Raw genomic sequence first — 144,179 nt, 5'->3', positions numbered from 1 at the left:
AAGAAGGTACGACAATGCCTCTTCCCCCTCAGGAGGCTGGTAATATTTAGCATGGGCCCTCAGATCCTCAAAAAGTTCTACAGCTGCACCATAAAAGGCATCTTGACTCGCTGCATCACTGCTTGGTATGGCAACTGCTTGGCATCTGACTGCAAGGCGCTACAGAGGGTAGTACGTATGCCCCTGCCGTCCAAGACCTCTATACCAGGCGGTGTCAGAGGAAAGAATTTGTCAAATACTCCATCCACCCAAGTCACAGACTGTTCTCTCTGCTACGACACGGCAAGCGGTACCGATACACCATGTCTGGAACCAACAGGACCCTGAACAGCTTCTACCGCCAAGCCATAAGACTGCTAAATAGTTAATCAAATAGATACCCGGACTATCTGCATTGACCCTTTTTGCACTAACTATTTTGACTCATCACATACGCTGCTGCTACTGTTTATTATCTATCCTGTTGCCTAGTCACTTTACCCCTTACCTATATGTACATATCAACCTCAATCACCTCGTATCCCTACACATCTACTCAGTACTGGTACCCTGTGTATATAACCAAGTTATCATTACTCATTGTGGATTTATTCCTTGTGTTATTCTCTTTTTCTATGTTTTTCTCTCTGCATTGTTAGGAAGGGCCCATATTTAAGCATTTCACTGTAAGTCTACACCAGTTGTTTACAAAGCGTGTGACGAATGGCATTTGACCAGGCGACCGTCATCACCGTTCGCATTCTGTAACACAGCACTTTGTGGCCCGCGGACCGACCCCTGCTGTAGAACGACAGGTACAGCCACTGGCACTGACAGAGGCATAAGGCTGCGTTCACCCGCTCAACAGTGCCACCCTGTTACACATGTGCCATCCATGTGATGTGGAGGAAACCTGGGAATCTGGCCCTCAGTCACCTTACCACCCAGAGAGGAATGGCTTACTGCAGTATGCTTCTGTGTTTGTAGTTAGTCCTTACAGTAGAATCCATAGGGGCGACAGCGTAGCCTAGTGGTTAGAGCATTGGACTAGTAACCGAAAGGTTGCAAGATCAAATCCCCGAGCTGACGAGGTACAAATCTATTGTTCTTCCCCTGAACAAGGCAGTTAACCCACTGTTCCTAGGCTGTCATTGAAAAAGACAATTTATTCTTAACTGACTTGCCTAGTTAAATAAATAGGCCACCTCTGAGTTCAACAGATACACAGTAAGTACAGTGCTGCCATCTGCTGGGCATTGTGAGTAACCAAGGGAGGCTTCTCTATGAGGCTCCAACAGTTTTCCCTCCCAGAAATAGAAGTGTTTCTCAATCTCAACCCAGTCTTCAGTGAACACAAATCAGTAGTTTTACACATGTGGTCCATTCCAACACGAACACACCTGAATGAACTAGTCCAACTAATAACCAAGCTCTTGTGATTAGTTGAGACAGGTGTGTTAGTGTTAGAATGGATCAAATATTGAGAACAGTGATGTATAGTGGCCCTCATGTAGTCCAGCATTAGATGGGGTTAGCTAGTTAGCTAAGTGGCTAGCTGGGACAGTCTGACATAGGGATCCTCCTTGCACTGCTCCTCCTGCCTCATCTCCCTCCTACAGGCCTGCTGCTCTTGACTGCCCCCTTTAGGTGGTCCAGAAGACTGCACATGGTCCCAGCCCCCAAGTGCCTGTAGGGCCGGGAGGAAGCAGTACCCAGAGGTGTGTAGGGTAGGGCCCACTGGGGGCAAGGTGAGGGGGGTGGTGGTGGTGGTGGTGGGAGGGGTGTACGCTGGAGGAGGGTCTTCATTCTCACTGGGTGGTGAGCAGGTGGACATAGAGCTAGGTCCGGGTGGGAGGAGCTCTGACTTGGGCCATGCCATGATGTCGTTGTTGCCGTTGTTGTTACCAGTGTTCTCACTGTCGTCCGCTACTACAGCGCTCGTAACAACATCCGACACTCCCTCTGTTGATCTGGACAGGCCACCACAGGCCTGAGGCATCGCCACGTAGTCCTCACTCGACTCCAAGAGGGATGGGGCAGACCTCTCCGAGGAGGACGGAGAGGTGGGTTCAGAGTTAGAGAGAGTGTTGTCGGACTCCTCACAGGGAGGCTCCAGACTCAGAAACTCACTCGGCGCCGGTGAACTGTCGCCACAGAAGATGTAAGGGCCACTGAAGCTGAAGCCGGATGAGTCTAGAGCAGGAGGGCCAGATCTGTCCACAGACAGCAAGTGGCGGGAGGAAGAGTTTGGGTCACACTTCTTCCACCCCTCCTTGGCCTTTACATCTGGTTTCAACCACAATGGACTATCTGAAGAGCTGCAACACAACACAGTGAGGTAAGGGTTAGGGTTGAGCCAGGTCACCATGTGTACGAGTTATCTTTTTAAGTGTTGGATAGTGTAGGTTAAATAAGTATAAAGATATGAGCTAGTTTTACCAGCTGGAGCAGAGGCTGTTATCCTTCCTGCTCTCCTGTGTCTGTACCCTGCAGATGTAGGTCTTCTCACTTCTCTCACTCTCATGGAATAACAACCTATCAGAAGACTTCTGGGAAAGAGAGGACATACCATTATCTGTGAGTGATGAACGATGAAAGATGGATACATGCAGGCACGTGCACAGATAGGGGTCTACCTTTACTCTCCCACCTGCCCCTTTGCCCTCCCACTCGTCCTTTTGGGTGACGGTATATTTTTTGTATACAGTTTTTGTCGTTGTTGTTCTGAACCCATTGCCCCCAAGTTGTCGTGACATTGTCAAGTTCACAAACTAGCAGATTTACATCAATCAACGTGAATGATTAGCTGACAGCCGACCCTCTTATCCCGATGTCAATCATGTCTTTTGGAGGCACTGTAACTAGCTGGTTTACAATCTTGAAAGTGAGTGTGTTGTTGCAGAAATAAATAGGCCAATGCTAAAGCGTGTTTAAATGTTCGCTACAGAGGCAGTTAGTATGTTATGAATTTCGAGATATGAATTGCCATTTTTTTTCTTCATTTTGAGCACCTGCCCACTAAAAGGTCTGTGCACAGCCCTGGATACACACAATGGAATTTATAGTGGTTATGAAAAATGATCTTTGTGCACAGTCTAGATGATTTGTATTATTATTGAGTGCAGTTGTCATATATTCAATAGCTGAGTAGTCCACAGCGAGATGCTTTGTGAATAATGTTGGATGAATACTCAGCCATTCAGATGTATTCAGACTTACCTTAATGACCTCTCCCAGTACCTTGCTCTTGAGGGGAGACGGGACAGACACCTCCCACAGGACTACCCTCCTACAGACAGAAAACGAACTAATGAATCAATGGATGGACGAATGAATAGAATGACAGCTAACCGCCAAAATAAAGGAAACACCAACACAACTTTGGCATAGATTCTACAAGTTTCTGGAATTCTATTGGAGGGATGCGATGCCATTCTTACATGAGAAATTACATCATTTGATGTTTTGTTGATGGTGGTGGAAACCGCTGTCTCAGGCGCCGCCCCAGAATCCCCCATAAGTGTTCAATTGGGTTGGGATCTGGTGACTGAGAAGGCCATGGCATGTGGTTTATATGGTTTTCATTCTCATCAACCCATTCAGTGACCACTCGTTCCCTGTGGATAGGGCCATTGTCATCCTATTGTGTTCCCATAGCTATGGTAGCCAAAATAATTGCCTGCCCAGCATTTCTATACATGACCCTAAGCATGATGGGATGTCAATTGCTTAATTAACTCAGGAACCACACCTGTGTGGAAGCACCGGCTTTAACACTAGTAATAACACAAGGGCATCTACTTGGTAAATATTTTATTTTTCTTGAACAGCACTGTTGGTTAAGGGCTTGTAAGTAAGCATTTCACGGTAAAGTTGGCACTTGTTGTAATTCGGCCCATGTGACAAATAAAGTTTGATTTGAAGGGTGAATTAAAATGGTAGAAAAACAATAGAAACAGTTGGAGAAGTCTGAGTAATCACCTGTGACAGGCTGGTATGGTAACATAGAGAGCGATGAAGACAATGGCCACCAGTATACTGATGAAGACGTAGAGGAAGGTGGTGATGGACCAGGAAGCTACCAGGAGACATGGGACAAAAGATGCATATGTGAGAGTGGGAAATGTAGTTGATGATCATCGATGAGTAATTGATTAGTAGTGTCTGGATATTCCTGTCTGTCATGTGATCTGATTGAGATGGTGGTTTCTTCAAGAGAACAAAGTCACATTTGATCAGCTCCTGTATGCTGCCTTCATCAAGTCTAGTCTTAATTTATTTTTATTTCACTCTCCGAACCCTCCAAACGGTGTGTTCAACACATTTCAATATTATTTTCTCATTTTTTTATTTTCTCATTTTTCACACGAAAGCAAATATCGTGGCTTCACATAAGACTGACACATGGAAGCAAAAAAACCCGCTCTTTAATACTTAATGAAAGTCTTTACATTTGTTTTTGAAAACATTCTTCAAGGGATATGAACTTTGGTGCTTTTTCATTCAGCATCTCATGAATAGATAATCATATTATAGTTTTTAGAGCTCTGCTATTTTGACTCGCATGGCTGGCACGACTAGATGAATTGTAAATAATAAAATATGGTTCACATCCCCCCATTTGTACTTATTTCAGTGCAGACTGGTTATCTGTGATGATAAAATATGTTTTCAGAGTTATTTGAAAAAAATAATAGAATTAGCTTGGTCCAAGTTTGTGCTCTTGCCAACTCCATTGCTGTCATTGTGAAGCCATATACAGCAATTGACATGACAATGAGTGACAAGGAGTTGGCATAATAGCAAAAACAGACTCTCTCAGGCTAGAATAGAATACAACAATAGATTAGAATACTATTAAAAACATGCTTCAATCAGGAGATACCATCTAGGTCCATTACCTGGTTGTGTGGTCCACTCCACTGGGTCGGTCCATTCTGAGGGGCGTCCGTCAAAAGTATCACCCTTTCCCGGGACCACCAGGGCTCTCACCTTAACCAGGTAGCAGTCAGAGGGGCGCAGGGACACCCCCAGGATGGAGAGCGAGCGGGACCCCTGGGAGACATTGAGGAATGTAGTATCCTCCTGAAAAAGAGAAGGTTGGACAGAACCAAGTGAGACACAGTCGAATTATCAGTCATTGTCAAATGATCTATTCATTGAGATGCTTAAAAAAGCAACAGCCTCTCTCGCTTGATGAGCGTTCTGTAGCTGATGAACTAGAGATGATCAAATGTAATAGTGAAAATGAAAAAAGACATTGCTTTTGGATCATCCCACTTCCTGTGAAAGTATAGCACAAAAATGAGATAAAATACTTCTCCTACCTGAGTCTCATTACTCCAGTAGTGCACCTGATAAGTCAGATCAACTTTAGATTTTGGCGGATTCCATTTTAGAATCCAGTTCCCATCTCTCTCTTCTATCTGCACTTTGAGTGGACGGTTTGGACGAACTGTGTAGAGAGAGACATCAAGAGAATCAGACATTAAGAATCTTTAAAGAGATTGAACGGGATCTTAAGTACTTACGAATGTATTTATTTTTTGCAGGACGTAACATATTGTACTAAATGGATGACGTCGTACACAGTTGTGCACAATTTCCCGGGACCCGTTTTGGCTCATGAGCACTAATTTCTAAACCACTGGCTGAAATTATACAAAACCTTCTAGAAAATTGTGCCTGTAATACCACAATATAAACTTCAGGTGGCAGCACTGATACACAATCACTGAGGCAGTATATTTTATGGGTTGCATCAAAACAAATATCATCATAAATTGAGTCTCAGCTATGAGATTTTATACTCCCCCAAATATCACCCCTGTCTCGGTGTGAAAATGACTCACTGTTTTTGTGCGTTTTAAACGTTTTGCTGTTGCGTGTGGGTACGAGCTCCACCTCTAGCTGCTCTAAGTCTTGGACATGGAAGGAGCAGCTGTATTTGAGCATTGGACCCCTGGATGGAACGCTGACCATGGTGTTATCACAGCATTTTTGGGCTCTGTAGAGATGGTCGAAAGGAAGAGAGAAATGGATGGATGGGTGGAGAAGAGGGAGGACAATGCTGTGAAAGAGAGTAGTCATCTATGACACTGAAGTGTAGTCAACTGTTCTGTCTCATCCATGGGCACGCGCACATGAGCGCACACACACACAAAGGCATACACACAGATCTTAACTCACGGTGCAGCGTGGTTGTGTTTGCAGAACAGATGGAAGGTAAGGAACTGAGCCAGGTCTCTCTTCACCTCCCAGCTGCATGTCACTGCAGTCTCATTATCCAACACACACTGCGAATTGGAGGGGCCTGGCACAGAGTCTGAGTGAGGGAGTGAAGGGAGGTGAGGGAGGGAGGGAGCAGGAGGACAGGAGGAAGAGAGAAACAGAAAGAGAGGGAGAGAGAGAGAGGGGGAATTAGGGAGGACGGGAGTGAACAAAAGGAAAGTAAAAATTGATGCACGACTGAGCAATGCTAACATGACGCGATCACAACTCTCTGACACCTCTAAGTAAATCACATGCCATCGCAAGTCGGTCCTTACAATTTCATTACAAACTCATTACAATGCTATCAAACTAATTACATTTCATTGTATGACATTACATTATGGAGGACAGAGGATGGAGTATGTTTATGTATATGTAGGGTTTCCACTCACCCTCCTCAGTCCACCAGGTCACTAGGGGGCTCCACTCACTCCACACTCCCGTCTTCCCCCTTGCCCTCACCTTGGCTTCATACTGGAAGCCGGGCACCTGAGCCTCAGCCTTCACACTCAGCTGGGTGTCCTGAACCTCCACTGCCTGCACAGAGAGAAACAGACAAAGAATATTGAGTCCCAAATGGCATAGTGCCCCACAAGGCTGTGGTCTAAAGTTGTGTCCTATAAAGGCAATAGGATGCCATTTGGCACGCACATTATGTGTGCATCTCAATTGACTAAAGTGGCTCTCCATCGGGCACAGACATCAATTCAACATCTATTCCACGTTGGCTCAACATAATTGAACATAAACATCATTGAAACAACATGGAAACAGCGTTGATTCAACCAGTGTGTCCCCAGTGGGTTCCTTTCTTTGTTTCCTTCCCTTCATCTGCACTAGTGTGAAGCACCTGGTCTGGACAGGTGAAAGTAGACTTCCTGAAAGACTCTTTCAAACTGCTTCCACCTATCCTGTGGCTTGAATCAGTGCATATGAAAGGGTGGAAACCACTTCAGACTATTGAGACAGAGCCCTGATCTTTATATGACTCCTACCGGTGGTTTTATTTCCTATACTATTGCCGTGCGATATCCTCTCAGTCTTAGATAGTGGCGTGGTAATCCTTGGTAAGGATCGTGACGAGCTAGAACATGGACAGCCCCGAATCTTTTGCGCTGTTGCAATGGTGTGAAAAAAATGGTAGTCAACTGAATGCGCCACTTATACTGAACAAAAATATAAACGCAACATGCAACAGTTTCAAAAATTTGACTGAGTTACAGTTATAAGGAAATCAGTCAATTATAATAAATTCATTAGGCCCTAATCTATGGATTTCACATGACTGGCCAGGGGCGCAGACATGGGTGGGCATAGGCATACCCCCTTTGGAGCCAGGCCCACCCACTGGGGAGCCAGGCCCAGCCAACCAGAATGTCTTTTTCCCCACAAAAGGGCTTTATTATAGACATAAATACTTCATCAGCTGTCTGGGTGGCTGGTCTCAGACAATCCCGCAGGTGAAGAAGCAGGATGTGGAGGTCCTGGGCTGGCGTTGTTACACGTTGTCTTCGGTTGTGAAGCTGGTTGGACGTACTGCCAAATTCTCTAAAACGACGTTGGAGGTGGCTTATGGTAGAGATATTAACATGACATTTTCTGACAAGTGCTGGTGGACATTTCTGCAGTGGTGGACATTCCTGCAGCCATTTCTCAGAATGGTGCAATGTCTCGCAAGATCACTTAATGATTCATTCGTATTCTACATAACAAACCAACTACACTGCTCAAAAAAATAAAGGGAACACTTAAACAACACAATGTAACTCCAAGTCAATCACACTTCTGTGAAATCAAACTGTCCACTTAGGAAGCAACACTGATTGACAATAAATTTCACATGCTGTTGTGCAAATGGAATAGACAAAAGGTGGAAATTATAGGCAATTAGCAAGACACCCCCAATAAAGGAGTGGTTCTGCAGGTGGTGACCACAGACCACTTCTCAGTTCCTATGCTTCCTGGCTGATGTTTTGGTCACTTTTGAATGCTGGCGGTGCTTTCACTCTAGTGGTAGCATGAGACGGAGTCTACAACCCACACAAGTGGCTCAGGTAGTGCAGCTCATCCAGGATGGCACATCAATGCGAGCTGTGGCAAGAAGGTTTGCTGTGTCTGCCAGCGTAGTGTCCAGAGCATGGAGGCGCTACCAGGAGACAGGCCAGTACATTCGGAGACGTGGAGGAGGCCGTAGGAGGGCAACAACCCAGCAGCAGGACCGCTACCTCCGCCTTTGTGCAAGGAGGAGCACTGCCAGAGCCCTGCCAGAGCCCTGCAAAATGACCTCCAGCAGGCCACAAATTGTTTAAAAAAGTCATAAGGCCTACATCGTTTTAATAACAATATAGCTGAAACCACTAATGGCTTCATTGATTTACTGAATTTATTCTCTTGTAATTTTAGGCTAGGCTGTTTGCTGCTTGATTATTTAAAATATTATTGTAACAGTAGGCCTACCTATACAATAACCTCATATGGGGTTACTGACCACAATCCATTTAATTAATAATAAGAAGTGTTGATTATTTGGCCTTGGGGGGAGCATTGTCACGTTCCTGACCTGTTTTCCATTGTTTTTGTATGTGTTTAGTTGGTCAGGGCGTGAGTTGGGGTGGGCATTCTATGTTATGTGTTTCTATGTTTGGTTAAATGTGTTGCCTGATATGGTTCTCAATTAGAGGCAGGTGTTTGACGTTTCCTCTGATTGAGAACCATATTAAGGTAGGCTGTTCTCACTGTTTGTTTGTGGGTGATTGTCTTCCGTGTCTGTGTATGTCGCACCACACGGGACTGTTTCGTTTTTGTTCGTGTATGTAGTCTTTTCCTGTTCGTGCGTTCTTCGTGTTTATGTAAGTTCACATGTTCAGGTCTGTCTACGTCGTTTTGTTATTTTGTAATTATTTCAAGTGTTCTTCGTGTTTCGTCTTGTTTAAATAAATCATTATGGATTCAACCTACGCTGCATTTTGGTCCGACCCTTACTCCTCCTCCTCGTTCGAGGAGGAGGCATTAGACGAACGTTACAAGCATAGCACATGGAAGAAACCATAGCGCTGCAGGAAGGGGTGCTGGAAGAGCTGCAGATAATTTGAATTAATTTTGACAAATTATATAATTACTCCTGTCTCTATAAAAATACATGAAATATTTATATAATTATTTAAAATATTTGCTGTAGATTGTGTTTTGTCACATTGTGAGCGATTACGGCAAATATAAAACAGCTGATTGTTGAGTTGTGGCTGTCAATGAACAGCAGGCATTTAAGACATGGGTTGTTTGTTTTAGCAGCTTGACATTTAGATAATTTGTGTGGTATAAAAAAATATTACTGTAATGTCTCCAGTCATGTAAAATGATTTACAGGAAATTACAGGAATTGATTTTTAGAAAAGGCCCTTTTTTCTCTCACCCACAAACCCCTCAGCCCCTGGTCTTCAGGACTGAGCCCCCAAATGTTATGAAACTCTCGTGATACCACTGGGCAGGAAGCAAAGGGGTAGTGATGAATCATTTTAAAGAAGTGATTCATAATTTTGTCACCGAGCAAAACTACCCTAAGCTTGTGCGGGTTTTGCAGGGGATATCTCATGCCATGATGAAAAACCTAGTCAGAAAACATAAGCAATATGTTTACTAACACTCTTAGAAAAAAAGGTGGTATCTAGAACCTGAACAGGTTATTTGGCTGTTCCCAAGGAGAACCCTTTGAAGAACACTTTTTGGTTCCAGGTAGAACCCTTTCCCCTGGAGGGTTCTACATGGAACCCAAAAGAGTTCTAACTGGAACCAAAAAGGGTTCTCCTATGGGTACAATCGAAGAACCCTTTTGGAACCCATTTTTCTAAGAGTGTATACTGCATTTATGAAGATTCAGAAGCACAAGTCTTAGATGAATAGGTCTTTAAGAGCACATTGTATGTAACCTGGTCCCAGATTTGTTTGAGCTTTTTGGCTGCTGTCCTTGACAATGAGTAACAGGGAGTTGGCAATATATAGCACAAACAAGATATGGCACTCAAGCTAATTGTTTGTTACTCCAGTACATACTGTCCAGTCATCCTGGTTAGACCTCCTGTAGTTGACCTGGTAGTTGAGAGTAGCGGTCAAGAGGGATGATGGGGGGTAGGGGCTTTCCCAGCTGAGCAAACGGCCCCCTCTCTCTACAAGCTGCTGTGATAGGTGGACTGGTGCACGCACCCTCACTGTAATACACACATGCACACACTGTCAAAAACAAATCAACACATACATGAATAGTCAAATACAGATATAGGACCCTATATAGTTTGACTGAATTTGGTGATATGCTAGCTAACTTGTAACTCAAATGAAACATGTAAACGTAAAGTAATTGAGAACCAATGACTTATGACAGGGGTCCTGCAATGTTTAAACTCACCATTCTTAGACAAAAGCAGGGCAGGGGGACAGGAGGTATTGAAGAAGAAGACATGGTTGGTATTGATGCCAAAGTCATGAGTGTTGTACTGACACTGGGGAGGGAGCTTGATGTTGTTGGGATCCGGTGCTGGCTGACCACACAAGGACTCACTAGAGGGTCGGAGAAAGAGGGAGACATGAGTTCATTGAGTACATTATTTTTCGGTGTCCACCTCTCTCTCTCTCTCTCTCTCTCTCTCTCTCTCTCTCTCTCTCTCTCTCTCTCTCTCTCTCTCTCTCTCTCTCTCTCTCTCTCTCTCTCTCTCTCTCTCTCTCTCTCTCTCTCTCTCTCTCTCTCTCTCTCTCTCTCTCTCTCTCTCTCTCTCTCTCTCTCTCTCTCTCTCTCTCTCTCTCTCTCTCTCTCTCTCTCTCTCTCTCTCTCTCTCTCTCTCTCTCTCTCTCTCTCTCTCTCTCTCTCTCTCTCTCTCTCTCTCTCTCTCCCATCACCCCATCACCCCATCACCCCATCAGCTCTATCCTTACCGGTTCTCAAGGCTGTCCCAGTAGTATAGGGCTAACGGTTGTGAGGACGGGTGTGGACTCTCCTCCCAGCTACAGCGGACGTAGGAGGTGTAGTCATTGTAGCACCGCAGGGACTCAAGCACAGGGGACACTATGGAGAGAGGGAGTGGGAAGAAGGATATAGACAATATAATTAGAACACATTGTGCTGTATGATGTAGTGTACAGTTCTCTCTATAGAGTAGAAAATATGATCTACAGTCACTTCTGGAAAAAAATAATTTCCAAGTGGGTGGCAGTGTTGTGCTAGTGTCTGTATCTTAATAAGACTTTCTATAATGTCCACAACTAAACATTTAATGTCTAAATTATACATTTTGTTGTCATCGATATCTGCTAAAAAGATTCTTAGACTTAGACCCCTACCGTGATATTGTTTGTTGTCCTGGATTGTGCAGCGTTCTTGTCCATTATAGCAAAGGACCAGGAGAGGGAGAAGTGATCCACAAGACATCCAGAAGAGGAGCATGTTTCCCGGGGAGCGCAGGAGGACAGGTCCCCTGGAGCAGAAGAACATGGGTAAGGGTCAGCAGGTGGGTCTCAGTAATTAACCTTCTTGGTCTAGACCATCTTGGGCCCGCATTATGTGGACTGACTGCTATATCTGTCAGAGTTCAGAGAAAAATGGCTCAGATACAAAAAGTCTCACTCACTCACACTCTCTCTCTCTCTCTCTCTCTCTCTCTCTCATGAACGTGCACACACGCAAATATCATAATTCTCGGAAAAAATGACATCATTACCACTCACTTCCCTTACAGTATATTCTTCACTAAGTGACTCTGATGTTCCTCCCACCATCCGCTGTAACCACACATCCGTTCCTCTCACCCTTGTTTGCTTTCTCTGGCTTAATATGTTCCAAATGGCACCCTATTCCCTATATATAGTGCACACTACCCTATGGGACCCAGTCAATAGTATTGAACTTTGTATTATGGTGGCATTTTGGACGTAGCCTCTGTTCTTTATGATTGTGGTACGGTCTTCACTGTAATGTCCTTTTATCAGCCACAGACATTTTGGAAGAGAAGCGTGAAAAAGAAGTGGCAGAGAGTTGTGACTGTAGTGGTGTTAAGAAATCCCCATCAGATACTGTGTGTGTGTGTGTGTGTGTCTGTGTCTCTGTGTGTGTTTGTCTGTGTCTATGCGTGCGTTTCTAAATAAGCATTCTAAGAATACATTGTGGGATAGAGGTTAAAATACAAAGAGATGGTAAGAATCCCCAAAAATTAACACTTGTATGTAAGCTTATTTATACAACTTAAGTTGTTCTCGCCTAGTCTCCTATTCAGTGTTCAGTGAATTCTGTAGTTCTATTTCCAAGAAGTTATGGTGTACGTCAAGACTCATGCCAAATGTGTCCGGTCTGTTGCCTCAACTGTATCTGCTTCCTCTTTTCATGTGGCTGTTTACCATGTGGTCAAAAAATGACACTTAATCAACAGTGTGATCAGTACGCTCCCAGTGAGCACAAAACATTGAAAAAAAACTTTTCAACCAAAAGGGTATCTTTTCAACATTTTCAACAAAAAAAAGTGTCTTCTCAACATTTTCAACATCATTTCACGTATTGTGCTCATAGGGCTATAGTATGGAATGAAATGCTGCACTGAGGGTAGTATACGTAGCTTAGTGTGTATAGTATGCATAAATTATGAATATCACTTTCACACAATTTATCTAAAATAACTTATTCCTTTTCTGTCATTGTATAATTGTCTTGCTGTTATACAAGAGTGAGCTTCTAGCCCAGGCCTTTTATGGGTGATGGGGATTTCCAGTGACGTGCTACTGAACAGTGTGAAGATTGATCAGTGAAGTCTCTTAGTTGGTTCAGGCAGTGTCATGTCAGTACAGTAATTAGCTTCGTCCCAAATGGCACCCTATTCTCTATATAGTACACTACTTTTGACCAGAACCCTATGGTCCCTGGTCAAAAGTAGTGCATTAAATAGGGAATAGGGTGCCATTTGGGACGCAAACCATTGATGTCCTTTATGTCCCTTTGGCGTGCCAGGACTGCACTTCAGTAGCAGAGCAAATCCATTGTATAATACACCAGTCCTTAGCTAGCACACAGACAGACAGGGAAACGCCTGAGTCTGGATCCTGTGTCCCAAATGGCACGGAGTCTGGAGCTGTGCTGGGCTGCTAGAGCAGCTTATCCAGGCTCACTGTGGCGTGAAGGACGAGGCTCGATATCTGTAGAAGAACTCCTGTCTAGTCCCTAGCAGGGAGACGACTTGACTCTGTTAAGTGTATGTTACTCACATAGACCACTGATGAGGTTTTTAAGCTGACTCAAAGGCCAAAATCTACAATCGAATATCATTACTGCGACACATCACAGAAAGAGCAGTGACAATTGAGGATAATGATAAAGCAACACAAGCTCCAAAGAAAACCCCACCATAAATGCCGCAACAGAGATATGCCATTTTAATGATGGTGTGTGGGACAGGCTGTGGTGCTGTCTATAGACTATGGACTGTGTGGCTGTTTTATTTACGGCATATTTTGGCATAGGGGAGACCGGGGATGGTTGTAACACAGGATAGTTGTAACACTCAATATCTCTAATCAGGAACAAGCTAGAATCATGTGACTCACTGTGCACATGGTCAGTTAAGTCCTCAATCCTCATGTGAAGAAACAAGACCCTGTGATAAACTTTGCAGATTTTATTGACCGAAATATGATTTTGAGGTAAAAAAATCAAATGCCATTACCAAATGTATGTGGGTGATGGCATCACCTGCTTTGTTGTTTGAATCACAAAACTTATATCAGGTTTATAACCCGTGTGTGTAGATACATTTGATGTAAGTTAGCCATGCTAAAGTTTGAACTTTTGAAGATAACTAATGGCTGCAAGGGTCAGGGTTAGTTGGAACAAGCCTAAGGGAATGCAAATTATGGGCCCTCCAAGCCTGTACCCCAGGACTACCATACCAAGGTTACAACTGTGACTCTGATTCAGTGAGCATGTCCAGCATTCACTCACACACACACTCACACTCACACTCACACTCACACTCACACTCACACACACACACCAATCACACACAAACATGGAAAGAAACATGTGGTTTTGGAAAACTTCCCATGTGACATTTCACATGTCAATTGATGTGTTTTTAGAACACTTCACATTTCCAAAACGAATGCAATCATTATTCACCCAGGGCAAACTCCTCCCACCGGCGCAAACTCCTCCCACCGGGGCAACCTGTGTCCGATACTCAAATCCCCTCAGTATCTCATGTGAAGTGTTCCAAAACCACATTTGCACATGATTTCACATGTGACATTTCACAAATAGTGTAGTTCCCTGGTATCACATGGTATCACATGTTGAAATGTTGCATCCCCACATTTATTTAACATGAGATCATGTTCTCACATGTCACATGTGTAGTTTCATGCTGCAACATGTTGCTTCGCATGTTGTCACGTTATCACATTAACTTTACATAAAATGACATGTGATACATGATGAATTCAAATGTTTAGTCCAGATGTGGTTGATTAGTTGTCAGATGTTGTTTAGTTGAGAAGGGACAGCTAATGGAACGTAAAAATAAACCGTTTATGATTTGTATTATTATTTTATTATTTCTGCCGCACAAAATTTGAAACATGGCAATGTTATGATTTTATAATTTTTTTCAAACTGTTACGTTTCACTACAAGCCCTGTTACTGACCGAGGAGGTGGGGTAAATTGTAACATTTCACTCCTTGTATTTGAGACAAAGTCACACCTTGTCTGTTTGATTTAGAGAGTTAATACCAAATGTAGCAGACAGATGGAAGCTGTTCCTATCACATTTTGAATGTACTGTAGTAGCTCCAACAATCTCTGAGAACTTTTTCAAATGCTCAAAGTGCTACAACCTTCCCCGGTCTCCCCTACGTTAGCTGACAGTCAAACAGCGCAAAAGTGAAACCAAAACTTACATTGACGGTTAATTTTATTAATTCATTTTGAGACTTTGGTTTAAGTCCATCCTCAACCCCATCCGCAACTTCGTAGCTCATCGCAAGCCTACTAGATGGTAATAGGGGTTCGCATTGCCCCTAGTGGACGGTAGGACATTGACATTGAAATAAAATGACACCCAGTGCCATAATTTCACCATTTCAATTACGGCATTGGGTGTCATATTCCACTAGAGTCTGGCCTGTGATAAAGTCAGGGTCTGCATCACAAATGGGACCTAATTCCCTACATTATGCACTACTTTTACCCAGAAAATGATTTGGGACGCAACAAGTCCTTATTATGTTTTTTTTTACTTCACTTCCATAACTAGCACAAATAAGCCATAGTCCTGCGCCATCTGTCCCCGGCTGTAACCTCTTTGTACAACTATTGTTCTACCTTTGTATTCAAATGAACTTGTTCTATTCAATTCTATTTGATTCCATTCTATTTCTGTAAGGCCCCTCACCCCTATCCCTCACGAGCAGCAGTCATACAGTGCCCTTCTAATGACAAACCTGGCATGTCTGTTCAGTCACACAGACAATTAACCCCTGAGTCACTGAGCTCAGATCAGATACTCTCAGCAACACTGTTCACTTCACTCCCACCAGACTCCACCTGGTCGCGTACTCAGAAACACCCCTCTAGTCAGTCAGACACGGTTGTTGTTTTGCATTTCAGAAAACACCATTTGACTTTTCACAAAAGCGTCACTTTCTGTGGATTATCAATTATACTATGTTGGACTATGACCTTGTTGTTTAGGTTAAAACAATCTGGCATACTCTTAATCTCTACTCAGTCCACTCAGAAGAGGATGGACCACACGTCTGACCCGGGTCTCCTTTCTATGTTTCTTCCCTCTACTGAGTTTTTTTCCCTGGCCACTGTGTTCTCACTTCTGCTTTTATTGGTCTTTGGTGTCTAGGCCGGGTTAATATAAAGCACTTTGTGACAACTGCTGATGTTAAAAGGGCTTTGTCAAATAAATGTGATTGATTGGTTGATTAAAGTCAAAGAGTGTGAATGGGATGTAACAGTACATTGCAGTTTGTCAGCGTTCAACTCCCTTTTCCATTCACCATCTGTCTGCCAATTAAATGCTTTAACATTGTGTAACGTACACGCCGGGAGGACCAAACAAAGGAACAAACATGCGCCGCATACTGAACGTGAGAGAAAATAATAACACCTAAGGACTGATAACAACTGAGGGCTAAATAAAGGGGGAGTAATCAGGGTAGTGATGAAGTCCAGGTGTGCGTAATGATGGGGCACAGGTGTGCGTAATGATGGTTGCCAGGTGTACGTAATGATGGGTTGCCATAACGGAGCGGTGGGGCGGGAGTAAACGTGACACATTGTAACTATCTGTCATCTAGAGACCGGCAGAACTAGGATCAAAGAGTTAGCCAGATAACTTGCCTAAATATTTTTCTTTTTGTATTTATTTTTTAAAGATGAGCTTGACATGGGTATGGTCTTATTGGCTCAACAACCAAAAACACATGTCTAAGTTTAGCTTTCTTAATTAACCAGAAAATCAATAGTTATTTATCAAAGTTAGCTGGCTAGATTCTGCTTTGTAGTATACCCCTCTGAAGTGTCTTAATGTGTTGTTGTGTCTCACTTGCTTTAACTTCCTGGAAGAAAGTGCCAAACTAAGCAGCAAGTAGTTCCTCTTAGGCACTCTTCTCAGAAATAGATTTTCAGAAGATACTTATACACGTCTCATAAAAAATGGCTTTTCTCCAGGGCTTCTTCTTTTTGTTACTGACAGACATTTCATCATGCATAATTTCCACGCTACTATGTCACAACAATGACTTGTACTAACGTGTGATTACCTCAACGTGCCATCATTATGAAGTATTAGAGCCAATAACATCCCAGGAAGAGGAGGCTGGTGGGAGGAGCTATAGGAGGAAGGGCTCCTTGTAATGGCTGGTATGGAATTTATGGAACGGAGTCAAGCATGTGGTTTCCATATGTTTGATGTGTTTGATAACGTTCTATTTATTCCATTCCAGCCATTACACTGGGATTCTCTGTCCAGGGGTATTGTTGGACGGGACCACAGTGTCTCCCGACCCCTCCTGTCTCAGCCTCCAGTATTTATGCAGCTATAGTTTATGTGTCGGGGGGCTAGGGTCAGTCTGTTATTCCTGTGTGAATTTAAGTATGCTCTCTCTAATTCTTTCTTTTCTTTCTCTCTCTCTTTCTTTCTTTCTCTCTTTCTTCCTTTCTTTCTTTCTTTCTTTCTTTCTTTCTTTGTCTCTCTCTCTTGGAGGACCTGAGCCCTAGGACCATGCCTCAGGACTACCTGGCCTGATGACTCCTTGCTGTCCCCAGTCCACCTGGTCGTGCTGCTGCGCCAGTTTCAACTGTTCTGCCTGCGGTTATGGAACCCTGACCTGTTCACCGGACGTGCTACCTGTCCCAGACCTGCTGTTTTCAACTCTCTAGAGCAGGGGTGTCAAACTCATTCCACGGAGGGCCTAGTGTCTGCAGGTTTTTGGTTTTTCCTTTCAATAAAGCCCTAGACAACCAGGTGTGGGGAGTTCCTAACTAATTAGTGATGTTAATTCATCAATCAAGTACAAGGGAGGAGCGAAAACCCGCAGACACTCGGCCCCCCGTGGAATGAGTTTGACACCTGTGCTCTAGAGACAGCAGGAGCGGTAGAGATACTCTTAATGATCGGCTATGAAAAGCCAACTGACATTTACTCCTGAGGTGCTGACCTGTTGCACCCTCGACAACCTCTGTGATTATTATTATTTGACCCTGCTAGTCATCTATGAACATTTGAACCTCTTGGCCATGTTCTGTTATAATCTCCACCCGGCACAGCCAGAAGAGAACTGGCCACCCCTCATAGCCTGGTTCCTCTCTAGGTTTCTTCCTAGATTTTGGCCTTTCTAGGGAGTTTTTCCTAGCCACCGTGCTTTTACACCTGCATTGCTTGCTGATTGGGGTTTTAGGCTGGGTTTCTGTAAAGCACTTTGTGACATCAGCTGATGTAAGAAGGTGTCACGGATGACTCGGAGTGGAAGGTAGGAATCAGGCGTAGAGAGCAGAGAGTTCAAGGAAAAATTGCAATTTATTCCGGCACAAAATGGTCCTGCCCAAACACAGGGTGGAAAACACTGACCAACCCAAAACACAGGGTAACACGGTCCGGAGCACAACAACACCTCCAACTCACAACGTGAGCACAAAATAATCCCGCACAAACAAGAGCGGGCTTCACAAGCTTAAATAGGCGAGCAAATCAAGAAAACACAAATAGAAACAGGTGCAACTAATAAGACTAAACTAACAGAAAATGAAAAAGGGATCGGTGGCGGCTAGTAGGCCGGTGACGACGACCGCCGAGCACCGCCCGAACAGGCAGGGGAGCCAACTTCAGTGGGAGTCGTGACAGAAGGGCTTTATAAATAAATGTGATTGATTGATTAATTGATTACAATGAGCCCATCCTCCTATAGCTCCCCCCCACCAGCCTCCTCTGATCCCACAGCATGACACACAACATATCATCTGAACGATTCACCCTATTCTATTCCTGTTTTATAGCAGGTTATTATTCAGTCTTCCTATACGGATAATGAGATCATAATTTAAAAAAAAAAACATTTATTTCACCTTTATTTAACCAGGTAGGCCAGTTGACAACAAGTTCTCATTTACAACTGCGACCTGGCCAAGATAGAGCAAAGCAGAGGGACACAAATAACACAGCGTTACACATGGGATAAACAAACGTACAGTCAATAACACAAAAGACAAGTCTATATACACTGTGTGCAAATGTAGTAAGATTAGGGACGTAAGGCAATAAATAGGCCATAGTGGCAAAATAATTACAATTTAGCAATTAAACACTGGAGTGATAGATGTGCAGCAGATGAATGTGCAAGTAGGGATATAGGCGTGCAAAGGAGAAGAAAAAAAATATATGGGGATGAGGTAGTTGGGTTGGCTATTTACAGATGGGCTATGTACAGGTGCAATGATCGGTAAGCTGCTTTGACAGCTGATGTTTAAAGTTAGTGAGGGAGATATAAGTCTCCAGCTTCAGGGATTTTTGCAATTATTTCCAGTCATTGGCAGCAGAGAACTGGAAGGAAAGGTTGCCAAAGGAGGAGTTGGCTTTGGGGGTGACCAGTGAAATATACCTGCTGGAGCGCGTGCTACGGGTGGGTGCTGCTATGGTGACCAGTGAGCTGAGATAAGGAGGGGCTTTACCTAGCAAAGACTTATACAGTGGGGCAAAAAAGTATTTAGTCAGCCACCAATTGTGCAAGTTCTCCCACTTAAAAAGATGAGAGAGGCCTGTAATTTTCATCATAGGTACACTTCAACTATGACAGATAAAATGAGAAAGAAAATCCAGAAAATCACATTGTAGGATTTTTAATGAATTTATTTGCAAATTATGGTGGAAAATAAGTATTTGGTCACCTACAAACAAGCAAGATTTCTGGCTCTCACAGACCTGTAACTTCTTCTTTAAGAGGCTCCTCTGTCCTCCACTCGTTACCTGTATTAATGGCACCTGTTTGAACTTGTTATCAGTATAAAAGACACCTGTCCACAACCTCAAACAGTCACACTCCAAACTCCACTATGGCCAAGACCAAAGAGCTGTCAAAGGACACCAGAAACAAAATTGTAGACCTGCACCAGGCTGGGAAGACTGAATCTGCAATAGGTAAGCAGTTTGGTTTGAAGAAATCAACTGTGGGAGCAATTATTAGAAAATGGAAGACATACAAGACCACTAATAATCTCCCTCGATCTGGGGCTCCACGCAAGATCTCACCCCGTGGGGTCAAAATGATCACAAGAACGGTGAGCAAAAATCCCAGAACCACACGGGGGGACCTAGTGAATGACCTGCAGAGAGCTGGGACCAAAGTAACAAAGCCTACCATCAGCAAGGGCATTGAAGATGAAACGTGGCTGGGTCTTTCAGCATGACAATGATCCCAAACACACCGCCCGGGCAACGAAGGAGTGGCTTCGTAAGAAGCATTTCAAGGTCCTGGAGTGGCCTAGCCAGTCTCCAGATCTCAACCCCATAGAAAATCTTTGGAGGGAGTTGAAAGTCCGTGTTTCCCAGCAACAGCCCCAAAACATCACTGCTCTAGAGGAGATCTGCATGGAGGAATGGGCCAAAATACCAGCAACAGTGTGTGAAAACCTTGTGAAGACTTACAGAAAATGTTTGACAACTGTCATTGCCAACAAAAGGTATATAACAAAGTATTGAGATAAACGTTTGTTATTGACCAAATACTTATTTTCCACCATAATTTGCAAATAAATTCATTAAGAATCCTACAATGTGATTTTCTGGATTTTTTTTTCTCATTTTGTCTGTCATAGTTGAAGTGTACCTATGATGAAAATTACAGGCCTCTCTCATCTTTTTAAGTGGGAGAACTTGCACAATTGGTGGCTGACTAATTACTTTTTTGCCCCACTGTAGGTGACCTGGTGCCAGTGGGTTTGGTGACGAATATGAAGCGAGGGCCAGCCAACGAGAGCATACAGGTCGCAGTGGTGGGTAGTATATGGGGCTTTGGTGACTGCGGCGGTACTGCGGCGGTGTTGTTGTGTCTCACTTGCTTTAACTTCCTGGAAGAAAGTGCCAAACTAAGCAGCAAGTAGTTCCTCTTTCTTTCTCTGAAATAAATGTGCTCTTAGAATTGTCTTGTGGGTATTCGGTGCCTTTCCAAAGAAGGAGATATTCTATCATCAAATACAGTAATCGGTTGCACTGTACATCATTTCACACGTTATCACAGTGTTGTGAAATATTGATACATACAGTAACTAAGGAGGAGGTCCTTACTGTTCTCAACACAAGTTCACAAATGCCCTCGCCACCCTAGATTACAACAGTGATTGTAAAAGTGATACTGTTAGGTTTTTGAAAGGTGTTATGTGTAGGATTCGCACTCTGCAAAAGGGTGATATAGAAGTACGCCTATTATGCAGAGTGCGAATTAAACCATGACATTCGGGGTCTCTGTACTGAAACATGTTTGTGGGCCTAATAATATAAAATGCATGACCTTTTAATGTGGCATGAACACAACCAGTCATGATATTTTCATCTGATTGTCAAACAAATCACTTCAAAAAGTACGCATGTTCGTCCACTCCAAAATTATTCCAGCATCCAAACTGCGTAGACCTGCGCCATTTGATGAATGGAAATAGACATCTGTTACAAAACACCAAAAAGTGTGCCTAATGACATGTGCAGATTGCCTATGATTAGGCCTACATTAATTAGTTATATATCGATTATGCCTGCATGAATTAGTTCTATATTGATTAGTCCTACATTAATTGATGCTCTTGCTGACAAATTAACTTTTTATTATAGCCTGAAAAGTCGGGACACCTGAAATGGGGCTGAAACTGGCCCGGGAAATACAGGATGGTCATCCTAACACACATGGTCAATTTACTAGACGAGGCTACAATGTGTATTACCATGAACTTCAAAAAGGCCTACCAGTAGCCAGTGATGTATTGTTAAAAAAAATATGTGAGTAAACTCTGATTGCCGGTCGCGTGAAAAAAGTAATACTCCCTAAACTTTCAATGCATTTAAAAAAAAAAAGTGGTTAACAGTGTTTGCTTGTGTTTACCCTCCACTAGGCCTACACCACTGCCACATGAACACACCCAGAATAGGTAGCCTACATTCAATATATAGTCATTCGAGTTGAATCGAAACATGTTTTACACCCTAGTACATGAGTTGTCCATAGTTCGTGTGTTAATGCTTGGAGTCGTCACAGATCATGTAACATACCTTTCTTTCCTTACATGAATGACATTTATGACAGTGCTATTTGTCATTATTAAGCATTTAGCAATTGAATTAGAACACTGAACTTAAACGCCGTACAAATCAAGGATCTTAGAGATCAACAGAAATGCACTGTAGGTCTAAGTGTAACTATGCCTACGTAACGTTTCATTCCGTTTCCCTGTGAAAACAGTTTTCATGGGAACACAAATCTAAAATAATGTAGGCCTATGCCGTTGCAAAATGTAACGCTTCTAACCGAAAGAGTCAACTGTAGGCCTACTGCCATTAATGTATACTTGTTGAATGAATGTGCATTGGTGTCCAGCTGTAGGCTAGTTGTCTAGTAATATTGTCAACCATCATCAGCTGATACAGGAAAGAAAACAAACAATGATAGAAAAGAATGAAGCTAGATAAATGGTCTACTTCCTCTGGACACAGACGGCACGGAGAACACCAGGAATCGCGCGGACCTGACAAACAAAAGCAAAGACGCTCTCTTAACAGTTGATTGACAAAAGCAAACAATGATAAATCAATGAATAAATCTAATGCATTGGAATAAAGGCAATTTTTTTTTAAATCAAGGACGCATGGCAAACAAATGGCGAAAATGAGGACACACAAAGGAAAATCTGAGGCCGAAATTCAGCACTACTGGATGAACAACTCTGCCACATAAAAATAAATGGTTTAAACCATTACAGAGAGGTGGGGGTGTTTGTTTCATTGAAATATTTTATTTTCATATTTACCACTGTAAAACATATTTACCACTGCATTTTAAACAAATTGGAGAATGGTTCAATTAGCATTATTTAGAGACCCCTCGCAAAGTTTGACTTTTGTTGCATTTTGGGGAGTTAACGTCTCATCAGGGAAACTGGCTCCCTCGTAATGCCCTTACGCCAATAAACCTCTGAAAATGCCCCTAGGCAAACGCAATTTATATTAACCTCACCACTCCCATCTAGTGACCACAAAATTGTACTCTCATCCAGTTGATCAGAAAAGGAAATGTCATTTTCAGTTGATTTTCAATGTAATGTTTCTTTTTAGAAAACCCTTCCAAAGTGAGTTCACAATCATATGGACAGTTTTCCTAATAGGCACTCTTCTCAGAAATAGATTTTCAGAAGATACTTATACACGTCTCATAAAAAATGGCTTTTCTCCAGGGCTTCTTCTTTTTGTTACTGACAGACATTTCATCATGCATAATTTCCACGCTACTATGTCACAAGAATGACTTGTGATAGAGCAAAGCAATAGAAATAGGAAGCCGATTCTAGATTTAATTTTGGATTGGAGATGCTTAATGTGAGTCTGGAAGGAGAGTTTACAGTCTAACCAGACACCTAGGTATTTGTAGTTGTCCACATATTCTAAGTCAGAACCGTCCAGAGTAGTGATGCTAGACGGGCGGGCGGGTGCTAGACTCCTGTCTAGTCCCTAGCAGGGAGACGACTTGACTCTGTTAAGTGTATGTTACTCACATAGACCACTGATGAGGTTTTTAAGCTGACTCAAAGGCCAAAATCTACAATCGAATATCATTACTGCGACACATCACAGAAAGAGCAGTGACAATTGAGGATAATGATAAAGCAACACAAGCTCCAAAGAAAACCCCACCATAAATGCCGCAACAGAGATATGCCATTTTAATGATGGTGTGTGGGACAGGCTGTGGTGCTGTCTATAGACTATGGACTGTGTGGCTGTTTTATTTACGGCATATTTTGGCATAGGGGAGACCGGGGATGGTTGTAACACAGGATAGTTGTAACACTCAATATCTCTAATCAGGAACAAGCTAGAATCATGTGACTCACTGTGCACATGGTCAGTTAAGTCCTCAATCCTCATGTGAAGAAACAAGACCCTGTGATAAACTTTGCAGATTTTATTGACCGAAATATGATTTTGAGGTAAAAAAATCAAATGCCATTACCAAATGTATGTGGGTGATGGCATCACCTGCTTTGTTGTTTGAATCACAAAACTTATATCAGGTTTATAACCCGTGTGTGTAGATACATTTGATGTAAGTTAGCCATGCTAAAGTTTGAACTTTTGAAGATAACTAATGGCTGCAAGGGTCAGGGTTAGTTGGAACAAGCCTAAGGGAATGCAAATTATGGGCCCTCCAAGCCTGTACCCCAGGACTACCATACCAAGGTTACAACTGTGACTCTGATTCAGTGAGCATGTCCAGCATTCACTCACACACACACTCACACTCACACACACACACACACACACCAATCACACACAAACATGGAAAGAAACATGTGGTTTTGGAAAACTTCCCATGTGACATTTCACATGTCAATTGATGTGTTTTTAGAACACTTCACATTTCCAAAACGAATGCAATCATTATTCACCCAGGGCAAACTCCTCCCACCGGCGCAAACTCCTCCCACCGGGGCAACCTGTGTCCGATACTCAAATCCCCTCAGTATCTCATGTGAAGTGTTCCAAAACCACATTTGCACATGATTTCACATGTGACATTTCACAAATAGTGTAGTTCCCTGGTATCACATGGTATCACATGTTGAAATGTTGCATCCCCACATTTATTTAACATGAGATCATGTTCTCACATGTCACATGTGTAGTTTCATGCTGCAACATGTTGCTTCGCATGTTGTCACGTTATCACATTAACTTTACATAAAATGACATGTGATACATGATGAATTCAAATGTTTAGTCCAGATGTGGTTGATTAGTTGTCAGATGTTGTTTAGTTGAGAAGGGACAGCTAATGGAACGTAAAAATAAACCGTTTATGATTTGTATTATTATTTTATTATTTCTGCCGCACAAAATTTGAAACATGGCAATGTTATGATTTTATAATTTTTTTCAAACTGTTACGTTTCACTACAAGCCCTGTTACTGACCGAGGAGGTGGGGTAAATTGTAACATTTCACTCCTTGTATTTGAGACAAAGTCACACCTTGTCTGTTTGATTTAGAGAGTTAATACCAAATGTAGCAGACAGATGGAAGCTGTTCCTATCACATTTTGAATGTACTGTAGTAGCTCCAACAATCTCTGAGAACTTTTTCAAATGCTCAAAGTGCTACAACCTTCCCCGGTCTCCCCTACGTTAGCTGACAGTCAAACAGCGCAAAAGTGAAACCAAAACTTACATTGACGGTTAATTTTATTAATTCATTTTGAGACTTTGGTTTAAGTCCATCCTCAACCCCATCCGCAACTTCGTAGCTCATCGCAAGCCTACTAGATGGTAATAGGGGTTCGCATTGCCCCTAGTGGACGGTAGGACATTGACATTGAAATAAAATGACACCCAGTGCCATAATTTCACCATTTCAATTACGGCATTGGGTGTCATATTCCACTAGAGTCTGGCCTGTGATAAAGTCAGGGTCTGCATCACAAATGGGACCTAATTCCCTACATTATGCACTACTTTTACCCAGAAAATGATTTGGGACGCAACAAGTCCTTATTATGTTTTTTTTTACTTCACTTCCATAACTAGCACAAATAAGCCATAGTCCTGCGCCATCTGTCCCCGGCTGTAACCTCTTTGTACAACTATTGTTCTACCTTTGTATTCAAATGAACTTGTTCTATTCAATTCTATTTGATTCCATTCTATTTCTGTAAGGCCCCTCACCCCTATCCCTCACGAGCAGCAGTCATACAGTGCCCTTCTAATGACAAACCTGGCATGTCTGTTCAGTCACACAGACAATTAACCCCTGAGTCACTGAGCTCAGATCAGATACTCTCAGCAACACTGTTCACTTCACTCCCACCAGACTCCACCTGGTCGCGTACTCAGAAACACCCCTCTAGTCAGTCAGACACGGTTGTTGTTTTGCATTTCAGAAAACACCATTTGACTTTTCACAAAAGCGTCACTTTCTGTGGATTATCAATTATACTATGTTGGACTATGACCTTGTTGTTTAGGTTAAAACAATCTGGCATACTCTTAATCTCTACTCAGTCCACTCAGAAGAGGATGGACCACACGTCTGACCCGGGTCTCCTTTCTATGTTTCTTCCCTCTACTGAGTTTTTTTCCCTGGCCACTGTGTTCTCACTTCTGCTTTTATTGGTCTTTGGTGTCTAGGCCGGGTTAATATAAAGCACTTTGTGACAACTGCTGATGTTAAAAGGGCTTTGTCAAATAAATGTGATTGATTGGTTAATTAAAGTCAAAGAGTGTGAATGGGATGTAACAGTACATTGCAGTTTGTCAGCGTTCAACTCCCTTTTCCATTCACCATCTGTCTGCCAATTAAATGCTTTAACATTGTGTAACGTACACGCCGGGAGGACCAAACAAAGGAACAAACATGCGCCGCATACTGAACGTGAGAGAAAATAATAACACCTAAGGACTGATAACAACTGAGGGCTAAATAAAGGGGGAGTAATCAGGGTAGTGATGAAGTCCAGGTGTGCGTAATGATGGGGCACAGGTGTGCGTAATGATGGTTGCCAGGTGTACGTAATGATGGGTTGCCATAACGGAGCGGTGGGGCGGGAGTAAACGTGACACATTGTAACTATCTGTCATCTAGAGACCAGCAGAACTAGGATCAAAGAGTTAGCCAGATAACTTGCCTAAATATTTTTCTTTTTGTATTTATTTTTTAAAGATGAGCTTGACATGGGTATGGTCTTATTGGCTCAACAACCAAAAACACATGTCTAAGTTTAGCTTTCTTAATTAACCAGAAAATCAATAGTTATTTATCAAAGTTAGCTGGCTAGATTCTGCTTTGTAGTATACCCCTCTGAAGTGTCTTAATGTGTTGTTGTGTCTCACTTGCTTTAACTTCCTGGAAGAAAGTGCCAAACTAAGCAGCAAGTAGTTCCTCTTTCTTTCTCTGAAATAAATGTGCTCTTAGAATTGTCTTGTGGGTATTCGGTGCCTTTCCAAAGAAGGAGATATTCTATCATCAAATACAGTAATCGGTTGCACTGTACATCATTTCACACGTTATCACAGTGTTGTGAAATATTGATACATACAGTAACTAAGGAGGAGGTCCTTACTGTTCTCAACACAAGTTCACAAATGCCCTCGCCACCCTAGATTATAACAGTGATTGTAAAAGTGATACTGTTAGGTTTTTGAAAGGTGTTATGTGTAGGATTCTCACTCTGCAAAAGGGTGATATAGAAGTACGCCTATTATGCAGAGTGCGAATTAAACCATGACATTCGGGGTCTCTGTACTGAAACATGTTTGTGGGCCTAATAATATAAAATGCATGACCTTTTAATGTGGCATGAACACAACCAGTCATGATATTTTCATCTGATTGTCAAACAAATCACTTCAAAAAGTACGCATGTTCGTCCACTCCAAAATTATTCCAGCATCCAAACTGCGTAGACCTGCGCCATTTGATGAATGGAAATAGACATCTGTTACAAAACACCAAAAAGTGTGCCTAATGACATGTGCAGATTGCCTATGATTAGGCCTACATTAATTAGTTATATATCGATTATGCCTACATGAATTAGTTCTATATTGATTAGTCCTACATTAATTGATGCTCTTGCTGACAAATTAACTTTTTATTATAGCCTGAAAAGTCGGGACACCTGAAATGGGGCTGAAACTGGCCCGGGAAATACAGGATGGTCATCCTTAACACACATGGTCAATTTACTAGACGAGGCTACAATGTGTATTACCATGAACTTCAAAAAGGCCTACCAGTAGCCAGTGATGTATTGTTAAAAAAAAATATGTGAGTAAACTCTGATTGCCGGTCGCGTGAAAAAAGTAATACTCCCTATACTTTCAATGCATTTAAAAAAAAAAGTGGTTAACAGTGTTTGCTTGTGTTTACCCTCCACTAGGCCTACACCACTGCCACATGAACACACCCAGAATAGGTAGCCTACATTCAATATATAGTCATTCGAGTTGAATCGAAACATGTTTTACACCCTAGTACATGAGTTGTCCATAGTTCGTGTGTTAATGCTTGGAGTCGTCACAGATCGTGTAACATACCTTTCTTTCCTTACATTAATGACATTTATGACAGTGCTATTTGTCATTATTAAGCATTTAGCAATTGAATTAGAACACTGAACTTAAACGCCGTACAAATCAAGGATCTTAGAGATCAACAGAAATGCACTGTAGGTCTAAGTGTAACTATGCCTACGTAACGTTTCATTCCGTTTCCCTGTGAAAACAGTTTTCATGGGAACACAACTCTAAAATAATGTAGGCCTATGCCGTTGCAAAATGTAACGCTTCTAACCGAAAGAGTCAACTGTAGGCCTACTGCCATTAATGTATACTTGTTGAATGGATGTGCATTGGTGTCTAGCTGTAGGCTAGTTGTCTAGTAATATTGTCAACCATCATCAGCTGATACAGGAAAGAAAACAAACAATGATAGAAAAGAATGAAGCTAGATAAATGGTCTACTTCCTCTGGACACAGACGGCACGGAGAACAGCAGGAATTGCGCTCACCTGACAAACAAAAGCAAAGACGCTCTCTTAACAGTTGACTGACAAAAGCAAACAATGATAAATCAATGAATAAATCTAATGCATTGGAATAAAGGCAATTTTTTTAAAATCAAGGACGCATGGCAAACAAATGGCGAAAATGAGGACACACAAAGGAAAATCTGAGGCCGAAATTCAGCACTACTGGATGAACAACTCTGCCACATAAAAATAAATGGTTTAAACCATTACAGAGAGGTGGGGGTGTTTGTTTCATTGAAATATTTTATTTTCATATTTACCACTGTAAAACATATTTACCACTGCATTTTAAACAAATTGGAGAATGGTTAAATTAGCATTATTTAGAGACCCCTCCCAAAGTTTGACTTTTGTTGCATTTTGGGGAGTTAACGTCTCATCAGGGAAACTGGCTCCCTCGTAATGCCCTTACGCCAATAAACCTCTGAAAATGCCCCTAGGCAAAACGCAATTTATATTAACCTCACCACTCCCATCTAGTGACCACAAAATTGTACTCTCATCCAGTTGATCAGAAAAGGAAATGTCATTTTCAGTGTAATGTTTCTTTTTAGAAAACCCTTCCATAGTGAGTTCACAATCATATGGACAGTTTTCCTAATAGGCACTCTTCTCAGAAATAGATTTTCAGAAGATACTTATACACGTCTCATAAAAAATGGCTTTTCTCCAGGGCTTCTTCTTTTTGTTACTGACAGACATTTCATCATGCATAATTTCCACGCTACTATGTCACAAGAATGACTTGTGATAGAGCAAAGCAATAGAAATAGGAAGCCGATTCTAGATTTAATTTTGGATTGGAGATGCTTAATGTGAGTCTGGAAGGAGAGTTTACAGTCTAACCAGACACCTAGGTATTTGTAGTTGTCCACATATTCTAAGTCAGAACCGTCCAGAGTAGTGATGCTAGACGGGCGGGCGGGTGCGGACAGTGATCGGTTGAAGAGCATGCATTTAGTTTTGCTTGCATTTAAGAGCAGTTGGAGGCCACGGAAGGAGAGTTGTATGGCATTGAAGCTTGTCTGGAGGTTTGTTAACACAGTGTCCAAAGAAGGACCAGATGTATACAGAATGGTGTCGTCTGCGTAGAGGTGGATCAAAGAATCACCAGCAGCAAGAACGACATCATTGATGTCTAACCTGACAACAGGCCCTCCGATTTGACACACTGAACTCTGTCTGAGAAGTAGTTGAACTAGGCAAGGCAGTCATTTGAGAAACCAAGGCAGTTGAATCTGCCTATAAGAATGTGGTGATTGACAGAGTCAAAAGCCTTGGCCAGGTCGATGAATTCGGCTGCACAGTATTGTCTTTTATCGATGGCGGTTATGATATCGTTTAGGACGTTGAGCGTGGCTGAGGTGCACCCATGACCAGCTTGTATAGAATAACTATCTTCAAAGTAATGACTCGGGACGTCGGGTTTGATATGAAAGCTTCTTTTAGTAATAATTCTTGATCACGTTACATTTAACAACTTTAGATTCTACAGAGCAATGCAAGTAAGATGCTAGCGCAAAGGAGCCATCAATCACCTGTTAATTGCACTTAACTAGCGCGTTCACTCTCTACTTTCTGTCGCAAGGCATTCTGGAACTTGCAGTCAAAAGCGTAATTCAATACTAACCAATACAATTACATATGTAAATAACTGTAAAGAAATATCTTTAGATACAGCTCAATGAAAGTAACTTAAAAATTAACTCTGTAACACATTAAAGTTACAACATCCTCCCCCCCCCGATGAACAACTGTGTTCATCTAGATCTCTAGGCAGTATATCAACTGAATAGGTCTCAACAAAGTCCCTGAAGCAGTACGAACTGAACATGATCTAACTAGGCCATCTCGGCCTGGAAACAGTTCCTCAATCTTTCCTAGTTTCCAGGTTTGTCTGGGGGTGTTATCTTCTCCTATGAGTACACCGTCACCCGCTTTCAGTGGGGTGGGCTGTGGTGTATCACAGCAGTGTGCTGACTTTAGATCCAGCAAGTAGTCTCTTCGCCAACTGTTCCAGAAGCTGGTCACAAGTCTCTGCCTGTACTTCCATCTGCGTGTCATGTCCTCCTTGTTTAGCGTTGGGTGCTGAGTGTCAGCTGGAAATGGCTTTGGAGGCAAAGAGGTTAGTCGTTTACCCACCAGGAAGTGTGCTGGGGTCAGGGGTTGTGGTTCATCCACTTCATTGTGCACAAAGGTCAGAGGCCTAGAATTTAGAATTGCTTCAACCTCTGTCAGGACTGTGCACATCTCTTCAAAGTTGAGTGAAGCTCTCCCAAGAACCTTTCGCAGGCATGTTTTCACTGACCTGACAAGTCTTTCCCAGAATCCGCTCCACCAGGCTGCTCGCTCGGCGATGAACCTCCAGGTGATGCCCCTTTCTGAGAAGAAAGCCAAGAGTTGGGGCTCTTCGATTGCCTTCCACAGCTCTTTCAAGTCCTGATCAGCTCTCTTGAACGTTTTTGCACTGTCTGAGTAGCTGTACTTGTTAGGCAGAACCCATGGGTGCTGCTTTCTGAATGTGAAGCTGGACTGTTGCAGTCTTCCTCCTACACTGAGTAGTTCGTGTTCGTCCAGGAACGGTTTCAGTTCTCTGATTTTACAGGTCATTGTTTAGGCTTTTTCCTGCCTTCAGTAGTTTGATCTCCTGTCCAAAACTATGTTGTTGTGTTACCTTAATCCAGTACTTTTCTGCATCGAACAGTTCGTCAGCAGTCAGTTCACCTCGTATCTTTATGGTTGTACGAGCATTGGCTATGAATCTCTTTATCCAGGCGGTGACTCTGAACACTCTTTTCAGTTTGCTGTACCTTTCAAGCTCCAACACAGGTTCAGTGATTGCTGTGCTGTTTGCTGCGAGTTGTACAGTAACCTGGCAGCTGGACTTGAGTTCTATATTCACCTCTTCCGGAACCTTGTTATCATCAGTCTCTTTGGACTGATTGGGTGATATCAGAATTCTGGGTCCATTCCACCATAGCTCGCTCTGTGTCAAGTTTCGAACAGTTTGTCCTCTTGTAGGGAGGTCAGCTGGATTAGTTTTCCCTTCAATATGTGACCATGACTCTGGATTGGTCAAGGACTGGATCTCCGTCACTCTGTTCGCAACAAACTGTTTCCATTTCTGAGCTGAGCTGCAAATCCAATGCAGCACGATCATCGAGTCTGTCCACATTTGGATCTGTTTTTCTTCCAATTTCAGTGTGGTCATCAAGTTGTTTGCGAGTCTCGCTCCAATCACAGCTCCCATGAGCTCCAGGCGTGGCAGCGTCATTTTCTTGAGTGGGGCTACCCTGGACTTGGATGCGACTAGACTTGTTGTTTCCCTGTCTTGTGACTCACCTTGCAAGTAAGCTACTGCACTGTAAGCCCTTTCACTTGCATCACAGAACACGTGTAGTTTCAGAGTGTGGCTATTCTGTGTCCGCATGTCTGTTCTGTACCACCTTGGTATGGTGAGCTGGTGTAACTGGGGTAGTTCTGAACACCACTGTTGCCATTCTCGTGTCAGATCAGGTGGTAATTCTTCGTCCCAGCTGAGTCCCCTCTCCCACATTTCCTGGAACATGCACTTGATCCTGATGGTGAAGGGAGTTAAGAAACCAAGAGGGTCGAAGATACGTGCAGACGACTGTAGAACACTTCTCTTTGTGTTTTCCCTTTGCTTTAGAATGCTCAGTAGCGGCCTGAGGTCAAACAAAGTCATCTGTTTCCGGTCTCCATACTAAACCTAAAACCTTCAGCACTAATCCTTGTGTTTCTAGCGTCAACGGGTGGTCAGTTGTCGTACTCTGCTCCCATTTTGTTTTTAATTCAGGAGAGTTGGTCATCCACTTGCAGAGGTCCATGTCTGCAATCGACAACATTCGCTTTGCAGTTGTTGTCACAAGGTAAGCCTCTTCAACATTGCGTGAACTTGCAATGAAATCATCTACATAGAGTGACTCTCTCAGTATCTCTACAACTTCTGGTTGTTCTGTTTCATATTGTTTCAGGTGCTTCCTGATTGTAGCTGCCAGCAAAAATGGACTTGGGGAAGCTCCAAATACCACTCTTTTCATCCTCAGCACACGCAGCTCCTCTTCATTTTCTCCCCTTGGTGGGCCTGTGAGCCATAGAAATCTCACGGCGTCTCTGTCTCTCTCTGCTAGGGATATCTGCAGGAAAGCTTTCTTGATGTCTGCCATGAATGCGATCTCATGTAGTCTGAACTTTATCAGAACGCTGAGCAGATCCGGATTCAGGTTCGGTCCTGTGAGTAGACAGTCATTGAGGGATGGACAGCCATCTTCATGGAACGAGGCATCAAACACCACTCTCAGTTTTGTGGTCACCTTATCTTCTCGGAGTACTGCATGGTGAGGTAAGTAGTATTTTACGTTGTCTGCACTTGATGCGTTGTCCTTGGGCACGTCCTCTGCCATATCCTGTTGTAAGTAGTCCTCTACCACTTCATTGTATCTGCTGTACAACGTCACATCCTTCTTCAGTCTTTTCTTCAGACCTTCAAACCGTTTCTTGGCGATTCTATAGTTGTCTTGGAGTTCTGGCATTTCTCGTTTCCATGGCAACTCCACGTGGTATCGCCCATCTTTGAAGGTGGTTGTTTCCTCGAACCTCTGTAGAGCCTCGGTTTCCTCTGGGTTCTGTGGTTTCTCGCTTATAATACCCAGAGACTCAAGCTCCCAGAATGCATGCAGTTGTTTGGAGACTAGTGTGTCTTCATCAAGTGGGATGAACATGCAAGTTGCCTCGGCGACACTTGACATGAACACGGGTCCCTGCACCGACCATCCAAAGGTGCTCTCTAAAGCAACCAGCGTCTCCGTCAGTCGCTCCACTCTGCCTGATACTATCTGCCAGTAGTAGTCTGCTCCTATCAGGACAGAGAGTTCAGGATCATTGTCATCTCCTGGAAAGTCTGCGAGCTGCAGTCCCTTTCTATTGAGCTCATGTCGAATCTGTTCACCAGGAACCTTCATCACAGCTGTGCACACTTGTGGGGTTTCAATTGCCTCTCTCTCTATTCTCTGCTGTTTGTCCCAGACATTCTCCAAGATGACTTTCACTGTGTTGCGTTGGGACGTTGCTGGGGCAGAGGAGCCAAACGTGTGAAGAGTGAGTGCCTCTTGTCTGATTACTGGTAGCTTCAAGCCCTTCACAAGGTTTTCATGTATGAAGCTTCTCTGACTGCCTCCATCTAGTAAGCAACGAGCTATCTTCCTGCCCGATGGGCCTTCTACCCATGCCTTTGCCATTTGTAGCAACACAGTGTTCTGTCCATCTGGTTTCATCTTCACTGAATGGGGAATAACTGAGGAAACAACAGCATCTGCAGAAACAGTAGGGGGTTGCACCTCACTCCTCTTACCAGCACACACAGAAATGTGATGTCTGCTTCCACATGTTGCACATGACACATCTTTGACTTTACAGAATTTTGCTATGTGTCTCTGTCCTAAACATACAAAGCATCTTCCCATTTTCTTTAGTTTCTCTTTGCGTGCAGCAATATTGTGGTCAGGGCAGTTTTCTGAATTGTGGTCTGCACTGTCACAGAATAGACAGTTTTGTTCCTTCTGGCTGGCTGTATGCAGTGCTGCAGCAGAGGGCATGTTGGGTCTTTTTGTTTTCATTTCATTGGAGAAGCATGACTTGTTCCATGGTTTGCTCTCTTTCTGTTGGTTGCATGATCTTGTCATTTGTAGCGCTCTCTCCCTGCTCTGAACCTCCTTCTGTAGGAAACTGACAATCTCAGACACTTTCCATTCATCATCTACTCCCCTCTGACGACTATAGTCAAGAGCTATGTCCTCTGGAATCATCTGCAGTAATATTGGGCATAGTAGGCTTCCATAGGTTTCTGACACTACACCCAGTGATTCCAGGCTCCTAATCTGAATTTCACATTCATCATATAGCTGCCTCAATGCATTTAGATCAGAGGATTTCTTCACAGGGGTGAGATTCTGCAGCTTTGACATATGAGCACTAATCACAAGATCTTTCCTTCCAAATCTGCTCTTGAGTAGAGCGATTGCATCATCATAGTTACTGTCTGTTAACATCAGTCCTGCTACTGCCTTTGCAGCTGGTCCATTGAGATATGTTTTCAGATAGGTAAACTTCTCTTTATTACACAGTGAATCATTGTTGTGAATAGCAGTCTCATACTGACTCCAAAACTCCTGCCACATACTGACATCTCCATAGAATTTCTCAATAATCAACTTTGGTAGCCTTACTGATTGTCTCTGTGATCTGTTGGCGTTAGCGTCACTCACCCGTGCTGGTAGTGGATTGAGATCCTGGTTTTTCTTTATCACTCGTTGTGCACGGCTCTTCAGCATGATAACGCACTCTTTGTAATCCTCCGTGCATGCAATCTCTGCCTCCAATCCGTCCAATGGCGTTAACTGTTCAATTCACGATCAAGTTCAAACAAACTGTCCTCCTTAGCTGACAGCAATTCCAACAATGTACTCAAGTGATCGGTATCCGGATTCGACTGGGATATTTCCACGTCAATCTGATTCAAAATCCGTGTTGTGGCACCTCGAATGGTACCCCGCTTTCGTCTCATTCTTTCGGTTTCATGCCGGTGTTCCTCCTCAGCCATTTCAGCCGCTTCTTCGTCGCAGCTCATATCCCGGGTTTCGGCACCAAAATATAGAATAACTATCTTCAAAGTAATGACTCGGGACGTCGGGTTTGATATGAAAGCTTCTTTTAGTAATAATTCTTGATCACGTTACATTTAACAACTTTAGATTCTACAGAGCAATGCAAGTAAGATGCTAGCGCAAAGGAGCCATCAATCACCTGTTAATTGCACTTAACTAGCGCGTTCACTCTCTACTTTCTGTCGCAAGGCATTCTGGAACTTGCAGTCAAAAGCGTAATTCAATACTAACCAATACAATTACATATGTAAATAACTGTAAAGAAATATCTTTAGATACAGCTCAATGAAAGTAACTTAAACATTAACTCTGTAACACATTAAAGTTACAACAGCTTGGGAACCAAATTGCATAGCGGAGAAGGTACGGTGGGATTCGAAATGGTCGGTGATCTGTTTGTTAACTTGGCTTTCGAAGACTTTTGAATGGCAGGGTAGGATAGATATAGATCTGTAACATAGAGTCTATAGTGTCACCGCTTTGAAGAGAGGGATGACCGCAACAGCTTTCCAATCTTTAGGGATCTCAGACGATACGAAAGAGAGGCTAGTATTAGGGGTTGCAACAATTGCGGCAGATCATTTTAGAAAGAGAGGGTCCAGATTGTCTAGCCCAGCTGATTTGTAGGGGTCCAGATTTTGCAGCTCTTTCCGAAAATCGGCTATCTGGATTTGGGTGAAGGAGAAATGGGGGAGGCTTGGGCAAGTTGCTGTGGGGGGTACAGAGCTGTTGACCGGGGTAGGGGTAGCCAGTTGGAAAGCATGGCCAGCCGTAGAAAAATGCTTATTGAAATTCTAGATTATAGTAGATTTATCAGGGGTGACAGTGTTTCCTAGGCTCAGTGCAGTGGGCAGCTGGGAGGAGGTGCTCTTATTCACGTTACAGTGTCCCAGAACTTTTTGGAGTTTGATCTACAGGATGCAAATTTCTGTTTGAAAATGCCTTCCTAACTTTCCTAACTGCCTGTGGGGCTTTTCGATGCTAATGCAATACGCCACAGGATGTTTTTGTGCTGGTCGAGGGCAGTCAGGTCTAGAGTGAACCAGGGGCTATATCTGTTCTTAGTTCTACATTTTGGGATGGGGCATGCTTATTTAAGATTGTGAGGAAAGCAGTTTTAAAGAATAACCAGGCATCCTCTACTGACGGGATGAGGTCAATATCCTTCCAGGATGCCCGGGCCAGGTCGATTAGAAAGGCCTGCTCGCTGAAGTGTTTTAGGGAGCGTTTGACTGTGATGAGGGGTGGTCGTTTGACCGCGGACCCATTACGGACGCAGGCAATGAGGCAGTGATCGCTGAGATCCTGGTTGAAGACAGCAGATGTGTATTTAGAGGGCAGGTTGGTCAGTATGATATCTATGAGGGTGCCCGTGTTTACGGATTTAGAGCTGTACCTGGTATGTTCCATGATAATTTGTGTGAGATTATGGGCATCTATTTTAGATTGTTGGATGGCCGGGGTGTTAAGCATATCCCAGTTTAGGTCACCTAACAGTACAAACCCTGAAGATAAATGGGGGGCAATTAATTCACATATGATGTCCAGGTTACAGCTGGGGGCTGAGGGCGGTCTATAACAAGCGGCAACAGTGAGAGACTTATTTCTGGAAAGGTGGATTTTTAAAAGTAGAAGCTCGAACTAATGTAACTTTATAGGACCATTTAGACCAATAGATAGAGAGGGATGGATGGGAGAGAGCTGTTAAGTTCGGACTCCCCTTTATAGATACATTATTGTAATTATAAGGCACTTGGGGTTTTAATCTAAGTGAAGTGCTTTGGGGAGATATGGCAGCGGACGGGCAGAGCGGAGGAGATACCTCTCTAAAACTGCCTTTGAATGAGATATATAGAGGGGAGCGGATGTGCATCCACAGCACATCGTGTCGGCTTTGTCTTAAAGCCTCTCTCTCTCTCTCTCTCTCTCTCTCGCTCTCTCTCTCTCTCTCTCTCTTTCTCTCTCCCTCTCTCTCTCTCTCTCTCTCTCTCTCTCGCTCTCTCTCTCTCTCTCTCTCTCTCATCCACACATGTGAACGAACGATCGAACACATGCACACGCGCACACACACAGCACTGTATCCCGGGTTTCAAGTTAAGTCGAAACCCTCTGCCCCTAAAGCCTCTCCAATCGCTAAGGTAGAAGTCCACTCTGACTTCTCGACATCTCACTCACTGCAAATAGATGTAACATAGTAAAAGTCAATTATATGATATATTACAAATTCAAATTCAAATTATATGTTAACAATTGCAATTGGTTGTGGCTAACGTTAGCTAGGTGGCTAAGTCTCTAATGCTAACATTAGCTAGGTGGCTAACGTTAGCTAGGCTAGGGCTTAGGGGTTAAGGTTAGAGTTAAGGTTAGGAGTTAGGTTAAAGAGTTAAGGGTTAGGGTTAAGGGAAGGTTAGCTAACATGCTAAGTAGTTTAAAGTAGCTAAAAAAAGTAGTAAGTAGTTGCAAAGTTGCTATTTCGCTAAAATGCTAAAGTTGTCTGTGCTGAGATTCAAACACGCAACCTTCGGGTTGCTAGACGTTCACGTTATACGCCTACCCACCCAGCTCGATCATTTTTGCCATAAGTAACCGTCTGTCTTATGCAACTATACCAAACGTAACATATCATAATTTGAGTGTCCCAGATTTACATTTAGTATGTTATGTCTAGTCTATAAGACTTGGCTGGCTGTTCTAGACCTTGGCTCAGTGTTAGTCCTGGAATTCACAAAGTGTCTCAGAACAGGTCTACGATCAACTTAGATTTTTAGATCAAAATTATTGAGGGAGGACCTGATCCTTGATTAGCAACCCTATCACAAGTTGCTTTGTGAATAGGTGAAGGTGTCTCAGTTGATTTGCAGTGAGTGAGATGTCGAGAAGTCAGAGTGGACTTCTACCTTAGCGATTGGAGAGGCTTTAGGGGCAAGGTTGGAACATGAACTTCTACTGTCTAGATGCATTTTGTATAAAATAGCCTCAAAATAGCCTGTTCTTTTCTTCCTCTGTCCTCCTCCCCGTAACCTTTCACTCCTAAGTGCACTCACCCCAGGCCCCAGAACAAACTGACATCCTCTCTTATCTCTCATTGCCATTCTCTCCATCTCTCCATCTCTCATCAGCACTTCATCTACAGGGGGTTCATCCCTCGCTCCACATTGTACTCCTCCTTCACTCTTCTCTTTTCCATCACTTTTTCATTCCTTTTCTGCCTCAAGTTCTTACTTCCCTCCCTCCTCTCTCCACCCTTCTTCCTAGTGACCCTCCCTCTCCCCATCCCTTCTTCCACTATCTCCCTCCACTGCTGCAATCCCTCCTCTTAAACATCATAAAATACCCTCCTATCCCAATCCAGCCCTCTCTCCTTCTCTCCCTCCCTCTTCATTTATGTTTCCCTCCCTCTCTCTCTCCCCTTCATCTCACCTCCAGCCACTCAGCGCTCCCTCTCCCTCTTCAGCAGCACCGCCCGCTCTCTTTCTCTTTCTACCTTTTTCTCTCTCTCGCTCCCTTTTTTTCCTCTCTCTCCTTCTCTCTTTGGCTCACAGAAGGTTCCCAGGCTCCTGGTCCGTCCGTCTGTCCTTCTGCCCGTCCGCCTGACCGTCCGACGATCCCACTGAAGCTCCAGCACCAACCGGGACACAGACTCTCACAAAGGTAAGAAATAAGGGAAGATGAGAGGGGCTCTGCTTCCCTCAACTATCACTGATGCTGGAGGCAGACAGGATGAGGGAAAGAAAGGGAGAGGGAGTGGGGAGAACCAGAAATGAGAAGAGATGAAGTGGAAAAAGAAGAGGGAGAGAGGAGTGGAGAGGAGGGGCGGTAATGCAGTGCACTGTTACTTGTGAGATGAGAGGAATATAGAAAGAGATGTTCCGACTGAAATTAGGTGTCTTGAGGAAACTGTCTGAGAACAGAGAAAGAGAGAACAGTTTGATGCATTCAGCGGGCAGAATTGCAGAAAGGGAGAGAGGGATGGAGAGGGATAGAGAGAATGTCATGAAAATGTTGGTGTATCAGCTGTGCTGCTGCAGAAAGCAGAAAGCGGCGGCAGCTCTGCCTCTACGTAAAATTCCATTCACAAACAAGAGCTGAACTCTGGCGACTCTGATTAGTCCCCGAGCGGTGTGTGTTTGCTTCAATGTGTGTGTGTACTGTATTAGAGAATGAGATGGAGTAAGGGTGAGAGGGAAGGAGGGAAAGCGGGAGGGAGAAGGGGAATAGAAAGTCTATTAGATAGCTCTTCTGTGGGTCTGGTGCTAATGCTGTGCTTGAGCGGCTGCTCCGGCAGCACACACCATGCAGACTAACAGAGAGAGATGAACTGAGTAGGTGTGTACACTTTAATACAAGATGTAATGTATTGAGGAAGGGGGGGTCCAAATGGAAATAATGAGTGATGTCGCCGGTGTGGGTTGGCACGCTTGTCATAATGCAGGCTATAGATACAAAGACGATCAGTGTGACTTTGCGACAGACTTTGGGACACTTTCCCTCCTCAACTCCTCCCTCCCCTTCCTTTCCCCTTCTCCCCTACTCCCTGATTGCCTCATCTCTCACTCCAGATTGCTCCCCTTTGATAACATCTGTAGAAACAGAGCTGCACTCCTGGCATGCAAACAGCAGCCTGTAAGAGTGACGTTACATTTCTGGGAAACAGTCGTTGGTGCGGCAAAGTACGAGCAAACCTGAAGTACATAGGGGGGGGGGGGGGGGGGGGGGGGGGGGGGGGGGGGGGAGAGGAGAGAGGAGAGAGAGAGAGAGAGAGAGAGAGAGAGAGAGAGAGAGAGAGAGAGAGAGAGAGAGAGAGAGAGAGAGAGAGAGAGAGAGAGAGAGAGATGTGGAGAGGTAGGCGGTAATGCAGTGCACTGTTACTTGTAAGAAGAGAGGAATATAGAAAGAAATGTGTAGAATAGAGAAAGAGAGAACAGTTTGATGCACGCAGCGGGCAGAAATGCAGAAAGGGAGACGGAGAGAGATAGGGATTGTAAGAGAGAAGGATGGAGAGGGATAGAGCGAATGTCATGAAAATGTTGGTGTATCAGCTGTGCAGCTGCAGAAAGCGGAAAGCAGCGGCAGCTCTGCCTCTCCGTAAAATCCCATTCACAAAAAAGACCTGGAATAGACGTTGAATTGACGTCGGTGCCCAGTGTGTAGAAAGATGCTTCTTTCCCCTGCTCCATCCATCCTCCATCTCTTTTTCACTACATATAGTATCTCACACCCCATCACTCCTCTTTCATTAGAAGTGAATGTGAGGGGTGTGATGCATGACTCTAGTCTATATCATCTCGTGAATTTCTAGGGATTCACTGATTTAGAGGCGAGCGGCTCTTTGGAGTGTGAAATACGACCTTGTGAAATATACCGCCGAAGTGTCTGTCGCATTTGTGGCAGCTGGGATCTGCTGGGATACCCAGTACAGCACAGGACAGGAGTAATGGGGGTGTGCACGGGAGCATGGTGGAAGGGTGGGACTCTGGAGAAATTTAAGGGTTGTGTCAGTGCGGGTAACCGAGTTCTTGTGTGGTACACCTTCTGCTTGGTGGCAGCTATGTGTTCAAGGGTTCAGCCTCTGGTTTGGTTTGCCGCTGCAGTGTGTGTTAGAGTGACTTTCATCCTCCTTCTTCTTGAGGTGTCTCTCCACAAACCCTGTCTAAAATAGTGGAGTAATTCAAGCATGTTATTGTGTGTGTGTGTGTGTGTGTGTGTGTCTGCAAACAAACCGGACCAGCCCAGACCAGAGCAGGCATTCTTCAGCGCAATGTAGCACCGCAGTTAATGAAGCATATCTCATCCCCGATCCCTGTCTCTGATTCAGGCACGGGCAGATTAATGACACCATGGAACATGGATGGGATTAGAGTACCAATCCAGCAGAGATGATCAATCTAGCCTGCTAGTACCAGTGTGCCAGTGCCAGTTTAGCATCCCCACATACATCAAACTACAGATCTACTTATTATCTATATATTTTCTACAATTCCACATAGATGTGTGTGGGTGCCTTTCTGCGTGTGCAGCGTACGTATGTTTGAGTGAGTTTGAGTGAGTGGGTAGCTAGCTGGGTGCCAGTGGGTGAAAGAATAGGAAAATGTCATGATTACTTGGAAGAAGAGAAATTTGTTGTGTGGGATTGTGTAGGTGAGAGGTTGTTAGATGTTAGATGGGACCAGCTAATTGTGTGCGGACGGATCCAGAGTGCGTGTTTGAATTTTTACGTGGGCAGCCTCAAAACTGAACTGTATGAAACTAATGCACAGCTGCGTTCTACGGTCCGAAAGGCATCACTCGCAATTCAAAAACACACCCACAACTACACTCTTAGAAAAAAGGATTCCAAAAGGGTTCTTCGGCCGTCCCTATTGGAGAACCCTTTATGGTTCCAGTTAGAACCCTTTTTGGTTCCAGGTAGAACCCTTTTGGGATCCATTTAGAACCCTCTGTGGAAAGGGTTCTTTATGGAACCCAAAGGGGTTCTTCAAAGGGTTCTCCTATGGGGACAGGCAAAGAACCCTTTTCAGTTCTCTTTTTCTAAGAGTGTACAGGGATGTGACTATAATATGTAGCTTCCTCCACTTAAAAGGCTACTTGCAAGTAGCCACACCCATAAAAAATAATTTTTTAAATGTGCATTTCTGATAGATGAAATTGAATGAATTTAAACAAAGCTATTCTCAATTTGCATTGATAGATTTTGACATTAAAAACAGGCAATTAACACAGAGTTAATCGACCTCCGGTGCAGAGCGTTAATTAAAAAACAGATCGCCATCATTATAAAGAGGAGAATAAATGGGGGGATGAGAAAGAAAATAGTATTTTCCTCTCTCTTTGCTGAAGTGGCAGGCTGTACTTATACTGTAAGGCAGTGGCGGTCGGTGCCATTTAAGATAAGGAAGGGTCTTTTTTTTGTGAACATGGCCTTCTTTCTATTATAGCATATTGGATGACTGTCGTTCATATTCCATTCACTCAGCTCAATATATCATTGATAGGTTTAGGCTAATACATAATTCTCCAATTTTCCCTATTCCCATCATGAGGATGGTACAACCTAGCCTATGAATTAAAGTTTACAATGTAGATGCACACAGGTGGAGGGAAACATTTGAGACGACAGACAGTGACACATGGACAGACAGAGACACATTCAATACCGTCTTGCACGCTCTTGCCTGCATCTAGCTGATCTAGGGTGTAATCCTTAGTCCAACAGTTGCAAACGTTCGCAAACGTTTTCAACAGAATCAGCAGAATGAATACACCCCTGATCACGCGTAAACACAGTTCACTTTCATAGCAGCCACGTTGTATTCCTTCTTGCATCCTTGAGCTCTCCTCCTCTCACCCTTTCCCTTTGTTTGTGGACTTCAATGCACAACACATCAGCTGTATGTGACCAGGTGAAAAAACCTTTTCAAGCCAAACCATATCATAACCTCTACACACAGCTTGCATCGATGTCACCATATTAGCTAAAGTAATGTCATAGTCAACATAGCTAATAGAACTAATGTGTTAGTAAACCCGCTACAATCATGCAGTAACGTTACAGTCAGTAAGTACAGTCAGTAAGTACAGTCAGTAAGCAGCTCACCTTGACATGGAAGAGTTCCAGTGTTGTGTTGGCAATTCATAGCCTCTGTTTGAGCAGGGTATTTGAGTAGCTAAGTAAGTGAAACAGATTTTTTTTAAATTATGAAATCTCTCTCTCTATCTCTCTCTCTTGCTTGTCCTTCATTTTGGAATAAATCAATTTGTTCAAAACTGTTCAACTATTGTCTTTCTCTCTCTTTTAGTTAAGTACTCACCACATGTTATGCACTGCAGTGCTAGCTAGCTGTAACTATGCTTTCAGTACTAGATTCATTCTCTGATCCTTTGATTGGGTGGGCAACATGTCAGTTCATGCTGTAAGAGCGTCCTCTGGAAGTTGTCATATTTACTGTGTAAGTCTATGGAAGGGGGTGAGAACCATGAGCCTCCTACAGTAGGTTTTGTATTGAAGTCAATGTACCCAGAGGAGGATGGAAGCTAGCTGTCCTCCGGCTACACCATGGTGCTACCCTACAGAGTGTGGTTGAGGCTACTGTAGACCTTCATTGCAAAATAATTTTAATAAATTATTTGGTGACATTTGAATATATATAGTAGAGATTGATCTAAAAAGGATAACTTTTTAAATGTTTTACAAAAAAAAAATCACTGGGTAGGATGGTTCTCCTCTTCCTCCTTTGAGGAGCCTCCACTGCTGTAAGGAGTGGGAAACTCAGAAGCTGCTGCCTGTCTGCCTGTCAGCATTGTGGGGATTGATCCCAACGTAGTTTGACACTCATGACAATTCATTACTGTGTTGAAACACACTCTTGCATTAACCCCCATTTGTGCACACACACACACACACACACACACACACACACACACACACACACACACACACACACACACACACACACACACACACACACACACACACACACACACACACACACACACACACACACTTATAAACCCATTCACCTAGATGCACACATAGCGAGAGGTCACACACACCGTTCCGGAAGAGGACGTTTAGTTTTTCCATTGCTCAGCAGAACAGCACAATACCATCTCCATCCCTCCATCCCTCCATCCCTCCATCCCCACCTACATAAACTCCCACGGTCAGGTCACCAATGCAATGCATTCATCTCTTGAACTTTGGCCAACAAAATTCACTTAGACATCATCCTCCAACTCATAATGCCCATAATGCTTTGGGGTTAGGGTTAGGGTTAGGGTTAGGGTTAGGGTTAGGGTTAGGGTGAGGGTTAGGGTTAGGGTTATGTTTATGGTTAGGGGTTAGAAAAAAATTGATTTTGAATGGGACTGAATTGTGTGTCCCAACAAGGTTAGTTATATAAGACTGTGTGTATGTGTGTATGTATGCAGTGTGTGTGTGTGTGTGTTACTGATCAGATGAAAGCACATGTGGGACCAAGTGTCATTACAGGGCTGGAAGTTGGAAGCCAGAAGCTGGAAGGGAGCCATAACTTTGAGTCACCTGCTAATAGAGAATTATGAATGTGGTGCTAATGTAGCCTGGTCCCAGATCTGTTTGTGCTTTTCCCTACTCCATTGGCATTCCATAAGGAGTTGGCAAGAGAGCAGAAACAGACTGGCTGCCAGGCTAGTGCTAATGATGCATGGTGCTGGAACATCAGCTGTTGTTCCGTCTACATTTGCATCTAGATTTCAGATATTCTAGTTTTACAAACTACCTGTGTTATGCAGTAAGTGTATTAATGTGTGGAGGGGGAAACTGTTGTATTGTTTTGATGGATGAGGGGTTTTTCTGTTGTTGAATATCCAGGTGCTGATGTAATTGCCACCACACCTGCAATACACTCGCTTTCTTGTATCTTCTTTTACTCTCTCTCTCTCTCTTCCTCTGTTACTCACTCGTTTTCTTACTTTCTCTCTATCACCAGCGCTCTCCCTATCCAAACGAAGGTGTGAAAAGGGGACACTTCCCACTTTGTGCCAAAGTTCAGTCGATCTATTTTAGAGATTTGGCCATGCATTTTTTAAGGCCAACGTATTTTTAAACCGCCCGAGCAACAGAGGTCGCTGAGAGCGAATCTAACTTTAGTAGTGACACAGAGGTCACCGCAGCGCTGCAGGAGTCAGGCCTAGCAATTAAAACCTCCACAAACTCCTAAATGAGATCATTAGTGTGATGGGATGGATGGAAGTCATCTGGGAAGAGGCAGTGGAGACGAAAGTGGATTGAGATTTGTCTTTTTATGGGTCACGGAGGGAGGGAGTTTTTGGTGAAGTAAATGGGATGATAATGTAACATTGTGACCTATTTTGATGCGGTGTGACTTAAAGTCCTTACTCTTTTGGGAGAGTCAGTGGATGCGGATGAGATATAGACATAGATGTACACACATACACACACACAGCACAACAAATGACGCTTCTTACCCAACATCATTTGCAAAAGTGTACTCCTGCTCTGTGTCCTTTAATAAACAGCATCCCCCTGCACCACAGTTCATCTAAGTGAGACAGGGGGCACTGTTTCACAGACAAGTGGATGAGTAGATGGAGATACTGCTGCATTCCCTATATGAGGTCTCAAACTTCTGCTCCATCTCCTCCTGAGGTTTCTCATGAACCCGCCACTTACCGGCTACACAATTAGTCCCTTACAGAAGACCGCTGCCTGGTCCCTGGCAGAACAGTTCAATCTTAGAACTACTGTTCTCTACTCCCTGCATAGAGAATAGATGCCAAGAAAGAACAACTTAGTGGGCAAAAGTGCAGAAGTTACCAAACTCTATTCTATTCCTAGCAATGACTACGATGACCAGATGTCATTGCATTATCAGTGTGATACAAGGGATAAGCAGGACTTGGAATATCATTCGTTGTGACCAATATACATCATATTCCACATCAGCTGTCATATTATCATACATTCCTGAAAATGAGCGAAGAGGATGATGGACGTTTTTCTCCCCTCCTCTCTCCCATTGCTTTGCCGGCCTGCTAATATATTTTAGACGGGAGCTGGGAGCATTCCGGACTGGCCCCTGATCATCATAGAGATCATCTGAATGCAGGAAACATGCAATCCCGTCTGTGTCCGAAAATCCTCTATATCCCTACATAGTGCACTGCTTTTTAATAGAGCTCTATGGGCCCTGGTCAGAAGTAGTGTACTATCTAGCAAATAGGGTGCCATTTTGGATGCAATCGTTATGTCAGTGTGAGCAAGGGGCCTGCAGTATAGCCAGCGCTAAACGTCTCTGTTTATCGCGTATTACACTGATGAGCTTCATTCACTTGAATGTCATTCTCTATTTGGGAGTGTTAGGTTGAAGCCTTATCTGTGAATGGGCTTTGGTCATGATACTGTAGTACTGTAGATTCACACGCACGCACGCACGCACGCACGCACGCACGCACGCACGCACGCACGCACGCACGCACGCACACACACACACACACACACACACACACACACACACACAATCATACCGTGTGTGTGTGTGTGTGTGTGTGTGCCCAGTTGCCAACAGCCCCTTTAGCTCTTTCAGATTGTGTTAATCTCGCTCTATTTTCTATCTTTATGAATGACAACGCATATCGTTCCTTTGTAGAACCATGAATGTGTGCATCCCCTTCTCCCTCTTTCCTCTCCATCTCTCTCCTCCTCCCTACCTCTTTTCTGTGTGGAGCTGTGAGAGACACTCAACTCAGTTTGCCTCAGGCTCGGCCCCGGCTCCCACCAGCAGAGTGTGAAGACTGTGTCAGAGTAAGAGAGGAGAGCAGTAGAGGAGGAGTGGAAGCCCAGTGCTGGACTGGCTTTTATGGTGCAAGGTCAATGGAGGGTTTATATGGCCGAGCGTGCACACACACACACACACACACACACACACACACACACACACACACACACACACACACACACACACACACACACACACACACACACACACACACACACACACACACACACACACACACACACACACACACTTCTGCAAGACAAGAGGCGCTGTCAGGTGGCCGAGTTTCTGCTGCCACTACTGCTGACAAGGCAAGCCACTGCCAATGGGACAGGGGCTTCAGCTTCTCTCTTTGAATACACAGACACACTCCAACAATCTACACTGAAGCACACACACGGACACACGCACACACACCCTGACTCACTCACACACTCAGTAAAAACATGAGCAGAGGAATGTGCAGATCTGCGTGGATGGTGGTCACCCACCCAGTCACCCACACTGCACGAGGAAACACATCAAGAGCTAATGCAAATACATGAACACATACTCGATATCTGGTTTATATTTAGTCTGATGCAAACAACCACACACAACAAAACATATTAAAGTGACGTGATGTCATGTCAAAGTTCTGACAGATAGGCCACTTATGTAATGTACTACTTATTTGCCGATAATCCGTAATTACGATTTTGAGAGCTGTGCAAGAAGAAGACTGAATTACTATTACTACTGAGTTATTACGATAACAACACAATTATAGGGTTTTGGGCTTTTGTGTTCGCAGCCTGCAAGGACCATGGGTTAAATCCCAGACAAACAGAGAATGTGCTGACAATGTAACGCCCAAACAAATTGTATGTTCAACAATTTTAAGCAGCCCACGACTGTGACTTTAAACCTTGTCTCCCTCTTCCTTCATCCCTCTTCTAGCCCCCCCCCCCCTTCCTCCCCTCTATCAAAGACTAGCGCAGAATACAAATTGTGTTGCGCTTTAGTTTTTTGGTACCGTAAGCCTAGGGCATGAGGAGAATGGGGAATAGAAGTGAATCTGTCCCAGGAAGAGAAAGAAAGGATCCAGCACAATAGAGAGGCTTAGACCAGCCTGATGCAGACAACGAGCTGAGAGGAGAAGAAATGAGAGAAACAGAGAAGAAAAGAGCAAGAGAAAATGGGAAGAAGGAGGAGGAGGACCGTCGAAAGGGAGGTGCTGGAGGGCATGCGAGAAGAAAGAAAGAAAGAAAGAAAGAAAGAAAGAAAGAAAGAAAGAAAGAAAGAAAGAAAGAGAGGAAGAAAGAAACCGATGAGAAAAGGAAAATGCAAACCAGAGACAGAGGAGAGGAGCCAGAGGAGCGAGGGATAAAAGACAAGAAAATAAAGGAAGATGAAGGAGTGTGTGATGGATGGACAGGCACTGTTCTGCGGATGTACGAATCCTCAGCCTCAGCACCATGCTAGTTGGCTAAGTGATACACAGGACCCTGATATCCAGCCCCTCCCCATAGTCTCTTTCTCTCTCTTTCTCTCTCACTCCTCCCCCAGGATCCTCTGTCACCCTCAGTGGCCATCAAAACCCATCAGACTCATCCTGGACAGGCCTGGCTGCCACTCACACTATACTAAAGGAAACAGGAATCCCCTTCATACACTTAGACACACACACGCACACTTAGACACACACACACACCCAAACACACACACACACACACACTCCTGACACCACCATGACCTCTTTTAGCCTCCTTTGTTCACTACAGTGGCCTGCCCCTGTGGATACTGCTCTCCTCTCTCTCTCTCTCTCTCTCTCTCTCTCTCTCTCTCTCTCTCTCTCTCTCTCTCTCTCTCTCTCTCTCTCTCTCTCTCTCTCTCTCTCTCTCTCTCTCTCTCACACACACACGCACACGAACGCACACGCACGCACACACTCAATCCCAATCACAAACACACACACACAGCATTGGGGGCGAAAACATCTGTCTCACTTGATTTAGTGTCTTTCTCTACACACAAAGGAAAATTGGGGTGAACAGTAGAGTTTTATAGTTCAGAAAAAAAATAAGCCCTTACATCACACCGTGTAAGGCACTCATGCTTGAAAGGGGCTGTGGTTTTTGTCCTTGCAGATAGTCCCTCTTAGTAGTGGAACCTATAGGACACTTTTTATGGTGTGAATAGCTATCTGTAAATATCACGACAATCTAACATTGACTAGTGGAATGCAGTCATATACATATTGTCCTTGAAGGTACAGAAGGGGTTCAATACCGAAAGAGCATTTCCCATCCCTGCCCATCTGGCAGTTGTCACTCGAGACTCAATCAAACGCTCTTAGCATATTTGGAGGGGGAGCCAATTTGAACCAGAGGCGGCTGGTGGGTGAATAAATAGGAGGAGGGCTCATTGTAATGGTTGGAATGGAATAAATGGAACGGTATCAAAAACAAGGAAATGTGTTTGATACCTTTCCATCCATTCCATTGCAACTATTACGATGAGCCCATTTGTTGGGAGTTGTTCCCATGTGGTGAATTGATGCTCAGTTCAGAGTTGTTCAGAGTACTCCTGCCCCCCTGCTGAGACGAGACTTGTCACATATGTTGGGTGTTAGGCTCTGTGGAGAGAGGAAGAGCACTACTGACTGTCCATAAACCCTTCACTGCCAGTGGATTACCATAGACTTCAACGTTTTACCCATGATCACAGAATGTGTATGTTTATATGGGAGATCACATGTCATGATGTCATTACCAATAAAGGTAAATAAAGACCCATCAAATCAGATGAAGTAGCAGTGGAATAACATCACAGGAGCACCTAAATATAAACAATACCGGCACCCAAAATGAATTCCCGGAACCTGTTTCAGTCCAAGTCCAGCACTGCATGACAGTGATGGAATAGTCTTGAGTGTTATTGGAAATAGTGGCTCTTAAAAAAAAGTTGAGTTGAGTAATTAACGTAATAAAAAAAAATCCCCACCAAAATCCGTCTGTTTAAGCTAGAGATATCTGTTTGGTATGGGCTGCGTCTCAATCCACCACATCTGCCGATGTCCGCCTTCCACAACCACGGTGGAAAGTGGCAGAGCTACAGCTTTGTTTGTCAGACCAGGAGACATCCCGAAAATCGATCCTCTCACAAAAATGGGACTCGTCTCATGGGACTCGTCTGAAGTCGGTGCCGCCAATGTGCCAACTTCTGTCTGTTGCGCCTGAACAGTTTGGGCTAAAAAACAACTATGATCTCACGGGACTGTTCTGAAGGTAACCCGGTACTGGTTAAAAAAAATATGGAAGTATGTAAGTCGTTTTGTGCAAATATGTTAAATATATGTGTCAAAAAATAATAATAAATAATTCCTGAGCTTTCTTATATCACCTAGATATAGTATAGACACTTAAAAACCTTATGATTTATTTTTGGACTGTCTGTTTTGCCATTTATAAATTGGTTATTCAATACATTTCTATAGGCTTTAGTAATAAAGGCCAATTTATATGCAGTACCAGTCAAAGGTTTGGACACACCTACTCAGTCCAGGGTTTTTCTTTATCTTTACTGTTTTCTACATTGTAGAATTATGGTGGACATCAAAACTATGAAATAACACATATGGAATCATGTAGTACCCCAAAAAGCGTTAAACAAATCAAAATATATTTTATATTTGAGATTCTTCAAAGTAGCCACCCTTTGCCTTTATGACAGCTTTGCACACTCTTGGCATTCTCTCAACCAGCTTCACCTGGAATGCTTTTCCAACAGTCTTGAAAGAGTTCTTGTTGGCTACTTTTCCTTCACTCTGCAGTCCAACTCATCCCAAACCATCTCAATTGGGTTGAGGTCAGGTGACTGTGGAGGCCAGGTCATCTGATGCAGCACTCCATCACTCTCCTTCTTGGTCAAATAACCCTTACACAGTCTGGCGGTGTGTTGGAGCATTCTCTCAACCAGCTTCATGAGGTTGCACTACAATTAACAGTTGTGTCTTGTTAAAAGTACATTTGTGGAATTTCTTTCCTTCTTAATGAGTTTGAGTCAATCAGTTGTGTTGTAACAATGTAGGGGTGGTGTCACGTTCCTGACCTGTTTTCTGTTGTTTGGTATGTGTTTAATTGGTCAGGGCGTGAGTTTTGGGTGGGTAGTCTATGTTATGTGTTTTCTATGTTGGGTTAATGGGTTGCCTGGTATGGCTCTCAATTAGAGGCAGGTGTTTGGCGTTTCCTCTGATTGAGAGTCATATTAAGGTAGGTTGTTTCACATTGTTTGTTGTGGGTGGTTGTCTTCCGTGTCAGTACATGTTACCACACGGGACTGTTTTCGGTTTGTCTGTTCCTGTTCGTGTGTTCTTCGTTTCATGTAAGTTCGTAAGTTTAGGTCTGTTTAGTTCGTTTTGTTATTTTGTTTTCTAAAGTGTTATTTTGTGTTTCGTCGTTTGTCTAATAAATCATTATGTCCACATACCTCGCTGCGTGTTGGTCTGATCCATGCTCCTCCTCATCCGAGGAGGAGGAATATGATGACGATCGTTACAGGTGGTGTACAAAATATAACCCTATTTGGTAAAGACCAAGTCCATATTATGGCAAGACAGCTCAAATAAGCAAAGAGAAACAACAGTCCATCATTACTTTAAGACATGAAGGTCAGTCAATGTGGAAAATCTCAAGATTTTTTTTTGTTTCTTCAAGTGCAGTCACAAAAACCATCAAGCGCTATGATGAAACTGGCTCTCATGTGGACTACCACAGGAAAAGAAGAACCAAAGTTACCTCTGCTGCAGAGGATAAGTTCATTAGAGTTACCAGCCGCAGAAATTCTAGCCGCAGAAATTCTAGCGCAAATAAATGCTTCACAGAGTTTAGCATGAATCAGGCTTCATGGTCAAATTCCTGCAAAGAAACCACTACTAAAGGACACCAAATAGAAGAAGAGACTTGCTTGGGCCAAGAAACACGAGCAATGGACATTAGACCGGTGGAAATCTGTCCGTCCTTTGGTCTGATGAGTCCAAATTTGAGATTTTTGGTTCCAACCGCCGTGTCTTTGTGAGACGCAGAGTAGGTGAACGGATCATCTCTGCATGTGTGGTTCCCACCGTGAAGCATGGAGGAGGAGGTGTGATGGTGTGGGGGTGCTTTGCTGGAGACACTGTCTGTGATTTATTTAGAATTCAAGGCACACTTAGCCAGCATGGCTACCACAGCGTTCTGCAGTGATACGCCATCCCCTCTGGTTTGCGCTTAGTGGGACTATCATTTGTTTTTCAACAGGACAATGATCCAACACACCGCCAGGCTGTGTAAGGGTTATTTGACCAAGAAGGAGAGTGATGGAGTGCTGCATCAGATGACCTGGCCTCCACAGTCACTCGACCTCAACCCAATTGAGATGGTTTGGGATGAGTTGGACTGCAGAGTGAAGGAAAAGTAGCCAACAAGAACTCTTTCAAGACTGTTGGAAAAGCATTCCAGGTGAAGCTGGTTGAGAGAATGCCAAGAGTGTGCAAAGCTGTCATCAAGGCAAAGGGTGGCTATTTGAAGAATCTAAAATCAAAACTATATTTTGATTTGTTTAACACTTTTTTGGTTACTACATGATTCCATATGTGTTATTTCATAGTTTTGATATCTTCACTATTATTGTACAAAAAATAAAGAAAAACCCTTGAATGAGTAGGTGTGTCCAAACTTTTGACTGGTACTATATATACCGACAGGGGTCCTACTAATCCAAATCAAATACCTAAATGAGCCATGGTATGACCATCTTAAAACAAGGGTTATTAAAAGAGAAGATGCATTTATCCATTTGTAAGGAAAGAGGAGAGAGACCAGAGAGAGGGAGCATTCAGAAATAGTGTATCTAGTAATGACTTGGAAGGAAACCCGGGAGTGTTCGCGAGGAATTCACATTTGTCACCCGACTGCCTGGCTTCCACCAAGAGAGGAGGGGGCGAGGGAGAGGGGATGACTAAGCAAGGAAAGAGAAACAAAGCTAAAGCAGAAATGACGTAACATAAAAACCAGGGTCATATTCACTAGATAACAAACTGAAGAAAACAGATGGTAATGGGAAGGGACTGCCTGAACTTATAAGGAACACTTGTTTTCCCGCTGAAAAACAAAGTGCAATAATCAGTGGCGGATTTAGGCATTGGCGACATTGGCAGCCGCCCAGGGCGGTATCTTGCTGTGGGCGGCACGGGGCACCCTCAAAAAAAAAAAATCATAATAAAATAATCGAAATGGTGACATTTGCTCAATCGTTTTTCTATTGCTCATTTGCACGTCACGTCAATGATATCATGTCACCATATGGGACTGTGGGTCAATTAACCTTGTCGGAGTGGGCACCCTGATTCTAGTTTGTGAGCTAGGCAAGCTACTGCCTGGGAAGGTCTCCCACTCAGAAGTACGAGATGGGGAGGGGGCGGGGGTTGGTTGACCTGAGGTCTCCACACTGGAAGCCCGAGGTAGGGGTGGTGGAGGAATCAATTAAATAGCGCACCTCTATCTTTGTACAGTACTGCAATTAGTAATGCAATTAGTTGTGCAATTTAGTTTGTGTGTTTCTTGTTTGAAGTGCAATAGTGTAATTATCAGGTTCTCTTCTTTATAAGTGTGTTATTCTATTTGTGTATTTGTATGATATAGGATTTGTGCTTTTTGTTAGCAATAGGGTAATAGTGTAATAATTTGATTCTCTTCTTTATTTGTATTTATATACTACAATTTGTTTTTATTTGCCTTTGTTACTTATTTTTGTATATATTTTGTATATTTATATAGTTTTAAATGTTATGATTGTTTATACGTCTGAATAAAAATTACAAGTAGTGCAGAATGGTGTTTTTTTGGGGGGGGAGGGGTCGCCCAGGGAGCCATACAAGCTAGAACCGCCACTGGCAATAATGAATACGACCCTGATGTTATTTAATGTAAAGCCACTGACTCTCTGCCAAGGTACATCTGGTCCTCATTGTTATTATTATATCTAAACCACCTGGAACAGAGGGGGCAGGAGCCAAATGATACAGTCATGATAATGGATTGAGAGAGAGAAACACAGAGAGAGAGAGAGAGAGCGAGAGGGAGAGGGAGAAGTGAGTGTCAACATGGCTGGCAGACAGTCACATAATTTCTTAATATCTTAATCTCTGCTGTTTCAAGAGGCTCAAGAGAATCTCGTGAGAAGGCATTTGACAAATAGATAAAGAGCAAGCTATCAATGGAGAAAGCTAAAGAGAGAGAGAGGAAATATGTCACAGAAACCGGAGAGAGGGAGCCAAGGACTGGAGAGTTGCATGCAACAAACCAAAAACTATTTAGAGAAGGAGCAGAGCGGAATATATATATATATATATATATATATATATATATATATATATATATATTTCTTTAATAAAGAGTAGCGTATTATTTAATAACTAAGTAGAGTCCTTCAAATGGGCTGATTAAACATGTACTCTAGCTAGCTAAGGCATCTGCGAGAAGAGACTGGTGATTCCATATGCATAACAGGCCCTTGACAGGGAGAGGGCAGGTGAGGTGCCTCCTGTCTGGCAGGTAGAATACTACTGAGCTCCACAGATTTCCACTCCATTTGAACAATTGACAGAAATACAGGGGGCAGAGGAGAGTAAAGGAGAGGAGAGGAAGTGGCACTCTTGCATTTCATTTGGCGCTGGTTGCATTTGGAGGAGCAGAGCGATGAGGAGAAAACTCAGCCAAGCCAGCAGCATGGCACCTCAATCCCACCGTATCTATCTCTGCTCAGAGCAGCATCTACTGGGCCGTTACTGAAGCAGTTTAACTTATCAGCTCCCCTCCTCCGAGGCTTCCCTCACTTCCATTCCTCCCTCCGGGGCGCTGCCACCTCACAAGCCTCACACGCCTCTCCTAATTATGCCCCCCTGTCTGTCTCCCAGCATCCCCCTTCCTCCCCTCTCTCTCTCCCAGCCTCCCCCTTCCTCCCCTCTCTCTCTCCCCCCCACTCATCTTGTCACCTCCAATTCTAGTTCAGGTGGCTTATTGGCAGGGCCACTTCAGGTTAAAAACCAATGCTGGCATTCTGAGCAGATTCCAGGATCATCACGGCAACAGTAAATCGAGGTTGGTAGCAGAATGGTAACAACAGTGGCCAACTTCAATAGATTGTCATTGTTCTGAACCCTGGTCAGTTCCTTGGGATTACCTTGTTTAATTAGGGGCTGTTTCGAAATGCAAATAGCCAAGGTCATGCACGAGCACTAAGGCTGAGAACGATTGCCATTTATCAATGGTGATCTCCTACCGGTGTGTGTATGACACTCATTGGATTGTTTTATAATCACACTTTTTCTACGCGTATGAACATTCTGAAATCCGTTTGTAAATAGTATTTGAGATAAATTGATATATGAGGCCCCAGGTGATCCTTGTCTATGTTCTGTTGATTTACCCACTGCCTATGCTCTATAAGAGGAACGAGACATAGAGAAAGTACTGGTTAAAAAGTTTGGCTGCATCAAATGTCCTTACAACCCCCAAAAATATTTGTATTTTGCCCTCAGTCTGATAGTCTTTATCATGTGTGTCTTTCACTAGTAGAAGAGCTTCTAGCCAAGCCTGGCTACAGATGAACTAGTCCCGTCTTTGTGTTCACATTCAAACCCCTCTGCCGATACCTGTGAGACTAAGATATAGAGAGAGAAATAGTGGAAGACATGAAAAAAAGTGAGGGAGAGCAAGCCAGTGGAAGGATATGAGAGAGAGACAGCTCGTGTGTGAAAGTGTGGGCATCTAAGTGCCTCGGGAGAAAGAGGCAACATTAGTATGTGAGTAACTGAACTGAGCACTCGTGGCTCTCTGCTCTAGCGTGATGTCTTTAAAAAGCAGGCTCCTTCTCAAATGCATTGTTGCCTTTTGGACAGTGAGTATAACCTCCAAGATAACTCATATCCTTTCACCAACCCGTAATTGTGTGGAACGAGTCACAATACAGTTTACAACTCAGTTAGTTATTATGCGTCTGTATTAACCAGGGTTGGGGTTAATTCCATTTAATTTACAGTCAATTCAAGAAGTACAATGAAATTCAAATTAACTTCAATGCTTTTCAATTAGGAAACATTTGAACTTGAATTGGAGTTTGGTTCACTTTTTAGAATTGACTGAAATTGAAATTGAATTGACCCCAACCCTGAAATTAACCCTCCGACCCTACACTACACTACACTTGTCTCTCCTCTCCTCTCCTCTCCTCTCCTCTCCTCTCCTCTCCTCTCCTCTCCTCTCCTCTCCTCTCCTCTCCTCTCCTCTCCTCTCCTCTCCTCTCCTCTCCTCTCCTCTCCTCTCCTCTCCTCCCTAGGCGACGTGGACCCATCCTACTTGTTAACACGACAGTGATCCTCATTCTACATTGACTCACTGACTTCTGACCCGAGGGGAACCAACAGGGTCATGAACCATCCTCATCATATACTGTAGGCAGGCCTATAATGTGTCTCTCTATGACTCCGTCTCTCTATGACTCCATCTCTCTGTGTAGGCAGAAGAAAACACAATGTACTGGCAGAGAGAGAAATATACACGGCAGGCATAAAAAAAATAGCCTACAGTGGCGCGATAATCTAAGAGTGAGCACTATCGGGTCCTTGCTCGCTAGCTGCTGACAGTATGGGCGTAATATCAAACCCTAGTCCTTCCTCTGACCGTCAGGCTCTGTGAAGCATGAGAGGGTGTGAGCGGGTTTAAAGCTTGATCAATAGCTCGACCTTTGGGCCGATATGGCTGAATAGTATCCGTTACTCTCCTGGGACTCTGCGTTCGTTCGTTTGTTCAACGGGCAGAATCAAAAAAGTTGCGCAAGCCAGGCGAATGTCAATGTTCTTGACTTCCAAAAAGAGTGTGCATGTGTGTGTGCATGTGCACGTGTGTTGTGCATGTTTAATAGTGCTCTCTGTCATCTCCGAGAACAAAGAAAGAGTAATAGAGTGCACAGTAAAAGGACATAAGAAGATGGCAGAGAGAAAGAAAAAAAGAGAGAGAGATGGCGATAGAAAGGGAGAATGTGTGAGAGAGAAAGAGAGAGTTGAAGAGAAACCAAATATTTTAACCATATACAGTACATTTGGAAAGTATTCAGACCCCTTGACTTTTTCCCAATATTTTTTTACATTACAGCCTTATTCTAAAATTGATTAAATAAAATAATGTCCTCATCAATCTACACACAATACCCCTAAATGACAAAGTGAAAACCAAAATAACTCATTTCCATAAGTATTCAGACCCTTTACTCTGAGACTCAAAATTGAGCTCAGGTCAACCCTGTTTCCATTGATCATCCTTGAGATGTTTCTACAACTTGATTGGAGTCCACCTGTGCTAAATTCAATTGATTGGACATGATTTGGAAAGTCACACACCTGACTATATAAGGTCCCACAGTTGACAGTGCATATCAGAGCAAAAACCAAGCTATGAAGTCGAAGGAATTGTCCGTAGAGCTCCGAGACAGGATTGTGTCGAGGCACAGATCTGGGGAAGGGTACAAAAAAACAAGATTCTCTGGTCTGATGAAACCAAGATTGAACTCTTTGGCCTGAATGCCAAGCGTCACGTCTGGATGAAACCTGGCACCATCCCCACTGTGAAGTATAGTGGTGGTAGAGCAAAGTACAGGGAGATCCTTGATGAAAACCTGCTCCAGAGCGCTTAGGACCTCAGACTGGGGCGAAGGTTTACCTTCCAACAGGACATTGACCCTTAGCACAGAGCCAAGACAACCCAGGAGTTGCATCGGGACAAGTCTCTGAATGTCCTTGAGTGGCCCAGCTAAGAGCCCAGACTTGAACCTGATCAAACATTTCTGGAGAGACCTGAAAATAGCTGTGCAGCGATGCACCCCATCCAACCCGACAGAGCTTGAGAGGATCTGCAGAGAAGAACAGGAGGAACTCCCCAAATACAGGTGTGCCAAGCTTGTAGCGCCATATTCAAGAAGACTTGAGGCTGTAATCGCTGCCAAAGGTGCTTCAACAAAGTACTGTGTAAAGGGTCTGAATACTTACAGTACAGTGCCTTGCAAAAGTATTCATCCCCCTTGGCGTTTTTACTATTTTGTTGCATTACAACCTAATTTAAATAGATTTTTATTTGGATTTCATGTAATGGACATACACAAAATAGTCAAAATTGGTGAAGTGAAAGGAAAACAATTACTTGTTTCATAAAATTCTAAAAAATAAAAATGGAAAAGTGGGGCGTTTGCTATGAAGCCCCTAAATTAGATCTGGTGCAACCAATTACCTTCAGAAGTCACATAATTAGTTAAATAAAGTAAATAAAGTGTCACATGATCTGTCACATGATCTCAGATCTCTGAAAGGCCCCAGAGTCTGTAACACCACTAAGCAAGGGGCACCACCAAGCAAGCAGCACCATGAAACCCAAGGAGCTCTCCAAACAGGTCAGGGACAAAGTTGTGGAGAAGTACAGATCCCGGTTGGGTTATAAAAAAATATCAGAAACTTTGAACATCCCACGGAGCGCCATTAAATCCATTATTAAAAATGGAAAGAATATGGCACCACTACAAACCTGCCAAGAGAGGGCCGCCCACCAAAACTCACAGACCAGGCAAGGAGGGCATTAATCAGAGAGGCAACAAAGAGACCAAAGATAACCCTGAAGGAGATGCAAAGCTCCACAGCGGAGATTGGAGTATCTGTCCATAGGACCACTCCACAGAGCTGGGCTTTAGGAAAGAGTGGCCAGAAAAAAGCCATTGCTTTACAGAAAAAAATAAGCAAACACGTTTGGTGTTCGCCAAAAGGCATGTGGGAAACTCCCCAAACATATGGAAGAAGGTACTCTGGTCAGATGAGACTAAAATGTTGCTTTTTGGACATTATAGGAAAACACTATGTCTGGCGCAAACCCAACACCTCTCATCACCCCGAGAACAACAACATGGGGATGTTTTTCATTGGCAGGGACTGGGAAACTGGTCAGAATTGAAGGAATGATGGATGGCGCTAAATACAGGGAAATTCTTGAGGAAAACCTGTTTCAGTCTTCCAGAGGTTTGAGACTGAGATGGAGTTTCACCTTCCAGCAGGACAATGACCCTAAGCATACTGCTAAAGCAACACTCGAGTGGTTTAAGGGAAAACATTTAAATGTCTTGAAATGGCCTAGTCAAAGCCCAGACCTCAATCCAATTGAGAATCTGTGGTATGACTTCAAGATTGCTGTACACCAGCGGAACCCACCCAACTTGAAGGAGCTGGAGCAGTTTTGTCTTGAAGAATGGGAAAAAATCCCAGTGGCTAGATTTGCCAAGTTTATAGAGACATACCCCAAGAGAATTGCAGCTGTAATTGCAGAGGAGGCTCTACAAAGTATTGACTTTGGGTGGGTGAATAGTTATGCACGCTCTAGTTTTCTGTTTTTTTGGTCATATTTCTTGTTTTAATTCCAGGTTGTAAGGCAACAAAATAGGAAAAATGCCAAGGGGGGTGAATAGTTTCGCAAGCCACCGTATGTAAATGTGATATTTCATTTTTTTATATAAATAATAATAAAAACTGTTTTTTCTTTGTCAGTTATGTGGTATTGTGTGTAGGTTGATGAGAAAAACAAGAACAATTTAATCAATTTTAGGATAAGGCTGTAACGTAACAAAGTGCAGAAAAAGAGTCAGAATACTTTCAGAATGCACTGTATATGGTCAAAATCACTCCACTAAAGCGTTTAGGGAACATACAATGCCGTACCATGAAATGCAATGGCACAACCAAAAAAAGCTATGAAAAACAAACAGAAATAGAGGTGCTAGTGTCAGAGGTTAGGTACAACCAAAAGGTTTAATTTGGCTCGCTCAGTTGTGGCTTGACCAGTAAAAAATAAAAGTACTACGAGAGGACCATTAGGACTATTGAAGTTGCTTTAGCTATGGCAAATATACTTCAAATGAGTAGGCAACACTCACCAATAGGCCATCCATCCTCAACAGCTCCCTCCTGTAGGCGTGTAGGACAATATTTCTGTTCTGCAGAATGAACGAGTCGTGCTATTGCTGTTCTGCATGAATGAGTCGTGCGCTCCACCTGGTCACCTTTCCACCACATTCAGCAGCGTCTTTAGCGCATCACATCGCATTAACCATCGTTGAACTCATTTTGGGATAGTGCTTTAATGGCACTGTGGGTGACATCTATTGCTCCTTTCGTATTTGGGAACCCACTGAAGGCAAATAAACCCCTCTTACATCAACCTGTTGTGCGATGGTGTATGGAAAGTGTACATAACTGTTTGTTTTGCTGATTATTCATCCAAAACATTGGCTCATCGAGGTCTGTGAGATGCAGATTAGCAAACTCCAGCAGAAAAGAGCCCATTGCCAAAACCCACCGCTGGATAGCACTTGGATGTGCACCGGAATGGTATGTGTTCGCCTTTTTAAAGTAGGTCTAAATCCTTGCTAAAATCCTACAAGATTGGTTTTGGGAAACAACATCTGATGGCCAAATCTGTACTTTCTGCAAAAACAAGTCTCACCTTTCTTTAAAAACAAGCTCTCTGTGAAATGTGTTGTGTGCCAAAACCTTGAACAGAGCAAGATCAGCATCTCTCATTCGATGTAGCATTATGTCAGTGTTTTAATGTATTTCAACAATGGTTTCACTTTCACACATGCCTCTAATTTAACAAATTACTGTACTTTATTTGAATTATTATCTTAACTGATGTGGTCTAATTATATGATATAGATGTCAAGAAATGTTGCATGAATTCACAATGGAAATATAATGAAATAGAAAAATGATTTAATTATTACTCTCACAATTTCACAAATTCTCTACACTCCCTTGAATGTTTTTCTCATTTTGCTGCCTTAATTAAATCTAAAAAGGGTTACATTTGATTTTGTCCTACTAATCTACACAACCTACTCCACATTTTCAAAGTGAAAAAAAGTGTTCCACAAAAAAAATTGAATAATTAAATACCAGTATCATAATTGAATAAGTCTCCACCCCCCGAGGTAAAACTTGGTGGAAGCACCTCTGGCAGCCATTACAGCTGTGAATCATTTTCATTAAGATTCTACCAACTTTGCACAACTTTTAGGAGAACATACAGTGCCTTCAGAAAGTATTAGCACCCTTGACCTTTTCCAAATTTTGTTGTGTTACAGCGGGATTTAAAAATGTATTAAATATAGATTTTCTTTACGGACAATAGCCCATATTGTCAAAGTGGAATTATGTTTTTTGAAATGTTGACTAATTAATTAGAAACGAAAAGCTGAAATGTTTTGAGTCAATAAGTATTCAACCCCTTTGTTATGACAAGCCTAAATAAGTTTAGGAGTAAACATTTGATTGCACGGACTTACTATGTGTGCCGTAATAGTATTTAACATAATTCTTGACTATCTCATCTCTGTACCCCACACATACAATTATCTCTAAGGTCCCTCAGTCGAGCCGTATATTTCAAGCACAGATTCAACCACAAAAACTAGGGAGGTTTTCCAATTCTTCGCAAAGAAGGGCACCTATTGGTAGTTGGTAGAGCATGGCGCTTGCAACGCCAGGGTTGTGGGTTCGATTCCCACGGGGGGCCAGTACAAAAAAGTATGAATGTATGTACTTGTAAGTCGCTCTGGATAAGAGCGTCTGCTAAATGACTTAAATGTAAATGTAAATGTTATTACTTACACTTTGGATGGTGTATCAATACACCCAGTCACTACAAAGATACAGGCATCCTTCCTAACTCAGTTGTAGGAGAGGAAGGAAACCGCTCTGGGATTTCACCATGAGGCCAATCGGGATTTTAAAACAGTTACAAAGTTTAATGGCTGTGATAGAAGAAAACTGAAGATGGATCAACAACATTGTTGTTACTCCACAATACTAACCTTATTGACAGAGTGAAAAGAAGGAAGCCTGTACAGAATACAAATATTACAAGACATGCATCCTGTTTGCAACAAAGCACTAAAGTAATGCTGCAAAAAACATGGCAAAGCAATTCACTTTTAGTACTGAATACAAAGTGTTATGTTTGGGGGAAATTTAATAAAGCATTTTACTGAGTACAACTCTCCATATTTCAAGTATTTTGGTAGCTGCATCATGTTATTGGTATGCTTTTAATCGTTAAGGACTGTGGAGTTTTTCAGGATAAAAATAAATGGAATGGAGCTAAGCAGAGGCAAAATCCACAGGGAAAACCTGGTTCTGTCTGCTTTCCACCAGACACTGGGGGATTAATTCACCTTTCAGCTGAACAATAACCTAAAACACCAAATATACACTGGAGTTGCTTACTATGTTGTTTCTACTGAGCATACAGTATGTACAGTATGTATGTGTAGAGCATAATGTATTTACAGTTTTATTCACATGTTTTCAAGTACTGCTGACAAATCATGCTTTCCGATTATTGCATAGATTGTAATGGACACATATGATGTGTGTAAAATACTTTTTTGAAGGTTGTACTGATTATAATGAGCTAATATTAAGCTATTTGCCAGCTATGTGTGGCGCTATGTTTGTTGACATTATACAATGCATTCTGGGTGTCACGTAAACGTCTGTCAGACCAAAGATGTTGAAGGAATGGTTCACTCATCTTTCTAATAAACTTACGCAATTGAATGAAGGGAAGGGAATGATCGTATATGACACACCCCCTTCAACATGCATAATGCAAACAGACCAAACTCATCTTGTCTCCTCGTATTATCTTTGGTTGACGTGAAAAAACAAACATGGTGGCATGCACAAACTATCCATCATTGGATTACTTTTGATTCCTAGAAAGTGTTTTACTCAATCATTTTGATCAATGTTGATCTCACCAGTGATGCGATTAATTATAAATAGTAATTGCTATTAGCTAATTCATATTGTGTTTTCTGTCAGCCGAGAGTTCTCTAAATACGACCACTTGTGTTACGTCAATCTTTCCTCAGTTAGCGATAGGACTAATGTAGCCTACATTTTCCGGTTAGGATGATTGTGTATGCTGTCGCTACTTCTGTGAATGTCTGAACATTGCATCCAAAAATAAAGTGGTCACATTCAGGACATAACTTTGTAAGGACTGTGTTTGTGCAAAATCTTTCTGTGAAAAAACTGTGGCTAGCTCAAATGCTGGCTGTTGTGTCAATCAAAACTAGATGTTCTAAATAAGCGTTCTAATCACACTGGTTTGAGCGTACGCTCCAGGACCACTGTAGAATGATCACACCCATTTGTTGGTACACGTGAAAAGGTTAAATCCATTTTAATCCCCGTTTGTAACACAACAAAATGTGGAAAAGGTGAAGGGGTGTGAATACTTTCTGAAGGCACTGTTTTTGTCAAAATTGCTCATTAAAATGATTTGATGAAAAAAGTGTTTTTGGCCTGCTATTAGCCCATACAAACTTATTGAATAACATATTCACTACATGGAACCACAGATAGTCTCCCAAAAATATCAAAAGGCAGTTTGCTTTGAAGTGTCTCAGGAAAAATGTATTTGTATTTAACTCCATATTTTTGGCATTAAACAGTCTCCATATATGCTATACTTCCAGACATCTTTTCAACTGGTAGCCAGACCTTCAGACGAGTTTTGTGAGGCCTGTGGGTGTTCGTGAGAGTCTACCCATTGCACAGAGGAGGTAGTCCAAACGATATTAGTGGGTAGCCCAAACGTAGTCCAAACGGTATTAGTGGGTAGCCCAAACGTAGTCCAAAAGGTATTAGCGGGTAGCCCAAACGGTTCGGACGATACAGACAGAAGCTGTGTAGACTTTCTGTAAGCACTGTATTTTTCCCCCAGTCACCAGACTACGCTTGACAAGCAGTACCCTTATTCCACCACTTGGCACTGTGTGTACACATGGTCATGGCTGTGTGTAAATGTACGCACCTTCTCAAGCAAACATTTATATAGATAAATCTCACACTTTGAGTGGAAATGATCTCACCCATGGTTTACGCACAGATTTGGGCCTATGCATGACTGAGAAATGAGGTCCCTGGTGTGCAGTCAGCTACTATTCTATCTTTAAAGATTAAACTGAAGCTGGGAATATTTACTTTTATTCTGTTTCAAAATTCTTCTTTTATCTTTTTTTAACCAGTGATCCCTCTATGACTTTTCTCAGATGTAACAGCACGGGTTGGTTATTCTATATTTTTGGTAAAAGATTCATTGTTTCCGTTTGTTCATACAAATCATGAATGATTCAGAAAGAGAGTTGTTCAAAGACTCGAAGAAATATCACCCGATACCCCAATTAGAAGACAATGGCTTGTGTGTGCATGCGTGCGTGCGTGCGTGTGGTGTGTGTGCGTGCATGCATGCGTGTGTGTGCGTGTGTGTGTGTATGTGTACATGTGTGTGTGTCTCGCCCAATAAATTGGGATTGTGTCGACTAGAATTCCCCAGATAAGTGTGAATAAAAATGAACCAACATTTTGGTTAGTTTCTCCGAAACTGAAATGTGATATTTTGTGAATGTAATTTCATCTGAGAGAGATGACAACAGTTACTGGGCTAAAGCTCATTTCCTATATTGAACACATCTGAAAAAGCACTCATGATTCCCCCACTTCAAAATCTGCAACACACTTTCAAACCTAACACCACCTATACTTTACATACAGTGTATGTTACTAAATAAATAGCCCAAAACGATGAATGCTTCTTTAGGTAATTACACTATGGTGCTATTGCATCGACCATGATAAATATGATGGGTGCATCCCAAATGGCACCCGATTCCATATATGGGGCGGCAGGTTGCCTAGTGGTTAGAGCTTTGGACTTGTAACTGAAAGGTTGCAAGATCAAATCCTGAGCTGACAAGCTAAAAATCTGTCGTTCTGCCCTGAACGAGGCAGTTAACCCACTGTTCCTAGAGGCCGTCATTGAAAATAAGAATTTGTTCTTGACTGACTTGCCTAGTTAAATAAAAAATAAAAAATATATAGTGCCATTTTGGACACACTCTAATGACTGGCACTGCTGAGGGATATTAGAGTATAGTGGATCGATGTGCACGGGGGTGGGGGGGGGGGGGGCATTAACTTGGCTTAAGTTAGGGTAGGAGTGTAGACGGACCAGTAGCAGTGGCGTCGGATGGACCGGTTGTGACGGCGTTGGACGGGCCAGTTGTGGCTGCTGAAGTGGCATCGTCGGATAGATTTGTCAGTACATCCAACCGGCCTCATAATCGCAGACTACGTGTAACCACGCCAGATCTCGGCATCCGGCTTCTTCACCTGCGGGATCGTCTGAGACCAGCCACCTGGACAGCTGATGAAACTGAGTATTTCTGTCTGCAATAAAGCCCTTTTGTGGGGAAAAACTCATTCTGATTGAAAGTCCTGGCTCCCCAGTGGGTGGGCCTGGCTCCTAAGTGCGTCGGCCTATGCCCTCCCACCCTGCCCAGTGAAGTGAAATCCATAGATTAGGACCTAATGAACTGATTTCCTTATATGAACAGTAACAGTAAATTTGTTTAAATTGTTGCATGTTGCGTTTACATTTTTGTTCAGTATACATTTAGGGGAATAATGATCATTGTAGTAGTTATTATAATGCTGTGATGTGTCCATTTGGGGGCGCAGTTTAAGCCTGACTGCATCTAATGTCAAATTAACTTTAGCGCTCTCGCTGCCTCAGGCCTTGAGCTGGTGTTGTGCTCTCTGTATATATTAGAGCTACTATTTACAGTCTTATCGCAGTTCATTCACACTACATACTACACCCACACATCTGACACGTGTAGCCTAGGACTTCAAGGTCAAACCGATCTTGGTGTGCGTGTGTGTGCCTGTGCGTGTGTGTGCGCGCGTGCGTGTGTATCAACATGCATGCTTGCATTTTTGTGCTTGCTTGGTGGTGTGATTCTCAAGTGACACGGTTATAAATGTCGTGTTGTCAGTTGGCCTACAGAGGAAGAGAAGGTATCACTGACTCGCTGACATCCTTCCTAAAACAAACAGGAACACACTGATATTAGAACCCAAGGAGAGCTAGAAAATGTATGACAAAAATGCAAACTGGCCAGCATCCAACATTAGTTATGACGACATCGCCAGGGATACAGTGTCTGTCTCCCATAAAACATTTGTAGCATCGCCGGGTGCAACTCAACACCTATCTCTTGAGTTGTAAGTCGACAGATGCTCCTGAGGAATCTTCTCACCCCTCTACTCCATCTCCCCCACCTCCCTCTCGCTTGCTCGCTCGCTCTCCCTCCTCAAACTCATATTTCCTCACCTTCCTTTCGCTTATACCTACCTCTTCAAATCCGCACACCCTTCTACTCTGCCTCTCTTCCCTCTCCTCATATCGCTTTCCCTGTGTTCTCCCTCTTTCCTCATATCTCCCCTTCACAACCTCATATTCTCCCAAAGCCTGTCTCTCTGGTCCCAAGGCACCTGCTGAAGGGATTATACACACCTCCCTGTGCCAAATCCAGTACAGACCAGCTCTGATACACTCTGCGTCCAAAATGGCACCTTATTCCCTATGTAGTGCACTACTTTTGACCAGAGCACTTAGGACCCTGGTCAAAAGGAGTACATTGCATATAGGACTAGGGTACCATTTGGGACGTATACTCCGTGTGAATAACCCACCCCATCGTCTCTGTTGAGGTTCAGCTTTTCTATTGTGGCCACCGTCATCTCAAGGGGCTTTCAAGACTTTTTGAAATGATTTAGTTCAGATTTGTTGGCGCGATTCACATTGGTTGTCCATACTGGTGTGACCAACGGGGCCTGCTAAGCCTGCTAAGCTAAAGCCTAGGCATTAACTTGAGGAGCTAACACAAGTCTTCAGGTCTAAGAAAAGGTTAGGCTACTAATCATGCGAGCGCAGTTCACCGAATCACCTCCTTTACACTGTCCATCGTTGATGATTGATTGAGGTTGACGACAAGACACTTACTCCATCTTATTTTTTTCCCTTATAGATTGAGCAACCTTCCTTCATCACATCCGACCAAAACTCTATTTGACCTCTTTCACTCCTTGCCTCTCCTTTCTCTTTCTTCCTGTCTCTTTCCTCTGTATCTTCTGCACACTACTTCTATCCTAGCCTCCTGACTGGCCCATCATTCTTACTGTCTCTTTCCTCTGTATCTTCTGCACACTACTTCTCTCCTAGCCTCCTGACTGGCCCATCATTCTTACTGTCTCTTTCCTCTGTATCTTCTGCACACTACTTCTCTCCTAGCCTCCTGACTGGCCCATCATTCTTACTGTCTCTTTCCTCTGTATCTTCTGCACACTTCTCTCCGAGCCTCCTGACTGGCCCATCATTCTTCCTGTCTCTTTCCTCTGTATCTTCTGCCCACTATTTCTCTCCTAGCCTCATGACTGGCCCATCATTCTGACACTCTCTTTCCTCTGTATCTTCTGCCCACTATTTCTCTCCTAGCCTCCTGACTGGCCCATCATTCTTACTGTCTTTGTGTGTCTCCGGATATTCCTCAGCCCTGTAGCATTCTGTCTTTTCTTGCATCAGAAGATGCTCGCGGCGCGAAATAGCGTTACATCATTGCAACGGAACGGCTGATCATGCGGAGTGAGAGAAGAAGCCCATCCATCTTAATGTTTCAAATGCAGACTCCCATTTGTTAAGGCTAAGGGAGGATCCCTGCAGATGGACGACCCAGTAGCTCCTTTATTTAATAACTCATTAATTTCTGTCCCATGGGCGTCCAGCTCTCATTCCCTCTGTCAGGGCCCATGGATGTCCTTCTCCATCTCTCCATCTCTCTCTCCATCTCTCTCTCTCTCTCTCTCTCATCCCTCATTCCCTTCATCCCTTGTTCCCTTCATCCCTGTCAGTGTCATTTTTTGCCCTGCCTCTCCATTGGAGAAAATGCTGAAACCGAGAAATGTAATAGTTGAAGGGAGGACGACGATTCTCTGTAATGGGTCTGTCATGTGATGTCCCACAGCAGGCCAGACAGCCGGTAACAGTAATGCCCCTACATACCCACACACCTACTGCCAGGTGGCAAGGCTCAGCACAGCACAGCTAAACAAGTAAACAATGCATTGCTTTCAGTGGTTTGCTGAAACAGACTTCACCAGTATTTCACTGGATACTGATGATACAGTCAATAAACCAGGTGACAAGAAAAGGCTAGTACTCCAAAATGTACATAAAAAAATAAAAAATAAATGCTAACGCGTTTATTTAAACTGTGGTTGTTTCAAGCCTTCATATCATCCAACTTTTCATCCAGACCCACATTGTTCTGCAAAGATGACATTTGGAGATCCCACTACCTCTCATCTCACCCTGGACCAGCCGCACAGCCCTGACTTCTGCTTCTTCAAAAGCTGTCAGTTTCAAAGGGAATGAGATTTTGTCTGTTTTAGCTGAGCTTTTTTTAGGACTTTTTCAAAGCTTCCCTCCGTCCCCCATCCCTTCTCTTTGTCTCCCTGGAATTTGGCTTCCTCTAAAATGTATTCAGTTTTATCCTCTCACTTTGTCTTCCTCAGAATAACTCTGTCTTTGTTATTCCAGGCAGTGAAACAGGGAAATATGTAAACGTATTTGTGCTTTCTTCAGCCACAGGAAGTGGCTCTCGCTAGGAAGTGTGTTATAAAGAGAAGGCCTTGGAACGACAGACGTCCACCAGAAATGTAAAAACTAAATATGTGGTTTGGAAAAAGTTTTATAACCATATTTGACATTTTGTTTCATATTATAACTTTGTTTCAGAGTAGGCCTAGTGTGAACATATCAGTGTGTTCAACAAACAGTCGGAGACAAATTGAAGTCAAACACTCAAAGACCTTTACTGGAAATGACTTACAACTGAACTCATTACAGTTTGAAATCAAATCAAATGTTATTTGTCACATGCTTCGTAAACAACAGGTGTAGACTAACAGTGAAATGCTTACTTACGGGCCCTTCCCAACAATACAGAGAAAAAAAATAGAAATAGTAGAGAAAAATAGAAAATAATAACACAAGCCATATTCTAAAATCTATTAAATCATTTTTTTCCCTCATCAATCTACACGCGGTAGCCCATAATGAAAAAGCTAAAAACAGTTTTTTTCAAATGTGTGCACATTTATTAAACATAAAAAACTGAAATACCAGCTCTTGACCTGTCCCACAACAGCCCGTCGATGTGCATTGTGTGCTTTGTTGGGGATAAACAACAAAAACACGCAACCTTTAAACAAACCAACAAGGAACTTTTGATTTCCCCATTAACATGCTAGTCAGAACACATTTTATTGATGCATCCAAGTCAACCTCAACAAAAACCTTTCAAATGAACAGAAATGTAAATAAAAAGTCATTTTGAATCAAAGAAGCAGATAATTCCATCACCTTCCATCAATTCCCTTACAAAACCACGACATGTATCACATTTTTTAGAAGGTTTTTGATGGTGTCAGGTGCCATGCCTGTTAATGACAGCTAGGGCATTGGGGTAGAGGTTGAGATTTGGAAGAGAACAGATGTCATTTCAGCCTCCACCCTCCAGGCCCTGACACCTTGGGGTGAAAAAACCCCCGGTCAACACAGATTTCCATACAACCTGTTTATGTATCTCACCACCCTTCGGCCCGCCTTTCTGCTTCCCGCTTCCCCCTTGCACCACCTCTCCACCCAGGGAAAGTCCGTGACCAGAAACCGGCCGGGCATTTCCTTGAGGTCCCCACACCAACCCATTTTTTCTTTGCAGACCCTTCAATAAATGTATCACCGACCCAATGAGCTAAAGATGGACCAGCCTATCTGTTATTTTCCCGAGCTGCCCTATGGCCAGTACGTTTCTGCCACCACCCTGGCTCCACCACTGAGCACCACTGTCATCCCTCCCTGAGAGAGCCCCAGACAACAAACAAGCACACTGTGGGGTTAAGTCAAGCCTCTTGGTGGCTCTTGGCTGCATGGCCCTGAAAGGCAGAGAGAGGAGGATGATACATTTAGTCTAAGGAAGGTTGGAGAGCACACAAGTTTAGTGAAAGAAATGAAGAAAGGGGCTCCTTAAAAGGAGGGTACGGTATACACCTCTTCATGCAGTGAACGGAAGGCGGAATGGATGCTATGTTGAAGGGAAAGAGAGGAGAGAAAGAGTTAAAAAGATTAAAGTGCTTGAGCGCATTAGAATTGGACGGGGGAATAACATTCCCATGAGTGGTACCAGAGGGAATAAGGGACAGGAGAAACAGAGGGATCAATTATAGAGTGGTAAATTATAGTGGTAAATTGCAGAGAAGTACAGATGGGGAGGTGTTCCATATCAAAGTCATTGATTGGAAATATGTCACGATGACTCAACGTCGAATCAAACTGCGTGATTAACCTCATTTGAGAAATGCATGTCATTCCAGAAACAAAACTTTATCAGGTTATTTTTTTAAAGTACAGCATCTGCTCCATAAACGGTCCCAATGAGGTAAGGTAAGAAGGTTTAATAGCAACAGTCACTGAGGTCCTCTACAGAGCAGCAAATCCCTCCTCATCACACCGTGTCCCAGTACATTTATACATGGGAGCTCAGTGACCCACACCACCACCACAACCACCACCATTACCTCCCCCATCCTCTCCAATAGTAAACCTGTTTATTGCTCTCTTTATGTACAATACAGTAGCACCGCAACCCACATCGCAGTCCCTATCTCTAGCCTTCAAAACCCACCCCCCACAACTCAACGACTACACACACACACATGCTTGCGCACCCACACACACTGTACACACACACACACACACAATCCCACACACACTTCAATAATATCTCAGACATGGAAACAGCTGATGTGTGCAGTCCACTGGTACAGCCATAATCAGTAATACATATCTATATATGACAGGCTTTGGAGATTCCTGACAGGGTGCTGCTTACGCCAGAGTGACCCAAGCCTCTATGTTTTATGGTTAATTGAGGCCGAGACCCTGTTCGGATTGTGTCCCAAATGACACTCTGTTCCCTATATAGTGCACCACTTTTGACCACACCTACACTGTACATATATAAGATCTTAATTTGATCACTCTTTTGTTGCTGAGAATTCACATTTAAACACGCTATGTTAACAGTATTGCACTTTTCATGTAGTCTAATTTTTACCAGCTATAGCCTAACCACGGATCAAGCAACGTTCAATTCCTGTTGCTGCAGAATTATTTTGCTGCAACAATACTGGTCAAATTAAGATGCTACATCTGTATACAGGAAATAGGGTGCCATTTTAGGACAAACTCATATGAGCATAGAGCATAAGGTAGCCCACGGATATCAGATTTCAGTTACAGTTATGATCATGGATGTAAAAAATAAGTAATGATTGTTCAGGATTTACCTTCAGTTTGGCTTTGCCTTGTGTCTGCTAAATATAGATTCATTAGGGACAGACAAAGAAAGGAATAGGACAATGAAGGTGGATATAAAGGGATGGATTCAGGAAGTTGGCTGATGGTTTGAATCCCCCATGAGAAAGAATGGTAGATGAGAGAGACTTTGAGATAGGGATGGGCATAAATTAGAAATTACAATTAGAAAATACAACTACAAAATACCCTAAAGACCAATGTATCAAAATAAAATATAAGATACCTTTGCAAAGTATTGTATTTAATTTAAATACATGTTTTTTGTATTGTAAAGTACAAAAACACATTTGCAACTAACCGGCCGAACAGAAACAACATTCTCAGTAACGGTTACAGAAACTTCTTTCTTGCTATGACTGATATTTTTTTGTTTATCTACCTTACTTGAATGCACTGTCACTCTGGATAAGAGTGTCTGCTAAATTACCAAAATGTATATATGAAAATTAACAACTGCAAAGCACACTGGTTATTGTAATTGGCCTTGTTTCGGGGTGGTGCTCATTAGAATAATACTCAGCATGCCTTGCAAATGTTCATTTTTACATACACTGTACATTTACATTAAGTTAATTTAGCAGATAGTCTTATCACTCCATAGTGCCGTCAGACTTTTGATAACAATGTAGGGTGAAAGAGGGCCACAAAATGTTTCACTTCTATAAGGAAATGGTATAGAAAAGTATTTTGTCATTTGAAAATTACAGCTTTCGAAAATATATTGTTACAAAGTACATTGGACTGTAGTTCAGCCCAGTGTAATACAACGTACAAAATACTCAGAAGTAGTTCAAATACGTATTGCAAATACATGTAACAGAACTATTACCTATCTCTGCTTTGAGAATGGTTAAGTGTGAGAGACAGGGGACGTTGGAGGACAGAGGGCTTAGGAGATGAAGAGAGTGACAGAGAGAGAGGAGGAAAGAGAGAGAGAGATAACACAGAAAGAGAGAGTTTGTGAGAAAGAGTGATCTCAAAGGAGGATTTAAGGACAGAGCCCCCTGAGCAGGAGAGAATTAGGTAAGAAAATCAGATGGATGGAGGGAAGGCAAGAAAGAGCTAGAGCAAAGAAAAAGGTGTCAGGTGGAATGGGTGCTGGAGACTGAGCAGGTGATTATTAATAGCAGGGGCTTGATTAGTTAAGTGTGGTTAAAGGAAGCGATAGGGTTTCCATCTTTCCCTCCTAAAATAGGCGGAGGGGAGGGGTATAAAAAAGAAAGGAGTGGACCCTCCTCTCTTTATCAGACCTCCACCCTACCTCTCTGGCCCATTTCTCCATCTCCTCCCTACTACTCCTCACCTTAACTCAGGTAAGGCTGCGTGCTTTGGTCAACAACCAGGATTGGGGTCAAGTCCATTTTAATTCAGCCAAATCAGGAAGCAAACATTGGGATTTCAGTTTACTTCCTGTATTGACTGAAATGAAATGGTATTGACCCCAACCCTAGTAATGACATGGAAGAGGTTTCATAAATTGGTCACCACAGTAGAGAATATCTATAATTACATTTTAGGCAGTTTTGCAGTACACTTACTAACAACTACTTTCGGGGTAAAATTACAAAAATTCTACGCAAAGTTGTGAGGGTAAGCTCTTGTTTAAGTATGTAGGTAGTTACTTGTTGGAAAATAGCATGTGCAGGTGCAATTTGTGGTGTTAGTTGTATAATGGGAATGGCTTCTGTATAAAGAATATGAACCAAACGACCAAACCTTTCAATAATGACGAAGAGGACATTAAAGTATGGTGCAAATTGCTGACACTGGCAAATTGTATTTATTAATTAAATTTTTTAACTAAGTCGCCTCTCGGGACCATAACCTTCCCTCATTATCATTCTGTATGTGATTACGTTGAGTCGTTGAGTATGATTAGTGCATTTGCATGATACTCATGTGCTCATATCTCTATGTTAATGCATATTCATGGAGTCAGTGAACTGTTTTAGTGGCTATAGCCCCTGTTAATTAAACAGAGACAAATAACAACTCAATAGGGCTCTGGTCAAAAGTAGTGCACTGTATAGGGAACAGGGTGCCATTAGGGACATATTTAATGTGTTGTTTGTGTGTCATAATGAAATATGTACGACTTAAAGACTTCAGATGTTGATTTAAATGCTAATGGATAGCTTAAGCGACTTACACATTTCTATTTATTTAGTAATATTATATTATTCTGTTTGTGTTTCATGTAAATGTGTCGTGACGTGGTTTCGTTATTGACATGTTTGGAATTTGCATGTAGATTATTGATTGTCCCATTGTCCCAAATGGTATTATGAGACGATGTGATTAGTTGATTAGACAAGATTACATTATCATAGCGATGCCTTTGTGTGCCAGCCAGGAGAGTCCCTACTACTACACAATGCCTATGGTTGTGGCTGCTCAGTCATTGAATTGTGGGTACTTTGGTATCCAGACCTGGGTGCGGATACTATTTGAAATATTTGTATCAGCCTATCAGCCTACCTGGACAACCAAATGGGCAAGGTTTGCACTCGGACCGCTCTATTGGTTCCATTGCAACAGTCAAATTTAGTCAAGTACAGATAAAGTATTTGAAAAGGTTTTTGAAAGTATTTGAACCCAGGTCTGATTGTTCAGTTGTACTGTGATTATTTTCAGCACCATGCTGTGAGATAAGATAGTGGACTTTGGCGTTATGTCCAAAGATGATCCCCCACAATCCATCTGGATGTTGTTATTATGGCCGTGCCACTCGGACCACTGCTCTTTGTGTTTTGGTATTGTTAGCATGATGAGAGTCTGACTCCACTTTTTATAATGAAATCAATGACTTGCTGAATCAATAGCATTTGTTCTGATGGACCGTGAATAGCAAATATTAGATTGGATACACAAGATAGCAGCCATAACTAAAGACATCATTACCATTGGAGCTACAGCATTGTGTTGTAGCCACCCAGTTGACCTGTTCTCGACACACTTTCAGCTATTCATTTACAAGTTGGCTATCATTCTGAATCAAAATCCTCCAATAAAATGTTGCTGCTGTACAGTATGCTAAAAACAAGCACAGTCCCCAATTTGTTGTGTTTAAATCATTCTGATTCACTTACATAGTGAGTATTTAAATGTAAAATCAACTGTGAGTAAGAGCTCTACAATGTACAGTTGAAATCGGAAGGTTACATACACTTAGGTTGGGGTCATTAAAACTTGTTTTTCAACCACTTCACATATTTCTTGTCAACAAACTATAGTTTTGGCAAGTCGGTAAGGACATCTACTTTGTGCATGACACAAGTCATTTATCCAACAATTGTTTACAGACAGATTATTTCACTTATATTCACTATATCACAATTCCAGTGGGTCAGAAGTGTACATACACTAAGTTGACTGTGCCTTTAAACAGCTTGGAAAATTCCAGAAAATTATGTCATGGCTTTAGAAGCTTCTGAGAAGGCTAGTTGACATCATTTGAGTCAATTGGAGGTGTACCTGTGAATGTATTTCAAGGCCTACCTTCAAACTCAGTGCCTCTTTGCTTGACATCATGGGAAAATCAAAAGAAATCAGCCAAGGCCTCAGAAAAAAAATGGTAGACTTCCACAAGTCTGGTTCATCCTTGGGAGCAATTTCCAAACGCCTGAAGGTACCACGTTCATATGTACAAACAATAGTACGAAAGTATAAACACCATGGGACCACGCAGCCATCATACCGCTCAGGAAGGAGACGCGTTATGTCTCCTAGAGATGAACGTACTTTGGTGCGAAAAGTGCTAAACATTCCCAGAACAACAGTAAAGGACCTTGTGAAGATGCTGGAGGAAACAGGTACAAAAGTATCTATATCCACAGTAAAACGAGTCCTATATCGGCATAACCTGAAAGGCCGCTCAGCAAGGATGAAGCCACTGCTCCAAAACCGGCATAAAAAGGCAGACTACGGTTTGCAACTGCACATGGGGACAAAGATCGTACTTTTTGGAGAAATATCCTCTGGTCTGATGAAACAAAAATAGAACTGTTTGGCCATAATGACCCTCGTTATGTTTGGAGGAAAAAGGGGGAGGCTTGCAAGCCGAAGAACACCAATCCAACTGTGAAGCACGGGGATGGCAGCATCATGTTGTGGGGGTGCTTTGCTGCATGCGCCCTTCACAAAATAAATGGCATCATGAGGTAGGAAAATTATGTGGATATATTGAAGCAACATCTCAAAACATCAGTCAGAAAGTTAAAGCTTGGTCGCAAATGGACAATGACCCCAAGCATACTTCCAAAGTTCTGGCTAATTGGCTTAAGGACAACAAAGTCAAGGAACTGGAGTGGCCATCACAAAGCCCTGACCTCAAGCCTATAGAAAATTTGTGGGCATAATTGAAAAAGCATGTGCGAGCAAGGAGGTCTACAAACCTGACTCAGTTACATCAGCTCTGTCAGGAGGAATGGGCCAAAATTCACCAAACTTATTGTGGGAAGCTTGTGGAAGGTTTCCCGAAACGTTTGACCCAAGTTAAACAATTTAAAGGCAATGCTACCAAATACTAATTGAGTGTATGTAAACTTCTGACCCACTGGGAATGTGATGAAATAAATAAAAGCGGAAATAAATCATTCTCTCTACTATTATATTGACATTTCACATTCTTAAAATAAAGTGATGATCCTAACTGTCCTAAGACAGGGAATTTTTACTAGGATAAAATGTCAGGAATTGTGAAAAACTGAGTTGAAATGTATTTGGCTAAGGTGTATGTAAACTTCCGACTTCAACTGTATATGAGTCCAGACACACAATGTCGCAAAATATTATCTCACCAACAGCACACAGACGTACATATATGTACATTAACACACACAGAAACTCATCCCCACCCCATGGGAGCATGCATGCACACACAAACTCATAACCCCCCCCCCCCCCCCATGTGCACACCTAACCTATACCAAGCACAAAGATCAAATCTAAGTTCACACACGTCACAGACATATTAGCAAAGCCACACATTCATAGACACAAACCCACACTCTCACTCACACACTGACACTACAAACAACCGCGTACAAACATACACATGTTATAGTAAATTGAGATCGAGGGGGTTTAACTTAAGGGGCTCGAGTTTCTTGAGACGCAAGTGCATTCTCCCTTGATCCCCAGAACCCCTCTTCCAAATGCACACGCACACACACCCACCATGCAGCTGTTGTACTGAAGGCTAGGAGTCGGTCCGTTCTCCTGAGGCGCGGTTGTGTTTCTCTCACCTCTGGGTGAGAAGAAGGGCACAGCCGGCTCTCACGCAGGAAAAAAGGAGGGTTTCATATTTCTATTTTTCATTGGAGCCAAAGAATTAGCCAAATGGAGGAGTGTTAGAAAGGGGTTGGGTGAAAGGAAGCGCTATATCTCACTAAGATGAGGCTGACTGTTGAGGCATTCGCATAGGACAAACTGTGGAAAGAGGCTAACTACTAAATAGGGTCTTGTAGGATCCTGTAGAGAGCAATAGTAGTGGCGTCTTTTTGTAGGCACTAACTTCACCACGGCTCATTGGCCAAAGCCTATGGGGAAATGAATGGGGTGTTATATGTGGCATATTTCAACATGTGATACCATGAAACTACACGTGACAACATTTGAGCATGTGAAAACACAGGTGTCGAGTGTCATTGAGAATATTTTACTTTAAACGGCATAATTGACATGCATTCAGTTTAAACAGTCATGGTCCCCTGCAAGTTTAGTCTAGTTCCCAGGACATCCCCAACAACCTTTTTAGAACATTGTGTCATGGTCCCCTGGATTACTTGGGACTAAACCTCAGTTGTGATTTTAACTCACAACTTCTTTGTTGGTAGCCATCTGAAATGTCCTGCTACACCACCAGGTCTGTGAGCATAAAAGAGATACGGCTACAGACTTATTGGCAATAAAACGTTCCTGCACTTTACTAAAAGCTGCCCAGAATCAAGTAAATAATTGCCCAATTATCACCACCAATGTTGCATTAACCTAAAACTAGCAGTACTAGACATAGAGTATACATAAATATTTGGGGGATTTAAACTTTCAACTGCTTGGTTGAGTGCATAAAAGTTTCTGCAGTGCCACCGGGTTCAATCTTATTGCTTGGAACGTGTTAAGACATACAAAAAAATAAGGGTATGGTTAGTGTACAGAGTTGTTCCCTTGGTTACAAAAAAAAGTAGAAAAAGCTTCATTAAGCTAAACAAAAGTGTCCGTGCTCAACTTTAACATGTGTTGACAATACAACAGAACAGATTAACCGGAACAACATTTACTTTCACATGTGGCCAAAAAGAACTGAAGCAATGCCTCCAGTATTCTGTATTCTGATCTGACATGCTGGATCATAGCTCAATAACCCAACTAAGTGACACAACTGACTGGGTCAAAAATAACCTAACACGTGTTCTGTCCACTATTTAGCCAGCTATGGGTTGCTTTTAACCCAGCATTTTTTGGAGTGCAGTAGCGATTGTACCTAGAAAAAAATACCATTAAACTAGATTATCCACACAAGATATTGACAAGTACCCAGGGCCATATTAAGAAATCATTGGCCCCGGTGCCACAAGCTGTATATTTGGTGTGCATGCTTGCCAAAAAGGTTGGCCTTTCCGACTGTAGGCAACAAGTAACTGACAAAATAAAGGAAACACTTGAGTAAACGAGGGATTCAAATAATATGTTATGGTCTGGTGTGCATTTTACTGGCATGGTTTGTTTTAGGTCCACTTGTAGTCTTTATGCCAAGGCGCATTGAAGCTATTCCGACAGCCAAACCCTTTATAGACACTGTGTTAGTGTTTCCTTTATTTTGTCAGTTACCTGTATGTGCTCGTGATAACATTTTTAGCCACAGTAATATTTTTGAAACTATTGTTTCTCTGTGGCTAAATTATGCTCTCTGGTGTATTTTAAGGACGGGCTCATGTGGTTGGAAAAAAAACATATATATAACAACTGGGTCCCTTATGGGCTTGGGCCCCTGCCTCACACAATTGACCAGTCACATGTATCTCCTCCCTTGATCTAACGATTAGCAGAGTAGCAGCAGGCTATCTACACTCATTGAGAGTGGGCTCCTGAATCGTCCTGTGTTTGGCAGTTGCAGAATATTATATATATATAATATATACTGTGTATTTTTGGGGTAAGCCCCTGCATTAAGCCAGCCCTACCAGTACCATGTGAATTCCTGTGTATCTCTGAAGGTACCTTATGTGTACCTTTGACTTTTTATTCTTGCCTATAAATCTGTGGATACATACCTGGTTGTGTAGTCGGAAATTCAGATTGCTGGCATCCCCCTTACGGAAAAACCACATGATTTCACATGTGGAAAATCACATGAAAAAATGTGAAGTGTTCCAAAAACACGTTTTCACATGATTTCACATGTGAAATGGTGTGTTTTTTCTGAAAGGGAAAGGCTTCATAATTCATAAAGGTCATTTTAACGAACTGATATTATCTTATAGAACAAAACGTATAAGATCTCCTAAGCCTGTGTTAACCTCAGACCTTATTTTCGTCATTTATCCCAAAACCCCATTCTTTCCCTATTCATTTCCCCCGTAGAAACGGCTGAACGAACCAGAGGCAACGCATTTCCGTTTTTTAGGACTACAAGCTGGCGAGCTCTATTGTACTATATATGTCTAGCTGGGCCTTTTTGCTCACTTATCCCATGAGCCTTTGCTTCAGCGGTGTCTTAGGGAAATATCTTAGCGCACCCTACTTGGCCCTGTGGTCCTGACGTCCTGGAGCAGGGCCACCCCTCGGGGGCCATTGCAGACGTAAACTAATCCAAAAATAGACTTAGAAATTGTCCTCGCATGATATCATAGCATGGCCACCACACAGCAACCATACCTCAACCCACTAATCCATTCCTCAATAACCCCTTAGTCAACACCACTCACTCCCCAGCTCTCCTCCTCCTCTCCTCTCCTCTCCTCTCCTCTCCTCTCCTCTCCTCTCCTCTCCTCTTCTGGGAGACAGATGGGAGCTGGGGTAGGAAGGGTAAGGTGATACGTTTATAAGTAAGAAGCAATTTACTTCAATGGCACACAGAGTTGGACACACAGCTCGCCTTTCAAAGTGTGAGACAGAAGGAGCCCCCGGCCCACACTATAGCTCTAAACAGCTCCAACTCTGCGGTATGTCCAACGGCCTCCTAGCTCCACAGCTCTTGTTCTTGTTCTATGGTATGTCCGACACAGCACAAGGTACAGATCCTATGGCACTAACCTTGCTGAGTAGACGCCTGGAGACCAGCCATGTTTCTCTTATAATAACCTCAACCCCCTCCCAAAAACACACACACACACTAAATGGAGGACTGAGCACCCCCACCCCCGCTTCAGTTTCTCCTCCTCCCTCCTCTCCCTCCTTTCTAATTTGTTCTCTCAACATCTCGCTCTCGCCCTGATTTCTTGCTCCAGTTCACAAGTCTCAGCAGTGTACTATGAGAATGTCTCTCTCTGTTCCCTTTGCTCTCATGTACCCTCGTGTTTAACTTGGTTCCCCCCTTTTCTTCTCCTCCTTCCTTCTCCCCCCCCCCCCCCCCCCCTTGACGTTCCAGCTGCCGAGATGGCGATGAACAGCATTCTCAAAGCTGCCGATATCAAGAAAGCCCTAGAAGCATTCGCAGGTGACCAAACACTTTTAACTCCATTTTATTTTCTTACATCACATTTAGGAACAGTTTCCCAGACATACATTAAACCTAGTCCAGGACTAAGAAGCATTCTCAATGAAGATTCTGCATTGAAAGTTTGCCTGTTGTTGTCCAGGACTAGGCTTAATCTGTGTATGGGAAACCGTCCCATAATGTGTAAACAAGAAAATACTGAAGAGGCAAAATAAATGGCTAATAATACTTAGTAAAGGTATAATTAATTTATTGTATTGCACGTTAGTGGCTAATATGTGTTTTCTATACTAAAGTGTTAACAGCAGGAGCTCCTTGGTCAAACATACACATTGGATGTGTCCCAAAGGGCACTTTATTCCCTATAGTGCCCTCCTATATAGCAAGTAGGGTGCCATTTGGGATCAACCCATTTGTACATAATTATGATACTGTAATAGCACATCAGATCTGACATAATTACGATAGTGTAATAACTGGTATTGTGTAACACATCTGCCAGAGGATGCCAGCTAGTCCTGGTGTTGGCACAGTCCTCTAACCGATAGAATTGATATGACCACAACACATGCTCTGAATCCACACACGCACATATACTCAGACAAACGCTGTATCATAGTGTAAAAATAGTAATTTCTTAATGATTGTTCGGCGTTAACGTTTAGCCTCTGGAGTGTTGTATCCAGGCAGCCACCCATGCTGTTTTTTGTATTTTGTGTGTGCGTGTGCAAGCATCCGTGAGTGCGTGCCTGTCTCAAATCAAATCAAAGTGTATTTGTCACGTGCGCCGAATACAACAGGTGTAGTAGACCTCACAGTGAAATGCTTACTTAATGCTCTAACCAATAGTGCAAAAAAGGTGTTCGGTGAACAATAGGCAAGTAAAGAAATAAAACAACAGTAAAAAGACAGGCTATATACAGTAGCGAGGCTATAAAAGTAGCGAGGCTACATACAGACACCGGTTAGTCAGGCTGATTGAGGTAGTTTGTACATGTAGATATGGTTTAAGTGACTATGCATATATAACAGAGAGTAGCAGTAGCGTAAAAGAGGGGTTGGCGGGTGGTGGGTGGCGGGACACAATGCAGATAGCCCGGTTAGCCAATGTGCGGGAGCACTGGTTGGTCGACCCAATTGAGGTAGTATGTACATGAATGTATAGTTAAAGTGACTATGCATATATGATAAACAGAGAGTAGCAGCAGCGTAAAAAGAGGGTTGGGGGGGGGGGGGGGGGCACACAATGCAAATAGTCCGGGTAGCCATTTGATTACCTGTTCAGGAGTCTTATGGCTTGGGGGTAAAAACTGTTGAGAAGCCTTTTTGTCCTAGACTTGGCACTCCGGTACCGCTTGCCATGCGGTCTGTCTGCGTGCATGCGTGCCTGTCACGTGTGTGCATATGTATGTGTGTGCCTGCCTCCATTTGTGTCTGTACTCTCTGTGTGTGTGTGTGTGTGTGTGTGTGTGTGTGTGTGTGTGTGTGTGTGTGTGTGTGTGTGTGTGTGTGTGTGTGTGTGTGTGTGTGTGTGTGTGTGCGCACATGCGTGTGTGTTCACTAAACTGTGTGTGTATTATGCCGTGCAGCGGCTGACTCGTTTGACCATAAGAAGTTCTTTGAGATGGTGGGTCTGAAGGCCAAGTCAGCTGAGGATGTGAAGAAAGCCTTCCTGGTGCTGGACGCTGATGCCAGCGGATTCATAGAGGAGGAGGAGCTCAAGTAAGAGACACACACAACCAGAAAGACACAGACAGAGACACACACACACACCGACACTTTGACTAACAACACACTCCTTCATTTATTAAATAATATACAGTGCGTGGTGACTCTCCAGTGACCACGCGGACATGCATCCACATCCCATATCCACAAACACTCACGTTTAACTGTTTAGGCACCAGAGCATTCCTAGTTGTTGTACTGTCTCTATTCAAGCCTCTCCGCCATCCTCTTGTTGTCCATAGGTTCGTACTGAAGGGATTTGCCTCAGACGGCAGGGACCTGACCGACAAAGAAACCAAAGCGTTCTTAAACGAAGCCGACAAGGACGGAGACGGCATGATCGGCATCGACGGTAAGTAAACTATTTCTCTGACCGACGGACACATATACTCACCTGTGTCATCATAGTGTCATCCGATTTTCCACAGACTCCAGAGTGCTCTAACCTCTTGTCTCTCCTTGTTCTCTTTCAGAGTTCGTTGCCCTGGTGCACGAGTAATAGACACATCCCTAAACCGACTAGCGCTCCACCACCCGGCCCCGATATTCCCCTCTCCCAGTCTGCAGCATCCCCCCTCCACCTCATCCCTCCACCTGCCCTCACTGACACCCAGCTCTCTCCCACTCAAGCGCACTACTACTACTACTACTGCACTGGAGGAATGGGGTCGTGGCTCCCGCCCCCCACCCCGCTAACTACCCCTCTCCACCACTCCCACCCACAACCTATTTATTTTTTCCTTTTTATACAAAACGTATGTGTTTCTGTTTATGTATAGTTATCAGACCGCCTGGAAGGCCAATAACCTCAAGTTAAAATAATAATGTAGATATTTCAAAATGAGAGAAAGTCATTTTACTTCACCCCCCTTTTACTCTGTCCCTCTTCCCCCACTCTTTATCTGTCCCTTGTTTCTGTCTCTTTCTATCTCTATTTCAACTTTCTGGCACTGCTCCTTTCCTTTCCTCCCCTCTCTCCTTCGGTAATGAGCTGTTGTAAAAACACACCAAAAGATGAAGCTGTGAACGAACAAACTAAAATAAATAAAAAAATGCATCAAGAACAGCTGACTCACTCTGAATGCTTCCTCTGCTTGTCTCCTTCTCTTCTCCGATTGGTATTGCTGAGTGATTAGTGCTTTTTGAGGTCGGTTCAGTTTCGGTTTGATTACAAAAAAGTAATCACGGTTTTCGATTTCGGTTTCAATAATATATTTAGCCTTTTACTGCAGTGGGCTAAATCAGTCACACAGAGTGTTGGTTAGAGATATCTACCTTGAAACAAAAGTATACCCCTCATTCACATGTTTATGGGCTTAAAAAAATAAGACACCTGTACCATGTCAGATATAGAGTTGAAATGTATTCAATTTTGAGTTTGCTTCCCAATATTACATCACAGACGACAGAAATACAGCAAAATTGTTTGACATAGATTTTCAGCAGCTTTTTAAAAAGGATGTTAATTAATTGTGAAATTATGAAAACTATTAATAACATTCCACCAATGAGGCCACTAGAGGGCAATTTGGTCCTTTGACTGCAGGGATGGGGTACACATTAAATGCATTATGAAATAAAACAATTTAAATGATTTTAAAGCTTTTTAATGGAAGTTACAAACCAAAAATAGTGAACATTATATTGTCAAAACATTTCAAATATTCCATTGTCTCTGTCAGGTCCACATTGGGTAGACATCCATTGAAAAATAGAAAATTACTATTATAATGATAACATATTTCAGTTGTGTACATTACTTCATTTTTATCTGATGTCTTTATAATTATTCATTCCTTCATCTCATCTCTGCTCAAGTAGTAGCAGCCAGCCATCCCGACCATCTAACGTTACAGTATTTCTGTGCTTCAAGTACCGTACTGTCTTTAGTCATCCTGTTTAGCTAGGCTAGCCTGTCTAATAATGTTGCAGAGCAGTCTGTTAAAAAATAATTTTACTAACTCTTCAAAGAAGGTAAGGCATACTTTCACAAATGGTCTCTGTCCCTCTCATCGTTGTGTTCTGTACATTCCTTTCATGCGGTCTATTTGGTCTGTGTGTATCTAATCTAACATCCAAGCCGGGAAGTACAGGCGCAGTGGATTATGGTCATTGTAGTTAATTACCACATTTCTGTGCTGAATTAGGTTTAATTATTGGCTTAATACTACAGCCAAGCGTTCCACATAGTTCTTGACCTGATTTTGACCGTGAATTATTGGATTTCTCTCTACAGAAACGGCGCGTTGGGCTCACAAAAAACTAAAAAAACTAAATGGAATTCAAATATATTAACCGACGTCGGTTAATTGGTTGTTCAATAAATTTCAGTTAATCGCTCAGCACTACCGATTGGCCCTCAATAACTAGAAAATAAATGTGTAAAATATCAACAGCAACTAAAAAACAGAATCAGAGGATGTATTTCTGTCTGATTAAAGGAATTGGAAACAATGTGAAAAGCAGCTACCATTTTTATTCTAGCAGTAAAGTCAATGTTTTGTTAGAGCTATTACATTAGCTCAACACTCTCACATGTCAGGCATTTACATAGCTGGGTACACACTAAGGGTCATTTAGGTGAAGTATCCCCATTGATGGATTAGAATTGACAAACCCCGGGTACTTCACTAGAGTAGTAGGCCACCCTACTGCCTGCATGAGCAAAAAAAACACAAATCTCATAGTACATTTACTAAAGGCACTGCACAAAACTGCACTGTTAAGTTAAGCGCTAAAATTCACTTGTCATAAAAATCTACCTGCATGGCATTCCTAAGAGAAAGATTAGCTCACTGTGGTTCACTGTAGTTTAGCATCAAAGTGAAGTATTGGTTTAAATTGGCATATTGTTACTGTACAAGCAAAACTAAACAAAAGTGCTACTTGAAGAAAACAATTCAAAAGGCTTTGATAAAAACAACTACTTCTACCACAATATGTCCTGTACCTGACATGTACAGTTGAAGTCGGAAGTTTACATACACCTTAGCCAAAGACATTTAAAATCAGTTTTTCACAATTCCTGACATTTAATCTAGTAAAAATTCCCCGTTTTAGGTCAGTTAGGATCACCACTTTATTTTAAGAATGTGAAATGTCAAAATAATAGTAGAGAGAAGGATTTCAGCTTTTATTTCTTTCATCACATTCCCAGTGGGTCAGAAATTTACATACACTCAATTAGTACTTGGTAGCATTGCCTTTAAATCGTTTAACTTGGGAAAAACGTTTTTGGTAGCCTTCCACAAGCTTCCCATAATAACTTGGGTGAATTTTGGTCCATTCCTCCTGACAGAGCTGGAGTAACGGAATCAGGTTTGTAGGCCTCCTTGCTCGCACACACGCTTTTTCAGTTATGCCCACACATTTTCTATATGCATGAGGTCAGGGCTTTGTGATGGCCACTCCAATACCTTGACTTTGTTGTCCTTAAGCCATTTTGCCACAACTTTGGAAGTATGCTTGGGGTCATTGTCCATTTGGAAGACCCATTTGCGACCAAGCTTTAACTTACTGACTGATGTCTTGAGATGTTGTTTCAATATATCCACATAATTTTCCTACCTCATGATGCCATCTATTTTGGGAAGTGCACCAGTCCCTCCTGCAGAAAAGCACCCCCACAACATGATGCTGCCACCCCCGTGCTTCACGGTTGGGATAGTGTTCTTCGGCTTGCAAACCTCCCCCCTTTTCCTCCAAACATAACGATGGCCATTATGGCCAAACAGTTCTATTTTTGTTTCATCAGACCAGAGGACATTTCTCCAAAAAGTACCATCTTTGTCCCCATGTGCAGTTGCAAACCGTAGTCTGTCTTTTTTATGGCGGTTTTGGAGCAGTGGCTTCTTCCTTGCTGAGCGGCCTTTCAGGTTATGTCGATATAGGACTCGTTTTACTGTGGATATAGATACATTTGTACCTGTTTCCTCCAGCATCTTCACAAGGTCCTTTGCTGTTGTTCTGGGATTGATTTGCACTTTTCGCACCAAATTATGTCCATCTCTAGGAGACATAACGAGTCTCCCTCCTGAGCGGTATGACGGCTGCGTGGTCCCATGGTGTTTATACTTGCGTACTATTGTTTGTACAGATGAACGTGATACCTTCAGGCATTTGGAAATTGCTCCCAAGGATTAACCAGACATGTGGAGGTCTATATATTTTTTCTGAGGTCTTGGCTGATTTCTTTAGATTTTCCCATGATGTCAAGCAAAGAGGCACTGAGTTTGAAGGTAGGCCTTGAAATACATCCACAGGCACACCTCCAATTGACTCAAATGATGTCAATTAGCCTATGAGAAGCTTCTAAAGCCATGACATCATTTTCTGTAATGTTCCAAGCTGTTTAAAGACACAGTCAATTTAGTGTATGTAAACTTCTGACCCACTGGAATTATGATATAGGGAATTATAAGTGAAATAATCTGTCTGTAAACAATTGTTGGAAAAAGTAAACAAGACATTTGTGGAGTGGTTGAAAAACAAGTTTTAATAACTCCAACATAAGTGTATGTAAACTTCCGACTTCAACTGTATATGAAGTCAGAAAATATTCCTGATTCTGAAGAAAAGTGCATAAATGAGCGCCCTCAAAGATTTGTCTCACTAATTAAATAAAAAGTATTAATGCACTTGCCAAGTCAATCAGTGCACCAAGCATCAGTTAGGGTTTCTGGCATCTTACATTGCCCGCCGAACTTCCTTTATCACTGTAGTTATCCGATAAAGTCCATCATATTTTTAAATAACCAACTGTACAAAATTGGTATTAGGGGCTGCTTAGAGAAAGCGTGGGGCAGTTTTAAGACAGTTTTCAACAGTTTGGGAAGATTTGGGGCAGTTTAGGGCATCAACCCTAAAACTCCTGCTGCATTTGCATGACTACATTTCAGACACCTGCCAGATCTCACAACGCCTGGATAGGTATGTATTTAACATATCAGTGAATAATATGATATAGCAGTCGACTGCACAGTCGATAACGTGGAATGAAACCATTTGTTTGATGCAATGCAATGACTGAAATGTAGTCGAACTGGAACGCGCCCAATACCTCCCAAGGGCGTGACCTCTTCACCGACGGAGCCGTGGCGCAGATCTGTCATCGGTGGACGTGGGCTTCAGCTTGACAGTGGCGAAAGGGTTGGTGCCCCTATACAACAAAGACAGTGAGAGAACAGAGATATGTTAGCTCACGCATTATGTTTTAACGAGCCTGAAAGAAAACCGAAACTCACACGTAGTTTGTTAACCAGCATAAACAGTCCAGAATGATGATTTCCCATGAAATAATCAAGTTGTCGTTTATTTGGATGAACAGAGTGTACAGCAGCACTAACCCAACGCACACCGGCGCCTCTCCAAAACTAACTGACCCAGCATGGCCCAGCATCATCACATACAGCAACTCATTTGCATAACATTGTGTGATAGGCTGAGAGACATTTGAATGTGTACGCAGATTACAATATCCCCAACAAGCTCTCACAGTCTCACTGCAGAATTAGACATTTTTCCACGTTCTCCAAAATGTCAAATTTTAAGTTGCTCCAAATGTTTTTGACACCCTGGGTTGGCTCCTGCTGCTCTGTATCGTTCCATTTCTCCAAACGTCAAATTTCAAAGTTAAGGGCTGCGTTTAGCCACTCATTCCAAAGGTTAAGGTAAGGGTTAAGGTTTGGGATAGGGTTAAAACATTAAGTTTAGCCACTCATTCTGAATGGTTAAAGCGGCAATCAGCAATTGCTACATCCATTCTTGGACTTATACATTTATGATATGTACCCATTGATTCTTGAAGAATATAACTTAGAAATGCCTCAGAAGCTTAGTTCAACTGTCGTACCCCAGTAGAACTTAAAATATCAGCTTGTTTTGCTCAACGTTTGTAAACAAAGAAAATGTTAACATGGTTAAAACTCTAATTTTGATATCGTGGATGGTCAGTCTTTGCATCCATAGTCTGTCTATGAATTCGAGAGTGATTGCATTTCTCCAGCCCCATCCCTCAGCTTTTTACCGAACCAGTGGCAGGGAGTCCGCTTTGTTATTGTTTCTACTGCTGATTGCTGCTTTAAGGTAAGGGTTAAGGTTTTGGATAGGTTATTTCCAGTGCCTTCGGAAAGTATTCAGACCCCTTGTCTATTTCCACATTTTGTTACGTTACGTTAATCCATACTCTAAAATGGATAAAAAAAATAAAAAAAATACTCAGCAATCTACACACAATACCCCATAATGACAAAGCAAAAACAGGTTTTAAGAAATGTTGGCAAATGTATAAAAAAACTAACATTTATGAGACATGAAATTGAGCTCAGGTGCATCCTTTTCCATTGATTATCCTTGAGATGTTTCTACAACTTGATTGGAGTCCACCTGTGGAAAATTCAATTGATTGGACATGACTTGGAAAGGCACACACCTGTTTAAATAAGGTCCCACAGTTGACAGTGCATGTCAGAGCAAAAACCAAGCCATGAGGTCAAAAGAATTGTCCTTAGAGAGCCGAGACAGGATTGGGTCGAGGCACAGATCTGGGGAAGGGTACCAAAACATTTCTGCAATATTGAGGTCCCCAAGAACACAGTGGCCTCCATCATTCTTAAATCGAAGAAGTTTGGAACCCCCAAGACTCTTCCTAGAGCTGGCCGCCCGGCCAAACTGAGCAATCGGGGGAGAAGGGCCTTGGTCAGGGAGGTGACCAAGAACCCGATGGTCACTCTGACAGAGCTCTAGAGTTCTTCTGTGGAGATGGGAGAACCTTACAGAAGGACAACCATCTCTGCAGCATTCCATCAATCAGGCATTTATGGTAGAGTGGCCAGACGGAAACCACTCCTCAGTAAAAGGCACATGACAGCCCGCTTGCAATTTGCCAAAAGGCACTCTCAGACCACGAGGAACAAGATTTTCTGGTCTGATGAAACCAAAATTGAACTTTTTGGCCTGAATGCCAAGTGTCACGTCTGGAGGAATCCTGGCATCATCCCTACGGTGAAGCATGGTGGTGGCAGAATCATGCTGTGGGGATGTTTTTCAGCAGCAGGGACTGGGAGACTAGTCAGGGTCGAGGCAAAGATGAACGGAGCAAAGTACAAAGAGATCCTTGATGAAAACCTGCTCCAGAGTGCTCAGGACCTCAGACTGGGGCGAAGATTCACCTTCCAACAGAACAACGACCCTAAGCACACAGCCAAGTCAACGCAGGAGTGGTTTCGGGACAAGTCTCTAAATGTCCTTGAGTGGCCCAGCCAGAGCCCGGACTTAAACCTGATCGAACATCTCTGGAGAGACCTGAAAATAGCTGTGCAGCAACAATCCCCATCCAACCTGACAGAGCTTAAGAGGATCTGCAGAGAAGAATGGAAGAAACTCCCCAAATACAGATGTGCCAAGCTTGTAGAATCATACCCAAGAAGATTCAAGGCTGTAATCGCTGCCAAAGGTGCTTCAACAAAGTACTGAGTAAAGGGTCTGAATACCTATGTAAGTTAAATTTTTCCGTAACATTTTTTTTTTTGAATGAGCAAAAATGTTTTAAAAACTGTTTTTGCCTTTTCATTATGGGGTATTGTGTGTAGATTGATGAGGGGGAAAAACAATTTCATAAATTTTAGAATAAGGCTATACCCTAACAAAATGTGGAAAAAGTTAAGGGGTCTGAATACTTTCCGAAGGTACTCTGTATAAAAAAAACAGTGTCCACAACTGGGATCGAACACACATCCTTCTGACCCAGAATCATGGGATTACACCCAGGCACCACGCCCTAGCAAAACCCAAGCCTACTTGATGGTAATAGCGTTCACTGTTGCCCCTAGTTGCCGGTTTTGATGGCATTTCCCTCGGGACATGGATAAACATCCAATTTCGACGTCAATCTTGAACGATCTCTCTAGATATCACTTCTTAGTAATGAATAAACACAAATAGGACTGATGAGAACTGCAATGGCTGTTCCTTACTTTGGGAAGAGGTTTGGCCCAGGTCCACCATGGCGCTCTCCTCTCTGCAGGGGGAGGAAAGAACACAACTTTAAAAGGTGTCTATTCCAACCCATACAAACATGTTTACATATAGAGCTGTAACCCAGGGAGGGGGGCAGAGCATCTACGGGTGTGCAATCCACACCATGCAAAGATCCAACACCATGCAAACACACACACAAACAGACACACACACAATCACACACTCACACACTCCTCACCCCCCTACACTGTCAGCAGCTGGAGCTTCCCCCCTGCATCCACCAGAAGGAGGGCTGTGGCGTCATAGAGAACAGCACATTGCCACAGTGCCCCTGCTGGCCGGAGGACAAACATGCAGCAGATTTTAAATACTAATTTTCATGAAACCTTTTCCGCTTTAACTCCATTCTAACTAGCTTTTACTATAGCTAGCTTTTCATTACTTGTTATGCCTCACCAAAAACTTGGAATAGGAATGACTTTCACTCAGAGACTTTCCTCAGACTATCATGTTAACAATAACAAACCAACATTGATTTATTAGAAACACCACGTTAGTGTCGTTCAGCAGGCTCACCATAGAGTAAACAGTGTAAACACTAGACTATAAGAACTTCATGGCCAACATCGATCCTCAGTGATCATTCGCCCAGGCAGCATTACCTTATTGTCAGAGTGAGACTCCGCCCTTCTCTCCATGCTGGGTGTGATTGGACGCATCTCTGTCTGTCTATTGGATGGAGGCGGCGGCGGGGGCGGGGGTCGACCGTGGCTGCTGCCTCCCGATTGGTCCAGCAGGTTGTCCATACTGTGGGCGCTCCTAAGGGTGGAGCTACTGAAGGGTCAAAGGTCACCAAAAGTCAAAACAGCATTAGCATCAGCAACTCATTTGCAACTATCTCTTAAAGGGACAGTTCACACAAATTTCCCCTCAAGGGAATTTATAAACAAAATATAATTTCCCTTAAGGGGAAATTTGAGTGAACTGTCCCTTTAAGAGACAGTGGAGCTAGTGGATCACCTGGAGCCAGTTGATCTAAGGGCCTCCTCCAGTGTCCCCACATAGGCAGCTGGGAACCAGCCCTGACTGTGGGTGGAAGCAGAGAAGAGATACATTTCTATGAGTTTCTATGAAGGACAGAGCGCTATGGCATGCTAGCATTCAGCACATGTCATAAGCAAGTAGGCTAAAACATATATATATTAAAATGGTATTTTACATTTTCTGGTTCATATCCCAAAGACTACAGTATCAAGTGGAGTATCTCTTGAACGGATTTAGGTTTTCCTTATACAATGTTGTTCTGTGAGGCCAGCTCTGCCTCAAAGGCAGGAGCATCTCTCTATCCCTCCCTCTCCCTCACCGTGAGCTGCTCTCTGCCCGGCCGTAGAGCCAGCCGTTACGGGGCTCCTGCACCAGCACGCTCACCACCTCCCCCCGGGAGAAGGGCAACAGGGTGGGGCTGTTGGAGTTAGCGGGGTGGGATACCAGAGCTCTCATAGGTCTCCCTCCTCCACCTCCACCCAGACCTAGGGACTCGCCAAATGAGCTGGAGCGGGAACGGGTGTTCTGGGGTGATGGGCCTGGGGGAGGTGAAAGTGTGTGTGGCGGGGGGGGGGGGGGGGGGTGAAGGGTGAGAGGGCAGGAAGGAGAGAGGAGAGGATGTGTGAACATCAGAGGGCCAGAAAGGCAGGTCATAGGAGAGGAAAGACACCTGAACACCATGGGTATGGCATGTACATAATATTTATCCAGATGGACGTAACCTGTTTTAGCATGGACATTGCCATTGATGGCTTCCACCAAAGTAGTCAACCGGGCACGAAGATGAGTACTCTATCTAACACTATAGGTTTGGTATACTGTAGTGTAGATATACAGTATATCATGCCCCCACCTCTGGAGGGCACTCTTCCCAGAGGCTGCTCCTCTTTGCCTGACCATTGGCTCCCCCTGTCCTCCTCTCTCATTCTGGATGTGTTGTCCTGGTCCAGGCGAGAGGGGTTCCGGGATCCAGGTCGTCTGGTGGCGTTGACCTGGTCTCTCCATCCATCAGCAATCTGCTGTAGGCCTCCCCCTGCCCCTGTCTGGCCCATCGAAAACACACACATTACATTACTTTCATTCACCTTGTTTATTCATTGGCTTTAATCTAGTCAGGAAACTCACTCTCTTCTCTCTTACTTACCACTCTCTCTCAAAAAATAAAAACAGAAAGCAACACACTAGGTGGAGCCTCTACTTATTCATTCCCTTCAAATCCACAAATTGGAGATTTGGAAAATGAAAAGGCCAGGAGCAGGTTGTCATATTGCAAACCGGCCACGGTTCTTTCTATGATGAATGTGGTTTATGACAGTATTGGAGAGGGTGGTCCTCTGTAGCTCAGTTGTTAGAGCATGGCACTTGCAATGCCAGGATAGTGGGTTTGCTTCCCGGGACCATCCATATGTAAAATGTATGCATCCCTGACTGTAAGTCGGTTTGGATAAAAGGTTCTGCTAAATGGCATATATTATTGAGTGTGTAGGATTAAATGAGACTGTAGTACAATGAACTAAGCTATACTACCTTGTTCATGAGGTAGATGATGGACTGAGTGAGACCACAGTGTTTCTCAGCCAGGAAACGGTATCGCCTTTCTTCCTCCATCAGAGCCTCGCGCTGACTCTCCCTCAGGAAGTGAATGTACTCATCCTGTGAGCACACATGCAATGTGTAAATATAGAACTTCCTCTGACACAGACACGCACTGTGTAAATACTTTACAGAAATGTAATAGCGTTCTCCCTGGTGCACTCTTAATCTTTTTTATTTATTTTACTCATACTCGTTATCTGACACACACACACATCAGTGGAGGCTGTTGAGGGGAGGACAGCTCATAATAATGGCCGGAACTGAGCAAATGGAATGGCATCCAACACATGGAAACCATGTGTTTGATACCATTCCACCTGTTACGCTCAAGCCATTACCATGAGCCCGTCCTCCCCAATTAAGGTGCAACCAACCTCCTCTCTCACACACACACACACACACACACACACACACACACACACACACACACACACACACACACACACACACACACACACACACACACACACCACACACACACACACACACACACACAGAGTGGATTGACCTGGTGAGCCCCTCTCCTCTGCTGCCTCTCCAAAGATATGGCCTGGCTCTGTACCTCCATCTCATATCGCCTCCTGCTGCCCTGGAGGACGCATTACATCAATGCCAGATACATTTACACTGAGTGTACAAAACATTAGGAACACCTGCTCTTTCCATGACATAGACTGATCAGGTGAATCCAGGTGAAAGCTATGATCCCTTATTGATCTCACCTGTTAAATACACTTCAATCAGAGTTGATGAAGGGGAGCAGACAGGTTAAAGAAGGATTTTTAAGCCTTAAAACAGTTGAGAGCTGGATTATGTATCTGTGCCATTTAAGTGCCCTTGCCAGACGCACCAGTTTGAGTGTGTCAATAACTGCAACGCTGCTGGGTTTTTCACGCTCAACAGTTTCCCGTATCAAGAATGGTCCACCACCCAAAGGACATCTGTGGAAAGCATTGGAGTTAACATGGGCCAGCCCCTGTAGTCCATGCCCTAACAAATTGAGTCTGTTCTGAGGGCTAAAGGGGGTACAATTCAATATTAGGAAGGTGTTCCTAATGTTTTGTACACTCAGTGTATACATAATAACACCACCATAGTCTTCATGTAAAAGTATCAGTAAGGATTAAACAGGAATGGTCCAGGAGTAAATAACACTTTGTTTGATCCTCACAAAAAGCATCAAACTTGGAGCACTGCCCACTACATCTGCACTACTTCTGTACATTCGGATTCTGCCTGTGTGCCAGTCCATGATCTTTACTACACTACTTCTGTACTGTCAACACAAGGGGCTACAGTATGTGAAAGGGGTATGTGAAGGAGAGTGGCTACTCACTGCTATGTAGTCCTTATCCAGTTTGACATTGTTGTTCATCTCCTGTAGCACCTCAGTGTGGAACCAGCGGAACTTGAGCAACACAGAGAATGGTTATTATGATCGCAGTAGTTGGAACACCACTGGTAAGCCAAACAATCACATCTCAAATTGTCAGATTATAGAATCAACTGTGTTGTTACACCATCTAGTAAAATATACAGTACGATATATTAATAAGTGGGTTGCTTAGTTGTGAGTTGTTTTGACAGGTGTATAACTACAACCCCAGGTACAATTGCAATATACTCGCAATTCTTCATTTTGAATTCTAATACAGTAAAAGAACTAGTGCAGTGCCACTGTTCTACTGTTTGATGAGGAGTGTAAAGTAACCTACTATTCCTTCCAGTTCAGTGGTGAGACGCTTCTGGTTCTCTGAAATCTGAATCAGAATATCTCCTGTGAGACACAATGAGAAATTATTATCATAGGCAGACATTAAGACACACACACACACACACACATCCCAGAAAGAGAGACACAGTGTCAAAACACACATACACTCCTTCCCCGCCACCCCCCATACACACACACACACTGAATGAGAGCCTGCTTTTATAATCTTTAACAACATCCCAAGGCACATCTCTCTGACTACACTGTAAGACGCTTCTGTAATTTCAACAGTAAAAACACGGTAGAATTCACAGTAAAATATCGTAAACGTGTTTTAAAGCACGTTGTAAGAGTTTTCTGTCATTTTACATTTACATTACACATTTTTGTCATTTAGCAGATGCTCTTATCCAGAGCGACTTACAGTTAGCGCATTCATCCTAAAACAGCTAGGTGGGTCAACCACATATCACAGGCATAGCAAGTACATTTTTCCTCAATAAAATAGATATCAGAAAAGTCAGAGGTAGAAAGATGGCCAAGGACTCTGCTGTCCTAGATCCAGGGGGAAGCTGGTTCCACCGTTGGGGTGCCAGAACAGAGAAGAGCTTGAACTGGGCTGAGTGGGAGCTGCCCACCCGTAGGGTTGGGAAGGCCAAAAGCCCAGAGGTGGCAGAATGGATTGCTCAGGTTGGGGTGTAGGGTTTGAGTATAGCCTGAAGATAGGAAGGGGCAGTTCCTCTTCCTGCTCCGTAGGCAAGCACCATGGTCTTGTAGTGGATGCGAGCTTCGACTGTAAGCCAGTGGAGTGTGAGGAGGAACGGGATGACATGGGAGAACTTGGGAAGGTTAAATACCAGGCGGACTGCAGCGTTCTGTGAAGGTTGCAGGGGTTTGATGGCACAAGCCAGTAAAACACTGTAGAATGCACAGAAACATACCTTAAATGTGTTTTACAGAATACATGATGGTGCATTGTGGGAAAATGCTGTGGGCGGGGAAAGAATCTCATTAACATATTTTAAGGCATGCCTTCTAAGAAGCTCTAGTTGAGTGAGAATGTTCTACCCCCAGAGAATACAGTAATATACAAACCTTGCCCCAAAAATGTACAGTAACTTACTGGTCAATTTCTGCCAGTAATTCACTGTTATGCAAAATACTGTATCATACTGCATTTTTGGAGCGTAAAAACTTTTTTAACACCAGTGGGTGCAGGGTGACTCATTAACATATTAATGAGTAACATAACTCATTAACATATTTTTAGGTGTGACTTGTAAGAGGCTGTATTTGTTGCACCCATTAGTGAGAATGCTGTACGAATTTAACTGACATATTGTAATCAATCAATCGTATTTATAAAGCCCTTTTTAAATCAGCAGATGTCACAAAGTGCTATAGAAACCCAGCCTTAAACCCCAAACAGCAAGCAATACAGGTGAAATTTCCCAGGTTTTACAGAAATCCCAATTGGAAGATTCCTGGAAATTCTTCAACCAGGATTTTTTTTTTAAATCAGGACATTTGGGGAAAGTTACTGGATCTTTGAAAACCTACTTGCTGGCCTGATGTGTGTGGCCTGTAAACCATGTGTTTCAGGCCACTGTATTAAGGTAAAGCTGGGCCTCAAAATAAGAACTATCTAATGTATTTTCATAGAAATTCATTATAATGATAACATTATCCTATTAACTCACTTGGTGAAGACCAAATTACTGAAAATGAACGAATTCAACAACCGTGTCTCTTTTGCCCTGTAGTCACTGTCAGTTTCGAAGCCTTTGTTAAGGCCCAAAGTACAAGTGATATAAAACACCAAATATCAGTTGGTATGCTGTAATATAGAATTACATTTTCACTATTAGCAATTGCTGAATAGCTTTTCAGTACAATTCAACAATAAAGTACAGTATTGCTCTTTTGCTGTAAAAAAATAGGGGGGGAAAAAAAGAATCGCTAACATTAACATACAAGGCGTGAACCCTTGACTTTTTTCGCATTTTGTTACGTTACAGCCTTATTTCAAAATAGATTATATCGTTTTTTTTCCTCATCAATCTACACACAACACCCCACAATGACAAAGCAAAAACCAAGCCATGAGGTCGAAGGAATTGTCTGTAAAGTTCCAAGACAGGATTGGGTCGAGGCAGAGATCTGGGGAAGGGTACCAAAAAATTTCTGCAGCATTGAAGGTCCCCAAGAACACAGTGGCCTCCATCATTCTTAAAAGGAAGAAGTTTGGAACCACCCAGACTCTTCTTAGAGCTGGCTGCCTGGCCAAACTGAGCAATCAGGGGAGAAGGGCCTTGGTCAGGGAGGTGACCAAGAATATAAATAGTAAAGTAAAGTACAGATCCCCCAAAAAACTACTTAAGTAGTACTTTCAAGTATTTTTACTTAAGTACTTTACACCATTTGACAGTAATTGATTAGCTATCTAGACACTGAAAACTCCGTTCACTACCCCACAAGTATCACTAACTAACCAATTACTGTCTAATCAAGTAACGCTACTGTTCAAATATGCAAAGAATTGCTAAGCTAGCTAGCTAACTTAAGGCTAACGTTAGCTACTTTCAGTAACGTCAGCTCAATTAGTTAGCTACCGTATCTGTTGAAAAACAAAGCTCGATAGGTGAATTAACATTTTTTTTCCAATTAATAGAAGATAGGAAATTCTTGAGAAAGAGGGCTAGAGATGCAGCTCACCAAACACAGACTGAGACGGTTGTTGTATTTGCAGGAGTAAGTTAATAGATTTTGTGTGTGTGTTTACAATACATTTATTTAGCATCTAGCTACATAGATGGGTTGGCTGACAACATCATGAAAACGATGTGCGCGCTTCCATGGGGCAGAAGTCAGCCTGGTGTGATTCTGGATTGCCAGATTGCTAGCAAGAATGACAAACTGCCATGTGAGGAATCGTAAGTGACTCATTTCATGTTATTGATACCATGTCTTGTTTTGAGATATTTTGACTGATTTCATGTCAATGCAAATATTCGCTAGCTAGCTAACCAACAACTGTAACAATGTATTTGAGACAACGAGTGGTCATTGTGCAAATGTATTCGTTTGCAATAAACATTGGAGACGAAATATAGCTTACATGTCAACCGTATAAGCCAACCCTATTTGTTTTGCCCCATGGTTGAATACATGTCGATTTTGTTGCTAAAGTGACAGAGAGAGAATGAACACAGGTATTGTTGCTTGTGAAGGGTAAGATTGAGTGAACTGCTAATATCAATACGGAACAGAAATTATCCCAGATTTTACCTTTAGCTCAATTCAGGTAAACATTATTTCAAATCAAAGTTTATTTCTCACGTGCGCCGAATACAACAGGTGTAGACCTTACAGTGAAATGCTTACTTACAGGCTCTAACCAATAGTGCAAAAAAGGTATTAGGAGAACAATAGGTAAGTAAAGAAACAAAACAACAGTAAAACGACAGGTAGCGGGGCTATAAAAAGTAGCGAGGCTACATACAGACACAGGTTAGTCAGGCTGATTGAGGTAGTATGTACATGTAGATATGGTTAAAGTGGCTATGCATATATGATAAACAGAGAGTAGCAGCAGCGTAAAAAGAGTGTTTTTTATATTGCGTGTGTGTGTGTGCACGCATATTGCTTCTGTGTGTGTTCGTTGGTTCAGAATACTCCATATTGTTACGGCACTGATATTATGCCGTCTCTGTAATAATATAGGAGATCCAGGAAGGCAGATATTCGGACAGCAAGGAAGAGAGGGGAGCGAGAGAGAAGAGCAGACAGGACAGAGAGAGAACACAGGAAAACATAGAGAGCGGAGACCAACACAAGACAAACATGTCATATTCCTTCTCCAGCCAGAGGAAGTAGTTCTTGCTAAACATTACCTCTCGTAAAAAGAAAGATGCCGCTTCTGACATGTCCTGTGTGTATAAACTGTTAGACCCTGATATGTTTCCATCACTGAAAGCAATCATACAGGCCGCGCTGACCGTCCCAGTTAGCAGCTGTGAGATATTTCAGTGCATTAAGACGTCTACATACAGTTAAAGTATACATGTGATATGTGTTATGTAAGATATGTAAACATAATTAAAGTGGCATTATTTAGAGTGCATTGTATAAAGTGACATCCATTTATTAAAGTGGCCAGTGACTGGGTCTTTCTGAGTTAGTGATTGCTGTTTAGCAGTCTGATGGCCTTGAGATAGAAGCTGTTTTTGTCTCTCGGTCCCAGCTTTGATGCACCTGTACTGACCTCGCCTTCTGGATAGTAGGGTGTGAACAGGTAGTTTGCTCCCTGATGCGTTGTGTAGACTGCACCACCCTCTGGAGAGCCTTGCAGTTGAGGGCGGTGCAGTTGCCGTACCAGGCTGTGATACAGCCCGACAGGATGCTCTTGATTGTGCATCTGTAAAAGTTTGTCAAGGTTTTGGGTGACAAGGCGCTGTTGTGCCTTCTTCACCACACTGTGTGAGTGAACCATTTCAGTTTGTCTGTGATGTGTACGCAGAGGAACTTAAAACTTTCCAACTTCTCCACTGCTGTCCCTTCAATGTGGATAGGGGGTGCTGCCTCTGCTGTTTCCTGAAGTCCACGATCATCTCCTTTGTTTTGTTGACGTTGAGAGGTTGTTTTCCTGACACCACACTCCGAGTGCCCTCACCTCTTCCCTATGGGCGGTCTCGTCGTTGTTGGTAATCAAGCCCACTGCTGTTGTGTCGTCTGCAAACTTGATGATTGAGTTGGAGGTGTGCATGGCCACGCAGTCGTGGGTGAACAGGGACTACAGGAGGGGGCTGAGCACGTACCCTTGTGGGGCTCCAGTGTTGAGGGTCAACGAAGTGGAGATGTTGTTTCCTACCTTCACCACCTGGGGGTCGGCCCGTCAGAAAGTCCAGGACCCAATTGCACAGGGTGGGGTTGAGACCCAGGGCCTCCAGCTTGATGATGAGCTTGGAGGGTACTATGGTGTTGAATGCTGAGCTGTAGTCAATGAATATCATTCTTGCATAGGTATTCCTTTTGTCCAGATGGGAAAGGGGGGTGTAGAGTGTGATGGCGATTGCGTCGTCTGTGGACCTGTTGGGGCGGTATCCAAACTGAAGTGGGTCTAGGGTGGCCGGTAAGGTGGAGGTGATATGATCCTTGACTAGTCTCTCAAAGCACTTCATGATGACAGAAGTGAGTGCTATGGGGCGGTAGTCATTTAGTTCAGTTATCTTTGCCTTCTTGGGTACAGGAAAAATGGTAGCCATCTTGAAGCATGTGTGGACAACATACTGGGATAGGGAGCGATTGAATATGTCCGTAAACACACCAGCCAGCTAGTCTGCGCATGCTTTGAGGAAATGGCTAGGGATGTTGTCCCTATTCATGGCTTTATTATGTGTGCCGACGTCGGCAACATGGCTACAGAAAAATCGTCATGTATAAATCCAAACTGTACAAAAATGCAAACGCAACAGGCAACAATTTCAAAGATTTTACTGAGTTACAGTTCATATAAGGAAATCTAATTCATTCATTTCATTTCATTGGACTTAATCCATGGATTTCACATGACTGGGAAGACCGATAATATTTTAGTCAGGCAATGTCCATGTTATTCTCACATATTTCAGAATGTAATAATGTGAATATCAAGGCCTAAAAAAATGATATGTTGTTAAAGTGGTAAGTGTAATTTTTCTTTTACACTTTTTGCATGGATGGGGGTTCTATATTAGGCCCTATATGTACAATTACATAGATTATACAATTGTATAACATTCAGGTCCTTGAAAATTACAATGAAGTGCTTGAAAAAGTCCCTTAAAGTCCTTGAATTAGACTTGCCAATGTCTGTATGAACCCTGCTTAAAGAATGTATAGTCCTAGGCCTATGTTGTTGTATAGGTAGAGTTATGGGCCAATTTGCAAATATTCACTTTTATTCCTCTAAGTACACATGTTGAACTGCATAAAAAACATTTTAAAAAAATGTCAATCCATTTAGACATTTTTATCCCACATTGGTCAATCATTTTTAGAAAGACCCATATACCGTATACAGTAACTTTTTTGCACTTACTCTCTTGCACTGACTCTATGCACACACACTGGACTCTACTCACACCCTCCCACATACTGACACCCCAACACACATATACACACTACATACCCCCACACACACATAACATGCACACACACTCACATTTACACACACACTTTCTCACTCACCACAGATGCTGCTGCTAGTCACTTTACCCCTACCTATACAGTGCCTTCAGAAAGCATTCACACCCCTTTACTTTTTCCTAATTTTGTTGTGTTACAGCCTGAAGTTAAAATGGGTTAAATTAAGATTTTGTGTCACTGATCTACACACAATACCCTATAATATCAAAGTAGAATTTCGTTTGTATGAACTTTTTTTAAATTAATGCAAAAATGTATTGATGCGATGTCTTGAGTAAATAAGTATTCAACCCCTTTGTTTATATGAAGCCTAAATACATTCAGGAGTAACAAATCACATAATAAGTTGCATGGACTCATTCCTTGTTCAAGAATAGTAGTTAACATGATTTTTGAATGACTACCCCATCTCTTTACCCTACACATACAAATATCTGTAAGGTCCCTCAATTCCAGTAGTGAATTTAAAGCACAGATTCAACCACAAAGACCAGGAAGGTATGGTAGATATGTACAAATAAAAAAGCAGACCTTGAATATCCCTTTGAGCATGGTGAAGTTATTAATTAGGCTTTGGATGGTGTATCAATTAACCCAGTCACTACAAAGCATTATGTTTGGGGCAAATCCAACACAACACATCCCTGAGTACCACTCTTCATATATTCAAGCATGGGGGTGGCTGCATCATGTTATGGGTATGCTTGTCATCAGTAAGGACTAGGGATTTCTTTAGAATGAAAAGAAACGGAATAGAGCTACTGTAAGCACAGGCAAAATCCTAGAGGAAAACCTTGTTCAGTTTGCTTTCCACCAGACACAGAGACGAATTCACCTTTCAGCAGGACAATAACCTAAAACACAAGGCCAAATTTACACTGGAGTTGCTTAACAAGACAACATTGAATGTTCCTGAGTGGCCTAGTTACAGTTTTGAATTAAATCCACTTACCAATCTATGGCAAGACTTAAAAATGTCTGTCTACAAATTATCAACAATTAACTTGACCGTTTGAAGAATGTTAAAAAGAATATTGGGCAAATATTGTACAATCCAGGTGTGCAAAGCGCTTAGAGACTTACCCAAAAAGACTCACAGCTGCAATCGCCACTAAAAGTGCTTCTACAAAATATTGACTCGGGGGTGTGAATAATTACATAAATGAGACCTTTCTGTATTTCACTTTCAATAAATTTGCGAAATATATAAAAACGTTGTAAATTTAATCAATTTTGAATTCAGGCTGTAACAAAACAAAATGTGGAATAAGTCGAGAGGTATGAATACTTTCTGAAGACAGACAGATAGATAGATGATAGAGCTTTAAATAGATATATCTGACCATTTTATAAATGGTATAATCGCGTGATATGATAAACCACAAGTGTTTATCCAGATAATGAAAAAGCACACGTGAAAAAGAAAATTGTCACTTGAATTGTGCATGATCATGAGCAAAGTCATTGTAGCCTATCATTCCACTTCTCCTATGAGAACCATGAGCACGGCTGACTTGGCGTTACTGCCACGTTGCTGCCAGTAAGTTACTGTATATTTTACAGGAAATGTTTTACAATGTGGGAGAAGTTCAATCAGTGAATGCTCAACTACACTGAGTCCGTTTGCTATGTGGGTTTCCATAGTCAACCTTACATACAGATGTCAGATCTTAATTTGAGACAGTTTCCTACAGCAGGAAAATAACCCAGCAGCAACAGGAAATGTGAATTATTATGTATAATTAATGGACTTTTTTGTAGGGGTTGATACATTTTCCGTAAGGAAAAATCATGTCTGAAATTTCTAAGTGGAAATTACAAACTTCAGAAGCCTTTTTAAACCTCAAATACAGTACATGTTTTACATTTCCTACATTGCAGGAAAGTTCTCCTGTAACAGGGTGATCAAATTAAGATCCTACATCTGTAACGCCTTTTAGCCTCAGAGTGTCTGTGAGTGGCTAGGTTCAGGTTGGGTTAAATGAACTAAACAGGACCCACAGCCTGTTACTCTATTATGCATACGGCTCTGAAGACTACCTGTCAGTCTGTCACCTGATTCCACTGCTATAGTACAGATAACACCCCCTAACAAGGGCTCCGGTTACATTATACCTCTTATTAGCATTATGAGGGAAATGGGAAGACTGACTGGACCAGTTGTTATGGTTAGACTCAAGCACAGTTTGTCTTGTTATCTCAAAATGCATCAACATTACAGTCACACTGATGTGGGCAAAGTTAATTTTAATTCATATTCCACTATGGGGTAAAAAATAACATAGAAATACACACCTATGCCCTCTATAACTCTGCTCTATACAAACAGGAACAGACATACTGTGTATGGCAACAACAAAAAAGCTCACACGCATACAGCACAACTGCTATTCAACCCAACCCAGTGTCCACCCTCTGTCACATACACACACATACACACACACCCTCGTCTAAGAAAGCTCCAGAGGTTTTGTGATGGTAAAAGGAAGTGTACCAATGTGCTGCCTGTCAGGTAAACTTTGCTCTGTGTGGTTCGGTGAAGGACACTGCATTGATTGGGGTAATAACCATAAACAGCACATAGGACCCATACAGTACATTTGTCCTTTGTGTTTCTCTAGCTTTGTTCCTGCATCTCTACCTTTCTCATACTCTTTAACTGACCTGACACACACACACACCATACGGCACACACACACACACACACACACACACACACACACACACACACACACACACACACACACACACACACACACACACACACACACACACACACACACACACACATGCAGTGAATGAAGAGGTTCTTACCAATAGAGCGAGATGACATGGTGTGGAAGGCCTGCTCCCCTATCTTAGCAAGGGTGCTGAAGTAAGCCTCACTGGTCACAGCAAGGGCTAAACACACACACACACACACACAGAAACAAACAAGCAATTGAATTGCATATCCAGTTGATATAATTCACTTTGCTGAAATGCCAGAGTTAGACTCACGCCAGTTAAAGCACAACAAACACATGAATCTGAAAGCAGCAAATTGCAGAAAGGTTGTTTAATATGATTAATATGACAGATGAATCTATAATTAATTCAAATAGCTGGGCCCATCACATATACATGTTCCATATCTCATTGCTTTGGAGTGGAAAAGGACTGCTGCAGACAGAACATAAACTGGACAGACACATTTACATCCAGCAGTTCAACCAATAGAAACATGTGTAGGTCATATTATGTCCTATAGGTTCATCGTAATAAACATTCCCAAGTGATATGGCAGTACTTTACAAGGGAAACCTTATGAACTCTGTTGACAAAATGAAAAGTAATTTGTATTTATTTCCAGGAGGTTTGTTGTGTAGAAGGGAGGAGAGGCGGCAAGGATGGGCACGACAAATGATCTCTCATTGATGATATGTGGAAGCATTGTATATTTCTGAGAAGGACCTCTAGTATAAATCAGAGTCATATACTGTATGTACGACTCTGCTGAGAATGACTCTTTTGTCACAACGCACTCATCGTATTCAAATGAATGCCACAAAGGTCATCGGTTTCACTTCCTTTCTTTCTCACCTTGGAAAGCCTGCATGTAGCTGTTTCCCAAAGACACTAGCTTCTGTAGACTTGGGTTGAACTGGTCCATCAGGCTCTGTTGACACACACACACACACACACACACACACACACACAGAGACAGAGAGACACACACACACAGAGACAAACACACACACACACAGAGACACACACACACAGTGAGACATTGAAAGGTCTGGTGCTTATCTTGAACAGTAAGCTGTATAAATTTACCCTGTTCATAAGTCATATTGTATTTATCCATAGAATACAGTACTGCTCACAAGTATAGTGCGCCAAATTGAACAGAATATACAAACAACAAATGTGCATTGCAGATTAGGCCTACAGTTGAAGCTTATATTTAGGGCTACGCTACAATTGTCAAGAGTTCAAACCAATCTCACTCACCGCATATATGCCCAAAGTAGAGCGATGCAACTGGTCGCTGTTTTGTCCAGACATTCTGACGCTCAAAGTGTTCCCACTGGCTGCCTATGAAACGTTCAATCTATTTATTTATACGTTGTGAAACATAAGGTGACAGTCCCGAAAGTCTCCTGTCCGTATCAATGCGGATGTTCTAATTCACAGGAAACTGGGCGAGGAGCAGAACAGAACGTGTGAGTAATTGACACTGGAGCTCAGAGAGGACTGTTGTCAATTATTAATCAAGTCAAAGCTATAAACGACTCAACACCACAGAACACGCAGCGACTAGTGACCTAAGCTTTACAAAGATAGGTTAGTTGTGTAAGTAGGGGCCTTAAATGGCCATTTTAATTATCTCCATTACAATACCAGCGTCTACATATGTGAAAACTGTGCATTTCTACGTTTTGTAGAGAAATATATAAAGTTCTACCCGATGACATCAAAAGTTAAAACATTTTAAAGATAGTGATTTTCAAACACTATGGGTTTCAGGTGACGTGGGAAGCAAGAAAATACCGATCCCTCTGGCTAGAAACTAGTTGCAGGTTTAGAAAATCTGTCACGCCTGCTCCCGCTCCCCCTCGAGCGCCAGGCTGCCGGCTCATCAGGCTCCCACGCCTTAGCGGGTTTGGCAGGCTCCCATTCTGCATCATGCCTCAGCCGGCCCGTCAGGCTCGCCCAGGTGGGACGCCGGGTGGCGCCCCTAGAGGGGGGGCTACTGTAACACCTGCTTCCACTCCCCCTCTATGCCCATCATTACGCACACCTGTCATCATCATTATACGCATTTGCGCATCATTGGACTCACCTGAACTCCTTCACTTTGTTGATTGCGCCCTCTATATCTGTCTGTTCCTCAGTTTGATCCCCGTGTCATTATTGATGTCGTTATGTTTTTTTATGTCCAGACACTGTCATGTCTTGTTTCATGTCTGTTTATTAATTAAATGTTCACTCCTTGTACTTGCTTCTCGTCTCCAAGCGTCTGTCCTCACAAAATCTGTTTTTCTTACTTTTAATCCTACCCTGTTGTCACGACTTCCACCGAAGGTGGCTCCTCTCCCTGTTCGGGCGGTCATCGTCGCCAGCCTACTAGCTGCCACCGATCCATTTTTCCTTTTCGTTTGTGTCTGTCTGTTTTTGTTATCACCCGTGTCTGATTAGTTAATTTCGGTGGGTTTATTAACCTCCGCTGCCTGCTAGTCTTTGTGCGGGATTATTTTGCTGTGTTAGCTCTGTTAGGGGTGTGTGTTTGCGCCACAGGGATTTTTGTTTCCTCACAGTCGTTGTACCGTTAGTACTGTATTAGGAGTAGAGGTTTCTCCTCCGTGTGTTTCGTGATTTTCCCCGCCTGTTGTTGGTGGGTTGGGACTTATAATAAACGACTGTGCCAACTGAATTCCTTGCTCTCCTGGTCCTGACTCCTGCGCCTACCTCTTCTTAGGAGGCACCTAACAACTGTGATGTCACAGAGAACAATTGTTTACATTTCTAACCACAGATCAATGAAAGACACCATGTAGACACTGGTATGATGCTGGAGATAATGAATACAAGGTTGAAAAGTGGCGGAATTGCCCTTTAATTATACATTTCAACCATCATCAACATTAATCAGTTAACTGGAATGATTCAATGAGTGAATTTTATAACATTCACAATCTGATGAGCATGAGCTCATGTTCACACCCAGGATAGTGTGTGCGTGCGGATGTGTGTGTGTGTGTGCTATCCCAGCATGAGGATTCAGATGTATCACTGGGGGAACTATAGGGCCCTGACCCAATCAAAGAAATTGACCAATATGAATAACTTATCAGATTCTCTTGTGACCTCAAACACATACAACTCTCAGGTATGCGAGCTGAGGCAGTGAACTAGTCAATAATAAATCATTCTCCCATCTCCCCACGGACTACTGTTACCAACCTTTCTGTTCATGTCACGTTCTGACCTATATTTCCTTTGTCTTGTCTTTATTTAGTATGGTCAAGGCGTGAGTTGGGGTGGGCAGTCTATGTGTTCTTCTATGTTGGGGTTTTGTGTTCGGCCTGGTATGATTCTCAATCAGAGGCAGCTGTCAATCGTTGTCTTAGGTAGCCTGGGTTCCACTTTTGGTTTGTGGGTGTTTGTTTCCTGTGTCTTTGTGTATGTCACCAGACAGGACTGTTTCGTTTCGGTTTATTCTCCTTTATTCGTTATTTTGTTGTTTTGTTCGAGTATTTCGGTTTTCATTAAAAGGAACATGAATACTCACCACGGTGCAGTTTGGTCCTCCTCTCTTTCTCCTAACGACGAGCGTTACAGTTCACATATAATACAGATTATTACAGAGGCTCGTGATGGTAGCTAGAACTATAGTTCCCAATTTCCAACTACGAATAAGATGAATTATTAATTATTATTAATATTTAATATGACAATATGTTAGAAGAATCATTGTATTTCCTATTTATATACAGTTAACTGCCAAAATGTATTATAAACATGATGATAGTCTCGTCTATATAGGTATTGGTTGAAGCTCACTGTTAAATTCAAATCTCCCTACCATCATATATCTAAGCCAATATGACACCAATTTCAAATCAACTTGATTGGACATACACAACTTACTATCCACCTCTCATCATGATCCGTTCATCTGTTACCAAGGACCAGTGTTGGCAACTTGTTTAGCGAGTATTCAGACACCTCTAGCGACACATTTTCAAAAAATCGACTAGTGACAAATCTAGCGACTTTTTCTGATGTTCTTGGAGACATTTGGAGACTCTGACGTGAAAGCACATATCGTTCTTACTCTTCTCAACGAGCAGCAGGTGCTGCCGTGGGCCCCACCCCCATCCCAAAGCACTCACAGGCGGCCCAGTCCTCGCGCAGCAGTTATTCCCAGCTGCAGTCAGAGCAGGAGATGTTCACCCCTCCGCGTCCAGACTGCAAATTAATCGCTCATGCGGGAAGCCGCCGCTGGCTGATCCCGTCCTGGCTTACATTCAGGGCGAGATGTAAATGTAAAATGTTCTTTATCTAAAATAAATCACTGCATTTTACTCACACAGCCTCAGTCACTTACTCATCTTGTCCACTGTGTGTGTGCCTCTCTGTGACATAAGCTAAACATCTAGCTGGCTAGCTCATCATGTCTCAGTCTAAACTGTACACTCCAAAATACAGAAAGGAGTGGGAATCAAACCCTGAATTCAAAGGCTGGTTGAAGCCGTTTATTGGAGATGATACATGGGCATACTGCCGGTATTGTAAGGCTGATTTCTACACCAAACTTAGTGATGTAAAAATACACATGACAACTCAAAAACATACTCAAAAGGCAAAGCCTTATAACAGTTCCACCCAAAACAAGCTGCCATTTATGGTTTTAAAAAATTACTCTGCAAAAAAGGCTGAGACCACCATGACATTAGCTATTGCTGAACACTGTTCCATGCTGGCATGTGATCACATTTGAGAAGCATGTAGAGCTGCTTTCTCAGACTCCACTACTGCTACCCACTTCAAAATGCACAGGACAAAGTGCACAGAAATGATTAATGGTGTTCTAGCACCATACTTTCTGAAAAAGTTGGTCGCAGATGTGGGTGACCAGCGTTACAGCCAACTCCTCGATGAGTCCACGGATGTAAGTGTTTCTAAGTACCTGGGGGTTGTGATAAGGTAATTTAGTGATACCAAGCAGACAATTGTATCAACATTTCTGGGGCTTGTTGAGTTGGAGGGAGGAGATGCCAAATCTGTAGCCCGTGCTATTGTGGCTTTCCTAGAGAAGTGTCTCTTAAAAAAGAGAAACTCCTGGGGATAGGGACCGACAATGCCTCTGTTATGACGGGGATTAACAATGGGGTCCATAAAGTGCTGAAGGAGGAGTATGGCCTAAAATATCTGGTTTTTATTTGCTGTGTGTGCCACTCTCTGCAGCTTGCTGTAAGTAATGCTTCCAATGACACCATCCCCCATAGTGTGGAAGTACTTGGTACGAGAGACTTATAACTGGTTTTATGTGTCTCCAAAGCGCAGGGAGGCCTACAAGGCCTTATGAGACCAACTGTGGAGAGAAACCTTTACAGATAACCAAGGTATGTGCCACACGTTGGCTCTCCATTGAACCAGCGGTTTCACACATTTTGGACCAGTGGGAGGAGCTTAGGCTGCATTTCACAGTCACCAAGTCCAGTGAACACTGCTACATGACTGAGGTTTTATACTCCATGTACAGTGATCCTCAAAACATAATCTATCTGACTATTTTGAAGTCAGTGCTGGGTGAGGTACAGTTGGCCATCAAGGCTTTTGAGGGAGAGCAAGTAGATCCTCTTAAGCTACTTGACAGCTTGGTTAGCCTGATCAAGTCTGTGAGCAGCAGGGTGCTGAATCCACTGGCAAATGTTGATGTACTTAAAGGGCCAATAGATGGATACATCAGTCCCAAACCGTACCTTGGTTACCTTTTTGAGTCAAAGGCAGCTGAGCTCCACCTTGCGCCTGAGGATGAAAACAATGTCCGAAAGCGGTGTGTAGCCTTCACCATCTCCCTCACTAATGAGTTGAGGGTGAGACTGCCGGACAACATCGAAGCATTGCATTACATGTCAGTTTTCAATGTGGAGGAAACTAAAGCACAATAAGAGCCCTGGAGAAATAGAAAATTAGCCAAGCTCCTTGGCTACTCCCCTGCAGAGATAGACAAGATTTCCTAGTAATGGCGTGCCATCCATCTTAGGAAATGGAATGAGCCAAAAAACACACTGGGCTTCTGGAGTGAGATTTGGAAGTTCAGGGATGCAGCTGATATCAACCCGTTTCAAGAACTTGACATGGCTGCTGTGTCTGTGTTGTCCTTGCCACACTCGATTGCTGAGGTCGAGAGAGTATTCAGCCAGATGAGTGTGGTAAAAAGCAAACTTAGAAATCGGATGTCCTTGCAGACTCTTAACTGCATCCTTCCTGTACATTCGATATGGACTGAAGCTGTCTGGTGAGGCTTGCTATGAGCTCCAGCTGCCTGATAATGTTTTGGAGCTTTTTGGCACATCAGCTGCTTACTCATTTAAGTCAGCTCCCTCAGTTGTTGAACCTGTCATAGAGAGCCTTGACCAAAATGACGATGACCCACTCTTTCTGTGAGCCAGCAAAGCCTGTGTGTGTGTGGAGGGGGGTCTGGAAAACCACCAAATTAATCCGAATTAGGGCCAGACTAGTTACCATAATTTTCTCACATTGCAATTGACAGTTTTTTCTATTGTCTCTTTTTGGTAAATTTAGATTGTTAATGTAGATTGTATACAAAAAAAATGTAAAAATGTTATGGTTAAAAATGTTAATGTTTTACTGTGACTTGTTGCTGGCTCCTAAGTGGACCATAAGGTTAAAAACCAAACCAAATTAAGAAAACTAAACTAAAAAAAATAATAAAAAATAATAAAATAAAAAACTAAGTAACTCTGCCAGAGTGTCTCTTTTGGGTCACTTGTCCCAAGCCCAGATAAAGGAGGAGGGTTGGAATTGTGACATTAAAAAAAACAAGAATCAACAGAAGAAAGTTCATTTGTAGTTCTAAACATATTTAGGGTGTTTTTTACTCACTTTTAGTCTCTCCCACGACGTTATTCCTCTCTCCTACAGCGTCCATCACAATTACATGCACATGGCCAATTATGCAAATTAGGTGATGACGTCATTTAGCGACTTCTAGTGACTTTTAGGACAGCCAATAGCTACTTCCTTACTGAGGAGTTGGCAACACTGCCAAGAACCACATTTCTTTTAACATTGTCATTAGCAATTGAGTATTTATTGTGGCTACCTAGCTCAAATTCTAGAAGTCGGATTAAAAGCGAGACTATAGCGTCCATAAAGTGACCATTGAATTTAAACAATGTCGTATAGGCTAAGTTTGTAGGTGCAACAGTTTTTATGAAATGTATCATTTATCACGTGCACATTTCCGTCAGTTAGAAAACAATGATGTGCCAACTTTTTGGAACATTTCTAATCAATGCTAACATATTTTCAGATGAATCTCAGAGTGCTCAGCAACTCGCCAACACAAACAGGTCGCCGCCTTTATCAGCCAGGCAGCAAGCCATGATAAGAAGTGGTTGAGGACAAACCTAAGCTACTATAGATAGTTATATGTTGGTATTCAAGATTAGGTTAATCAATAAATGCACACAGATAATTGTCCAACATGAAAAATGGGTTGGTTGTTATTAGTGAGCTGAATGTGGTTTTGTTTTGATTAGCTAATGTTAGTTAGCTAGCTAGCCAGCAGCTGTAACGTTAGATAACTAGCTAACGTAACATTATGCTGCAGCATAAGTTACCTGTCAGATGAGAACTAATGTTGGCTAGCTAGCTAACCAACAAGCGAGGAAAGCTACTTATCTATATTTTGCCTGGGAAGGTTTTTTATAAGGCTGAAATCATCTGTGTAAACAAACAGATAAGCTAGCGAATGTCCTTGCCTGCTATAGCCAGTTAGCTAGCCAGCAAAAACTCAATGTTGACAATAACTTAGCTAGCTATATCCCACAATATTCCACAAAGCATAACTAGCTAAGTAAAGTTCATAGTCAACACCAACATTTGTCTGGCAGTAACTTATATCCCACACAGCTAATTTATAATACATTGTGCAATGGGCATTGCTCATCTAACGTTAGCTACTCCATAAAGTAAAATTGGCTTACTTGCTAACGTTACATGTACAAACAGATTTCAACTTATAACAGCTGCTTGCTAGCTAGCTTGCTCATTTAGCGTTAGCTAACGTTACAGACCTTACCTTATGCATTGATTCAGTACGCGCCCTCCTCTCTCAATGCAATTATCTTCCTGTCATTATAATCCAAATTTGCACTGACTGATCAATACAGTGTCAAATTACTTTTCAGTGTGTTCACAAAAATCTGAATTTGCCACATGTGCACCCAGTTAAAACTTGCTATTGCAACTGAATCTGAGCGCAATTTAAAGAAAATGCTTGCTAACCTGGTTAGAGCGAACTCTATATATGACTTAATTGAAATGATACTGTTTTCAACACATCAACTGTTTAAGACAATTTATTTTTGAGCAAGCAAGATAAATACACGTTCAATCAGTACTGAGTGAGTGAATGAACAACCAAAACATTGTGCAACAAAAGCTTCCAGGCGCATGTCCACAATCAGCCACTCTGCCATACAGCACTGTTTCCCTGGGCAGTACTGTAGGGATGGCATGATTCTCATGGATGAGGGCAACGACCTCTTTCTTTCTTGAGAGTCTGAGAGCTGGTCTCTCCTCCGTTCTAGCGAGACGGATGCAGTAGTACATACCAGCCCACTCACTGCTTCTTGCCTGCCACTCCACGAACCCAAAGGCTCTTTTAAGAGCCATTTAAAACTATACACTAAAGAGAAAGGTCAAACTGTCCTCAGTTCCAAAGACGGTGACGCTAACCATTGCACTACGGACCTTGTTATAAGCACATCAACTTGACACTATTTATATGGACAGTCTGGCCTATTTAACTGGACATTCTGATGATGACAGGAGTTGTCTTGATGATCCACAGCGTTATGTAGGCTTTTCTGATCAACCCCAGTGCTACAACACCTGATTCTACTACTCAGCTGTTCATCGAGACCATGAATAGTAGAATCAGGTGTGGTAGAACTGGGCTTGAACAACAAAGCCTGCATAAACTTGGAGCTGGTCAAGAGCAGTTGTGGCCATCCCTGAATTGTATTTACAAAGTTGACTGTACATTTTGTTGTAAGTTTCATATTTAGTTATAACTCACTTTTGTTTACAGGTAGTGTAGTACTAGGCCTTTCTTCAGTAAACTATAAGGTACAGTTTCATGTAATTAGTTCATGTGTACATGTTGATTATGTGTGTATTTTCCAGGAGGTTGTTCGATTGTCTTAAAATCTAAGTAACATGATTAAAAAAATCCCCATCAAAATCTGTCAGTTTAAGCTATAAATTTAAAGTCCATCCCTTTGAAGTGTAGGAAATAGTCTGTTTGAGAAGGTTTGAAACAAAAGAAACAAAGATGTTGGTGGGAAAGGGGGGAGAGAGATATAATGAGATAAAGAGAGATGGGAGAGAGTTAAAGAAACAACAGAAGGGAAAGAGAAGAGAGAGAGCTGAGCGAGAAAGAGAGAGAGAGAGAGAAAGAGAGCGAGAGAGAAAGAGATCTGACACTGAGAGAGAGAAAGCTGAAAGTGGGGGAGAGAGAGAAAGTGAGAGAAGGCCCTTGAGCTCTCATAAAACTAGTGGCGCAGTAATCATGGTCTGTCTGTCTGATGGCTATTTGTACACTAGGTGGCACCATAAAACCACCAGAGACATGACTGGAATTTTAAACAGCTGAACTCTCCATAGACATACATTGACTCTCTCGCAGCTGCGCTGTAGCATACCCTTCACCATCGGCTGGGCAAAGTATGGCCTGCCGGGCACTTCAATACGGCTTGCGAGACATAATTTTTTTTTTTTTTAAACATTATTATTTCTTCCCAATTTTGTGGTATCCAATTGATAGATACAGTCTTTTCCCATCGCTGCAACTCCGGTACGGACTTGGGAGAGGCAAAGGTCAATAGCCGTGCATCCTCCGAAACACGACGCAGCCAAGCCGCACTGCTTTTTGACACAATGCCCGCTTAACCCAGAAGCCAGCCGCACCAACGTTTCGGAGGAAACACCGTACACCTGGCGACCATGTCAGCGTGCATGCGCCCGGCCCGCCACAGGCGTCTGTAGAGCACAATGGGACAAGGAAATCTCAGCCTGCCGAACCCTCTCCTTACCCGGCCGAGGCAGGGCCAATTGTGCACCACCTCATGGGTCTCCCAGTCACAGCCAGGTGTGACACAGCCTGAGATCGAACCCGGGTCTGAAGTGACGCCTCAAGCCTGCTGCACCACTCGGGAGGACCCCACAAATTGATTTTAACAAACAATTAGTCCCCCAAAAAATGTGTCCCTCCGTTAAATTTCAAAATCACGATGTGGCCCTCGAGCCAAAAGGTTTTCCAACCCCTGCCCTACACTAAAACCCTTCACAGTTTGAATGGAACCCTAAAGGCTGCCTACAGACATAGGTCTATGCAGCAGCAATACATACAACTAAACTCAGCAAAAAAAGAAACGTCCCTTTTTTCAGGACCCTGTCTTTCAAAAGATAATTTGTAAAAATCCAAATTTCTTCACAGATCTTCAATGTAAAGGGTTTAAACACTGTTTCCTATGCCTGTGCAATGAACCATAAACAATTAATGAACATGCACATGTGGAATGGTCGTTAAGACACTAACAGCTTACAGACGGTAGGCAAATAAGGTCACAGTTATGAAAACTTAAGACACTAAAGAGGCCTTTCTACTGACTCTGAATAAACACCAAAAGAAAGATGCCCAGGGTCCCTGCTCATCTACGTGAACGTGCCTTAGGCATGCTGCAAGGAGGCAGATGTGGCCAGGACAATAAATTGCAATGTCCGTACTGTGAGATGCCTACGACAGCGCTACAGGGAGACAGGACAGACAGCTGATTGTCCTCACAGTGGCAGACCACGTGCAACAACACCTGCACAGGATTGGTACATCTGAACATCACACCTGCGGGACAGGTACAGGATGGCAACAACAACTGCCCGAGTTACACCATGAACGCACAATCCCTCTATCAGTGCTCAGACTGTCCGCAATAGGCTGAGAGAGGCTGGACTGAGGGCTTGTAGGCCTTTTGTAAGTCAGGTCCTCACCAGACATCACCGGCAACAACATCGCCTATGGGCACAAACCCACTGTCGCTGGACCAGACAGGACTGGCAAAAGTGTTCTTCACTGACGGGTCGCGGATTTGTCTCACCAGGGGTGATGGTTGGATTTGCGTTTATCGTCGAAGGAATGAGCATTACACCGAGGCCTGTACTCTGGAGCGGGATCGATTTGGAGGTGGAGGGTCCATCATGGTCTGGGGCGGCGTGTCACAGCATCATCGGACTGAGCTTGTTGTCATTGCAGGCAATGATGTGGTACCCTTCCTGCAGGCTCATCCTGACATGACCTTCCAGCTTGACAATGCCACCAGCCATACTGCTCGTTCTGTGCGTGATTTCCTGCAAGTCAGTGTTCTGCCATGGTCATCGAAGAGCCAGGATCTCAATCCCACTGAGCACATCTGGGACCTGTTGGATCGGAGGGTGAGGGCTAGGGCCATTCCCCCCAGAAATGTCCGGGAACTTGCAGGTGCCTTGGTGGAAGAGTGGGGTAACATCTCACAGCAAGAACTGGCAAATCTGGTGCAGTCCATGAGGAGGAGATGCACTGCAGTACTTAATGCAGCTGGTGGCCAAACCAGAGACTGACTGTTACTTTTGATTTTGACCCCCCCCCCCCCTTTGTTCAGGGACACATTATTCCATTTATGTTAGTCACATGTCTGTGGAACTTGTTCAGTTTATGTCTCAGTTGTGGAATCTTGTTATGTTCATACAAATATTTATACATGTTAAGTTTGCTGAAAATAAACGCAGTTGGCAGTGAGAGGACATTTCTTTTTTTTGCTGAGTTTATTATGCATGTAATCCCTTATGGAAAAACGACATGAATTCTTGTGTGAAGTTCATGTGATAACATGAAACTGCACGTGACAACATGTGAGCACATGTGAGAACATGATCTCATGTTAAAGAAATGTGACAACTTGGGGATGCAAAATTTCAACATGTGATACCATTAAACTGAAATCATATGTTTTTGGAAAACTTCACGTGATATTTCATGTGAAAACGTGTTTTTGGAACCTTTCACACCTTGCTCAAGGACACATCAACAGATGTTTCACCTTGTTGACTCGGTTATTCAAACCAGTGACCTTTCAGTTACTAGTCCAACGCTTGAACCGCTAGGCAAATGATGTGCAAGCATGTGTTTTTGGACCACTTCACATGAGATATTGAGAGGATTTGATTATCTGGCATGGGTTGCCCCGGTGGGAGTAGTTTATACCAAGTGATTGCATAAATTTTAGAACCAGGCTGACTCCCGGGTGTGAGCCAGGTGCCCCGTTCAAAGCCCATGGCGAAGTTGGCTCAAAGCAAAAGTGATGTAGATTACGCATGTGGAAAAATAAGTATAATTCTGTGTTTTTACATGCAAAAGGGATTAATTTTGACAAAAATGCTTTATCTGCCTTAGCAATGAAAACTAGTTTGAGAATTCAATCATATATTTTATGGAAAATATATGTTTTATGCTTCTGAACGGTGCACCACATTGCCTTGTTGACAAGATGACCGAGCGGAGAAGATTACTGTTCCATTTGAGAAGGGAGCTCCTCCCTCAACGCTTTTGCCTGTTCACATCACGGCCATAGCCGGGTGCACCGTGGCTCATGTTAATAGAATTCCCTCTATGTTGTCACATGTTTAGATTCATCAAATCAAAGCAAATTTTATTTGTCATATGCGTCGAATACAACCTTACAGTGAAATGCTTATTTACAAGCCCTCAACCAAGAGTTCAGTTTTAAGAAAAATACCTAAAAAAATAAGAAATAAAGTAACAAATAATTAAAGAGCAGCAGTAAAATAACAATAGCCAGGCTATATACAGGAGGTACCAGTAAAGAGTCAATGTGCGGGGGCACCGGTTAGTCGAGGTAATTGAGGTAATATATACATGTGGGTAGAGTTATTAAAGTGACTTCTACATAGATAATAACAGAGAGTAGCAGCAGCGTAAAAGGGGGCAATGCAAGTACCCTTTAGCTCAGTGCGGATGTTGGCTGTAATCCATGGCTTCTGGATGGGGTATGTACGTACAGGCACTGTGGAGACGAAATCATCGATGCACTTATTGATGAAGCCAGTGACTGATGTGGTGTACTCCTCATTGCCATCGGAAGAATCCCAGAGCATTTTCCAGTCTGTGCTAGCAAAACAGTCCTGTAGCTTAGCATCTGCTTCATCTGACCACTTTTTTATTGATTGAATCACTGGTGCTTCCTTCTTTAATTGTTGCCTGTAAGCAGGAATCAGGGGGGTAGAATTATGGTCAGATTTGCCAACTTGAGGGCGAGGGAGAGCTTTGTACGCGTCTCTGTTTGTGGAGTAAAGGTGGTATAGAGTTTTTTTCCCTCTGGTTGCACATTTAACATGTTGATAGAAATGAGGTAAAATAGATTTAAGTTTCCCTGCATTAAAGTCCCCGGCCACTAGGAGCGCCGCCTCTGGATGAGTATTTTCCTGTTTGCTTATGGCAGTATACAGCTCATTGAGTGCGGTCTTAGTGCCAGCATCTGTCTGTGGTGGTATGTAGACAACTACAAAAAAATACAGATGAAAACTGTTTTGGTTGATAGTGTGGTCTACAGCTTATCATGAGATACTCTACCTCAGGCAGCAAAACCTTGAGACTTCCATAGATATCGTACAACAGCTGTTGTTTACAAATATACATAGACTGCCACCCCTTGTCTTACCAGAGGCTGCTCTTCTATCCTGCTGATGCAGTGTATAACCCATCAGCTGTATGTTATTCATGTTGTCGTTCAGCCACGACTCAGTGAAACATAAGATATTACAGTTTTTCATGTCCCGTTGGTAGGATATACAGTTGAAGTCAGACGTTTACATACACCTTAGCCAAATACATTTAAACTCAGTTTTTCACAATTCCTGACATTTAATTCAAGTAAAAATTCCCTGTCTTAGGTCAGTTAGGATCACCACTTTATTTTAAGAATGTGAAATGTCAGAATAATTGTAGAGAGAATGATTTATTTCAGATATATTTTCTTTCATCACATTCCCAGTGGGTCAGAAGTTTACATACACTCAGTTAGTATTTGGTAGCATTGCCTTTAAATTGTTTAACTCAGGTCAAACGTTTCGGGTATCCTTCCACAAGCTTCCCACAATAAGTTGTGGGAATTTTGGCCCATTCCTCCTGACAGAGCTGGTGTAACTGAGTCAGGTTTGTAGGCCTCCTTACTCGCACACGCTTTTTCAGTTCTGCCTACAAATTGTCTATATGTTTGAGGTCAGGGCTTTGTGATGGCCACTCCAATACCTTGACTTTGTTGTCCTTAAGCCATTTTGCCACAACTTTGGAAGTATGCTTGGGGTCATTGTCCATTTGGAAGACCCATTTGCGACTAAGCTTTAACTTCCTGACTGACGTCTTGAGATGTTGCTTCAGAATATCCACATAATTTTCTTCCCTCATGATGCCATCTATTTTGTGAAGTGCACCAGTCCCTCCTGCAGCAAAGCACACCCACAACATGATACTGCCACCCTCCGGCGCCATCTTCTTACAGACGTGTTTAATACGTTTTATGTACACACTTTATTTTATGTACACACCATGTCATCACATGTTGCTTTACATGTTGTCATGTTATCACATTACCTTCTCATGAGATCACATGTAATCACGTGAAACACGTAATCACATAAAATGAATGTGGTTTTTCCATAAGGACCAGGTTGGGATTTTCTGAAGACATTTGTTTTACAAGTCATCAGGATATCCCGTGATGGTCCTAGATGGTATCAAACTGTCACGATCGTCTAAGGGAGGAGACCAAAGCGCAGCGTTGTGAGCGTACATACTTATTTTTATTAAACGAAGAACACTTAACAAACTAACAAAACAACAAAACGAAAAACGTGACGCCAACGTAGTGCTCCCAGGCAACTACACATGGACAACTACCCACAAATGCAGGTGGGAAAAGGCTACCTAAGTATGGTTCTCAATCAGAGACAACGATAGACAGCTGTCCCTGATTGAGAACCCCACCCGGCCCAACACATAGAAATACAAAATCATAGAACATAGAATGCCCACCCAAATCACACCCTGACCAAACCAAAATAGAGACATAAAAAGCTCTCTACGGTCAGGGCGTGACACAAACCATCCCAAACCATTATAAATAAAGTGATGGTATGACAGTGTTAAAGTGAGGTACGCTCTACAGTACATCTAAAATATGACCCCACCTGGGATTTGAACTTTTTTTTTCTTGAGTGTATTTTTAACAAAGCTGAGATTTCCTTTGAAGTCCGAAGTGTAGGAATACAGGTGAAATCAGTCATTGACAGAAATATGGTGGCATAGCATGAAGTTCAGAATGGCAAGTTGAAATCCCTGGTGAGGACATAATGATTAATAATTACTGCACAAATAAACATACACAATGTAGTCACGTGTGTACTATATGCAGTGGTAGAAAAAGTACCCAATTGTCATACTTGAGTAAAAGTGAAGATACCTTCATAGAAAATGACTCAAGTAAAAGTGAAAATCCCCCAGTAAAATACCTGAGTAAAAGTCTAAAAGTAATTTGTTGTAAATATACTTAAGAATCAAAAGTAAATGTATTTGCTAAAATACACTTAAGTATCAAAAGTAAAAGTACAAGTATTAATAATTTCAAATTCCTTCTATTAAGAAAACCAGTCGGCTACATTTTCTATTTATTGTTAGCCAGGGGCACGCTCAGACAACTCTCAGACATAAAAAAAAAAAATTGGGAAAATTTACAAATGTGTTTAGTGAGTCTGCCAGATCAGAGGCAGTAAGGATGACCAAGGATGTTGTCTTGATAGGTGTGTGAATTAGGCCATTTTCCTGTCCTGCTAATCATTCAAAATGTAACGAGAAAATCTTTGGAGTAAAAACCTGATTATTTTCCAAAGGAATGTAGTGAAGTAAAAGTAAAAGTAGTCAAACATATTACTTGTAAAGTAAAGTACAGATACCCCAAAAAACTACTTAAGTAGTACTTTAAAGTATTTTTTACTTAAGTACTTTACACCACTGACTTATATGTAAGTTGAAAACACTGTATGTGAAAAGCACTGTGTGTATCATAATGACCCATTTTTGTTGTCACGTGAAGTGTTCCAAAAACACATACATTCACATGTGAAGTATTCCAAAAACACGTTTTCATATTCGAAATGTCATATATAAAGTGTTCCAAAAACAAATTGGCGAGTTCAAATCCATTACATGTGAAATCATGTGCTTTTTCAGTAAGGGATTGCATGCGGATGTATCCAAATCTAAATGGTGATGTGGTTTAATAAATACTGCAATGTGATGCCACAGCTGTATGCCTATATTGTCATTACATGCATCACCTGTGGTGATCCAATGAACCCTCTGAACTCTCCTGGACTGGATTCAGGCAAGCTATGTATTTGTTTATGGATAAAACTGTAGCCTAAAATACTTCATATTTGAGATCTATTAATGGAAATGATCAAATGTAAAACAGATTCATGCCCCGTTACTGTTGGGCTGTCATCCATTGAATTTATCTCCCTTTCTGACTCTTTTTAATCTGAATTCACCTTCAACCTCGATCTCTGAGAAAGCGCCAACACCAGCCTATTTTACTATTCTTCTATTATGCGAACCCAGAGCCTCGTGTTGGTGCACTTCGAGTCTAGGCCATTTTCTTCTCTCTGAAACATATGTTAGAGCATAGAACCTATTCCCTCACAGAGGAAAAGCTTTCCATAAACATACATAGGCTGATTACTCTTCTCTCGCCACAATCACCCTTTGCAGTCACTTATGTGAGAGAGCGCGAGCTCACACACACACACACACACACACACACACACACACACACACACACACACACACACACACACACCGTGCAGTCACGGACACACACACACACACCACTCTGCACCTATGTGCTGTGTTCAGCTGAGATTGCCTTTTCTAAAATGACCCGGTCGTGCTAGGAATGATCTCATGGTTATGATAGGGTTGATAGGGTTTATCACCCTTTCTCGTTATCCTGCACCAACACCATCAGTCTTCCTGTCTCCCGTGAACCTTGTATTTGACTAATGGGGGCGCACGCTAGATTGTGTGCTATGTGCCTGCGCATCGTCCCTGACGAGAACGATGAGAACCCGCTGTACGAGCGTGATGATACCCTAGGATACTACAGTTCCACGGGTTGTCCTGTTTTGTTATTTAGGTTATGCATTCATCGCCATAAATACATACCATCAAGCGATCACAGCATATGAAATGCATAAACAAATGGAATGCTCATCACTATATTGTTATTAAACCACAAACTGTTGAATTATTGTCATCTCGATCTACATTTTGTGTGACGCGAGACACCGTCTCATATCATTCCTACCATCTCCCGTTCCCGCCTCTTGATATTGACTTGCATGCTGTTGCGCTCTCTCTCTCTCTCTCTCTGGTTGTCTATCTATCTATCTCTCTCTCTCTCTCTCTCTCTGGTTGTCTATCTCTCTCTCGCTCGCTCTCTCTCTCTGGTTGTCTATCTCTCTCTCTCTGGTTGTCTATCTCTCTCTCTCTGGTTGTCTATCTCTCTGGTTCTCTCTCTCTCTCTGGTTCTCTCTCTCTCTCTGGTTCTCTCTCTCTCTCTGGTTCTCTCTCTCGTTCTCGTTCTCTCTCTCTGGTTCTCTCTCTGGTTCTCTCTCTCTCTCTCTCTCTCTCTCTCTCTCTCTCTCTCTCTCTCTCTCTCTCTCTCTCTCTCTCTCTCTCTCTCTCTCTCTCTCTCTCTCTCTCTCTCTCTCTCTCTCTCTCTCTCTCTCTCTCTCTCTCTCTCTCTCTCTCTCTCTCTCTCTCTCTCTCTCTCTCTCTCTCTCTCTCTCTCTCTCTCTCTCTCTCTCTCTCTCTCTCTCTCTCTCTCTCTGGTTGTCCTTGTGATAACGAGATAAAGAAGCCGAACAACACTGAAGCCAAAGGACAGAGGGATGAGATAGAAACGGTTGGAGCAAGTAGCTGTACTCATTATAGCCTAATTATTAAATGAAGTGGAACATAGCCTATGTATTGACTAATAGCCTAGCAAAGCCATAAGATGCGTCTTTCGTGATATCTTCACGGATCTTTTGATCTGCACATTTTTTTTAAACTCAGACTGCGCTTTTTCGGTGTTGTTGAACTAGATAGACAAATCCTCTGTTTTTTTCTCATAATTATTGATTTCTGACGCCGCCAACCTGAAGTTCATCGTTATCATCTTGGCCGCCGGGATGGTGGCCTTCGTTGGAGCAGTCATCTGCATCATCGCCGCGGTCCATACCGGCTCCGCTGCCGAATCTCCCCAGCAGCCTGTGGCAGACAACCAGTCTCACTCTCCGGACGCTGGAGTGCAGCAGACTTTCACCGGGGGCTCCGTGGCGCGAGCGGGTCCACTGGGCGCTCTCCATGGTTCTGAAACGCAGGACGGAGAAGCGCCCACTTTCTTCCACGTCCCCAGCGGCTCAGACGGCATTGGTGGAACTAGGCAGGTTAGCAGACTTATCTGCACCCCAGTCCCCGCCGGAGAATGCAACCCCAAAAACTTTCAGCAACAAGCCGAAGACCCGTCGCTGTTCGCCGGTGAGGACTGGGGATACCTCCGCACCACGGCAGAGGAGCTCAAACAGACAGTTCTCCAGCAGAAGGACCAGATTATCACCGACCAGCGGACCATTAGGGATCTGTCAGGCAAGCTTTCGGAGTGTGAGAGCGGAATAGAGGGGCGTAGAGGCCCGGAGAGTAGCGCGGGGCTCTGGGGAGGTAAGAGGGTAGATGAGGGCCGGCTCATGGTCCGGGACAGTGCTCCGTCGTCGTCTGTGGCACAGCTGCTCATCGCTCAGGCTGTAGGCGAGCTGGAACAGGCTATCGTTCAGATGAAAGACCGCATAGAGAAACTGGAGGTAAGGGGGAATGGGAGAAACATGTGTCATGTCTGTTGGTGTTGAATTCCACTATCACATATCTTTATTTTAAACGAACTGTTATTGTATCTTTAAATAAAGCAGTGAATAGGCTAATACTGACCCTCTCGTGAGTCAGTTGATCTGCTTGGCAGACCTCGATAGCACTCACTCTGAATTTCTACTCACGTCTCTGATGGCAGTATGTCCGTGTGGGTGTGGCTACGTGGTTTTACTGTTTAATTGAGACCATTTCCAGTTAATAGAAATCAGGGACAGGATTAGATCAGGTTAGATGACCACCTACAGATAACTGCCAAAATAAAGGAAACACCAACATAAAGCGTTGGACCACCGCAAACTGCCAGAACAGCTGTTGACGGAAAACGCTGTCATAGGTGTTGCTCCAGAATCTCCCATAAGTGTTTCAATGGGTTGACATCTGATGACACACACACACACACACACACACACACACACACACACACACACACACACACACACACACACACACACACACACACTTTAAACTTCCTATGCTCCTTTGAGTCCCCATCTTTCAAAGTCACTGAGATCTATTTTTGTTAATGTCAAAGTCCCAAGGATCCCGGATAGCAAGGACTTCAAATAATGGGCAACTGGGCATTTTTATACATGACCCTAAGCGTGGGATGTTAAATGCTTAATTAACTCAGGATCCACACCTGTGTGGCATCACCTGCATTCAATATACTTTATATCCCTCATTTACTCAAGTGTTTCCTTTATTTTGGCAGTTACCTGTATATCAATGTCTTTAACTTATTGTCCCTAAAAATTGATTACATGCATTACATTAAAATTGATTAGATGCATCATATTCGACTTAGCAATAGCTCATTAGAGTTCAAAACAATGTTGAGGAACCAATCAGTTACTTCACCAAAATCTATTTACATATTTTGGTATCATTTGTTGCTATTGCACCATTACAACGTCTTCTCAACCTGCTTCACAACTCAAGTTAAATTTAGCCAGTTTGATTAATGGAAACCCCAAAACAAGGGCGTTGTAGGATAATCTATTAGCCCTAATCTACAGACACAGGAGAATGTGTTATTCCAGCCACCTCTGCTTCCCAATATAACTAACCCAGGGCAGGAGCAGAGGAGGGGTGGAGGAGGGAGGGGAGGGTAGAGTAATACGAAGCTGCTTTATAGCTGCCTGCCAAGCAACATGTGATGTACAACACCATTTCTTGTGGAGAAAATATCATAAATCATTCATCCGACCAGTTACCTATATTTGTCAAGAGCAGAGACCATCATATTCTTTTTGCAGCCTCTGCCTAGCACACTACTGTTATACTATATCAGCGGTGTACCTCTGTATCAGTGGTTCCCAACCGTCTTTGGTCACTGAACCCCCAGTCACGTTGGAACTGATCTTAACAAATAATAACACATTTACTCCATGTGGAAAGGTGAGGTACCTCCACGGGTACTAGTACCTCATGTTGAGAACCACTGCTCTGTGTGTAACTTACAGCATGTGCCTCACTGTAAATAAGATGTGGCATTGTCTGTGTGTCTATTTGACTGCACTTCGTTGTGCTGCAGTTGTAGTGTTTTTTCCTTGGCTGTCTAATGACTGCGAGGACCTTTAATTACTTGTTTTCCCTGCACTTTTTCTGTTTTTCCTGCTGCACATAATTGATTATGCATAATTAACTTTTTTTTTTTAAACTCCAGAGATTAGAGTGCTTATCTAACACGAAGGCCCACATTAATCACAGCACATTAAAAAATGTGAGTGCAGCTCTAAAAACCGAACTGGCTCCCAGTGTTGCGTTCGAGACCGCCTGAAGTGAGACCGATTCAAGACCAAGACTGGAGAAAATCAAGTCAGAGTCAAGACCAAGATCGGAGGGGGGGGGGGGGGGAACTGAGTCAAGAACGAGACCGGGAGGGGGACAAGGGGTCCGAGACCGAGTCATGACCGAGACCAGAAACATTTGAATCCAATTCAAGACCATGATTTAATTTAGTCAAGTCGCCACCATAATAAGAGTTCAAAATGTCCACTATTTCTGTCTTCGTGTTTCAGACGAACATATGGATTTCTTAGACATTCAGAATGGTGAAAAAAATGCATGCTGAGGGCAAATAGAGCCACTCTACAAATTATTCCTAATCCAAACACAGTGGGGAACAATGAGGGCCTTCTATGTCTTCAGAGAAGGGCAAAGGATTTATAAAATAATAATAACAAAAATTCGAATTTTATTATTATTTTCAATTATGTTCTGATTTATTTCTCTTCAGTTTTTGTTGGAAAGGAAAGGGTTAACACTGAATATGTTTTTCTCTTCAATCAGGATTTTTCTTTGGTCATCTCTGGGGCTAGCTAAGTCAGCCATTGTCTAGGCCATCAGAACCTAGATAGAAGGCATCTGCCATTCAAATGTATTAGGGAAACATTTTGGAGTGACAGTGGAATCAACCAATCACATTTTGACTTGTAATCGGTGGGATCGTTTTAACAAAAAACTTTCTCTTCTCACAGGCCATCGTGCAATAGCAAGCAATAGTTTTCCCACAGTCTAGCTATCTTTTGTTGTAGACTAATTTGCAGCAGCTGTTATCGAAGAGGATGTTGTTGCAAATGTTTTATTTTATTTAACTAGGCAAGTCAGTTAAGAACAAATTCTTATTTACAATGACAGCCTACCCCGGCCAACCCCTAACCCGGACAACGCTGGGCCAATTGTGTGCCGCCCTATGGCACTCCCAATCACGTCCGGTTGTGATACAGCCTGGAATCGAACTAAGGTCTGTAGTGACACTGAGATGCACTACCTTAGACCGTTGCACCATACAGGAGATTCTCAATTTTCAAGAATAACTTTCAGCAAGATGTTAACCTTTTACTGCAGTGGGTTAAATCAGGGTCACACAGAGTGATTCTTGGTAGTCTTAAATACATCTACTTTGAAACAAAAGTATACACCTCATACACATTGTCAAAAAATACAAATAAAATAAAAAACCTGTACCATGTCAGATATAGAGTTGAAATGTATAAAATGTTTCGTTTGCATCCCGGTATTACACTTTACTGTATGTACACCACAGAAGACTGAAATATAACAAAACTGTTTGACATAGAAACACCGGATTGTAGTAAAAAAAAAAAAACGTAATTAATAATGAAATTAGGACAAATATTAATAGCATTCCACCCATGAGGCCAAAGAGGGCGCTTTTGGTCATTGACTGCAGGAAAGGATTCTTTCAAATGATCATCATCTGGTGAGTGGAACTGTGTTTTTTGTAATAATTATGTATTCTTTTTCTGTTTTTGCTCAATCTGATTGGGTGGGCCTGGCTCCCCAGTAGATGGGCTTGTGTCCACCCAGGCCCACTCATGCCTATGCCCCTGATGCAAACAGCTCATGATGACTGCATTGCACATCACAAATAATCTACGAACCAAGACTTCGGACCAAACTTTTTCAATACCTGGTTTGCATACCCATTGTCGCCTTAATTAGCATTTACTAGTAGATATGTTGAAACGTCTGCCCTACCCTACCGGCTACCGATGTCATTCTTCCGTGAGCTGCCCCATGATAAAAACAGTTGACAGCTGCACACTCCTGCTTCCTGCAGATGATATTCCTCTGAAACAAGGCTGTGTGTGCGGCACGCATGTAAATATATTTCACCTGCTTTGCAATTGTGTAGGCTACATTTTGCATGATTTTACTATTGTACTACATAATTAACAAATTGTATACCTCCACTGCACTGGTATCCCTCCCTCCCACACTCCTTCCCTCCCACACTCCCTCCCTCCCACACTCCCTCTCTCCCACACTCCCTCCCATGAAGTCAGATATCGGACCGCTGGCGTTCCCTCACAACCACACGGATGCAGCAACTGCGGTGACTTCAAGAGGGGCAGGTGGTGGTGGGCTCTCTGAGGCCTCTGATGGTTGGGGTGAGGCAGGGCTAGTGGGGCAGGCCGGGGCAGGGGATGGACCAGAGCAGTGGCCACGGATGGAGGATCTGGAGGGAGAGCTTGAGAGGAAGCTGGAACTCCTGGAGAAGGAGAGGAAGGCCCTGCGAAAGGAATCCCAAAGACACAGGCAGGAGATTGACCAGGGGATCAACTCCCTACACCACCGCATTGCTGGCCTGGAGGAGGGTGAGAGAAGGGGCAGAGGGATAGGTGTAAGAGAAGATCAACGGTCATGAGTGATACTCATACCTGAATGATATTAATTGATATGGTGGGGGAGGTTACGAGTCGGGGACAATGAACTATAAATTATCTACCAGAAAGGTAACGTATTATCAATCTATGAAAATGGCTTCAACACATTATGACACAGAATAAGAAAAAAGAAAATAGCAATAAAAAAAATCCAAGTGGAAGTATCATAGAACAGAGATGAGATATCCTGGGGGCAGGAAGGAAGTCAAATGTGTGATGTAGCCATTGCATAAACCCCCAAAAGACAGTACAAAGTCCTAATAAGAGAAGTCTATTCAACATCCCCCCTACCGAATTACCTCATTACTCAAATACTCTTTCCCTCCCTCTCTATTTCTCCACCCATACCTCCTTACCCCAGGACTCTCAGAGTACACCTACCCCGAGGGCTACAAGCTGTCCTTCCCAACGCGTACCAACTATATGTACGCAGTGGTACAGCACCCCATCCCTGAGCTGCGTGCCTTCACCGTGTGCCTCTGGCTGAGACCCGCCGAGGGGGGCATCGGCACCCCTTTCTCCTACGCTGTGGCGGAGCAGCCCAACGAGCTAGTTCTGCTGCAGGGCGTGCACACCCCTGTGGAGCTGCTCATTAACGACAAGGTAATGGAGGAAACAGAGTAGCAGTATTTTAGGGCACACTGAGTTAGACACAGCACAATTAAAGCTGTAGCTATAACAGTACCTGGGAGCTTACTGTGGAATGATGTCTACGACCAAAATGGCACTCTATTCCCTATGTAGTGCACTACTTTTGACCAAGGATCTGGTCAAAAGTAGTGCACTACATAGGGAATAGAGTGCCATTTGGGACAGAGACAAAGCACCGTTTAGGCTAGAGCTAGGAGTATAGTGTAGATTAGCATGATGTCATTATGGTAATACGATGCCTGGAAGGCATAGAGAGCTACCTAGCTGGCTGTGCCCTTGAGGAAGTGCAGTCCGTGCCTTTGAGAAAGTAATGCTGCAGTCCCCAAATGTTACTGTAATAAAATAACTGCCTTAATGTATTCCAGGGGGACATTTGTTTAATGTCTCCACACCGTGTGTTAAGCATCAAGATATCAGCACTTTAAAAGCACTCTCTTTTATCTAACATAATATTGAGTTTTAGTCTAGGATACTCTGTACAGCACATGGTTTAGGATCAGTACTAAGAACCACTTCATCGTATGATTGATTGTCCATTGATTTGCTGTTGGTACCATTTGAAATACTTCATTTGCACTCTAATATAGTCTGCGGTATCACTGCATTACCTGCAGTATAGCACTAACACTCATACTAACCCGCACTGTTGTCCTCCCACCCCTAGGCGGCGGAGTTACCTCTGAACCTGTCCCGGGGCAGCTGGCACCACATCTGTGTAAGCTGGAGCCAGAGAGGCGGGGCGTGGCAGGCCTACCAGGGGGGCAAGCTGAGAGGAGAGGGGCAGGGCCTGGCAGCCTGGCACCACATCAGGCCTGGGGGAGTCCTCATCCTGGGGCAGGAACAGGTAAGACCTGGAGGGGTTGGTATTTTGGTGAGGTCAGGAGTGATGGGTGGAAGAGACCGCAACGGCATAGACCTATAGGGGGTTGTTGTTTTTAAAGGAGAACATATTTTATTGTTCATTGAGATATAGACACAGGGGTGAAATGAAAGGGGGCAGATGAGAGGAACATGCAGAGTTGAAGTGGGGGACTTGAACATCAAACCCCAGTCTCTCAGGGCAATGCCAAGTCCGGAGTTACCACTAGACCAAACTCTGAAACATCCCTTCCTCTTTTCACCCCTTTCACTCCTCCACCTCCTTCTGCCTGTAGGACACTCTGGGCGGACGTTTCGACTCGTCCCAGGCCCTGGTGGGGGAGCTATCCCAGTGGAACGTATGGGAGCGGGTCCTGACCCCCAGCGAGGTGTCCAGCCTGGCCCACTGCAGCCAGCACGGCCCCCAGCCAAAGGGTAATGTGGCCCCCTGGACCAACCGGGGAGTAGAGGTGTTCGGAGGAGCCATCAAGGTTCCCCGGGAGCCCTGCGCTGCTAAACGCATCAACACCCCACTGTGAGGGGAAGGGAGCCAGGGACCTTATTCACGAAGCGTCTCAGAGTAGGACTAGTGATCGGGGAAAAATCAATACAGTTACATATCACAATACTATTTTGGACGATATTATAGCGCTACTTTTTGTTATTGTTGCTAGGTAGCGTTAGCTAGCGCTAGTCAGCTATGCCTGCGCCAAAAATTCGTTTTTTTTTTGTTGCTCTCCATCTTCCTTTTAAATAGTGAGGCAACATGTTTTCAATGCTTTTATTTCCATGCCTGATCTAAACTAATTTTCTCACGCTCTCTTGTCTCTCTGCAGCAGACATAAAGAGAGCAGTATCTTTGGAACATCAAATTGCAATAAAATCGCAGTATCGAATCGAAATACATATAGAATTGTGAGAATCACAATACATATCGTATTGTCACCTAAGTATCGTGATAATAGTTGTGAGATCCCTGGCAATTCCCAGCCATAAGTAGGACTGTACATGTCATATTATACATGTAATCTTATTTATTATGATCTAATAGGCAAAGCTGATCTTTCATCAGCATTTCTACTTTGAGACTGAGAGCCCTGAGCTGTGTTCAGTAGGGCAAAACATTGTGGAGGTAACATATTTCTATCTGAACGACTTGTTAAGTAGAACAGCAGGAATGCCTAACTGACATGTAGATTAAGCAATCATGTGAGCTCTATTCATCACATTTCTATCTGCAACGTTCAGTATATTGTACATTGTGAATTTGTGAAGTAAATTGACGGGTGGAGCTCGGGTGAAAGGGAGTAAGGGAATAGGGGATTGAAGCACATTGTTAGAAGTGGGAGTAACACTGGTTTCGTAACTACTCATAAAGACTATTTATCCCTCAAGGGGGAAATGTTGTTTTTCTTTGCATGTTTTATTTATCTATGTTTTACATCTATTGTTGGTGAAGTTTATTCAGAGCTACAGGACGGAGAGTGGGTAGGCTAGGCATACGTACTTCTACATTTGAACTGCTGCTTTGGACTTGGTCTGTGGCCAGGCACTAGGCCATGGGAGCCCATTTTGTTTTCTCAACAGGAGCTAAAAATTGGCTATCTATAGCTTTCTCTATCCTCTGACTTGTGTCTAACTGAAGGGGATAACTCAAGTGTACATTATGATTTTATACAGCATTTTATATGCAGACATTAAGAACACACAATCGTGTCTGTATCGCATTGATTTGTGAAGTACTTTTTTTGTATCAACTTGTTTCAAAAACAGCATTCTTACTGTCTCTCTTTTCATATTCCTTCCCGTTAACATTTGTATAAATAGTCTGTATCCTAGTAATACAGCATGGCTAATCATTCCCTGTGACTAATAAGAACTACAGATATAGAGATATTACCTCATTTAAATTCAATAACTGTATCCAGTAATGTGAATGTGTGGCTTGAATTGATCCAGAAAATATGTCTTCGACTTTGTCAGTGGTATTACTCAAGCCTATTGGTTAACTTTGTTGCACAACATGGTATAGCACGAGGTTTGATACTTTCTAGACCACCAGAATAGGTATTGGTACCAAGTTGTACTGAAATGTATAAACGGTGTTATTTATATAATGCTTTTATATTCAATGTAAAAAGTTATAGAAATAACAACGGGTTTAAATGCGTCGTTATACTGCATACATGTATTCATTTGAGGAATCAATGCACACACATATATAATTCAATGTATATGAAATCCCCCTTGATCTTCTACACCTTGCGACGTGCGGTGAGGTCTGAGGCCGGGCAGGCACATTCTACTGAGCCTCATAAAGGCTCATAAAGCTGTGTTTATCGGTAGGACACGATCACAAAGATAACCATCAAACAACCGCAACCAACCATCAAACAGCAGCAGATAGGCGGCGCAACCATTAGACACGCTTTCAGAGGCTGTAATCGCTTGTGCCCCACGCAACTGCCCTGCACGAACAGGCGACTTTAAGCACCACAGACAGCGACCCAAGTGCTAGCGAGTAGGTCTCCTTGTAGACAGCGCTACACACACAAAATGCCTAGTAGTCAGCACTACTGACTGAGATGTATACTTGCACTTCTCTGGTCTATGTGATAGACATGTAATGTCATTAGACATGTAATGTTATAACAGTAGACAGTGCTACTGTACATTCGTCAGCTGAGGAGCTGTCCAGGTGATTTGTCTGGTACCATTTGTGAACTGTACAATTCGACAAGATCAGCCTTAAGTCTAACAAAAGTACTTGGCATATTTAGACAGGCTCTTGTTTGCTGGTGTTACATTTTTGTGACATTGTTTCACATTTTTTGCAGTCCACTTAGCCAAGGAAATTAAGTTCACCAAAGTGGTCAAACCTGTCTCTCATCTGAACATTGATATTGTCCAGTATGTTGTTGTAGTTTTTCCCCCTCTCTACTCTGATCGGCTGTTTACTACGAGTTTCCCTTCGTGCCAGGCCCAGATCATTGCTTTTCTGCTCGAATCACTCATAGAAACGATCAAAGTCGTGTCACTGCCGTCCCAGTGCTTTCATTGTGTCACTGATCTGGATATGGCAGACACCCATATCCATCAATTTGTTCTGCAGAACACAGGAGAGCATCAATATCCTTGAAAATTCCATCATAGGTCAGGAGCAAAAAAGAAACACGGTGGCGGTCTCTAGATGGGTTGCTAACTTTTGTGGTGGAATTATTGTAATCAAAAGGAGAGACTTTTAAGATTCCTTCAAAACATTCAAACTTTATTATTTAATTACTGCAGTAATGGAGCTGGTCGGTAATCACCCCTGGAGGTGATCACTGAGAACTCAACGAGCTTGTTTGAGCCACAGAATTTTATAGCAAAATCCATTCTCCGTCAGTCTGCATGACACACAACAGATGTATGGAATGGGTCACAAGGTTAAGATTTTCTATGAAAGATACTTATAATTCACAGCAGACAGTATCTGCTGTAAAAACATGAGAACTCATTGCGTAGAGACCAGTGTTTGGCCCCCGAACTCCATACTGGAGCCATGTCTCCCTGGTACCGTATAGAACAGGAACATGAACTCATGCTCTGGAATGCGGTATCCCCAAAGACATTGTAAATCTTCCAGAGGCCCATCCTCAGTAGAACACACACAGATGAGCATTCTAACAACCCCTTGTTATGTTGTATAAAACAACCATTTGATGCAATTACAGCATTATAACATAATCTTGTAATTTCCACCATACTGTAAAAAAAAAATCAATAAAGGAATGTAATAGCTCCACATAGTGGCACCTAGGCCTGTTTGATGTGCTGGCAGTGTCATCGTTGCCGCAAAATGCCAACTTCTGTTTACCTAGGTAGCATGCTGTAACATCAATTAGCTGGGGCTTTCAAAATCTCACGGTTCTCTTTTACCTTTGCATTGTGCATGCTGATGTTCAATCTCCGTTGTTCATTCAATGCCAGATCTATCCGCCAGCTGCCAAATGTCTTAAGAGCTATCTGGCTTTGGACGTGAGACAGGTTTCTCATAGACAAATTGTTCAAGTCGCAGTAACCGACTCTTGTCCACAAACTGTCACTGGTGGAGAGCAGCAGGCAGGGGAAGCAGTAGAGTCGGCTGCTAGCATTGCAGCCACAGAGCCAGTCTTTCTGTTGATACCGCTCAGATTGAAATTATCGTGTTATTTTCTGTCCCTTCTTTAGATGTAGGTCCCTAAACTCAGGTGTTGGTCTTCACACCGCTTCGCTAGAAAACTATTTCAGATGCAATGTGTTAGCCATCCTAATCAGCTGACTTTAGCTAGAAGTAAAATTAATATAACTATCAAAAGGCAGCAGATAATGTGTGTGACATCCATAGGCAGGAGCTCTGGCTATCCTCTTGCAAAGCTCTCTACCTGCCTTTCGGCATCCGTTAGCTGGCAGTATAAGGTAGAAACACGAATGTGCAAATCATGTCAATGCCTTTCATTGAGTTTGGATTTTGAAGCGCTGGAGAAAGGTACACGGCGAGTTTGCCTTTCCCCTGGCCTCCTTGTGCATTTTGTACCAGATCACTGCACATTTGGGAAGTAGTAGTACTAGTACTGACATCTATTTGATCATGCAGAATTTTTTAAATTATTGATAACATTTATATTTCGGGTTTTTTTCATTCATTTTCACACTGCCTACCCTGCCTACCCTGACCGCACGTCACTGCCGCTGTCCCTGGTTATGACTTAGTGGCAATTGCCTGTCTGGGTATCTTTACCCATATTAAAGTAATGTCTATTCATTTCTCTGCTGAAGTTATGATTCCAACATCATTCTGCAGTCTGATCAGTGTTTTGCCTGCCTCTGGTCTGTTCGGCTCATGTCTGCACTTCTATGGTCTCTGTGATGTTGTGGCAAACTGTACAGCTTAGAAAATTAACAAGCCAGATATTTTCTTTATTAACCAAACAATGTCTTATAGCCGGTGTTTGGAAAATTACTCTTTGTATTACCTGTATTTGTTAACAGGTTTTTACTTAATGACGTCATGTGTAGGTCGATGTTTAGGCACATTTGGCATCTTTGTCTTTTTCCTCTCTTTTCCTGTCAGAGTTGGTATACTCTATGTGTGTTTATGTCCTTGTCTTCACTGGTTTTGAAATGCACAGCCCGAAAAGCCCAAATGGCCAAAAGTAAAGTCTATTTCGAATGTGAGTACTCTGTATTTCCTTTCTTTTCCTCTCTGTGTCAATTAATAACCTACTACATCTCCCCCAGTTTCAAAATTATTGATTATAATGTCAGCCTTAGATGGTGGCTATAACACATGAATAGGAAATTATATTCAATGATTTTCACTGTGCAAGTTCTACATGTGATTGCATGTATTTGGACTTTGTTTGCAGATTAGCTACTATGTGTGTGTTAGGCTACTTAGTGACCATCCTGTTACTCACTAACACACAAACCCTCGCACTGCTGCCAGTCACATCCTGTGCTGTCCAGGACACACGCCACAGGCTCAATTTAAAACACCACTGCTCCAAACATACTGAATTGTAAACACACACACACACACACACACACACACACACACACACACACACACACACACACACACACACACACACACACACACACTCACACTCACACTCACACTCACACTCACACTCACTCTCACACTCACTCTCACACACACACACACGCACACGCACACGCAGCATCAGTTTGAAGCCTTTTCTTTAAGCCACAGGTGCTTGAATAGGGCAGGGTCAATGGAAACCTGAGATGGGTACAGGATATGGAAAAACACAACACGGGATGATAAAAAATATATAGCTTTTACTACAAAGAATCAATGTATACATTTATGAATATGGCTGTAGTCTGGTAAGTGCAATACATATCAGGCAAGGAGCAATGCACAACTGTGTACACAATAAATAGCATACCTGTCTCCAAGTCCACACAGCCACAAGACAAAAGTTGTACTGAGAATACTTGCAATTACTATTTCACAAACACAGAGAATGAAATTTTTTTGAGACTAGTTGCACGGGGGCTCTGGCAGGCAGAAAGAAATGCACAACCATTCTTATTCGTTTGGTTCTCCGGCAGACTATACGCTGGGTTGTGTATTCGTGCCTTTCGCAGTTCGGAGAGCGGATTGCACATTTTGGTCACCCCCCCAAAAAAGGAAAAGGGGAATGGGACAACTTAAATCCCACTTCCATGTAACCCTGCATCCATACACCATACCACTAACCTACCACCCGATCCCACTACCATGTAACCCTGCACCAATACACTATACCACTAAACTACCACCCCATCCCACTATCATGTAACCCTGCACCTACAGTATACACCATACCACTAAACTACCAACCCATCCCATTACCATGTAACCCTGCACCTACAGTATACACCATACCACTAACCTACCACCCCATCCCACTACCATGTAACCCTGCACCTATACACCATACCACTAACCTACCACCCCATCCCACTATCATGTAACCCTGCACCTACAGTATACACCATACCACTAAACTACCAACCCATCCCATTACCATGTAACCCTGCACCTACAGTATACAGCATACCACTAACCTACCACCCCATCCCACTACCATGTAACCCTGCACCTACAGTATACACCATACCACTAACCTACCACCCCATCCCACTACCATGTAACCCTGCACCTACAGTATACACCATATCACTAAACTACCACCCCATCCCACAAACATGTAACCCTGCATCTATGTGCCATACCACTAACCTACCACCCCATCCCACTACCATGTAACCCTGCACCTATATACCATACCAAAACCCTACCACCCCATCCCACTACCATGTAACCCTGCACCTATACACCATACCACTAACCTACCACCCCATCCCACTACCATGTAACCCTACGCCTATACACCATACCAAAACCCTACCACCCCATCCCACTACCATGTAACCCTGCACCTATACACCATACCACTAACCTACCACCCCATCCCACTACCATGTAACCCTGCACCTACAGTATACACCATACCACTAACCTACCACCCCATCCCACTACCATGTAACCCTGCACCTATACACCATACCACTAAACTACCACCCCATCCCACAAACATGTAACCCTGCATCTATGTGCCATACCACTAACCTACCACCCCATCCCACTACCATGTCACCCTGCACCTATACACTATACCACTAAACTACCACCCCATCCCACAAACATGTAACCCTGCACCTACAGTATACACCATACCAAAACTCTACCACCCCATCTCACTACCATGTAACCCTGCATCTATACAGAATACCAAAACCCCAGCACCCCATCTCACTACTTTGGCCCTAAACGATCCTACATCAGATTGTCAGCCTGGGAGGATGGAACACCTCCTCTCAAAACGTCCTGTAGATCTTCTGCACTAAAATCTCTCCCACCATAATATTTCTCTGCTGCTGCAACTGCCACATCTATCTTCTGTGATTTCCGCTCCATCAGTGCAGTTGATCACCATGGCTATAAATGCAAAAAATCCAACCTCACTATAATTCATCTTCTCTGGCGCTCTCTCTTCAGGCCTACTCAGGTCGACTCACTCACCCTCACTGCTTCAGCATAGGAAACTTTCTTCCCCACTGAAATGCTAAAAATCTCAACCTGTCTCTCTCTCACAGGGCAATTCGGACCCCCACAGTTGACGCGCAGTGCTGTATCTACCCCAAATGTACACTCCCTCTGACTATGCTCTCCTGCACATTTCTCACAGCATGGGATCTCACAGATCTACACGCTGCTGCAACATGTCCGAATCCTTGGCACCTAAAGCACAGTAACGGGTTCGGAACATAGCCCCTCACAGAATAGCAAATATAACCTAACCTGAACTTATCAGGTAGAAACTCTGTGTCATAGCTCAACAAGGCAGACAGGGTATTCTTAGTCTCATCATTGCCACCGGGTCTACATCACATTTTAAGGCGGGCATCACAAACACTAGGAATATTCCTTTTCATTTGATCCACCTCTACACTCAACATTGCCCCACTGAGCACCCTGTTTAGCGGCACCCTGCTCCGGAGCTGCTGCAAAGCAGGCCACAGTTTGAGCCACGAGCTGTGTGACTCGAAGCACCCACTTCCTCTGGGAGGCAGATACACAAAAATCTCAACAATTCCACTTCTCAAAACTTTCACAGATGTAACCATTTCCAGTTTGTCCTTTACCCAACTTGAAACAACATATGGGTTGGCCAAAAAGTAGGAATCCACTCTTTCCAAAAATCTCACTCCTACCGGTCCAAAATCAACTTTGGTAAGACTCTCAGGGCAAACGCTGGAAGTCTCTACCACACCTGTTGCTGCAGGTAGACCGACTACATCCTGAACTGGCTCAACTTCAGAGCGCTCACCACTGCCGACTGACTCCATTACTAGATCATCAAGGTTCTCAAGAGAGCATGAAGACTTGTAATACTACTAGCCACCTAGCAATTTTATGAAGTTGGCTTTAGCTAACCCAGATAGGTTCCCAATCTCCCAAGCTCATAACTAGCTACCAAGAAGCCATTTTTAGGCTATCAATCAAGTTAGAGTAGCTAGCTTGACTAACTATTTTAGCTGGCATGCCTGTTGGAAAGGTTAGTAGACTTTAGAAAAGTAAGAAATTACTAAATCTACTGAATGAGATTTACATTCCTTCAGTATTTTACCAAAATTTTGGCAGCGATGCAGCTAAGCATATTTAGTTTCTTGAGATAAATAACCCCCAGTCAGGAGGATACAAATGTAACCGATGTGAAATGGCTAGCTAGTTAGCGGTGGTGCGCGCTAATAGCCTTTCAAACGGTGACGTCACTCGCTTTGAGACCTTGAAGTAGTGGTTCCCCTTGCTCTGCAAGGGCCGTGGCTTTTGTGGAGTGATGGGTAACGATGCTTCGTGGGTGACTGTTGTTGATGTGTGCAGAGGGTCCCGGGTTGGGGCGAGGGGACGGACTAAAGTTATACTGTTACACAAACACCTCAAAATGTATGCTTAGATATGCAGAAAAATAAACATATTTTTACATAGAATTAAGCAAAATGGAAATGTTTTAATGTTTTAAAGTTTGAATTACGTTAGATATAACAGACTGACCCTAGCCCCCCAGCACATAGACTGGAGACTGAGACAGGGGTTGGTTCGGGGGAGACTGTGGCCTCGTCCGACGATACCCCCCCCCCCAAAACATTTTTGACCAAATATAATGGTATTTCTCTGTAAAAAAAATTAACAACAGACTTTCAGCATGCTTAATGAGAAGGGCACTCAACATGTACTGCACTGACACACATGACTGAGGATTGATTGAAAGAAATTGATAATAAGAAGATTGTGGGAGCTGTACAGTTAGACTTCAGTGCAGCCTTTGATATCATTTTTTATAATGTGTTATGGCTTTTCAACCTCGGCAATATTGTGGATTCATAGCTATCTATCTAATAGAACTCAGATATTTTTTTTTAAGGAAGCTTATCTAATTCAAACATAATTCAAAAGTGTGGTGTACCGTAGGGCAGCTCTCTAGGCTTTCCACTCTTTTCTATTTTTACCAATGGCCTGCCACTGGCTTTAAACAAAGCATGTGTGTCCGTGTATGCTGATGATTCAACCACAGCTGATGAAATCACTGAAACCCTTAACAAAGAGTTGCGGTCTGTTTTAGTAACTAACTGGTCCTGAACATCTCTAAAACTAAGAGCATTGTATTTGGTGCAAATCATTCCCTAAGTTCTAGACCACATCTGAATCTGGTAATAAATGGTGTGGCTGTTGAACAAGTTGAGCAGACTAAATTAATTGGTGTTACCTTAGATTATAAACTGTCTTTGTCAAAACATATAGATTCAATGGTTGTACATTTTTTGGACATTAACAACTGTTTTCAATGTTGACTAGAGACTACAGTGAATACATTTAGTTATTTCCGGAAGTTATACCCTCACTTGCTCGTTCCTCTATGGAACGAAAGAGAAACACTGGGCTAGTTTGATTGGTAAGGTGAAAGCAACCAACTGTAGACGAAAGTCGAGTGAAGTAGGGGGAGGTTAATCTGCGACAGCCGACAGTCGGATACTGATGTGGTTTTCCAACAGCAAAGCTCAGTGCAACAAGTCAATGTTGCCATTGTTTATTATAATAAACATTTCTCCAACCCCCATATCACAAACTGAAAATAGATACAGTTGAAGTCGGAAGTTTACGTACACTTAGGTTGGAGTCATTAAAACTCGTTTTTCAACCACTCCCCAAATTTCTTGTTAACAAACTATTGTTTTGGCAAGTCGGTTAGGACATCTACTTTGTGCGTGACACAAGTCATTTTTCAACAGTTGTTTACATACACTAAGTTGACTGTGCCTTTAAACAGCTTGGAAAATTTCAGAAAATGATGTCATGGTTTTAGAAGCTTCTGATAGGCTGATTGACATCATTTGAGTCAATTGGAGGTGTACCTGTGGATGTATTTCAAGGGCTACCTTCAAACTCAGTGCCTCTTTGTTTGACATCTTGGGAAAATCAAATGAAATCAGCCAAGACCTCAGAAAAAATTGTAGACCTCCACAAGTTTGGTTCATCCTTGGGAGCAATTTCCAAACGCCTGAAGGTACCACATTCATCTGTACAAACAATAGTACGCAAGTATAAACACCATACCGCTCAGGAAGGAGACGCGTTCTGTCTCCTAGTGATGAACGTACTTTGGTGCAAAAAGTGCAAATCAATCCCAGAACAACAGTACAAAAGTATCTATATCCACAGTAAAACGAGTCCTATATCGACATAACCTGAAAGGCCGCTCAGCAAGGATGAAGCCACTGCTCCAAAGTCACCATAAAAAAGCCAGACTACTGTTTTCAACTGCACATGGGGACAAAGATCGTACTTTTTGGAGAAATGTCCTCTGGTCTGATGAAGCAAAAACAGAACTGTTTGGCAATCGTTATGTTTGGAGGAAAAAGGGGGAGGCTTGCAAGCCGAAGAACACCATCCCAACCGTGAAGCACGGGGTTGCAGCATCATGTTGTGGGTGTGCTTTGCTGCAGGAGGGACTGGTGCACTTCACAAAATAGATGGCATCATGAGGGAGGAAAATTATGTGGATATATTGAAGCAACATCTCAAGACATCAGTCAGAAAGTTAAAGCTTGGTCGCAAATGGGTCTTCCAAATGGACAATGACCCCAAGCATACTTCCAAAGTTGTGGCAAAATGGCTTAAGGACAACAAAGTCAAGGTATTGGAGTGGCCATCACAAAGCCCTGACCTCAATCCTATAGACAATTTGTGGGCAGAACTGAAAAAGCGTGTGCGAGCAAGGAGGTCTACAAACCTGACTCAGTTACACCAGCTCTGTCAGGAGGAATGGGCCAAAATTCACCCAACTTATTGTGGGAAGCTTATGGAAGGCTATCCAAAACATTTGACCCAAGTTAAACAATTTAAAGGCAATGCTACCAAATACTAACTGAGTGTATGTAAACTTCTGACCCACTGGGAATGTGATGAAAGAAATAAAAGCTGAAATAAATCATTCTCTCTACTATTATTCTGACATTTCACATTCTTAAAATAAAGTTGTGATCCTAACTGACCTAAAACAGGGAATTTTTACTAGGATTAATTGTCAGGAATTGTGAAAAACGGAGTTTAAATGTATTTGGCTAAGGTGTATGTAAACTTCCGACTTCAACTGTATGTGTGTACACTGTACAATCAATTGGTGACAGAGAGAGACTCAAATATGACATTAATGTTACATAATCCACTGTATACATGAATTGTGGCAAAGTTGGTTTCTGTTTCAGTCACATCTTTGGTCATGTTCTCGTGGGTCAAACAAAAACACCCTAATGATTGGTTGACAATAGAGCCTCCCACAATGCAGGTGATGGCTGCAGGATGAAGTTGCTGTTGATCAAGTGATTTATGTAAAGTTCATGCAGTCGACAACTATTATAACCAGGTCAGGAGAATTTATTTAACAGATTAGGATAATTAGGTTAAGGTTAGGAAAAGAGTTAGGGTTCAACGAAAAGGTTCTCCTAACCTGCTACGAAAATCACTTTTAGTCGTAGCTGTATCGAAGTGTTGTGAAAAGAGTGAGTGCGTTCGAGCAGATCACTTTTGTCAAGCCTTGCATTGTGGGGATAGACATTGTGAGACTTACGCAACAACTGCATGAACTTTACAAAAAGCATGTGACCAAAGGTCATGAAGTTATGACTGCAGTCGACTGCACATTTCTTCAGTTGCTCTTCACCAACTTCATCCTGCAGCCATCACCTGCATTGTGGGAGGCTCTATTGTCAACCAATCATTAGGGTGTTTTTGTTTGACCCACGAGAACATGACCAAAGATGTGATTGAAACAGGAACCAATTTTGCTGCGAATCATGTATACAGTGAATATGTACAATTGAATGTGATATTTGAGGCTCTCTCTCGCCAATTGCTAGTACAACATAAGCACATATATTTACAGTTTGTGAGTGTGTGATATGGGTGTTGAAGACATGTCTATTTCGACATTACAAAGAAAAACTTTTATAAACAATGGCAACACTGCCATGTTACACTGAGCCTTGCTGCAAATAAGGTAGCGAAGGCAGCTCTGAAGAAGGAGGAGGGAGATGTGGTGGTCCTGTTAGGGGGGGGGGGGGTGGAATGTGGGAGCATCACAGTGGAGGGTTGACCCAGGAGTGGCAACATGAGTGGGAGAGAGAGCAGCGGGGAAGGCATTTTTTCTCTATCCAGAATTCTGTGAGGAGGGTCGTAGGAATACCTGGGGAGTGAAAGGAGGGATGGGGTTCTGTTGACAAGGCTAAGGTTGGGTCATTGTTAGTGGGTAAACCCCCAGATGGGAAGTGTGAGTTGTGGGGAGGTAGAGACTGTGAAGCATGTCCTGTTGCAGGCGGTATGCTGAGGATAGGATCACTTTTTTTCTGTTAGTTGGCTGAGTTATAAACACATTTTCACTTGTAACGATTTTGGGCTCAAATTTTCTCTATTCCACCGGCCTGCTACGGGTGTGAGGCTATTACATATTTGAATATGTAATTCGCACTCCGACCTGAGAATGGTAGCAATACACAAGACAGAGTCTAGTCTGCCGGAAACGCACAAGGAGAAGAAGGAGAGCGGGACGAAAGAAGCGGTTGCTATGGCCGACATGTTTCCATGTCAACAATAAATGGACCAAGCTTCTCCTGATAAACTAGCCAGAGGTAAGTAGCTAGCTAGGTTATCTAGCTAGCTATTTAGTTAACTTGCTATCCATAATCAAGTACATTTCAAAGAAGAATGGCTCATAACGGCGTGCAATGGTTGCAACTATTTCATTAACTTGCAGCATTGCATTGCAACTAACGTTCTGTTAGTGAGAATGCAAGACAACAACCCACACAAGATAACTAGCTAACGTTACAGTTAGCTAGTTAGGCAGATACTTTAGTAAGATGTCTAGTTAGGTAGCTACCTGTTAAAGTTGGCTGTCATAGCTAACGTTACACGTATAAAGACTAACGTTACTAGCTAGCTAGCTAACGTTAGCTAGTCAACCCTGTGGATACCTTTCGCACATTTTTGATAATTGCATAAATATGCTTGACAATGTCATGCACGTCACTTTCCTGGCCATAGTGACCTACCCAGCAGCCACTACATTCCTTGCTTGTGTTGTCATGGGTAGAAGTAAACGAAGACGAAGTGAGCAGGACTAGGAGGGTCTCTTTAGTTCAGCCTTTTCTCATAGCTAGTACTTGACAAACATTGTGGCCCGAAGGCTATGCTTCCATTCAAATGTGAGTGTGCTTTCTCTGTAGAAGGAGAGGGGAATGGCAGAGACAACAGAGAGCAAGAAGGAGGAGGCTGATTACAAGAGGCTCCACAGCTTCCCACTCATCAGGGTGAGAGAGTCTTGCTGCTGTGACACATATGTGGTTCACAAGTACAGGCGTTGTGACTGGGTTTCGTGGAGTAAATGGTGAGTGTTGTAATGTATTGTTCTGATTTCTTCACAGCACACAGACATGCCAGAGGAGATGAGAGTGGAAACAATGGAACTGTGTGTCACAGCCTGTGAGAAGTTTGCCACCAACAATGAGGTCAGGACCATGTCTGTCTGTCTGTCTGTTCACTGTGCAGCTTGATTATTACAGCACACTCAATATTGCTTTAATCCACCCACTCATCCGACCCAGTCACTTTTTAAAACCAGGCCTGTATGTAATCCACCCACTCAGCCAGTCAGGCATTGTGTCAGCCTGCCTCACCACTCATGCCAGCAACCCTGTGTGTCCATCTGGACTAGAACACTGGTTGTCTCTCCTTCTGTCTCTCTCCTCCTCCCCTCTGTATTTTACCCCCTCCATCACTTCCTCTCCTCCCTCATAGGCCCGATTCCAAATGGATCCCTCGTTCCTATCCTCAGGTGCTTGTTATGGATAAGTGTTCTACCCCCAGTGGGCTGGATGGAGTTTCAGCCATATTGCTAACTCCTTTCCTTTACTCTCAAATTCACAAGGGGGTGTTGACAAGGGCTTAGGGATAGGAGCCAGGGATTTGGTTTGGAATCGGACCAGACGGTCCAGTTATTATATGCCGGATCCCATAACTTTAAACGTCTGTGCGTTTAACTCTGAATTTTCGCTAACATCATGAATTGATGACAAATAGTAGATTTGCATGAAAATGTACGTTTACAGCTTCAGATTTGGTTTCTGTGTGTTCTCTAACCTCTCTCTCGCTCTCTCCGTTTCAGAATGCGGCGAAGATGATCAAGGAGTCGATGGATAAAAAGTTTGGCAGCTCGTGGCACGTGGTGATCGGGGAGGGCTTTGGCTTCGAGGTGACACACGAGGTCAAGAACCTGTTGTACATGTTCTTTGGAGGCAGCCTGGCCGTGTGTGTGTGGAAGTGCGCTTAGCACACACACAGGCGCACACACAAAACACACACAGGCTACACACACACACACCCCTCCCATCCAGTCTGTCTCTACCTAACGAGTGTGTTTATATATTTATATACACATCCTGGATGATTCACCCATCTCTGAGCTATGCAGTCTTTTTCTTTGTCATTTACTGATCGTGTGTGTGTGTGTGTGTGTGTGTGTGTGTGTGTGTGTGTGTGTGTGTGTGTGTGTGTGTGTGTGTGTGTGTGTGTGTGTGTGTGTGTGTGTGTGTGTTGTGTGTGTGTATACACATGTGTTTGCGAGCGTGTGTGATGTCCCTTACGTCATTGATTGATTAGGCTAAGTCACTCTTGATGTATTGTATTCAATATCAGCATGTCACACTCTTGCCTTGTGTGTGCACCTACAGTATGAAAATGACCAAGTCTTATCTGTATACAGATGTGATAGTTTCTACAGAACAGTGAGTTCACTGCATGAAGGAGTCGGGTGTCTCTCCTACTATCCTACTGACGTAATTCAGTGGGGCTGAAACACTTGCACTCTCTTTCCCTATTGCTTTCTGCTCTACTTCTTTAACTCGAGGCGGCGTACGTGTTCTCATCATCTCCTCATGCTCACCTTTTGAAGAAAAAAATGTGTCCAGCTCCATGTCTTTCCTCCACACCGCCTGTACGTTGGCACACTGTCGTCTCGGTGGGCTGCCATGCCATCTGCTGAAAAACATCCTTACACAAGCACGCACTCTCTCTCAGTCTCTCTTATTGCTCTCAATTCACACTATCTCTGTTTCTCTAATCCTCTCTCTAGATTCCTGTTGCTCTCAATTCACACTATCTCTGTTTCTCTAATCCTCTAGATTCTTGTTGCTCTCAATTCACACTATCTCTGTTTCTCTAATCCTCTCTCTAGATTCTTGTTGCTCTCAATTCACACTATCTCTGTTTCTCCAATCCTCTCTTGATATTTTTTTTTTAATCTCCGTCTTTAGTAGTATAGCTTTAGTCCTCACCTTTCAGACATGAGTCCCATAAGCCACCCTTGTCTGTCTCTACTCCTCCTATAACTGATAAGATAGCACAGGGACTTTTATATCCTCTCAATGTACAGTAAATACTTGAATTTGAATGTGAAGATGGAATCTGATTTTGTATATGATCCTCATGGGCTTTTTATGAAAGAGCTTGTTGTTGAAATAGTTATTTTCTGTCACACCACTGTTATAAGAATGTCATGGATAGGTGTCGTTGTTCTGAATTTGTACCACAACTGATGATATTACATGAGCTATTCTGACTCTCTAGGCCTAGGCATTGCATTTCAATGAATATCAACTAGGCATGCAGTCTCATTGCCACATAGAAACCTTTATGTTGTCAACTGTGGATGTCACCAGGTACCATAACACTGATGCGTTGTATTGTTGTTTTCACTTCACAACACTGTGTGTTTGCATAAATTCATTGCACATCAAATTATTCCTGAAAGTGATTTAAAAAAATTGAGTTTTTTCAAATCTTCCGATTTTGGGTGTTGTTTGTTGAAAGTGAATGACAGTATGTGGACTGGGGATGTATATATACAGTATGTCTCTAGTGTCTATTCACTATGAAGCAAATGGGACGAAATGGGGAGGGACCTACCTGAATTTGTCCAGTAAGAAACACTTGTTTTGTTTTTCCGTTGCAAAACGTTTGGTTATGCTATGCGCCATTGAATACACCCCTGTTGTGGACTAAGGAAAAGGGAGGCTACTGGAGGTCTAGGAAAGGCAAAAACCCTGCAGAGCTCCCTTTTAAATAGCCACAATGCTAACACTACAACCTCTGGATGAAAGCATCTGCTAAATGACTCCC

At 42.9% G+C, this 144,179-nt stretch overlaps 5 protein-coding genes across 7 annotated transcripts; 3 read left to right on the top strand and 2 right to left on the bottom strand.

The window, feature by feature from the left end:
- Positions 1-404: 404 nt before the first annotated feature.
- csf2rb (colony stimulating factor 2 receptor subunit beta) lies at positions 405-11,867 on the bottom strand. Of its 2 annotated transcripts, none has more exons than XM_038981067.1 (13): positions 11,584-11,867; positions 11,179-11,308; positions 10,655-10,806; positions 10,303-10,457; positions 6,645-6,789; positions 6,169-6,304; positions 5,832-5,986; positions 5,307-5,434; positions 4,881-5,064; positions 3,961-4,057; positions 3,199-3,268; positions 2,419-2,528; positions 405-2,297 (listed from the first exon to the last, which is right to left on the bottom strand). In XM_038981067.1, exons 1-13 carry the CDS (start codon positions 11,732-11,734, stop codon positions 1,523-1,525), a joined length of 2,388 nt encoding a protein of 795 aa, XP_038836995.1. In that variant the 5' UTR covers positions 11,735-11,867; the 3' UTR covers positions 405-1,522. The 2 variants fall into 2 exon arrangements, with proteins under 2 accessions (XP_038836995.1, XP_038837003.1); XM_038981075.1 differs by having other exon boundaries at positions 2,419-2,525.
- A 26,864-nt stretch (positions 11,868-38,731) lies between these two features.
- LOC120044463 (parvalbumin-7-like) lies at positions 38,732-83,777 on the top strand. Of its 2 annotated transcripts, none has more exons than XM_038989115.1 (5): positions 38,732-38,905; positions 79,519-79,587; positions 81,177-81,309; positions 81,558-81,667; positions 81,789-83,777. In XM_038989115.1, exons 2-5 carry the CDS (start codon positions 79,527-79,529, stop codon positions 81,812-81,814), a joined length of 330 nt encoding a protein of 109 aa, XP_038845043.1. In that variant the 5' UTR covers positions 38,732-38,905; positions 79,519-79,526; the 3' UTR covers positions 81,815-83,777. The 2 variants fall into 2 exon arrangements, with proteins under 2 accessions (XP_038845043.1, XP_038845042.1); XM_038989114.1 differs by lacking the exon at positions 38,732-38,905 and adding an exon at positions 72,187-72,241 and having other exon boundaries at positions 81,789-82,341.
- Positions 83,778-85,802: 2,025 nt separating this feature from the next.
- Positions 85,803-103,975, bottom strand: baiap2l2a (BAR/IMD domain containing adaptor protein 2 like 2a). The gene is made up of 13 exons (XM_038989112.1): positions 103,826-103,975; positions 103,415-103,490; positions 102,647-102,733; positions 93,648-93,709; positions 93,269-93,340; positions 92,426-92,521; positions 91,864-91,989; positions 91,190-91,379; positions 90,656-90,875; positions 90,313-90,378; positions 89,955-90,126; positions 89,289-89,332; positions 85,803-86,473 (listed from the first exon to the last, which is right to left on the bottom strand). Exons 1-13 carry the CDS (start codon positions 103,877-103,879, stop codon positions 86,395-86,397), a joined length of 1,344 nt encoding a protein of 447 aa, XP_038845040.1. The 5' UTR covers positions 103,880-103,975; the 3' UTR covers positions 85,803-86,394.
- A 15,795-nt stretch (positions 103,976-119,770) lies between these two features.
- LOC120043965 (neuronal pentraxin receptor-like) lies at positions 119,771-127,890 on the top strand. Its single transcript, XM_038988561.1, has 6 exons — positions 119,771-119,863; positions 120,890-121,585; positions 125,458-125,773; positions 126,204-126,445; positions 127,158-127,337; positions 127,648-127,890. Exons 1-6 carry the CDS (start codon positions 119,771-119,773, stop codon positions 127,888-127,890), a joined length of 1,770 nt encoding a protein of 589 aa, XP_038844489.1.
- Positions 127,891-140,535: 12,645 nt separating this feature from the next.
- On the top strand, positions 140,536-143,830 carry LOC120044461 (dynein light chain 4, axonemal-like). The gene is made up of 4 exons (XM_038989111.1): positions 140,536-140,632; positions 141,230-141,313; positions 141,428-141,511; positions 142,168-143,830. The coding sequence occupies exons 2-4, from the start codon at positions 141,242-141,244 to the stop codon at positions 142,330-142,332; spliced, it is 321 nt and encodes a 106-aa protein (XP_038845039.1). The 5' UTR covers positions 140,536-140,632; positions 141,230-141,241; the 3' UTR covers positions 142,333-143,830.
- The last annotated feature ends 349 nt before the right edge of the window (positions 143,831-144,179 follow it).

The sequence above is a fragment of the Salvelinus namaycush genome, chromosome 3 (genome assembly GCF_016432855.1).
Source record: "Salvelinus namaycush isolate Seneca chromosome 3, SaNama_1.0, whole genome shotgun sequence".
Taxonomy (NCBI): Eukaryota; Metazoa; Chordata; class Actinopteri; order Salmoniformes; family Salmonidae; genus Salvelinus; species Salvelinus namaycush.
Note: the sequence above shows the minus strand (reverse complement) of the source record. Positions and strands in the feature narration are given on the sequence as shown.

Bases quoted from the DNA above. Each gene is read 5' to 3' on its own strand.
- csf2rb (XM_038981067.1), bottom strand. From the start codon at position 11,734: ATGTTCTTCTGCTCCAGGGGACCTGTCCTCCTGCGCTCCCCGGGAAAC. The intron at 4,058-4,880 runs GTAATGGACCTA...GTCTCCTGGTAG, and splicing joins GGAGTGGACCACACAACCAG to CTTCCTGGTCCATCACCACC. The intron at 2,298-2,418 runs GTAAAACTAGCT...GTTGTGTTGCAG, and splicing joins AACAGCCTCTGCTCCAGCTG to CTCTTCAGATAGTCCATTGT.
- LOC120044463 (XM_038989115.1), top strand. From the start codon at position 79,527: ATGGCGATGAACAGCATTCTCAAAGCTGCCGATATCAAGAAAGCCCTA. The intron at 79,588-81,176 runs GTGACCAAACAC...TATGCCGTGCAG, and splicing joins AGCCCTAGAAGCATTCGCAG to CGGCTGACTCGTTTGACCAT. The intron at 81,668-81,788 runs GTAAGTAAACTA...GTTCTCTTTCAG, and splicing joins CGGCATGATCGGCATCGACG to AGTTCGTTGCCCTGGTGCAC.
- baiap2l2a (XM_038989112.1), bottom strand. From the start codon at position 103,879: ATGTCTGGACAAAACAGCGACCAGTTGCATCGCTCTACTTTGGGCATA. The intron at 102,734-103,414 runs GTGAGAAAGAAA...GTGTGTGTTTAG, and splicing joins CTACATGCAGGCTTTCCAAG to CCCTTGCTGTGACCAGTGAG. The intron at 89,333-89,954 runs GTAATGCTGCCT...CTCCCCCTGCAG, and splicing joins AGTCTCACTCTGACAATAAG to AGAGGAGAGCGCCATGGTGG.
- LOC120043965 (XM_038988561.1), top strand. From the start codon at position 119,771: ATGTGCCTGCGCATCGTCCCTGACGAGAACGATGAGAACCCGCTGTAC. The intron at 125,774-126,203 runs GTGAGAGAAGGG...TCCTTACCCCAG, and splicing joins CATTGCTGGCCTGGAGGAGG to GACTCTCAGAGTACACCTAC. The intron at 127,338-127,647 runs GTAAGACCTGGA...TTCTGCCTGTAG, and splicing joins TCATCCTGGGGCAGGAACAG to GACACTCTGGGCGGACGTTT.
- LOC120044461 (XM_038989111.1), top strand. From the start codon at position 141,242: ATGGCAGAGACAACAGAGAGCAAGAAGGAGGAGGCTGATTACAAGAGG. The intron at 141,314-141,427 runs GTGAGAGAGTCT...ATTTCTTCACAG, and splicing joins ACAGCTTCCCACTCATCAGG to CACACAGACATGCCAGAGGA. The intron at 141,512-142,167 runs GTCAGGACCATG...TCTCCGTTTCAG, and splicing joins AGTTTGCCACCAACAATGAG to AATGCGGCGAAGATGATCAA.